This window comes from Rutilus rutilus (assembly GCF_951802725.1).
Source record: "Rutilus rutilus genome assembly, chromosome: 20".
In the NCBI taxonomy this organism is placed as follows: Eukaryota; Metazoa; Chordata; class Actinopteri; order Cypriniformes; family Leuciscidae; genus Rutilus; species Rutilus rutilus.
In genome coordinates, this window is record NC_140225.1 from 3,621,443 (window position 1) to 3,747,486 (window position 126,044).

Here is a 126,044-nt window from a genome sequence, read left to right on the forward strand (position 1 = left end):
CTTCATATTGAAGCGTCGACCTTTTGATTGAGATCTCGGAGACACGCGAGATTACTGTTTTGTTTGTTTTTTTGCATGAGAAAAAAAGGGCAAGTGTGTCGCTCTCTGTTTAACGCTCAGGCGAAACATTTGAGATGTTAAAGAGATCTCATTTGTGATTTTTCTGTCCTGTCAGACCAGCAGGGTGATGTAAATCCTGAGAAATGTCTGACTTTTCATCTTTATACCAGGTAATACTTCAAAACAGGTCCTAAGGAGCTGAATTCAAATATAAGATGGGGATCATCTATTTAGAGCTTTAAAAACAGTCAGCAAAATCTTGAATTGAATACTAGAGAAAGGCAGGAAACCAGTGAAGAGAAGTTAAAATTTGAGTGGGATGATAAAAAAAAAAAATTCTAGCCGCTACGTGCCAATGAAGATTGGGGAAGAACGAGGTGTGAAAGTAAAAGTGAATTAAAAATATGAATAAAACTACACTCTAAAAAAATGCTGGGTTGTTTCAACCCATATTTTGGTCAAATGTGGGTTTAAAAATGTAATTAAAAAATGTAAATCAACGGTTGGGTTTAAAAAAAATTGAAACCAATGGTTGTTTTGTCCATATTTGTTTGGGTTGCAACAACCCAGCATTTTTTAGAGTGTAATAATAAAGCTAAAATCATAAATAAAATAGCATCAGCTTACACTTCTCATCCCATCGAAGTGTCAAAACTTTTGATTGAGATCTCTTCTGAAACTAGAGGAGACACATCATGTGAGATTACTGGGCTTTTTTCCTCTTCAGAAAAGGGGCAGAGTGTCCATTCGCCTATAGGAGAAACACTTGAGACGTTAAAGAGATCTCGTTTGTGATTTCACCAGTCCTGTGAGGCAGCCGGGCGATGTTTTGGCAGACGTTAAACGTGCTCGATGCTTCTACGGTGCCAAAGGCGACACGTTTCATGCGTGCTGGTCTAATCTCAGCGAAGAAGCACCTGATTCCACGGCTCTTGTTTACACAGCCCTGGACAAAGACATGGAGCTGTGAGAGTTACGGTGGAGAGACGTGTCAGGGCGAGTCCCTCGTCTGAAACACCGAGAAGCCTGTGGCCCGCGGCGCACACACAGGGCCCAGACAACAAACTGCGTTTGTGTCAGAACTACATGAGAATAAACAAAAGGCAGACTGCCGTCTCATGATAATGACCACACCTCAGACTAATAAAAGCCCAGAACTGCACGGGGGTAAATGGGGGTGATTATAACCTTATGTGCGACCGCTGATATCAGTTAGTCAGGTACTGTACAGTCCGATGCACAAACGTTTCATCAAGCAGAAACACAAACAAACGGTCCCTCATGCAAGCATGAAACACAAATACAGTTTGCACCAGCAAAGCGTGTGAATACCACTCTGTGACTTAGTGTTTTCATTATGACAATGCATTCAAACCGCTTTCCTTTATGTAAACTGGAACCTTGAAGTAGAGCTGTGGCAGAAATTCACTTTATTCTCTAATCTGATCAATATTGGCTGTTGCGTATACAGTCAGATCAATACTGAAACTGTAGATTTATTGGTTTTTAGAGCTCATTAAAAACACACGTTACAACAAGTTAACACAGATTTCGTGTCTACCGTTCAAAAGTTTGGGTTCAGTACGATTTATTTTTAAAGCGATGAATACTTTTATTTAGCATTAAATTGATCAAAAGTGACACAGTAAAAGACATGTTAGAAATAAATGCTGTTCTTTTGAACGTTCTATTCATTAAATAATCCTGAAAATGTTTTATCACGGTTTCCACAAAAATATGAAGCTGTTTTCAACATTGATAACTTCTTTATGTGAAGCTATATCAGCTTTGCATCACAGAAATAAATCACATTTTAAGACCTATTCAAATAGAAAACAAGTTATTTTAAATTGTAATAATATTTCACAATTTCTCTGTTTTTACAGTATTTTTGATCAGATAAATGCCGCCTTGGTGAGCAGAAGAGTCGTCTTTCAAACACATTAAAAAAATCTTACCGACCCCAAACTTCTGAACGATAGTGTATATGTACCTAGAACTGTAAACATGATCAAATATAACAATGTTAGATCTCATATGTGAACATAAAAACTGATAAACTCACAACAAAGGAACTTTTTTGTCCCCGTATTTGAAATATGTGTGTCAATTTAGTCATTTCTGCATCTAGCCCTGCTTGATTTGGTCCCACGCTGTTGAAATACGTGACCCGGAGGCAGTGAGGTGGTTAAATACGGGGCATTTGATGGTCTGTCAGCTCCAGGCGCCGACGCTAGACTTACAGGATGGTATCCGGACGACCGTGAGTCACCACAGCCTTTGTGAAGTGACTCCCGGTGGCCTGTAAACAGATATTCATCATATCTGTGTCACACATGCTCCGGCTCCAACACGTCTGTCAAGCTCTTTTATGCCTCTCGTCTTCTCATGGTTCGGCTGACCTTGACTTCTCGCCTCTTGCTAGATAAGATAATGCTGTCTTACATTTACGTGACGGTGCTAAAATGTGCCGAAAACATAAGAAAAAAGTTTTGCCAAAAAGATTTACAGTAGTAGCATGTGAAAAAAAAGAAAAAAAACTGGGAACACTTGGTAGGCGACGACGTGTAATGCGACAACTTCCTGTATTTTTTCGCTGACTCATTACAGAGGGTGTTGGTCAGGAAGACTCGAGTGAGCAGAAGTCTCCTGTGAACCAGGAGCGTATGATCCATCTGCTTTCTTTTTCAGTCCATACATTCATTTGATAAGCTGCGTGAAAGTTCTTTGTGAAAAGGCTCAGGTTTTCTTTGTCTAATGAAGCAGATAAGACAAAGTAATTACTAATAAATTACAGTCATGCTAATTCCAGCCATTTAATTCACTCAAATTGTTATGCTGATCATAATTTTTTTTGATAAAGTATTTAATTAGACAGATGCACTTATACACGTACATTATAAAAATATTGAAATGCTTTGTTTACCGACTAAATTTTTTTTTTTTTTTTTTGATACTCAGTGTGCAAAAATATTTATGAGAAAGATATTAAAACATAAAATATAATCTCTGGGTGGGTGATACTGACAATATTTCCAGGGCCGAATAAGACAAGAAAAATATGAAGAAATGCATTAATCTTAATAAGTCATTAATGTTCACTCAAACTGTTATGCTGATAATATAATATTTTGCAAAAAAAAAAAAAAAAAAAAAAAATTTAATTAAAAAATGCACTTATTATTGTGAATTTAGTCTATATAAATATTGAAATGTTTTGTTTTGTGATCTAGGTTTCTTCTTTAGATAGTCAGTGGCACGTATACGCAAAAATATTGATGCAAAAGCTATTAAAGCATATCAAAGATAACCAATTGGTGATACTGACAGTATTTTCAGGGGGTTTTTTGTCAGTATTTTCCCATACATGTCTAATTTTGCCCACTGCGAGACATGTTTCACCCATACCTCTAAAATAGAGCTAGTTCCTGATTTTATTTCAAGTTTCATTGTGTTGCAAATTACTGACCAAGGACTTCGGATAATACACCTGCGATAGAGATATGCTATTTCACATGCTTCTCATTAGTGAAAGAAGGCACTATATGTCTAATATATCCTCTAATTTAAAATAGGCAGACAATGTAAATGTCAAATGAAGCTCCAGAGGTCATTTGCCTTTAACCTCAAAGTTTTTAATCTTCAAATACATCTGACCTTTAGGATCACAGCAGCTGCACTGCACTTTCACCTTCTCCACGCAAAATGTGTTGTGCACCTGGTGCTTCTGGAGATATTAAGAACAATTTCAGCCAATCAAAGAATCAGATCGATCTGCCCACATTTGCTGTAGCACGAGCAGGCCTGTTACAGGATGTTTTTGTCTTGAGGGTAAGCATGCATGATTACAAGCTTTGCCCATTTCCTCATATGATTCGAGTAATTACTCCCTCAATTAAACGAATAAACTTCCACTGCGTGCGCGTGTGTTCCAGTCAAGTCACAATTAGTTGTATATAGTGCTTTATACTATACAGTTTTAGTTCAGGTAATTCAATTCTGTAAAGCAGCCCTCAATGTTGATTTAATTCAGTTCAATAACAGTGTTAATGTTGTAAAGTTCATCGATTATGAAGTGAATTTAATTCAGCTATAAGCTGCACTACAAAAGACAATAGTGTTATTATTATTATTATTATTAATGTGTTAAAAACAAACTTTAACTGAAATAAACTTTCAGTTAAACCTTAAACATATTTCATTTCAGCAAGCCAAGGCAACATTTCTCATTTTCATTTAGTTTGATTTGATGCACTAAAACTGAAATAAACATTAATACAATTTAAAAAATATAGATATATTTAAAAAAAATAAGTATTTAAAAAAAAAAAAGTTTTTTTGGTCAAAATGACTAAAACTACAATTAAAATGAAAACTGAAAATATTAAAATGCAAACCAATTCAAAATATGAATAAAAACTATAATAGTATATCTTAATGATAATAAAATAACTATAATTTTACTGAATCTCAATTGTCCCCAGCCGAGCCAAGGCAAAAGTTCAGGGTTAGTTTTTCAAGGAAAGCAAAGAAGAACAAATTGAGGGACAATTTCTGACAGGCATGCTTAAAAATAAAGGTTCTGTATTAAAGGCACTAATGGTTCCATTCCACAAAAGGTTCTTTATAGTGGGAAAAAGTTCTTAAGAATGTTCGTCACACTAAGAAAAAAAAAGGTTATTTTAAGAACTGAACGTTTTTTTTTTTTTTTTTTGGAGAGCTGATAATGGTTCTTCTGTGAAACTGATTCTAAAACGCTTATTTTAAGAGTGCTTATGAATGTTAACATCAGCAACTGCAGAATAAGAATATAGAATAACTCATATCATAATATCATGACTAAAAGTGCTTTGTTTTGGATCAGTTTCAGGGTTGCTGATGAGCACCCGGAGATCATCTACGTACAGTAAAAGTGTGTGATCAGCCGGGACAGTCTCAATTCTCCTGGCAACGGCCCAGGACCTTCATGACCCAAACTGAACCCCTCAGCCGTCAAACGCTGCTTATCATCAAGCAACATCAGTTTATGATATGTTTTGACATTTATGGGAAATGTCAACATCAGTTATAGGATATGACGCAATCAAAACTCGATTATAAAATGTGTCCTAAATAATACCTAATAAATGTAACATAATACATTTAAAAAGAAGAATTATTTTTAAAAATAGATTCATTTATGAGAAGGAAAAGCTGAGAAAACTGAATAAAACTCAAGACAACATCTAAAACCTTGGAAATTACAAATCACATAAATAGCCTCCTCAAGCTCAACACATTAACTCTTTTCCTTCACCTACACATGTAATATTTTCGAGCGTGTTACCAACCGCTAATTAGGAACCAATGACACCGTTCTTATTTTAAAAAACAATGACTCACTCTGAATCTATCACTGACTTATCAGTCAGAATCTGACTTTTAACATTTATGCAAAACTCATGATTCAACCGCCTGATTTAACCAACACCCATTTAGTGTTATTAGTGGGAGGACAAAATTTGACATCTGCATGCTCCAAACTCATGCGCTACACACACGGTTTTGCAATCAAATGTAAGACGTTTTGCATTTGTACACGCACAAGTAAATTATAAATAAATTTGCACACCTTAAATATCACTGCACAATTAGTTGCACCATCATTTATTAATTAATCCAACATATTCTTCATGCTGGTGGAATAAAATGAAGAAAAACAAATCTATTAATAGAAAGCACTCATACGCGGGAAATGCATCCTCCTAGAATCAATGCAATGGCAGAAACTGTAGAAATGTTTCAAACAGGCAGTTTTTGTATGTCAACAACACTAAGCACGCATCTCATGTGTGTGACATTTGAGAGCTTTACACGTGTCCTCACACACACAGACTCTGGGAATGCATTGCGCGCATCTAAACCACAACTCAACCACTCTGTTCGAGACTGGCAGACAGTCGTAGGAGGACAGCTCAACGTAAACACACCGTTAAAATAAACAGTCACAAGTCTGACCACAGAAAAAGACAAATGTCAAACTGATCTTGTTTTTCAGGGAAACATTTATTGAGTGATAAGTGTTCGTGTTACATTGCTCTGCATCAACAATGCTTCAGCTAGTCTGGCAGTGCTGCTCTGTTGTGTGTCTGTACCAAGTCCACGGGAGTTTAGCATGAAAGCAAATAAACCGGGCTGCCTTCAAGTCACGTCAGAATCATCGTATTCGCCATGATTTTGTCATCGGTAAATGAGAAACTTGGGATTTTTCCTGTTTGGTTTGTGTCGATAAAAAACAAAAAGCCGAAACGACCTCCGCAAGTACAATCCCATTCATTTTCTCCATAGAGTTGTAGCGATAATGCATAAACAATCAAATAGATTTTTAGCCATAATGTATAAACCTTTTCTCTGAAAAGACACGTCTTGTGTACAAGTCACAAATCAATGATTTCGACGCTATTTTTGGGAGAAAGTGACCATCCACTCTCACAAAGTATTGCAAAATTAGGCAATTAATCAAACACTCTCAAACTATACACATATATAGTACTGTGCAAAAGTCTTAGGCATGTTAATACTGGTTTTAAGTCCGTTATTTATATCTTTTGCTGTAGTGTGTCAGTGGGAAATATCAGTTTACATTTGCAAACATTGTTTTTGGCATTAATTGTAATAATCCAGTGAGATTTGTGTATGCACAAGGAGTCTGACGACAGCCGGTATGATCTGATCTCACCATCATCGAGTCCGTCTGTGATCACATGAAGAAACAGAAGAAACTGAGACAGACTAAATCCAGAAGAACTGCAGGAACGTCTCCGAGACGCTTGAAGAAACCTTCCTGCAAAGCTTCCTGAAAAACTATGCGCAAGTGTACCTGGACAAAAGCCGTTTTAAACGCAAAGGGTCGTTACACCATATATTGATTTGAATTAGTTAGTAGACGTTAAATCATAAATTCAATTTGTGATTTTATTTTTGAAAGCATTCTCACTTTACAGCATTTTAACACAAGTGCCAGTACTCTTCACAGCACTGTAGCTTTGCAGGAAGGTTTCTTCAAGCGTCTCGGAGACGTTCCCGCAGTTCTCCTGGATTTAGTCTGTCTCAGTTTCTTCTGTTTCTTCATGTGATCACAGACGGACTCGATGATGGTGAGATCAGATCATACCGGCTGTCGTCAGACTCCTTGTGCATACACAAATCTCACTGGATTATTACAATTAATGGCAGAAAGAATGTTTGGAAATGTAAACTGTTATTTCCTACTGACACACTACAGCAAAATATATAAATAACGGACTTAAAAACATATATGGGGGGTATTAACATGCCTAAGACTTTTGCACAGTACTGTATGTATATATATAGTGGCCAAAAGTGATGTCTAGAGGGGATATTTGTTTTTAATGACCCTACAAGTATGATAAAATCATCAAAATATGAGGAAAATATATGTTTTAATATTCGAAATATTTAATATTCAGTTCGATATTCAATTATCAGTTATTAATATTATGTTGGCTCTCCGATATCCGCACAATTTAGCATGTTTTCATTGCGTTATCACAAATAAAACAGTTGACTCAAAGCACAGCTACAAATTTGGGTCCAATTCTCACTATTAACTACAACTTTTCCCTCAATAAACTCCTAATTACTGCTTATTAATAGTTAGTAAGATAGTTGTTAAGGTTAGATATTGGGTGGGATTATGGGATGTAGAATATGATCATGCAGAACATGCAACTAAGTTAATAGTGAGAACTGGACCCTAAACTAAAGTGTTACCAAAATGATGTTTAAATAAAAGCTGAAGATGTCAATTTTCCTAGGCTGGACATCACTTTTGGCCACTACTGTATATGTATGCATGTATATATAAGAAACTTAAAGCCTTGATGTATGTATTTAAGGCATTTCATAATGTACGTTATAAAGCATTACATCTTTTCATAAATAATCGTAACCAAAGTTAAAATACATTATAATATTTGCAGATTCCTTGTTACATCTGAAATTGGTTGTTTAGAAAGTATAATGCATTAAAAAACATGTGAAAGGTGTGTATTATAACTGTGGTTACTATTATCCATGAGGCATAATTAATGCATTGAAATACTTTTATAATACATTATATATAAAGACCAAGTAAAGTGTTACCAAATGTTGCAATACTTAATATAAAATGATACACAGCTTAAGATATGTAATGAATGACTATTATATTTTGTGAGTAGATCATTTCCTCATAAATTGAAAGTACACCATCTTTGCCTTTTTTTCTCAGACTGTCATACATGTTTGGCTGCAAGGCATGTTGGTCATGTTTGTGATTCATCTCTGAGCTGGTTGTTTTGGTTTATGGTTTAAGACGCAAATGTTTTTACGACTTTTGTTGATAAATATAAAAAAAAAAAGAGAAAATGAATGAGAAAAATACTTTTGGAACCAAGTGTGGTCATTGTTATGCTCTATTGATCATATAGTGTAAATTATAATAGTCAATGTTGATTTAATGTAAAACTAACATTTTCTGATTAAGAAAAAATTCTTTGTAGTTGCACAAGAATGATAAAACACATCAAATACAGCATACATCACATTTTGTTGAAGTGCGACTAAAAATGCTTTGTGAGCTAGTAATAGACAATATATCACTTTGCGCACATCACATCATAATTACGACTTCCGAGCTCTTAAGCGGGACCGTCCCGGCAGCATAAACAGTGTGCGCTCAGTGAACGGCTGACCTCAAGAGCTTCTGCCCACGGCTGACGCCAAATCTGCAGGAGGACGGTCACTGTTCAGCGTCTCCTCGGCGTGACCTGCACAGAAACACACACACACACACACTTCAGGGAACAGAGCTCAACAAGCTTCCAGAATCACAGCTATTAAAGTGAACGTCAGGAGAGAGCACCTGTCTGTGAGTGTTTCTCTGCAGACGTGCAGTAATAGCAGGGCTGAGGTTTCAGGGCCTGAGGCCGTGCCCTCAACAGCCCCCGTTTCTGCTGTGTGTGTGTGTGTGTGTGTGTGTGTGCGTGTGTGTGTGTTTTCTTTTCCACCCCCTCCTCCCTGATTCAGAGCGGGTCATGAGTGAGAGAAGTCTCTTTGTTCCCAGAGCAAGCGGGCGGACTTCATTACACACACAGACACAAGATGATGACCGACACTGATCAGAGTTTTAGAATATATCCTGTTCGCTTTTAAAGGCCTAAAGAACCCACGTTATTTGACCAATGCGATCATTTTGCACATTTAGCCCTGCATGTGCACATGTTCGGTTTTGAGGAACACAATACTTGAACCTCATGTTACAAGTAGTCTAATGTGTCACGTCAGCACGTATAGACATAATGCCACCTGACATGTTTTATGACGAGGATTTACATAAAAAATTATTAGGGCTTTGAGATGATAATCTAGTTAACCTCAGCGCGCGCACACACACACACACACACACACAAAAAGAGAATTGCCTTTTTCTGAAAAAATGTATTGCTTAGGGTTACGTCAGATGTTTCTCCTACGTTTACTTGTTGACATTCAGTAGTGGCCAAAAGTGATAAGCTCCCTTTATTCAAATATTATTAAAATGTGTTAAAGATTGTGTAAGCATGTTATGGATAGTTGTGCTTCGAGTCAATTTGTTTTATTTGTGGTGATATTGCAAGTTTTGTGGACATGATATTTGGCCAAAGACATTATGAACACATGCAAAAACAACAAAATATGAATAACTGATTATGTCGTAGACGTAGTAAATGTATGCTTTTTCCTGTGCGCTTTTTTTTGTGTTTTTTTTGCATAATAAAAACTATGGTCTGAACACATTTGCATCAAACTGTTTTTCGAGAATCGCATCAAAGGTGGCAAAAAGAAAAGGTTTGTGGCAATCGCTAAGGTGCAACCTATGCTAGTAAATGATGTCAAAAACAAATACAAATTAACCCACACGCTGTTTAATTTGCATTGTGCATGGCTACACAGCGGCTGTCTCCTTCTCAACTTAAACCACATGGTCTTCTGTTAGTCCCCCTGAAGAAAAGTCATTGATACCGAGCAACTTTGTAGGTTAATAGCTGAGAAACGTATAAAAGCCCACATCCTTGAAAAGCGCATGGTACGTGACGACACGAAAGGAAAGAGTGAAACACACTATCAAAATAAATATAACTTCAAATTAATTAATTAAAAATATGTAAATAATTAAAACAGATACATTCATTATGTATGATTATATAAATCATAAAAAGTATTTAAATTTAATAACATTTAAATAAATAAAAATGTAAAATTAGTAAAATAAATCAATTTACAGTGATATGCATAAGTTTAGACACCCATGCTAAAAAAATCATCTTTTGGAAATTGAACTTAATGAAAAATCCAACCTTTAAGGACACCAATTTTCTTTAAAATATGTATCGTTAAAATAGCCGCACATCATCACATGGCCTTCACCATACCCAGAGATTGGCATGGAGTACTTTCCATAAGATCATCTCTCAATGCAAATCAAACCAGCTATTTGGCTAACTGAAATAAAACCATGCCAATCTCTAGGTATGGTGAAGGCTATGTGATGATGTGGGGCTATTTTAATTCCAAAGGCCAAGGGAACTTTATCAGGATGCATAGTATCCTGGATCCATGAAGTAACTGGCCTTTAAAAATAAAAATCTGCCTGCCTCTATGGTAATTTGACATAGGGGTGTCCAGAATTATGCACCCTGTATTTTAAGGAAGAACATTTATTTATTTACGATACATTATTCATTCACAAAGAAAATTGGTGTCCTTAAAGGTTGGATTTTTCCTATTTTTTTTAATTAAGGCATTAAGTTCAATTTCCAAAAGATGATTTTTTATTCCTCTTTTTAGTAGGGGTGTAACGATATTCAAACCGAACCGAAAAATCACGATACACCACCCACGATACGTATCGCGATACTCTCATGGCGTACCGAGGACGCCCCGCCCCCTGCTGCCCCGGCTCAATGGACCTCATGTCTTATGTGTACACAACGGATACAGCGTTATAGCCTAACCACCATTAACACCCTATAATAGCAAGCTCCGTATTTAGTTACTTTCGATAATAAGCAAGGTGTAATCTTTCAAATTCTGTCTATTTGATCACGAAATTCAAACAATAAATGCCGTTTTGGCGCTCTTTGATGTGGCGTGACAGATCACTGTACTAGCTCCTCATTTAAAGCGGCAGCGCGATTCTCTTCATCAGTTACAGAATAAACATGAATGGACACCTATGTTAAAAGATACAGTATACTTACTGAAAGACATCATAACTTGTGTAATCAATCGATCAGTGTTTCAGCAGCGGAAAGACGCCAATAAAACGTCTTAGTTTTTCTTAGTTTGTCACATAGCCTTATATTTACCTCAGGCAAGTCATTCAGTGCCCACCGCTTGTTGGTTCCTAAATGAACTCTTGCACTAATTAAATGCACTATATTAGCCTATATAATATATTTTACTTAACATGTTAATGATTGATATCTTGATTATTTAATGTAGCCTATGTTTTAAATATCTGTCATGAAAATGACAGCAACGGTGTAAATATGTATGTTTCAATAACAAATTTGAGTAGAAAACATAAGTTAATGAGAAAACTGCTTTATGTGCAGTTTACATGTTTTCATACAATGTGTTGAGTGTTGATTATTATATCTAAAAATAAATAGTATCTGAAATTAGGCTAAAAGTCTAGGCTCTGTTGTTAACCTTTAAGGTTATAGTAATGTGTGCTCCCTATATAGTGATATAGTGATATATATATATATATATAACTTATGCACAGCACTGTAAATATATAAATAATCAACAAGTAATTAAAATAATTACATTTAAGACAGCATAAACATGGTCAAATGTCTACCAAAAATGAAAAACTAATGCGTTATTTTGTATATATATATATATATATATATATATATATTTACTTACATCACAATACGGAGACCCAAAGGGACATGAAGGTGGAAAATTAATGAGATGAGAGAAAAAAAAAAAAAGAAAAAAAAAATGATCAGTTGACTTAACTTAAAAAAAAAAAGTGAGGAAATCTGTTGTCTTAAAATTATTAAGTAAATAAAATTCATGCGAAATTAAAAAAATAAGTTGTGTGAACAGTCGGATTTAATCACTTTTTTAAGTTAAGTCAACTGATCACTTACTACAGTGATATGAATGCTTGTGCATTCTATCGCAAATGTTTTGCGTTCCCCAGAGAAACTTTGCGTTTGTTCGCAAAACCTTTTGAGCTCTTAGCGAGCGAATGCAAAAGCATTGACCTATAATCTTTCCTCCCTCTCATATTTTTTCCCTTCACTTCACTTTTTCTCTACCACCATGTCCCTTTAGGGCCTCCATAACTGAGACAAAATGGTAGGACACATGTATATTTCTTGAGCTTCTGTTGTTTGTCTTGAAAAAAAAAAAAAAGTAATCTCAGAATAAAGTAGTTTCAGAAGAAATCAACAGTGGCCAGATTTGCAAAGATACTAATTAAATAAATAAAAAACCCTGAGACCAAATGATCTGAGTCGCTATACATATTCAAAAACAAGTGTTACATCAACAAAACACGCACGGCAAACTATATTCAGTCTGCTGAGCTATGAAAGAGCGTTGCCTGAGCTGTAACGTTGACCTCGGGTGTTGTGTTAAGAACAATGAGTGAAGTAAGAGTGTAGAATGAGTCTGGCGTAAGGAAGCGTGTGTGTAGGAGTGAAGGAGAGGTCTCTCTCTGTCAGAGCTGGAGGGGACGGCGCTGCTCGTGACTAAAGAGATAACAGCCAGAAAAGCTCTCTCAGGGCCTGATGTGAAACCCGACACTCCAGTCGAGTGCGCCTAGATAGTTTCACACACACACACACACACACACTGAGAGAGTCATTGGCCCACACATGCAACCAGACCAAAAACACAATATACACAACTCCATGTGGTCAAATTGTGGGTGCGATTTGAAGCATTATCAAAGAATCATAAAACAGATCCTGGATGCAGATGCACGATATAGTTGGGTATGACACCTGCTTACTGTTGCACGTATAAAGCTTTTTATTAAAACGCCTATTTTGACCACTCAGCATTCAGGTTCAGTTGTTTTTTTACAGGAATTTCAACAACAATACGACCAAAATGCACATACATCCCATTAAAAACAACGTGAGGTTACGAGAAACTCCTGCTGCCAGCACTCACACCCTTCAACAACAAACCGTCCCTCGCCATTAAATATTCATGAAACCCTGCCGGTTACTGGCGAGCGAGTCGTTGACTTGTTAATTGTTAGTGAGTGAGATTAATGTCTCTATTTCTCGTTGTGGTTATTCTTTAAAGATCCCAGTGCAAACAAGACTCTCGGCGTCGGCCTGCACTGATTAATGCCGTATTTTAAAATGAGTTTATACAGTTTCTGTTGCTTTTCAATCATTAATCATTAATTCGGTCCACGTGGATGTGCCTTAGATGGCCTAATATAGCAGAGGAGAGGCCGTGTAGAAGTAGATAAGTGAATGCAAAACCATATGCATTTTGATTTATTATTGTTTTAAAACAGGTGAGCCGATAGCTAAATCAGTCAATATAGTAACAGGTGTGACTGATAATCACAGCCATTGTTAGACACACAACGCACTATATTAAGTCGATATACAGTACTGTTCAAAAGTTTGGGGTTGGTAAGATTTTATGTTTTTTAAAAAAAAAAAGTCTGCATTGATTTCATCAAAAATACAGTAAAATTGTGAAATATTATTACAATTTAAAATAACTGTTTTCTATTGGAATATATAGTAAACTGTAATTTATTCCTGTGATCAAAGCTGGATTTTCAGCATCATTACTCCAGTCTTCAGTGTCACATGATCCTTCAGAAATCATTTGAATATGTTGATTATGCTCAAGAAACATTTCTGATTATTATCAAATGTCGTTATTAATTTTGGATGAAAAGAAAGACATTTATCTGAATTTTTTGTAACATTTAAAACGTCTGCACTGTCACTTTTGATCAGTTTAATGCATTCTTGCTGAATAACTTTCTTACTGACCCCAAAACCTTTGAACAGTAGTTGTACATTCTGAATCTCCAATCTTGCACGGATGTGTAAAATAAAGCAATTTTATAAATGTGCATTCACATTTACAATTCAAAAAAATCCTGTTTCAACATAAAACATTGTGCATATGGACAGTAAGAATGCATAACACACATTGCAAAATACTTTGAACAGGAAGTGATCCAGGATTTAGAAAATATCCCAAAAATTTGGCTCCTGTAAATCTTTTGTTCTGAAAGTGCGCTAGTCCGTTAATAAATGGCGTGCTATTTATGTTTTGGCTTGTTTTTAAAAAAGGAAATATCCCGCTTTGTGTCCGGGAATGTGTGGACACTCGAGGGAAACACGGGCGTCTTTCTCACAATGTGATCCGTGTCACCGGCGGGAATAACGTGCTGACACAAGCGCACTTTGGGCTTTATCTCATCCGCGGGACGACATCTATTACTCTGGGGCGGCTAATGAGTTGCGATTTAGAAAATGGTGATTAGTAACCGTCTCCAGCGTGAGCAGAGGAAGGAGTCGAGCTGATGTAGGTGTAGGGTAGGCAAGTGATTTCTTCATGCACAAAGGTTCCTGCCAGATATTCATCAAAATGTGCCTTACTCATCTGGATGAGACCGAGAGGGAGAGGTGACGACACACACTTTTTTCACCAAGGACACAAAGCCTTGTTTACACTAAATCTTAAGAGTCAAATTTGTGCAGTATCTGAATTAACTCACCACAAAGCACTACTGGAGTTAGTCAGCCAGTGTGAGAGACAATACGCGGTTTCCCATCGCCTAATTCACCGAACGAGTCTGCCGTGCTGTATTGTAAGGAACACGGAGCAGATTGCAATCTATTTTCTTCAAATTCATATATCAGCTCATCATAGTTCTGATAAAGTTATAGGAACTATTATTCAGACGGTCTACAGTCAGTTTTAGAGGTCGTGTGGGAGCTGACAGACTTCAGAGGCGGTGTGTTTGTCTCTAAATTGAGGTCAAAGATTATTTTCTCAAAGCCGGATTGAGAATTTACATTTGTTTTATTCAATGCCCCCCCAAAAAATAAATAATAATAATTAAACAAGGAGAGAAACAGAACGTAAGAAAGTGTCTAAACGGCTGCTTGCTGAGAGGATTAAAAATAGCACCTTCATATGGTAAACAAAACAGTTTGAACAGGAAGTGAGAGGCTAATATCTGTGTGCTCGTGAGGAGACTCTTTATGAGAAAACACAATTCACTGATTCAATTTACTCTTAAAGTCTATTGCTGCTCGTATTAATGTGACCTCATGGAGACAAAAAGGTCACAGCACGAGGCCTACTGTAGACTGGATCTAAACTAGCACTTTAAAAAGAAAATTAACTCATGTGATTTATGATTTAGAGTGTGTTTTTACTCTGCTTGTCTAAAATGAATGTGTGTGGAAATTAAGGACAAGAATTAGAACTAAAATTGTATTAATGATCCGAACGGGTCACATATAAAAAGAAGCACACGTGGCCTCTAGTAAATTCTTCTGAACTCGTATCAAAATGCTGTGAAGTCGAATTGGATGTTAAAATGAGATGGAGGAGAAATATAGTATTATGTGATTATTGGTTTAGTTGGATTGTAGCAAATTAATTAATTAATTAATAAAAAGTCCCAAATAAGCATTTTAAAATCCAGCAGATCACAGGCAAATTAATTATACTTGTGAGTCTAAATATAGCTGCACAAAAAAATTCAGTGTAATCTCTAAAATATGCCCTACATACGTCAGCTCAAATTTGACGCCTCGCACTGAATTTTCACTAAAGAAATATTCAATCAGTCCGCGGATCGTCGTAAAATCTGTAGTTTCAAATGAGAGAAAACTGAGTCATAACCGAAATGAATATCACAAAATTTGTCCTCAAGATGTCTGTCTCAAAACACCGGTGGCTTGAAAAACAGACTTCTCTCTCTCTCTCTCTCTATCTATCTATCTATCTCTCTCTCTCTCTCTTTCTCTCTGACTTTTTGAAGGACATTTGTTGTTGCTGAAAAGGTTAAAGATTTTTCCTATCGAAACTGAGTGGGTTGTGAGATGTTCATGCGCAAGAGGCAAATTTCCCCTGTGTGTCTCTCTATAATATCACCTAAACCATCAGTTTCAAAATGACTTCAGGATTTATTTATATAAAAACAACTACAAGACAAATGTATCTTGAAATTTAGCCGTGCACAATAATTCTAAAGTGCTGATTTTAGAGGGGAAAAAATGAATGTAAACACCTTTTTCAAAGAACTGCATTTCTTTTCGATCTTCAGAAGGACTTAAATGTTAAACAAGTATCCCTCACCAAAACACACTCACACGTGTATTTAAAACAATGTACAATTTAGGAACAAATTAACCACGTTCATATATCAAGGTTTTCAGGAAGCAAAACAGCCCGAAGCCTCGATCCAAGAGCTGTCATCCTAAAATAGAAAATCTCAATTTCCACGTTTCGAAATAAAATGTGACAGCGCTCTATAGATGACACAAAAACACACACACGGTTTACGCTGCATTTCTACTTGATCAGAATTAGTCATTTGAGGCAAAGAGGAGAGCTGAAGTGTGTTTGATGAGCCTCCGTGGTGTCGTGGGCAGACTGTCGAATCATCTCCGGTCTTTCCTGTCCTACGACGCAGAAAATAAAGAAAAAGATTACAAAAATATGTGAGAGCCAGAGAGAGACAAACTCTGGTCATTTTACACCATTTTAAGTGAAGTGCTGCTGCACACATGAAGGCAGTGCTTGTGTAGATGATCTTCCTGAAGAAGATCAAAACAAAATGTGCACTTTTCTCTTTTACAGCAGCTCTATTTTGTTGTGGTGCGCATCACACAATTTAATGCGTTATAGTGTCGTAATATAACACTTTTCACATTTGCACTTTCTCATGCCAACTCTTCTGTTCTTTCTGCACACATGCTAGCATAAACACACGGCAAAACCAGGTACGGTTTTTACTGAATACTCACCGAAAAAATTCGCCGTGGCCCGGGTGTTATGAGCAACGCAGACGATGACAACTCTAAAACAAATAGTTTGAGTAAAATCATACGTTGTTTTTGACTGCTGATAACAAGTTACACCTACACACGCTGACAATTAATACTGAAACTTACAGAGTCTACACAGATCTGCCCTCGGCACAGCTCATCCACTCTTACCCACAAGCTTTTTCAAAGTATATAATTAAATTCCTTATTATTCTTATATTAGTCAGCACTGACTTCTCTAAAAGGACAACCAGAAACTGCGTGACAAAAGAGTCGAAGAAACTGGACAGGAATGAGTAGATAATGTGACCGTGCTCGGATGGAAAGATCCATAAAGATTCTTTTCTGTATTTTATAAGTGATTTATTTATCAGCATAAAGGTCATTAGGGTGAAAAGCAAGGCTTTTTTATGTAAACGTGGAAACTTTGATGGCATGGTATATCTGCTCATTTCCTTTGGCAAATGCAGGTTGAAGTCTCAAAAATGAGCAGTGAAAACAAAAGGCAACAATTTTAGCAACATTTAAGAAAGTAGTAAAGTGTCCATCTTGTGCAGCTGGGTGTTTTTTGTTCTTTTTGCTCTGCGCGGGAGCGTTTATGAGACTGCCGTTAAAACGTCTGCAAGCCCTCCTACTGTCTGAGCAAAGCAGCACACACAACCACAGGTGGGAGCACACACACACACACACACACACACACACACACAACAACAATACACAGCCATGCACAAATCACACTGAACATTATGTACTTACACAAAACCACTAAGGTGAATTTAGAAATGTAACATTAAATGACAGATCTTGATGTGAGCAGATTTAAATGTGTCACTGTCTACATGAAGTTTTGTGGCACTGACCTGTTTATTTTGCAGCATCGAATTAGTTTTTTAATGCCTGAAAATCATCTAAATGCTCCTTCTGCCGACATAAAGGTTGGACAAAAACTAAAGGAAATAATCCTAATATTATGTTGAACCAATTGAAAAATGTTACAGAGATACTTAAATTATACAATTTAAGAATACAAAGCAACATCTCTGAATCTGGATCATCACTTAATCCAATATAAACTCCACTTTAGACATTCTAGTAACTTTGCAACCACATGTCAACTAGCAGTCGTTAGTGTATTAGTGGACTGTTAGGTTAGGGTTGGTACAATAAACTGAAGTGTACTTGTCTTGCAATGTCACTTATAGTCAGAGCATCAGAATAAAGTGTTAGAGGATATTAACTACTAATACTCTTGCTAGTTGACATGTAGTTGCAGAGTTACTTATAGTAAGTCGAATGTCTAAAGTGGACCATGGGAAACAACAGCAACATCTAAATATGATTAATTAAAACAACCCCGCAATCCCAATGCATCTGAGTGATCAATTAATCCTATTAATCGTGGGATACGCATTAGTGTAATCTGAGCTGTGCTGCAGCTAAGTGTGTGCGCATTACAACAAAACAAGTAATAGCAGAGGAGAACAGGCCGTAAATCGATAGCTATGAAGAGACGTTTGACGCGTGCTACGAAACCCAACGTGAAGCCCAGAGCGAGAGGCTTTCTGAATAATGCCGGCGATGTTCAGTGGAGGTTCCTGGAATGTTTGTCTTAACACAAAGATGATGAACTTAAAGATAAACCAAATTACGCCCGAAAAACAAAACTGAAAAGTCTTGTGGTTTTCACAAAAAAAAAAAAAAAAAAAAAAGAGAGAGAGAGAGAGAGAGAAAGAAAGAAAGAAAGAAAGAAAGAAAAAAAGTCTCAATTTATTCAGGCCAAGACCGTATTATATTTTGTGGAGGATATGGTATTTTAACCTGACATTTAAACTTTTGGCTGGTGCCATCTGTGCATTCAAAACCAACCCACGCGCACACAAACACATCTCTCTCCCCATTATCTCTCGCTACTTCCTCAGCAAACTCTTTTAATATTAAATATGCATCAGAAAATGCATGCTATGTAGAATAATGATAACTATGATAATATATCCCACAATGCATGCAACCCACACGGCGTACATAAACAAATGCCAATATTGCAGCTCGTATATATCCGAACACAAAGAACTGTCTATTCCATTATGCACAAAAGGCAACAGTTTTTGCTTTTCCAAAGCTGCAGAAATAGTCCCGTGTTTGCGTGCAGTAAGACTAGTGCAGCTGTTCTTCAAAGAGACAAATAAAAGGTTAAAGGTCACAGTGAAATAGGCCGCGCTTCCCGACAGTTTCCAGTGAGGGAATTAAAAAAAAAACATGAATAGCAAACAGACTGACTCGGACTTAAGCAGACAGATGGCTATTGAACTGAAGAATTCACATTCTTAAACACCCCACAGGCCAGTCAGTTCATGTGCACTTAGTATGCTTTTGTGTACTATGTACTCGCAATACGCATTGATGTTAAATGTTGCATGCCTTGGACCAGACAGAATCACATATAGGCATGCATTTATTTATCATTCACATTTATGCATTTAGCAGATGCTTAAGTGAATAAGTGACTTAAATGAATAATAGCAATTATCGATTAATAGCCATTAATAAAAAAATCTAGTTTAAATTACATGCATGGTGATGCATTTGTAAGTGTAAAAATAATAAAAAGCTCATCATGTAATAATTTGCCGACAAAATTCATAGACAGTGCAGTTCTCAGGGCATAATTGCACGAGCATGTAACGTAGCCTATTTCCTTGTCACTGCTTAAATAGGCGGCCTTGCTCAATTTCCTCGCTTAAAGCAGAACAATTGTGCCATCGGACCGCTTTCAAATAACTACAATGTGGAAGTCAACTCGAGTTTCGCGTCATCTCGGCCGTGTGCAATTTACAACACTTATTTCACAGCATCTCGGCTTTCAGGAGCTACAATCTGCTCTTATCTTCTGTTATGTCATCATCTTGTTTTCATATTTTCATTGGAGCCCTCGGCAGTTTTCAGTCCATCACACGGGAGGAGATTGTCATGTCTATGCAGTAAAAAGCCCAAAATACAGCTGCTCTGAAATCATGCATCGGTTTTCACAAAGCTGACAAAGCCAAACGGCCTAACATCACATCAACAGAGCTAAACTTGATACCACAGTTTCCCTTATGATGGGGCGGCATACAGGAGAAGAGTAAATGCACTCGCTCAAGGCACTTGTCTGCACTTCGGTGTTCTCTGTAAATAAAGTAAATGTCCTGAAAATGAAGTATTGGAGTGTATAAACGTGCACAATTATGACAACGCCACTCAAGACGAGAGATCCTGAATTTCATGCTTTCAGCAGCCAGTACAGATTCTTGTGTTTATACTCAACATATGTTGCAATATGTGGCCGTTATATGTGTAGTGATAGCATAATCTAGATTCCCCCAGTCCTTTCTGTGATGAAAATCAACTACTGTGCTGAATATGCTGATATTGTACTTGAGTTCCCTGACAAATCTCCATTACTGTGACACAAAAACTTTGAAAAAAAAGGTGCAATGAGAAGGACAATGGCTGTGATAAACTGGTCATGTGGCCATTTCCTGTTTAAACAAAAAAAAAAAAAAAAGAAAAAAGAAAAAACATCTTGTGAGTTGGTGCTGTAACCGATGGGTCGTGAGTCGAAAATGGGTCACAGGTCTGTTTTGATCACAGAGAGCTGGGAAAAAAAAAAACCCGAATGCAAATAATAAAATGCAACTAAACATTAAATCAAACATAGGTAGGAAAATAGACAGGCTTATCAGGGAGATGAAAACAGATTATGTCGGTGCAAATTCATCTGATGCTCAGTTTAAACCAGATACCAACCTAGACGAGTTGCATGACATCCCCTCAAACTATGCAAAGTGAAAGAAAACACAACTAGCATTAAATATGATATTTGCAGTGACTATAAACACGGTTTGTGGCAACAATTTTGCATTGGCTGCTGAGAGCATGAGATTCAAGATTGGCCATTTCCATAATATTGCATGATTATAGCAATGTTTATAAACTCCAATACTGTATTTCAAGGACATTTACTAACCGATGCATGACAAACGATTTCAAAACAGAGTAAAAAAAAAAAAATCAGAGACATGAAACAGAACCACTGATCTACAGTCTTTATCAGCCATTGCAGTCAAATTGATGTTTCAGAACAAAGAGAACGTCTGTCAAAGTGCTTCCTTTACACTCAAAGCACACCACGAACAGTCGGTCACGCGCGCACACATATATATATATATATATTCAGGCATAATCAACGTCCCCGAAACAAAAACACCACGTGTAAACAATATAGTCACATTCATTGTATCGACGCCTTCTCAAACGACACCAGTCATCTCAAACATCCCTAAGTTCAAGCCTGAGCAAATCAATCTCACATATCTTAAAATAGCAACAACAAAAACTCAAAAAGCAAGCAACTCACCCTCCAAAAGCTATTAAATTGCAGACAACAAAACATTTGATAATCTTCTATCTGAAGCTGATCCTTTTAATGCCGCGAGTAATACTGAAATAGTCATATGTGATATTATCTCTTATCGAACTATAGCTGTTGGTCCACTCGAAATCTCACAGGAAAACCCATATCGAATTATAGTCGGAGCACTACACACTTACATATGAAATTCAACATTTTCTTCATCCTCCCACGGTGTGCGAATGTCATAATTGAAGGCTGCAGCCTACATGCACACGGCAACCAGCGGCATGCTGCTGATATTCCTATAAACCACAGCTATTAGTTTACAGCGGAAGATAAGATACATTAGGAAAAACAAAGCAAAAAACATGATGTTGTAACAGCGACCAGGAAACGGCACACCGTGTCTGCGTGAGAAGAACACAGAAACAACTCTAACGCAGGTCCAAATTAAGTAGCCTATCAAAAATCTTACATATATTCAAGAAAAATTTTTTTCAGAGGCAAATAATAAATTATGCAACTGTACAAGACTAGAGAATTATATAAATACTAAAGTGATTCATTTCTAAATCTTTCAATCTGAGTTGTAAATGTTGATGCTGAAAGTGTGTTTGTGTTGGCTGTAAAGATCGAGACTCTTGAACCCGTTTCTAACGCCCAATGTGTGTGAAACTGTAAATGTCAGTGAGGTAATTGTGCGTGGAAACCTGAGCACGGGTGGCGTTTCTCTCATCGATTGTTTCTTTAAAAGTCGTATTGATTTTGTGGCTTTTTGCATTAAGCACATGCACTTTTTGATAATAAGAAACTTTCTAAAGCCTATTTTGTTGACATGCAATTTATATATATTTTTTTTTCAACAGCAGAGCATATATATATATATATATATGTTTAATAAAATTGGTTAACACTTTAATTTGCAGTTACATGTGTTACATGAGCTTACCATAGTAATAACAGTAAATTATGCATAATTTAACTATTCCTCAACCAAATCCTAATCCTATAGTAAGTACATGCTAATTAATATTACTTAGTATATACATATATAGGTTACACTTTATTTTAAGGTGTCATTGTTACAGTGTAATTATATATTTAAGTACTGAGTAATAATAAGCAACTACATGTACTTACTATAGGGTTAGGGTAGGATTAGGATTTGGTTGAGGGGTTAGTTGCATGTAATTATGCATAGTTTACTGTTATTACTATGGTAAGTACATGTAACATATGTAACAAGGACACTGTGAAATAAAGTGTTACCGTATATAATTACACTGTAACAATGACACCCTAAAATGTAACCTAAAATTTAATCAGTATGTCAGTCATAATCATGTACTTTAATTTTAAATATAGGCTAAATAAATGTATGTTTGTGATGTAGATTTAAAGCCAGTTACTACTTTTTCTTCCCAGCATATTGGTTTATAAATCAATTTTGGTGTTAACACATTTAAAGCTAAAGAAAGAAGAAAAAAAAGCTGACACATGACAGAGAATTTGAGAGGTTTTAGATAAGAGGTGTAGCTCAGGAAATAAACGCCCTCGGAGGATCAGACTCAAAATGCAAATTACCCTTGTAATTCGGTTAATATACAATGACACATAGGCTAAACAAAGATAAAGAGGGAAAAGGCATTTGAAATGAAAACCTATCCTACACATAAAAACGTTTTGTTAGTGCTTTGTGTGATAACACCAAAATTAACTAGTCTAATTCATCATCAAAATTTGTATAAATGACTGAATAAATCAGAAGATTACAGATAACACCTATGAAAGTCAATGAGTCAGAGGTTGAAATATCTCCTTAACTACACTGTTTTATAATGAACAGTTGTGTGTGTGTGTGTGTGTGTGTGTGTATATATATAGTATTTTTACAAATGCTTTATAAAACATATTATACATAATATATTATGTCTTCAGCGTATATTCATGAGATAATGACAACTTATCAAGCACCAAAAACGCATGTAAATGAACAAGCAAACAAAAAGCTGCTGGTGTGTTGCAATTCATGAAAACCAACCTAAGGATTAATGTTAATCTGGATATTTTATCATATTTCAGAATGTGGTTAGCAAACGAGACAAACACCGAGGCACTGAAACCAAAATAACGACACCTGAGACCATTTTGTGAAGACAAAGCAGGCCTATTATCAAAATAAATTAGATATAGTGACATTTTAATAGATGCTGATTTACCATGAATAAAAACTAATGTCAAAATAGGTTTTATTTCATCGGACTGACTAAAAATGATTTCAGATGCTGCTCTTCTAAATTCAGTTTACACAGAATTACTGTGTTAACCGGAGCAAAGCAGGACAGAATCCCACAGAAGCCAGTAGAATATTTATTGTATAACATTGACCGTTTATAAATAATTTATTACTAAAGTAATCAGCTCTCATTAAAAACGAGAAATTTGAATAGTGACCCTTTTCACATTTCCGAAGCGGAAGTCGTCATATTTGAGTAAACATGAGATAATACAAAAATATATTTTTTGGTGTTCCCATTTGCTCGAATAGCAAAAGAAACCCCCAAAATAGTGTTTTCACAACTTTCAAAAAGAGGAAAAAAAAATAAAGAGAGACTGATAACGGCTGTCACTCAGAAAAGAGAAAAATGTCACTCCCTCAGCCACTGTTTTAGAAACAGCAGCTTTAACTAGTTTGTTGTTTTTTTTTTGTCATTTGATGTAAAGGTAATATAATACAAAAGGTATAGAGCTATAAATGTACATACATAATTTTTTTTTATATATATAAATATATAAAACGTTGCAGGATTTACGATGCTGATGCCGTTAACCGCGTCATCACAGTCTGTGAGAACTGTGCTGTGTGAAGTGTGTGTTTTCATTAACAAAAACGTGATTTTTTTTTAGAAGTATTAAAGGTTGTAGGTTTGTAAATGAAACTCCGATATTAAAGAGAGTTCCCTTTGTTTCAAAATGACGCTAATGACTCATCTGTGTCATATGAGGAGAGAGATATAACTTAGCCTACCTGCGCCGAAACTTCATCACAATAGAGGAAAACAGAGCTGCAGTTTCAGCAACAGGTGTTTGGCGACACCAACTGGTCGGACGCGGTATTACACCCACCTTTAATGAACAGACACTGACACTGCTCGAACTTTACACAACTCTGTTCTTTATATGATGGACTTAAGTGCTTGGAACAGTTTCAAAATAAGGTTTTTGAAACTTTTTCACTCAAGTTTATTTGATCAAGAGGGGATTAAGTAGAGAAAATGGCCTTAAATTCTCATACATTTTTTGTTTTGTTTTGTTTTGTTTGCTCTATTTGAGCCCAATGTAGAGCCCCAGATTAAAAATGTTTTTAATTTAACCACAGAAGTTGTGGAAGATCAAAACAAGGAAACATTATATTAACTTACAGCGAGGAGGAAAAAATAAAGATTTGAAAAGGCATGGATAGCCAGACAAATCTTTGTTCTACTAGCTTTAGCTTTAAAAGCTCCTGTGCACCGGATCAGCTGTCAACAAAGAGCACTGCTGTGTTCGCATTGGTGGAGGAGGAGGAGTGGGCGGAGACTACAGCAATCAAACAAGGAGAGTGGTCAGGCCTCTCACTGCACCACATCATCATCATGTGACACTGTAAATCAACAATACATATTTAATAAATAAGATAGTGTGAGTGTCTATGTGCCCAAAATAATTACTGGATGAGTGAGATGTCTTTTTTTTATTTATTTTTATGGCAGTTAAAATATCCATAGTAGATAGATAGCCTTCTTGAGGTTAGTCATACAGACAGGGTCTACTGATTTTAAGACTTGTAAGGGGGAAAAATGACTGATAACACCACAGAAGTCGTACACGTGCGTAGCGGTCACTGTCTGAGTAAAGAAATCACTTATTTCAAATTTGTCAGATTGATCAGCCATTTATACTGTTGCTATTTTTGAGAACTGAGCAGAATTAAGTGGACAGTTTACAATGATTTTCATTCTCAAAATACCTCTCAAATGTTTGGGGTTAGTAAGATAAAAAAAAAAGAAATGAATGCTTTTATGCAGCAAGGATGAATTAAATTAATCAAAAGTAGATTTTAATAATGTTACAAAAAAATATATTTCTAATAAATGCTGTTCTTTTTAGCTTGCTATTCGTCACAAAATCCTGAAATAAAAAAAAATTATCACAGTTTCCAAAAAAAATATGAAGCAGAATTGATAATAATCATAAATGTTTTTTTGAGCAGCAAAACAGCATATTAGAATGATTTCTGAAGGATCATGTGACACTGAAGACTGGAGTAATGATGCTGAAAATTCAGGAATAAATTAGATTTTAAAATATATTACAATAAAAAAAAATTTGTTAAAATGAATGCAGTCTTTTGAGTATGAGACTTATTTAAATAACTTTTTTTTTTTAATTGCTGACCCCAAACTTCGAAACAACAGTATACAGGCTAAAGTAGGAAATAAATGAATTTAACTCTCCCATAGGATACAAAATTAGACATTTAGTAGAATTTCTAAGCCGCACATTTTTATACAGTGATAGTGAATCAAGGACAAAGACAAGTCATAAAACATCCTTAAAAAAACATCTTGATTGACAGCTGTATTCGGTATCCACTTTCAATGTATAGAATAATTCTGTAAAAAAAAAAAAAAAAAGTTTCTAAAAAAAGTAAATGATGACACTTAATTTTTAAGAAAATTACTTTAACTGTGCACATCAAGATATCTGAAGAGAGAAATGATTTGAAAATAATTTCTGGTTGAAAAGACAATATTTTAAGCATGTTATCTGAGCCCAAACTATACTAACAATATTGTGCGTCATTATTATTCCCATCACACAGCTCTCTTATCTGAACCACCCAATCTTACATCTACTGTTCCTCATTACATCAGTCCTTTAAATACAAAAACACACCGGCAAAAAAAAAAAAAAAGCTAAAAATTATATAATTTTATGTAACCCAAAATTAAGTCACAGGTCTATTCTGATAAGAGTCACAAACAGCAGAGAATAAACAATGCTGAAATGTAACTAACTATAAAAATATACGTATCAACTTTTAAATGTGGGGAGAAAACACTTTCCATATGTGTTTGTCAGCAACTTTGTTTATGCACTTACAAAATTGTCGATTTTCCTGTTGAGTCTGTTTTTTGTGTGTGCGCATTGTTGGGCCTTTATAGTTCATGATAATATTCATAAGTGTAAATAGTGGATTTTAAATACATTTATGGTAACACTTTACAATAAGGTTTCAGTTGTAAATATTAGTTCACTACATTAGTCTAACAATGAACAATACGTGTACACCATTTATTAATCTTAATGTTAATTTTAACATTCACTAATGCATTATTAAAATCAAAAGTTGTACTTGTTAGCATAAGTTAATGCACTGTGTGAACTAACATGAACAATTAGATCTTTAAAAATATATATTGCTCATTGTTAGTTCATGTTAACAATGAACAATACGTGTACACCATTTATTAATCTTAATGTTAATTTTAACATTCACTAATGCATTATTAAAATCAAAAGTTGTACTTGTTAGCATAAGTTAATGCACTGTGTGAACTAACATGAACAATTAGATCTTTAAAAATATATATTGCTCATTGCTAGTTCATGTTAACAAAGAACAATACGTGTACACCATTTATTAATCTTAATGTTAATTTTAACATTCACTAATGCATTATTAAAATCAAAAGTTGTACTTGTTAGCATAAGTTAATGCACTGTGTGAACTAACATGAACAATTAGATCTTTAAAAAATATATATATATTGCTCATTGCTAGTTCATGTTAGCTAATGCATTAACTAATGTTAACAAATGAGACCTTATTGTATAGTATCACCACATATTTGTTACTTTTTTTGTGATAAACACTTTCGATTCTGTGTCGGGTCACACTATGTGATTATTTTTAGACTCCCTGGTGAAGTTTATATAACATCGGGGGAAATGTGCCTTTCCCACGATGGACTGGCGAAATGCAAAGAGTTGATGCATTTATAATCTGCAACCTTGAGAATCTACAGCGCTGACTAAAAGCTGGAGTAACCGGAGGGCCGGGACCGTGCCGTGCCCTACTGAGCATCTGACATCATGCATCAGCAAACCTATTCTCTGCACCCTTCCAAAAAAAAAAAAAAAAAAAAAAATGTGCTGAATCTTACTACTAAAAAAAGACACCAAAACGAAATGACTAACCATTTCACAAACATTTCAAGATTTGTAATTCGTTTAGTTCGGTATGACGGGAAACCGAACTGAAACCAAGCACGGATGATCAAATAGGCAATTTTAGAGTCATCTGACACCTGATTAATACGAGTCCTTTTCCTGTGACATTAAAGTGACATTTTGCCAGCTCAACGTCAATCTTTACCAGAAATCATAACAACTCATATAAACTTTATCACGTCATTACCCAAAAATCTCAGCACATTCTGTAGCAGACATAAACACTGTACGATCAAAGACTAGAGAAAATGGTGACACTTTACAATAAGGTCTCATTTGTTAATGTATTAACTACCATTAACTAACAAACAATGAGCAATGCATTGGTTACGGTATTTATTAAACTTCTTTGTTAACGTTAGTTAATAAAAATACAGTCATGCATTGTTTGTTCATGTTAGTGCATGAAGTAATGTTAACAAATTATTTGGTGACACTTTACAATAAGGTTCATTAGTTAACAAGAACTAATACTTCTACAGCATTTATTAATCTTAGTTCATATTAATTTCAACATTTACTAATACTTTATTAAAATAAAAAGTTGTATTTGTTAACATTAGTTAATGCACTGTGAACTAACATGAACAGCTGGATTTGTATCTACTAACGTTAGCAAAGATTAATAAATACTGATTAATAATAATTAATACAATAACTAATGTTAACTAATGAACCTTATTGTAAAGTGTTACCAGTGATTTTAATAACTTATTAGTAAATGTTGAAATTAACATCAACTGAGGTGAATAAATGCTGTAGAAATATTGTTCATTAATGTGAACTAATGTTAGCTTATTGTAAAACGTTACCGAGAATATATAACATTTGCAATTCAAAACAGAAATTTTAATGACTAACAAATCATGTTTGCTTTCTTTCTTGCTGGTGAGGTCAAATTAATTAATCTTTCATGTTGTGCACTTAATATCAATGCCCATAAACTAGGACTTGTAATTTGTGTTGCATAAAATATCAATATTCACTATATAATATCAAAAGGGCAACAGCGGTCAATGTATGACGTGTGTAAATTGTAGCGGTCAATAAATGACGTGGCCCAGTAAGATATCAAGTGAAAGCATCATTTCATTCATTTGACTGATTTAATTAGAAAATATGCATTATATTAACTATGCAAAATGAATATATATTATGCAAAATGCTAAACGCAACGTAAAAGTAAATCTAAATCTAAATCTTTGCTGTCCTGTAAAGTAGGTTCTGCAGTAAGTGCTGCAAAGTCTTTAAAAAATAAGCAATTCATGCAGAAGCAAAATGCATCAATAAATACACAAATAATATGATTAACGCATGCAGCAATGCAATGCAATGCAATCTCCATGTAAAATAGGATGCATATACATTTAGACTATCTTATACACACATATAGAAGACTTAACCTTCTATTAAAGAAAAAGAAATGGCAAAAACAAACCTGCAATTAAATGTTCTCACTTGAGATGCTATAGTTGAAACCTCTCCGAGTGTCATCGGTCTATGAGAATGTTACGCTCTAGATGAAGATTAAGGTTTAAGACTAATTTGTTTTTTTTTTGGTTGGTAAGACTGCTGACTCATCTCTGTCATGCACCCCACGCAGAGCTCAATGCATCATGCTCCCTGGAGCCAGCGGTTTACGCTATCAGTTCTGACGCTCTCCACTTACTGTAAATGGTACACTAGTGTAGGGTACATGCCTCCATGAAGGACTTATTTAGCATCATGGCAATATCAAACCAAGACCTCTCACACTTCTGCAAAAAGTGCTTTGCATCAGTCTGCATGTGCTAGTTTGGACTCTCTAATTTCACAAAAGGCCTACTTGCACGTAATGAGTATAGCCTACTGTAAAATAATATGCCAGTATTGGAACATACATGCGTAAAATATGCATTTGTTGAGGACTGTTTAGGTGCATCCTAATTTGCATAGTTAGACACTTCATGCGCTCGACTGTCGCAGGATTCAATACATTGTGGAAGGGGAGGGGCTTACAGACTCCGGTGTTGAATGACTAAATAACCTTGTAACATTCATACACTAGACGGTACATAGTGCATAGTGTATTGGTGCGTTCAAGTCATGTTGGAACGATTGTATTCATGAGTGGAACGCACATGAGAAGCTCTGGATTTTCGTCAGTGAAAAACATGGCGGAAATAGTCCTTTCAAATCGATTAATCGCGATTAATCGCATCTAGCTTAAATGTTTGTGTTTATATAATATATGCATGTGTATATACACTGTATATATTTATGTATGCATGTACACTACACACACACAGACACACGTACATGTGTTTTATATTATATTGTATATTATATATGTACACACATATTATATGAACACAAACTATTATGTTAGATCAGATGTTTGACAGCTAGCAATGGCTTTCTACAACAAAGTAAGCTAATTTCCTGCACAAAATATGATGCCATTTTCTAAAAGTTAAGTTAAAAACCTTGATGTGTGTGTGTGTATGTGTGTATGTGTATGTGTGTGTATGTGTGTGTGTGTGTGTTATTTAAAAGAAGGTACACCGCCATCTTACTGATGAAAGTGACTTGAACACACCTGACAGCATAAACATGACTTAAACACCTCGTAAATTCCAACTTCCCAGAACGACTTGAACCCACCATATAAGTATTATTATAGTATCATATTATTAGTATTATAGCATTACTAAAATGAAGGTGTATTAACCTATAAATATGTTCATATTTGTTCACTTTGGCTTTGCATTTCTTGTCAATTTGTCAATGAAAAACCATCACAACCTGCTCCACTTCTGTGGCACAAGGGATTGTGGGTAATATTAGCCAAGCTTGAATGCACACTTTTGAAGATGCATGGCCTGTGCATACTATCTTCTAAACACTATGGTTAGGAATGCACTATTTGACATCTTTGTAGTATGGCTAGCATACCAATTGGGACTTAGCCAGTGTTCGTCTCAATGGACTACAGCGAATACATAACTGTGAGACTCCAGCAGCTAAAGATAGACCGGAGGAGGGACTGTTTTCCCACACTGTGCTGGGAAAAATCCAAAGGGTCTCTGGGAAATGAAGAAGGTCACATATACTTCCTTTTCTATCAGAGGGACAGCATAATATAAAGTATAACAGTTAGACTCTAGTTAAGCTAGTAAGATCACACATTTACACCAGATATATAATGATGACAACATAAAATAAATAAAATGCATAGATATACAGTCATACAAACATGACGCATACCAGAAGATAAATTGTTTATAAATTAAAATACACTTGTACATGCGCATAATCTGCGCACCAAGATCATAAAACAAATCTTTGGCTTATTCAAGGAAAACAAACATAAGGTCTGGATGGCTTTCTGCCATTTGAGTGGAACAATATCAAAAGCTTCCACAAGCGACTCCAGCACGTCTGCACCATTCAGACTGTAGGTAATGAATCACCACAATCATACAACAAACAGATTCATAGCCGCTTAAACTAGCAAACTGGCGCACAGGGCCAATATCAAAGCGTTATTGATGTCACGTGTTGTAATTTGTCAGCGCGCCACAGACTTTAAGGCACAATTTACAACAAACGCTCTGCAAATGTTTTTACGGTCTGGGAAAGTGCCAACCCAATACTACTATCACAGTGAAATATCTCGATTTCGATTTCACAACTGTGGGTTATCTTATTTCTTATAAACACAACAAATCAGAGTAAAGACACATCCAGATACATCCCATAAACATTCCTCCGCATCTGTGTGTCGTGAGTTACTGCCCATCCATCTCTACATATTGATTAGATATTGACTTACCATTCACTCCTTCTCTTGACAGTCGCACTTACAGCAGTGAACAATACAACGGCAGAACAAATGGACCAGAAACAGAGGAACGCAAGCTTTCCTCCCCCTCACACACACCCATCTCACAGGACCACAGGGATCTAGATGACTCAAAGAGCTAAAGAGAGCCAAAGGCCAATGGAACGGAACGATTCATGAGCGCTGACTCACTAAACCACTGCTTCCTCTCCACCGCATGCCTCTCATAACTGCTCATATGACTGGTCAAGTTCCCACAGCACTGCATGTGAGGGGTCAGATCAGAGGAGACACACACTGACCCCTGAGGAAGATCAGAGCATGTGTGTGTGTGTGTGTGTGTGGGAGAGAAACCAACCCATGACAGGAATGCACCATGAGTTCAATGATCTCCAACTTCACACAGCACATTCACTGGATGATCAAGTACACTACAAAAAATTATTTCCTAACTCAGTGTTTTTTATTACAAATATCTAGCATAGTTCAATCAAGAAACATTTACTTGGGATGGAAAATGAATGTACTATATACTGTGAGTGTGTGTGTGTGTGTGTGTGTGTGTGTGTGTGTGTGTGTGTGTGTGTGTGTGTGTGTGTGTGTGTGTGTGTGTGTGTGTGTGTGTGTGTATATATGTATATATATATATATATATACACACACACATACATATACACACATATGTGTGTGTATGTATGTATATGTATGTATGTAGATGTGCATGTATGTATGTATATATATATATATATATATATATATATGTATATAAAGCCTATATATTCCAGATGTATGTCACCATATTCATCAGACATTCACACACACTCACACTCACACACACCTAACATAAAGTTTGTAAATATATAATGTGTATTTTATATATATATATATAGTGCGGTCAAATTGATTGATCGCATCTAACCAAGATTGTAAATATATTGTGTATGTGTGTGTGTGTATACACAAACTTTTATGTTAGATATGTCGATTTCACAGCACTAATATTTATATATATATTATTATACATATATTTTTCAGAAAACAAGACTCTCAAGCAATTGTATGTTGATTTAAGAATGTTTAAATCGTTTTTTCTGGAAACCAAGACGAAAATACTGAGGAAGAAAACCTTTTTTTTTTTTTGCAGTGTACAAACAGATCAGACAGACTCTCCAAACATGTTGCAAAATGATTTTTCAAAAAATGCAATTGTGGTTTACATCAAATCATGTGACTGTGAAAAAAAAAAAAAAAAGAGGCTGTGATTTTGACCTTTTTGAGTCAAACGCTTCAAGCCATTTCAAATAAGCACATTACACTAATTGGTTTCTGTCTGAGAAATAGATTAGTGACTATCATATGAAACAACAAGGTTTTTCGTTTTCTGAAGAAAGCATGGGTTGTGTATGACTCGCTGGCAAGATGCTAGGGTGTTGTTGTAGGAGGTAGTTAGGGCGTTGCTATGCGGTTCTGAGAAGTGTTTTGATTGCACTGTTATGTGGTTGCTAGGGTGTTCCCGGTGGTTGTTTACTGGCTAAAGAGTCCACCCTCAAGTATCTGATCTTCTGATCTCTGTCACTGGCTTGGATCCCTACTTCAATGCAAGTCTAATGTGTTTATGTGTCTTATTGTGTTTGTTGTGCACTAGGTGAAAATCTGGTCAAAGTCTTACCACTTAGAAATAGTAAACGCACATCAATCAACAAATATGAGGTTTCTGAAGTGTCGTGTCTGTAGCAAAAACAGTGTGGCATGAGTTATGCAAAGAATATTTGGTTTATATCAGAGGAGTTACATTACAAAATGTGACATTAAAAATCACTCTTTTTCTAAAGCAACCAGCTTCAGAGTTTGATTGACAGGCGATCTGACCAATCATAACGCAGAATCCGCCATTTTGTCCGACAAACAAACCACACAGGACAGTTAGTAGATTAACGTTGGTGGACTTATACTTCGTGGGTATTTACATCTTTCCGTGGTTGAAACAACATTAATTTCTGATGTTCATTCATGTTTATTTCGTGTTGTAGCTCGTGGGAAGTGATGATTGATTCACGTGCTGCTTGAACTGAGGCGCTACGACGATCTGTCTCCACACAATAAAGAGCTACAAAACGGTATTCATCGGTTAAATTTCTTTAAAAATGACTACATTTGAAAGCTGAGACTGTTTCATATCAAAAGTAACCTGTATTTTTCACTGCGTGAGAATGCCACGGCTTGTCTGATGCAGCAACAATTGTGAATGAATGGGGGAAAGTCACGTGAGAGGAGGCCTCGCTCACGCTATGGTTGGATATGATTGGTTTGTGCGATAAATACCACCTCTTGTTTTCATGCACGTTCTCGAATCGGACTGAATCAAGACAATGTTAATGGAAAAATTAATTAAAGGGGTGGTTGATTAAGATTTGACTTTTCTAACTTTAGTTAGTGTGTAATGTTGCTGTTTGAGCATAAACAACATCTGCAAAGTTACGACGCTCAAAGTTCAAAGCAAAGGGAGATATTTTCTTTTAAAGAAATTGCTTTTTAAGGACTACAACAAACGGCTGGTAGAGACTACACGACATTCCTCCCGGGTTAGTGACATCACCAACCCTAAAATTTACATAAACCCCGCCCCCCCGGAACGCGATTTATAGATTATCATGACAGAATATGCTAATCAATGATTAGAAGATAGTTAACTCCACATCAGCTACATAAATTTAAACAAACAAAAAAGTTTTTTCCCGTGCTGGGAGCAGCAGCTCATTTGCATTTAAAGGGACAGACACAAAAACGGTGCATTTTTGCTCACCCTTAAAAAGTGACAATTTTAACATGCTATATACAAATATCTGTGGGGTATTTTGAGCTAAAACTTCACATACACACTCTGGGGACATCAAAGACTTATTTTACAACTTGTGAAAAGAGCATTATAACACCCCTTTAAAAAGTAAACAACTCAGCCATTTCACCACTTTATGTCACGTCAAAATAAAACTTGAAATGGCCTGAAAACATGATGACTGTGGGTTTTTTTTTTTTTGTGAGCATTCAGCTTGGTGAAATTAAAGGTAAGCTACATCTTTGTGTCTGTGTGACCACTAGTTTCATTTTTGCAGACTTGATAGATATCTCAAAAGCTGTTGTGACATCTCACCTTTTTTGACAAAAATATCACGTTAACGTTGAGTACAAAAGATATGAAAGAACTGCCAAAATGCCCTACATGCAAAAAATAAAATCAAATCATCATAACAAAGAGGTTAATTCACTATTGTATGTTTGCACCATATATATATATATATATATATATATATATATATACATACATACATACATACATACATACACTCACCTAAAGGATTATTAGGAACACCTGTTCAATTTCTCATTAATGCAATTATCTAATCAACCAATCACATGGCAGTTGCTTCAATGCATTTAGGGGTGTGGTCCTGGTCAAGACAATCTCCTGAACTCCAAACTGAATGTCAGAATGGGAAAGAAAGGTGATTTAAGCAATTTTGAGCGTGGCATGGTTGTTGGTGCCAGACGGGCCGGTCTGAGTATTTCACAATCTGCTCACTTACTGGGATTTTCACGCACAACCATTTCTAGGGTTTACAAAGAATGGTGTGAAAAGGGAAAAACATCCAGTATACGGCAGTCCTGTGGGCAAAAATGCCTTGTTGATGCTAGAGGTCAGAGGAGAATGGGCCGACTGATTCAAGCTGATAGAAGAGCAACTTTGACTGAAATAACCACTCGTTACAACCGAGGTATGCAGCAAAGCATTTGTGAAGCCACAACACACACAACCTTGAGGCGGATGGGCTACAACAGCAGAAGACCCCACCGGGTACCACTCATCTCCACTACAAATAGGAAAAAGAGGCTACAATTTGCACGAGCTCACCAAAATTGGACAGTTGAAGACTGGAAAAATGTTGCCTGGTCTGATGAGTCTCGATTTCTGTTGAGACATTCAGATGGTAGAGTCAGAATTTGGCGTAAACAGAATGAGCACATGGATCCATCATGCCTTGTTACCACTGTGCAGGCTGGTGGTGGTGGTGTAATGGTGTGGGAGATGTTTTCTTGGCACACTTTAGGCCCCTTAGTGCCAACTAGGCATCGTTTAAATGCCACGGCCTACCTGAGCATTGTTTCTGACCATGTCCATCCCTTTATGACCACCATGTACCCATCCTCTGATGGCTACTTCCAGCAGGATAATGCACCATGTCACAAAGCTCCAATCATTTCAAATTGGTTTCTTGAACATGACAATGAGTTCACTGTACTAAAATGGCCCCCACAGTCACCAGATCTCAGCCCAATAGAGCATCTTTGGGATGTGGTGGAACGGGAGCTTCGTGCCCTGGATGTGCATCCCACAAATCTCCATCAACTGCAAGATGCTATCCTATCAATATGGGCCAACATTTCTAAAGAATGCTTTCAGCACCTTGTTGAATCAATGCCACGTAGAATTAAGGCAGTTCTGAAGGCGAAAGGGGGTCAAACACAGTATTAGTATGGTGTTCCTAATAATCCTTTAGGTGAGTGTATATATATATATATATATATATATATACATACATACACATATATATACATACACATATATATACATATATAAATATATATATATATATATATATATATATATATATATACATAAATATATACATACATATATATATATATTCCTTAAATGAAAAGGTATGAGACTGAAAGGATCATCAGAGAGACTGTTAGCGTCATACTGATAAAGACACATGTGTGTAGTAAAGTGAGTACTGTACTAATGACTCATGATGCGGCTTCTTCACACCCTCAATGATCAGTCCTTCTCTGTTTTACTTTCACAGTGCTATGACACACCAGAGTCACTTAAGGTGAACTTTTACACTACACACACATCACCTTATGCCGAATTGCTGCATCTGGAATCATTCATTTAGAATTAATGATGTTAAAATCGATCAAAGTTATGAATCCAGTCATGCTCAGACCACCCACTGAACATTCACGGACTATCTGATTTACATTCAATGGAAAAAATAAGCACTTTCTTGATCTGGCAAGCTCTAATCTGATTGGCTGGCTTTGTGGCATGAGTAAAGGCACAAACATTTCTTTTTTTTTTCGTTTTCCAAGAAACTTATAAGTCACTTATAGGGCAAGAAATAATCGCAGGATTTGCAAAATGTTCAGAGATCATCACAGACTGGCAATCGGTTAAACATTTCATTTTAATGGTCCACTTTAGACACGCTACTAACTATAAGTAACTTTGCAACTACTGTACATGTCAGCTAACTCTCATTAGAGTATTAGTAGACTATAAGGTTTGGGTTAGCAGAATAAGTTGACGTAGTTGCAAAGTTACTTAGTAAATAGCAGTATGTCTGTTGGGGAGCATCAGAATAAAGTGTTAGCAGATATTAAGTCAAGTCACCTTCATTTATACAGCGCTTTTAACAACATAGACTGTTTAAAAGCAGCTTTACAGTGATGACAGGAAATTAAAGTAACAGAGATTATTTTGGGTTTACAGCATCTCTAGAATAAAGTTGTTGTCCAGCTAAAGTTAGTTTTGATTGATTCACTTCCCGTCGCAACGATCATTAGTTATTAACTTAGGGGCCGCTAACACGACACCGTTCTAACAGAAAACCCTTAAATTAAGCTGACAGTCTACTAATGCACTAATGACTGCTAGTTGACTGGTAGTTGCAGAGGTACTTGTAGTGAGTAGAATGTCTCCATCAGATTAAAGTGCAACCTAACAAAATATCCATTGTATGACGGCACACAGGAAAAGATTTGGCAAGTCAGGAACTGAGTCATAGTCATTTAATGCTTTCCCATGATGTTCTCAGATCCGTCGCTACTGAACTTCCCGTGACGAGTCTAAAAACAAACAAACCGGAGGAGGAGACGGAAGAATAGAAATTATTAAGATCCATCGGTCAAGATCCGGCAGCTGGGAGGAAAAGCAGAATCTGTGAGTCATAAGATAGTAGTTTTATCTCAGATTTCACATGATCTTTACAGCTTCTGTTCACAGCATGAACTCGGAAGTGTCAAGATATCGAAAGTCCTCTTAAATCAAATCATTATAAGAAAACTTAAGGGTGAGAAGAAGAAAGTCTGCACTATTAGTGGCATCAATGGTCACTGACGGCGCAAAGTCAAAGTTTGGTTAAATGCCTGAAAGCTTAAGATATTTTCTCATTTTGTTCTATGCCACAGAAATACATCAGTAATACCCCAATCATGATTTTTTTTTTAAGCTTTCACGTGTCTTGAAAAAAGGTTTAAAAAATAAATAAAAAACGAACAGGTAAACTCATCTACTCACTAGTTTGCTTTGAAATAAAGAGTGAACAAGTTGTCAGACGCTTAGTGGTGGTGATATTGTGGTGTAGTTCGTTTATAGCCTAACTTAAAGGGATACTTCACCTCTGGAAAGATGAATGTGTATTTAAACTGGGGGTCATTTATGTAGAAGAAATGTGAAATTATTTTTGAATCTGGAGCTTTCTAGACTGAGAAAAGCCAGAAAATTTTATTTTTGGCTCATGTGGATGAAAGACAACAACTCCCAGAATGCACTTGCTTCGCTGCCCTACGAGGCCACGCCCAAGCCACGCCTACCAGTAAGAGCACGCAGTTAAACAACAAGACTAGCTACTAGTGAGTCAAGCAAAAGCCGAATCCCGGACATTTTGGACGATCTCGACGGCCGGACATGTCCGGGGAAAAAGAGGATGGTAACCCCTACTACTCAGCTTTCTCCACAGAACAAGAGCCTGCTAGCTTAGCTTCCAAAACAAGATGGCTGACACTATGTGTACATTCTGTGACTGAGATCCCACCCTCCTTTGGGCGGATTGAAAACATGCGGGACAGCTCCTACTACTGGCTGTAGTCTTTAGCCTCTGGCCAAAAAATCCTCCGATGACGCAAAATGACGATTTTTGCGTCACTGAGGATTTTTTCCAGACAAAAAAATACATAAATCTCTCGTCTCAGGGGGACATGAGGGAGGAAAGCATGGTAATTCGAAAATACAACAGGTTTTCTACTAATACAAAGCTTAATGCTAAATCCTGAAGCATCCCTTTAAGCTTTTTACTTCCGGTGGCTGTATTTAGGCTTCGAAATGAATAAAAGTTGGGTTAATTTGTGAAGATTGATCAAGAATCATGTAAGAATCATCAACTTTTTTTGGTCACAGAGCTTATTTTCTGCAATTATTCAAAAGCCAATTGGGTTTTTGTTGAGGGAATCAGGGGTGATGCGAACTGGGTTGAACCTCATGTCGTTCCAAACCGGTAAGACCTTCGTTCATCTTCGGAAAACACAAATGAAGATCGTTTTTGATGAAATGCGAGAGGTTTCTGAACCACCCATAGACAGCAACGTCATTGCAACGGTGAGCCGGCGGACTATTTTAACGATGTCTTTGCAACTTTCAAGGCCTAAAAAGGTAGTAATGATGTTATGGATGGTTTAGAAAGCTCTTGGATTTCATCAAAAACAAAATAATTTGTGTTCTGAAGATGAACGAAGGTCTTAAGGGTCTGAAATGACATGACTGTAAGAAATTAAAGGGATAGTTCACCCAAAAATGAAAATTCTGTCATCATTTACTCACCCTCAAGTTGTTCCAAACCTGTATGAGTTTCTTTGTTCTGCTAAACACAAAGGAAGATATTTGGAAGAATGTTTGTAATCAAACAGATCTCGGTCCCCATTGACTACCATAGTAGGAAAAAATATATACTATGGTAGTCAATGAGGACCGAGATCTGTTTGGTTACAAACATTCTTCCAAATATCTTCCTTTGTGTTCAGCAGAACAAAGAAACTCATCCCTTTAAAGTCCAACTGAAATCAAAATTGACCCTATTTACTTTGTTAGCGCATATTACTAGTCTTGTGGTGAATAATTAATCCGTGCAAGTTAATACACAGAAAAAAATTGTTTGCCGTCGTAATCTTTAATCAAAGTCTGAAAAGTTGCTTCCGGTCTGGAATGGCGTTCCTTCTCTGATGACGTAGGTTTGACGGCTTGGTTTGGGAAACGCTAAACCACTCGCCTCAAACCGTTAGTCTGTAATGAGCGAGAGATGGAGAGGAGGAGCACTAGAGTAAAACCCTGCCCTCTGTTCAATATTCCTTTTCACTGGGAAATACGTCACAACACTGGAGAAAAGTCGTTTGCAACTTCCGGTTCACGCGGACTTTAATGACACAATTTTCATTTTTGGGTGAACTATCCCTTTAAGACACACCCCAACTCCATCAGAAGAGTCACAGTGCTGCCCCACGAAGGCCAAACATAGACACATTTTGCTGTATGCTTATCTAGTGCAAAAAAAGAGGTCAAATTACTTAAAAGACTTTGTAACCTGCTAATGCATTGGTTTACTTAGTTTTCTCTACAGTCCAAGACACTATCCAGACAAATCCATTGGGATTTTCCCCCATGCACTTGGTTTTATTTTGTAGACTAGTGGAAAGAAAACATCCAAAATACACTTATAAGTGTTTATCTTATTACATTTTATCTATTTGCATCTGTAGATTTAAATTACAATACATCCTTTGAGCCAGAAATCACTTTCACACATTAAACTTTCCTATCCATATTCTGAAAGTTTATACATACATACATACATATATACATATATATATATATATATATATATATATATATATATATATATATATATATATATATATATATATATATAAATCTCCTATGAACACATTATATACAAAAAATATGGTGTAACTGTTTTTCTGGATTTTCTGCTAATATGGAGATTAACTCTGTAAATAACTTTAAATGTAATATGTCAACAGGAAATGCACGTCATTTGCATCACAAAACAGGCTGAAGAGGATTTCGCTGTTCGCGAGCGCTGAAAGCTTCTACACACTAATGCCACTGCGTTCTGCATGCAGGAATGTCTATAAACTAGCTGAAAATAAATGCACAGTCAATAAGTGTCAGTGAAGACACGTCCCCTGTCCCGTGTGCAGCTGGGTCTCTCGTCCACTGACCCTGTGAGAACAAACTCTGGATTCATTCTCACTGCAGCCTGCACAAACCCTCTGATCAATACTCTCCTATTACACACTCCTCCTGGGACACGGCCGTCAGACCCTGAGAGCGACCCGTCACACACAATAGCCCTCTCCGCTACAGAGGACCTCTAAAGACGATCAATAATCGTTTGACTGAGCTCGTCTAATCCTGCAGAGGACGACTGAGTGTTGCTGAGGAGGAGGGCATGACAGAACAGGTTTACTAGTGTACAGATGACGGTCGCACTGCATGACTGAACACATTATGGCTGCTTATCTTCATCAGTCTAAATAATCACTAGGCTGGTGTATCATGCTACTGATATATATAGTGTGTATAAATAGTGTGTTTATATATATATATACATACACACACTACCGGTCAAAAGTTTTAGATCGGTAAGATTTTAATGTTTTTAAAAGAAGTCTCTTCTGCTCACCAAGGCTGCATTTATTTGATTAAAAATACAAACAAAAACAGTAATATTGTGAAATATTATTACAATTTAAAACAGCTGTTTTCTATGTGAATATATAGTAAAGTGTAATTTATTCCTGTGATCAAAGCTGAATTTTCAGCATCATTACTCCAGTCTTCAGTGTCACATGATCCTACAGAAATCATTCTAATATGATGATTTGATGCTCAAGAAACATTTATGATTATTATCAATGTTGAAAACAGTTTTTCTCATGTTTATTTCATGATGCTATGATGAATAGAAAGTTCAAAAGAACAGCGTTTATCTGAAATCTAAAGCTTTTGTAACATTAAACACTACCCTTCAAAAGTTTGGGGTCAGTAAGAATTTTTATTTTATTTTTGGGGGAAATAAATAAAATAAATCAATCCTTTTATTCATCAAGGATGAGTTAAACTGATCAAAAGTTACAGTAAAGACATTTATAATGTTAGAAAATATTCTATTTTAAATAAATGCTGTTCTTTTGAACTTTCTATTCATCAAAGAATTTAGAAAAAAATGTGTACACAACTGTTTTGAACACTGATAATAATAATGAATGTTTCTTGAGCATCAAATCATCATATTAGAATGATTTCTGAAGGATCATGTGACACTGAAGACTGCAGTAATGATGCTGAAAATTCAGCTTTGATCACAGGAATATATTACAGCTTAAAATATATTAACATAGAAAACAGTCATTTTAAATTGTCATAATATTTCACAATATTACTGTTTTTGTTTTTGTTTTATCAAATAAATGCAGCCTTGGTGAGCAGAAGAGACTTCTTTTAAAAACATTAAAAATCTTACCGATCTAAAACTTTTGACCAGTAGTGTGTGTATATATATATAAATACACTATATTTATATATATATATATATATATATATATATATATATACATACATACATACATACATATATATAAACTAAAAAATAACAACATGTAATATAATTAATATTCATATTACGTAAAATTTACATATATATTATTATTATTATTATTATTATTATTTTCATTCATTCCTTTATATGCCTTGGCATATTATTGTTATCCATCCATCTATCTACTAACAATAATAATATTATAATTAATATTCATATACCACCATAAAATTCAAAATGTATTCAAAATATATATAATAATTCATTATATCATTCATTTATGTGCCTTAGAACAGTGGTTCCCAATTGCCTGGAACCACTGCCTTAGAGTACCATGTATAATGTAGTGGTATATGATCATATATATATATATATGTGTGTGTGTGTGTGTGTGTGTGTGTGTGTGTGTGTGTGTGTGTGTGTGTGTGTGTGTGTGTGTGTGTGTGTGTGTGTGTGTGTGTGTGTAAAATACCACAGTACTTTTTTTGTTAGGGTTAAGGGCATGACATACTAATATAATGATACACTGATATAAACCTTGATACTGTATGATTATAACATTCACATAATTGTGTTTGCACAGTACTCCAGTGCGCTTATAAAAAATAAAAGTTATATAAAATAAAAAGTTAAATCATATAAAAATTAGTTATGGTATGAGTATGGAATGGTACGAGTTATGGACTTAAGGAATAAGTCTTTTCTGCACGTCCTGCGTATTCATAAATTCTTTGTTAATATGTACGTACTGTAGAATGAAGAAAGTAGAAAGAATTTATGACTATGCAGGGCGTGCAAAAACCACTTAATCTATATTCGTTTATGATTAACACAACATTAACGCTGAACTCCCTGCAGTGATTATTAACTGTATGGAAGGTTTGTTACGTCCTGATTATGCCGAGTTAGACGCTTACCTGGGTAAACATATTTTGTTGATCCAGGAACAACATTCCTGTCTGAAAATGTACCCTGACCCAATCCCTACCCATGACTTATCCCTGAAATCAGAGGGAAATAACAGGTGAATAACACTGATGTAGAAGCACCGAACCCTAAGCCGAAACTTGGCATGAACTGTAAACTTGTCCCTCAAACCTGATTGGTTGATTGGAATGTTGTTCCAGGATCAACATCTTTGTGGTACTTGATGAAATCAGGTTCTGCACTAAAGGTCATGTGTCAGAAATGTTGTAAATACTGCCATCTAGTGGACTAAAGAAACTCAAGGGCTTCATGTTTCACTGCTGATATAAACATTTACTGTACAGTTTTTATGTATAAACCTAAATATATATATATATATTATATTATATATATATATAAAATATTTTTTATTTGGTAACACTTTATTTTACAGTGTCCTTGTTATACATGTAACATGTAGTTTCTATTGTAATTACTAGAAATTATGCATAATTACATTCAACTAACCCTAAACCAAACCTAACCCTAAGTACTTGTACCCACGGTTTCGCAGACAAGGCTTACGTTTAGTCCCAGACTAAAATGCATGCTTGAGCTGTATTAACTGAAAGCAACTTACACTAACATATCTTAAAATATATCAGTGCCATTGTTTTGTGCACTTACCAGTAATGTTTTTTTAATAAATGATGTTTATAAAAGCTACTTAAATTCCCTAATTGAACTCAGGCTGGCTTAATCTAAGCCCTGTCTGTGAAACCAGACCTATAAGTTAGCTGAGAGAAATGTCCACTAGATGGCAGAGAAACCTAGGAAAACACGAGGCCCTCAAAACCCCATCACTCACATCACAGCAACAGCACATGGCTTGTTTTCTAATCTCACCCTTCATCTATCAGATATGCATTTTGCAGATATATATATGCATTCATCAAAGCCAGTTTTACTTGCTTTTTCTATTCTGACTGATCAGACTAAACTCAGGCCCAGTGATTCAGAGATTTCCCTCTCGCATACTCAACCTCAGAGCCAAAGATGAATTGCATCAGACTCTGAAATATGAGGTGATCTATATCCCCTGAACCACCAAACTACTGCTGAACAGTATATGACTGCGTACAGTCATTCTAAACGCATCTGAAACAGAACAATAGACACTTTTTTTTTTTTTTATGAATGTAAGTTTCATTGCCACCACTTCCGCCTCTCTACGGCCACCAGTAAGCGGGTTTTACTGGAAACCAAAGTTGCCTAACTAAAAGTAGACGTGGAGGAGGCATTGTAAAATGACAGGGTACGAATGTGACCTTAAAAACACATGTCGACTTCTTAGAGTGCTTACTTTCAGTTCAATAGCTGGGCCTTCTGTCACTTCAGATATGTAAATTATCATAAAATTGTACTGTAAATTGGTATTGCACAGTCATATCATATATTTAAAACATAAAAGTACTGAGGCGGTAACACGTTACAGTGATTGTATCATATGGTATGACTATCATATTATACCATGGTATTTACATGGTACTCCCCAAAAGTATGGTATTACAGTGGTCTGAAGACTAGGATCATCTACCATAGTGCTTTCTGAGTGATATATTTTAAACTAGCCTAAGAAGGTGTGCTGGTTTTAGCTGGTCAGGCAGACAATTAAGGCTGTGGGACCATTTTAAATATATTTTAAGATAGGGAACTGAATTTGCATGTTCCACTCATGATCTAGATCTTGAGTAAATTCTGTAATATTCATCACGTTTATTAAAAGATGTCGGGCACTGGAAATCACCTCTGTGATCACAGATTGTGTAAATAGTACAGGCGCGCGCGGTGGCTACTAAACCACATGAATGGGCGACGGGAGGAAGTTCCAGAAGACTGTTAAACATCATACGAATTAAGAGGGAAACAGACTCAAAAGAGCGGGATTATATATGACTTTCTCACAGTAAACGGGTCAAAAGTTGATTTCAATTTGTGTAATAAACGTTTCGCGGCGCGTTCCGTCCGCGTCTTGCATGCATGAGTCACATTGTGTCGTGTTTATTCAACGTCATCAGTGACGTGTAAATATAAATACAAACGACTAAATATTTAAAAAAACAAACTAGTTTTTATTTCCATATACGGATATATAACAGTCAAATCAAGAAAAAGAAAAAAAGAAGTTACTGGACATTTTGATGAGGTTATAAAAATGCCTGTAATAACACACAGAAGTCGATGTCAGCTATCGATTGATAAAGCCACACATATTTTCATAAAGGGACTCATTTCTTTAGAAGTCCAATACCAGGCATCGGCCATGAGGACCCTAGTTTTGTTATCTAGATTCTAGGAAGCCAAGAGAGCACACTGACACGGTTTGACACCGCCAATACGCGCGCGCTTTTCTACCCAGATACAAACGCATTGACAAGCCGAGGCCACGCCCCCTCGCTGTGACGTGGCTGGAACTACTTAGTACGTGACTCGACACAGTAACTAACCACAGAACGGGCTTCGCGTAACGGGTCAAACGCTTCGTTAAAATTAACAAGAAATTGTTTTTTCACTGGGAGCTCAGTTACAGGTGTCATTACGAGACGTTTACATTACCCTTGGTACGTTATCCCACGCGAAAACAGCAGCATATGTGCGCTTGCCATAGGGAGACATGCATAGCTATTCCAATTAAGTGTCTTTTTCTAAAGAGGAACAGGAAGTTAGAAACACTATCTCATGCTTGCACCGCAGGCTTCCTCTTATCTTCACCGAGCGCCCAATGAGAATAAAATGACCCGAAAAACTCACTGTGTCTTATGTAAGAAAGCCTGCAACCGTTCTTTGCAAGTGACAGTATAATATAGTGCATACTAAGTAACGTTATGCACATATATGTTAAAAAAAACTATTATATTGTTCTGGTAGTGTCTACAGCCGTGGTGATGGGAGGAACACACCAGTGCACGCTCAAATTCTGACTCATTTTTATACTAGACTAGACTATACGGGTAGAGGAGTGCATCTAACAGTAAAAGTTTAGAGAATCATATAAAACGCAAAATAAATAAGAACAAAAACGCATTAACATGATTATTTCCCCCTTAATTAATCAATAGCCTACTCAAGTCAGTGCGTTAGTGAGTTTAATGTACACTTACCACAAAACTGCTTGAGAATGGAGCAGCACTTCTGCGCAAAAGTTACCAAGTGACTTTGGAGAGACTTTGCGCAGATGCGCACGCAAGTTCCACTGCGAATGCTCAAGATGTCCCCTCTTCCTCTTCTTTTTCCTTTGAAATAGTGGTTTCACGCGTGTTCTTCACTTGAGTCATTCATGTAGAGTCACAGGTCCATACACACACACACACACACACACACTTTCTCTTGAGCGCTCTTGGCGACGCCCACTTCACCCGACACAGTTTGCCGCAACGATTCAAAATCTGTCTGTAGGTTGTGAATGAATAGAGTCTCAGTTAACGCCTTGACAACAGTGACTTCATTTTCCAGGGTAAAACAATCAGTTTATTACTCCATGATGCATTGGGCACAATGAGCTCATTGTGATGCGTGCCAAAAAAAAAAAAAAAAAAAAAAAAGTATATGGGTGAGGTTTGGTGACCTGGCACAACTTTTAGACAAGCATTTTTAGAGGAAATGCACACAGCATTGGTTAACTACAGGTGGGTGGCTGCCATGACATGATAATATATTCCATCTGAAATGATTCTAAACTGATTATTTTACCATTATTATGCATGCAGTTTTTATGGAACATTTGTACTTTTATTAAAATAAAAAAAGTCACACAGCAAGACTTTTTGGATAAACCGCAAAAAGGTGATTAAAAATGAACAAAACCCCAATATTATCTAAAAACATACATTTTTCTTTACACATTCATAAACTCAATTCATGTTAGTTAACTCACCAGACCCAGTTTTTTTTAATGGCAGCATTGTAAAGGGTGGAGGGGATGTGAAAGAATTTGGGTGTGTACGGGAATTTAAACTGCGATACTGCCTGAAAACCTGCTCATGCATGTTTTAAATGCTTGTCAAATTCAAGCCACTTGACTTGACGTAATCAATAATTAATATAAAACACATTTCTCCGGTTTCACAGGCAAGGCTTAAGTCTAGTCCCAGACTAAAATGCACATTTGAGCTGTTTAAACCGAAAGCAACACATCTTTTTGTCTCAAGATGCACACACCAGTAATGTGTTTCTCTAAGGCATGTTTATAAAAGCTATTTAAATGTCCTAATTGAACTAAGGCCTAATCCTGGCTTAATCTGAACCCTGTCTGTGAAACCGGGCCTTCCTCACCTACATTCAAATGCACTCACTACATATAAAACAATACTTCCCCACATTGTAACTTTGAACGTATTGTGATGTCACAGCAGAAGAAAGGGAAGTCCTTCATTCTGACATGACTAATCATGCCAAATATAGACTCGGGGCAGCAGACCAGGGGGGTATCCGATCACGCTTAAGCACAGACAGCATGCTTCATTGTGTCAGCGAGGACTTTCCAAAGAAAAAGCTGAATGCAAAGACAAATATTTAAAATGTGAAACTGTTTTCGAAGCATGAAAAATATCAATAACATCCCGAAAAGGCGGCCTGCCCTTCAACCACAAGATTGCACAACATCATTGTTCGCATTCCAAACATCCCACGTCTGGTATCACAGTTTGCCTGCCTTCCTGAAATGCACATGAACAGAATGACAGTTAAAAACTGGCTCATAACCAAATTAAACAAGTTAAATAAAAGCAATGCATGCTTTCAAATAAACCGAATCTTCCAAACCTCACAAATAAGCTTCAAAAGTGCGTTTTCCCCCCAGATTTCAGCACAGATCTCATGATTAAAGGTTCAGTAATCACAGGCGTCACTGTTCAGGAATTTCCAGACACGTGAGCGGCGGTTATTCCTTCATCCAGACTTTATACGTGGCCTCGCAAAGGTTGCACAGCCTTCTGGGCGGAAGTGATCATTTAACTCATTCCAGAGGGAATCGAGCAGAAATGAAGCGTTTAAACACTCACCGCACGAGTATATCTGATCAAAGAGCATTGGTGGAATCACATAGCATGGGTTTCCTGAACAAGGCATTGCCATACCAATGCCCAGCCACACAGGAAGTGCTACAGAGAAGTAAAGAGTGTGTACGAAACTCTGAATATGCTTTTTGTCCAAGTGGTGCACTCCACACTAACTACTGGAAATTTAATGCAAATTGAAAGCTTATTAATCTCCAGTCGCCAATGGCATGGGATTGGCAGACAGAGAGACAAGTCTTTATTCTCACAATTATGCCTGATAGTGGCACAGAAAAAACTTCCTCTCTGTTGCGGCTTTCAAATCTCATTCACACTTCTGCATACTCCAACTTGACATCACATTCAAGTGTGAGAGTCTCAGTCAACATTTTAACAAGTGACTTCAGTTTTCTGAATAAAACGTACTTCTAAATAACGCATTAGGCACAATGACCACATTGGTTTGGTGACCTGGCATCAAAATTTTAGAAATGCAGCGTTGACATGTTGTTGACATGACATGTATTTATATTTTCCATCCAAACTTATTATGAACGGATTCTTTTAGCATTATTATGCATGCAGACTTGCTTAATGAGAGACTACGTATGTGAAACATTCATCCATGAAAAATTCATGTCATATTTAAATAAATGGTGACAAAAAAAAAGACTAAAAGTGACCAGGTACAGCATCTCGACTCTTCCTTTTGCATAATGCTCGTAAAAACTCAAATCTTCATATACAGCTTGCTGTGTAAAATTCAAGCACGAGATGCATGATAACTTAAGCCGTTTGACGTCAGATAAAGTGTTTTTTTGGGTAAAGAGAAAATGAAATGATATTCTAGTGGCTTCTACACAACTTCACATGAAGTTTATATCACTTCACGTTTTTTAAACAGCAAGAGTTTCAGCAGAACTTTCACTTCAGTGCGGTTTAGTTTAGTAAAATAGTTACACAGTAACTGAAAGCAGTATTCAAAGAGAAGTGGAGCCAGAGCTATTTTAAACGGCAACGTGGCTATTCAAATACTGTGGAATGTGAGAGGGTGTGTGGCGATGTGTTGCTGGCAGTGGGGTGGTTTTCATTTGTACAGGAATGCTTGTGCGATACTTGTTTGGCTGAGCCACAGCAAATAAAGGCAAAGACAGCAGAGCAATGTGGAAGACAAGCAGACGTATACAAAACTAGATTTTTACATTTCCTGATGTAAATGTGAGCGGTGGATGCCCATGCAAAACCTGTCAACCACACATATACATATATATATACACACTGCCGTTCAGAGGATACTCGACAAAACATTTTTTTTAAACTGAAAAAAAAAATTATCGCAAAAATTAACACGGTAATTTTGACAGCCCTAAAATATATATTTTTCAGTTTCCATTTTAGTTACATTTTTATTTTATTTTGTTGTGTGCTTTCGCCAATTTGTATTTATATATATATATATATTTCTAGCTTTAGTAATTTTAGTACTTAAACTTCAGTTAGTTGCCAAGGCAACATTTCATTTTTAGTGTTTCATCTAATAAAATAAAAACTATTTTTAATAGGTTTAGTTAATAACAACACTGAAAATGACAGCACACCTCTCCTCAACAAGACGTGATGTCCTGGTGAAGTTATTGCGGAAACGTTTTAATACTTCGGTTTATTGATTTACACAAACCTCTAACCTTAAGTATAAGCAATAGTGAAGGGGTGTTCACACATATACAATTATTTGCAGCAACAAAGTGACTGGAAGTCATTCTTTTTTATAACAAGAATGATTGATTTCCAGACAGTTGGCAGAGTAAAATTCTATGCAAATGAACAGTGACATGATATGAACTCTATCAATGGGAGTTATGCAGTTGAGTTGTATGGCAGCCTCCAGCGATTTAGTAGATGTTGCATGTGTGAAAACCCCTTAACAGTGATGCTCACCTCGGCAAACACCCCTAAAATCCCCCGCAAAACTGACTGAACAGAGCTTCTTTTGTTTCTGACAAACAAAACTTATTTTATTTCATACAAGGCAGGCATACTTTTATCAAAAGCACGTCCTCAAGTCATATTTACTGGCTGAATTATCATAAGTACAAATATAGTTACAAATTATTTACATCAAAATAAGTGTTTCTTCAGAGCTTCTGTGCATCACTTTGGCTCTTAAAGGACATCATGTCATAAAAACGTCCACGCAATAAACCTTAAAAGTTGACGCAAGGTATTGCAGCAAGTTCCTGTGAGTCGTTGGCTGGCTTGTGAGGACACTGCCACTGTACCTGGTTCGGGAGAACGTTGGTCGACCTCCAGGAATTGGTCTGAAGGAGTGCAGTTAAACTCCAGAATCACGATTCTGAAGAAACAGAGGACTCAAACGCAGCAGGGCACGTACGGGAACACCCAACTGACTGCTCTTGAGCAGGAACTCTGGGAAACAGGAACATCCTGTACAGAGAGACCACAACGATAAAGTTAAGAAACAGTTTAAGAAAGGCTGGCTGCACATAAGTGAAACATTTCAGAACAAATTAATCAGATATCCAGTACTTCAAAGAAAAACTGACTCGCTTTGTCTCATTCATGGTTGCTCTTGTCATCACGACTTTATTTCTTCTGTGGAAGCAGCAGTGACCAGAGGTCGTAGTGCAAACAAAGCACCATGAATGCCCCAATATACGTACGGCAAAGTTCTTTTTCACTCTTTGTTTAGGGGTAAAAAGAAGACGTTTGAAAAATGTGAGAGTGGCAGTATACTGTAAAGACCCCTGAGATGTCATTTCAAACAAAATACAGTAGAAATGAACGTCGTCGAAGAAGTTGGAGCCCCAGAGTCACACGTATCTATTACGTAATCATCATGGAACAGTAGTAGTTTGAAGGTGTTTATTAGCTGGAGTGAACATTTACAGAAAGTTTGCTTTTGCAAGCTGTTTCAAACTTCCGAGAGAAACTCTAAACGAACTTAGTTTCAGCCTGATTTTGTTCAAAACGACGTCACACAAGTTCGTTCTTCAATTTCGGCTGAAGTATATCGACCCTTAAGAGTAGTTCATACAACTCTAGCACTATGTTTCAAGTCTTCTGAAGCCATATGAAAGCTTTGTGTCAGGAACAGACTGAAATGTAAGCGGAATATTGCTTTATGGTGATTGTTTTTGTCCTTTTTGGAGCTTTAATTTGGGTTTCACCAAACTAAGAATGAGTGTTGAGTTCAAGTCCACCTTAGTTGAGTTACGTCCAAACCAAGTGTGACTAATGGGACGTAATCTAATGGGACGTGAGACAAGGGTAACTTTACAAGGGTAGATGGAGTAATGTAGTTTTACAACAGGACGTCTGTAATATTAATGGCCAATTCGCAAGGGATAAGAGATCACAGTAAAACTAGCAGAAGTGGGAGGGGTAACTAGATTTGCACATCGCCGTCACTCCTGTTGTCATGTGCGTATTACATTACTTCCTGATCTCACGTGCGCAAACACATATAACCTATATTTTATTTATATATATAAAACCGTTATGTCCGGTCGAACGATGTATTAATTAACTTCAGATTGGATTGTGTTGGTAATAGGCACTTACCTAACGCTAAAAGATGTTTCGTGCCTCTAACAAGTGCTTTCGACCTTCTTTCTGATCTGAATGGTGTGTGTGAAACACTTGAGTTTTGCCACAGACTCGTCCCAGCATCTAGAACGCAACTTTTCAAGCGTCTCCATACTTGAAAAACTGCGGAAAACTTATTTTAAACACGAAAAGACGAAATATTTACGTACATATTTAAAGCGGGTTTATTCGCACGGGATTAGTTTTACCTGAGGTCATTTTTCCGGACCATTTACTGAAGGTAAAAGTCACCGTAATCTTTACTGACATTGTCCGTAATGATTACTGAGATGGCACATTCGGAAGGGACTAAAATCACAGAGAAGCTCTGGTAATTATTACTTTACCCCTCCTCTCCATGTTAAACTAGTCCAGTCTGAATAGGGCTAATGGAAGAGAGTGAAGGTGCGTCTATGGTCCAAAGTCCGAGTCCAGCTAAACAATACTGTTTTTATTAAGTCAATAGCCCCTTTCACACAGCAATCCCAGTAAATTACCATAAAATTGCCAGAATGACTGGTAAATACACAAATATGTTGTTGTATGCATGTCTGGCGTTCCAGCTTTTTACCGGTAAGAGACCATTCACACATCAGCTCCAAAATACCGGTAAATTCTGAGATGTCAGTCATCAAAAGTGATCTTTCATAATTTTTCATGGATGACAGTAAGGCTGTGAGGAGACAGACCTACAGTTTTTACAATGTCATGCACTGTGTATTGTAAACTGGAGAAACTGGAAGAACTGGTTGAGGAACGACCACTCCTCGAGAAGATAAAGGACCTTTCTGGAAATTAACATTTGAACTCTCTCTTGTGAAACTAGCACCTCTCACCTAAGCAATCCTAATCTACATTTTTTCCCCTCTTCCCACATCCCTCCTCCCTCATGCTGAGATCACCAAAATTCACCCAAGAATCTATATGGTTTAATGTGAATAATTATCATCATGTTTGGTATGACTTGAAATGTCTCAGTGTGACTGGTACAAAGGTCTCATTCCCAAAGTAGTAAAACAAAAGGTAATAAAGTTTTTAAGAGTTTAGAGATGACAGGCACATAAAGGAGGGTGGGTCTCTAGGCAAATGGCCTCCTACTCCCAAAAGGTGTCAACTCTGAATGTAAATTCTCATTGTTAGCAAATGTTTCCATGTGAAAGAAGTTTCTGTCTATATAATGAAATGCAACGAGAGGATCGGGGCGATTCTGTACCTCAGATCAGCCCATGAATGCTGAGAGTCGCCATCATGTATTTCCTAATGCATCTCTTCTCTTTATTCCAGAGCATTTTATGTTTTGTATTGATCATCTTTGAACTGATTATGTGATTGGCATGATACATTTACCTGACATAATAAATTGTAAACATTTGATTTTATTCTAATCACCTCTGACATTATTTTCAGTAAAGAGTTATAATAATAGTCAATATAGTTAAATATAAATATAGTTAATATAATAGTCAAACATTCGCTCACATTTAATGATGCTCAGATATTATTAAAACCTTTTCATTTATGAGTGAATTATGGATGAAATAACGAGAAAATACATATGAGAAAATGTATTTCATTTAATCGAATTACTTTGCCACGAGAAAAGACAGTAACGCGCAGAGACCTTCACCCACTGATCGGATGCCTCCATTGGGCCGATTGAGCGTGGGTTTACAGTATAAAGGTCCTGCATGTAATTTCCATAACTCAGGGCCAACTCAAAACAGTTTCTTTTTTTAATGCATTTACGATTAACAAATTATATTACTGGAAGTTTTCAAGTTGATGAAAATGATCCACACCTGCATATAATTACTGTATATTAGGGTGGTCCTTATTTTTAAAGTCTCCAATTGTCATGCTCTTAACCCTTTAAATTGTTCCTTTATATAAGAAAATACAGCATGCCAACTTTTATGGCAGTAACATAATAATTACTGGCAGCTCAATAGCTTTAAACTTTCTGAGATTTTGATGATTTTCGTAAAAACAGATCATTTCAATTGGTATTGTATCTGGCTAGTAAAATTCCCCAAAAAAACCCCATAAAAGCATCTAATGCACCATATATTCCTAAATATGTATTTTGGATACATATCTCAGTTTACTTATTGTAGAAACTAAATCCAAATTAATCCACCCATGACCCGGTTTAGCAGATTTACCTTTCCTGGTGGAATCAATACATATTTCTATTGATGATCACCTTGGTTATTGTTTGGGTTTAGAGCACATTTTTTGGTTTAAAAAATTACATTACGTTCCTTGAAATTGACCCGGAACTTTGGCCGAATCAAGCAGATTATCACGAGGCACAGGCAATTATACATGCAATGAAAGTAGTCACTGATCACGCCGAGGAGTGGCTCTGATTGAAGAATACAATGGCTATCTCACACACTCTGAAGAACAATTGCAGTTTCTCCTTCATGTGGTGGCTGCTGAGCATCAGAAATGAGGAATTGTTGAAAATGTTGTGCTTTTTTTGAGATTGTTGTCATTGTTGTCATGTCAGTGTAGCAACTTTTAATATTACTTGCATATCACAATAACGCCGCACAGCTTAACATAGGAAATCTTCCACATGATTGAGCTACCTCTAAATATCATTTTTTTGTCAACATTTTTGCATATTTCTACACAGTTTAAGAGGTTAAGACACTAACATTTTGCAAAAAAAAAAAAATTGGACTTGATAAGGACCACCCTACTGTATATTTCCATATTTATTTAACACAGTAAAAGCTATAGTAATAATTCGATTTAAAAAAACAAACAAGGATTTTTATTGCTGTTAATGAATTCTAAACCTATGTAAATTACTGCTTCAAATATGTTAGAAACAATCTTTTTCTTTGAAACTAGAAGCTGCCACCATGTTTAAAAAAAAAAATTTCATTAAAGGGATACTCCACTTTTTTCGGAAATATGCTCATTTTACATCTCCCCCAGAGTTAAACAGTTGAGTTTTACCGTTTTAGAATCCATTCAGCCGAACTCCGGGTCTGACGGTACCACTTTTAGCATAGCTTAGCACAGATCATTGATTCTGATGAGTCCAGTAGCATTTCTTTCGTAATGATATGACGCAGCGCCTGAAAATAGGTCTAATAGGTTAGACAAACTTAGTCCCGGTCACGTTGGAAGAAGTTACCGAGCTGGGGACTATTTTCAGGCGCTGCGTCATATCATTACGCCTGCTGCACTCATGGTACAGCCGCACAGTTCCTTGATTATTACGCTGGAATGAGAGTAGTTCCTAGCCATATAGGCTTAGAAAATCGCAACTTTTCATTTTCCGTCGATCTTAGTACACGGTTTAACTACAGAAGAGTCAAGTTTTAAATAGGAAAAATATTGAAACTCTTTGGTCATTTTGAAAGAAATGCTACTGGACTCATCAGAATCAATGATCTGTGCTAAGCTATGCTAAAAGTGGTACCGTCAGACCCGGAGTTCGGCTGAATGGATTCTAAAACGGTAAACTCAACTGTTTAACTCTGGGGGAGATGTAAAATGAGCTTATTTCCGAAAAAAGTGGAGTATCCCTTTAAAACAGCAAAAACTAATACTAGCCTAACTAAAGTAAGCAAAAACTTCTCAAGCTTACAGAACACAGGTAAACGTTCTAACCGTCTATTACAAGCAAAAGGACACATAATATATTAATCAAAAAATGCTTTAGGCTGCTGTCAATTTAAGATCTAATGCACGGATCCAATATACTGACACATCCAACTGTTTACATTCACTTAAGACATAACTGACTGTGTTTATGTGAATACTCACTGAGATGGGTATTTTAACAACTTTGTGTGTATAAAGCACACTAAGACGTGAAAGAGAACTTAATTTGGCATTCACATGCTGACTAATAGGCCCTTTCTGTGAGCGCAAGTGTTCGCACAGAAACTCGTCTTAGACAAGCTTGCAAGTATCGAAATGATTGTATAAACCGGCAAGACTTAGAAGACAATAAGACTTCTATGTTCAACAAGTAGAACCAGGTTTAGCTTCTGTTCGAGCGTGACCTTACCTTCCAGGTCAGACGCCACCATATTCTTGAGGCTAGGGATGGAATGGTAGACCAGGAAGCAGGCCAGCATGTTGACATCGGTGTCGTTGTTCATTGGCTGTCTTCTTAAGTATGCTTGTAGCACGCGACTGTTCTCTGTTTGTAACGAGAAACAGTGTTGTTGGATTAATAGTTTTAAAATAATCAAGCTTCATGAATTTATTTTATGTGCATTTGAATACATAAAGGTGTGGCTGCACCTTTATACTCCCCAAATTAATGACAAAGAAATTCCCGGGCCATAATTCAGATATCACCCACCCCCACCAATTTTATATATAAATATAAATATATTTTTAAATATTTTAATACAAAATTATTCAAATATAATAATAAATTAAATATTAATTAAATAAAATAAATAAAATAAATTTAATAAATTAATTAATAAATTAAATTAATATTAATGAAAAATAAATATAAAATAAATACATATTTTGTACAAAGAAAATTAAATGTGGTTTTTGATCATTTAACATTGCATTTTAACACTGACAATTAAGCAAATCAACTCTTCAAGTCACTCTTCAATTCTCATTAATATAATGAAGTAATACCATTGCTCAATTAAAATCAGCCAGAACAATAACCACTGATAATGATAAATAAATATATTAAATATTTCTTTTTTTTATCCAGTATAGTAATTAGAATAGGGGAGAACAGTAAATAAAAACTGAATGGTACTAAAATTAGACATTTCTTTACACAAAATGTATTTTTTTTTTTTTTTTTTTTTTTTTTGGACTGATCTACTCTAAAAATCTGATCTGATCTAGAAATGTTCTTGAGAGGTTTCATGACATGCACCCTTATTAGCCTTTAAGTTGTCAACCCTGCAGAGTATACGTGATTATAGCCTTTCACACTTGCTTAAGGTGTTGACCAAAACACGAAACAAAATGCAGTCCTAAACGCTGACATAGAATCTCTAAAATAGAAATCTGAGAAAGCACATCTGAGTCACTATTAATGATGCTGCTGATACTGACCACAGAGCCAGTGATCCAGTGCTCGATCCGCTGAGCTCTTCATGACGGGCAGGAACTCAGAGTTGAGCAGAAGGCCACGGGTCTGACGGTGTGTGTCTCTGAGCCGCTGCTGAAGGACTCTGCTCTCACACAGCTCTAACACCAGCTTCATCTGCCACAGACTGAACGTCTCACACAGATCCCCCTGCTCCAGAGTCCGCACGGCCTACAGAGATGATCACACACACACAAGTTCACACAGAACGTGTTTTAGCTGTTAAAAACAATGGCTTGAACGACTTCAGATATTTTAAAGTCGACATTTCATGTATTTTTAAAGCCATCTTTACTGGAACTGACCTGGTCAATAGAGATGTGTGTTGGCAGCATTTCTGGGTTTTCCTGTGTCACACATTCATACAGAATTGCTGACAATAAGGCCACTGTCTCCTGCTTCTGTGAAAACAAGACAGCATGTGTAAACTACAGCAACCAGCAACACAACCCATGCATGAACTTTCACTTATTTACAAACCTCATGCCTATGAAGTGCATCTGTGGTATGAAGCTGACTACAGAAAATACAGTTCATGTGTTCATTTGTAATCCACATAAGGGAAGCGAAGCACCAAAGTGGGTTATATTTACTCTCATGTTTACTGTATTCATTAATATTTATAGCTACTGTGACACATGCACTGTAGCAGCATCATAAGATATAAAGATATTAAAAAAAATGTAAAGTCGCTCACATGAATCCTTCACAAAAGCAAACTCATATTGAGCTACAATAAGTTAAATGGATAAAATGATCCAAGAAATGTAAATTATAAACTTATTATTCATCTAATATTAAGAAGTATCTAATTAAAAACAGTTATTTTACCAAATATTGTTTTGTTATTATATCATGTCATTAGTTTAGCAACAAGTTAATGTCAAACTCTATTGATAATACGTTAAGTCTCTGGTGTGGAGTGCTATTAATTTGAGCGGGTAACACTATTGTACTTGCAATGTCACTTATAGTCAATAGAATGTCTGTTGAGGAGCATCAGAATAAAGTGTTAGCAGATATTAAGTCTACTAATACTCTAATGACTGCTAGTTGACATGTACGTAGTTAGAAAGGTACTTAAGGTTAGTGGGATGTCTAAAGCGGACTGTTTAAATAAAATGTAACTGCAGAGCGAACCCAAATCAGTCACTTCTGAGGGTTCATGACGGTTAGGATGCTGCCTTAAAAGTTAGATGGCTAAGTAAGACGCAGCGGCTCATTTCTGAGGCTCCAGAAGTCATTTCACATACAATGGGAAAGAAATGACAATAAACGTACGTTGATGTATTACGGTTATACTTTTGAAGCTGAGAGTTTTTATTTGTGGCACCGCCTGCTCACCTGCTGAGCTTCCATTATTTACTATAAACACATTTCCCGTTTGTTTATACACAATGAAGGGGCGAGTTGCATTATTGTATGTTGTATTTGCCAACATGCTAGATGGTGTCCAGATGTTCATGGGTTCAAATGGAGAGCATTTGACGCGTGTGTTTGATATAATTATTTTTTAATCCTGTTCAAAAATGTGTTTTATTAAACATGTAAAGTCTTTTTTTCTTTTTTTTGTGATTTTTGCCTTTATTGTGATAGGATAGTATAGAGTGGACAGGAAGCGAGGTGGGAGAGAGACGGGGGACGGGATCGGGAAAGGTCCACGAGCCGGGATTCGAACTCGGGTCACCCGAAGCACAACGGCGCCATATGTCAGCGCGCTGCCCATGAGGCTATGGGTGCCGACACATGTAAAGTTTTCTAAATCATCCTTTCAAATCAGTTGAAACTCTAGTCACTGTATGCCTTTACCAACACAATCCCTTTCAAGTATCATTGCACATACTGTATCATGTAAAAGTTATCAGTTTACCGACTTCACATGGTCATGACATGACTAGTGATTTTATCACACTGGTCTCATTTTCAGTCATTTTTATAATTTTATATTTTAACGTTTGTCCTGGTGTAATGCTTCGCCACTTTCATTCTAAGTGCATTGCTCGGGAAAGCAAACTCATCAAGGATAAGAAAGGTGGCAGCTTTAAAATGTAAATTTCTAGTTGAAGTTATCATAAGGGAATATAGGGGAAAAAAACCTACCCTAGACTCCATATAGTTGATAAATTCATGGATATTTATGGATGTTGTAATTGATTTGCTTTCGAATATTAAACCATTGAGGGAAATTTTGGGTTGTATTATTTTGGATGTCATTCCAATTTGGGAAGATTTTTGGGGTGCAAGCGACCTAAACTCAGTGCTCACCAGATCATGAGCTGTTCATGTGGAAAAGAATGCAATGCTGCATTTCAAGCACTGAAACTAGAAACTGCAAATCACACAAATGACCTATTTTGGATCCAAAACATCCATCCAAGTTTCCATCCCATATAACTCTTCACATATTTTTGCTTATTTATGAAAACTGAGGGAGGCCTAAATCATTTGTCAACAACATGAAAAGGATGCTGACGATAAAACGTATAACAGAACCCAGAACATTCCTTTAAGATGAAAGTGACCCATAATAATCCTCTAAAAATCCATAAACATAAAAACCAAAGGCTGTTGTACTAAACACTGACGTGGAAACTCATCATCTGTCAAGAAAAGAAAATATTAATTACTACACAATTGCATCCTGCAATGTGTAAATTGAGGCCTTTCACTTTACCTAAACAGTCTTTAAAAGATCAAGTCATCTCAATTTAGTCTCTGACAGCTATTTAGTATCCACATCTCTTTCCTTACGAATGCTAAAGCTCTGTAGGGACATGAACACTTTTTTTCCGACTGCACAAACCAAGCAGTTTCCCTTAAAACAACATGTTTATGGTCTCACATGCTTCATGTTTTCCGAGGCTCTGCAGAAGTACTCGGCGAAGGAGACCAAAGCAGCATCTGAGGTGAAGGTTGAGATGGCCTCGGGCTGCGTAGGAGACGGACAAAAGAGTGGGAGGGAAGGGAAAAATAGCTCATTGACATGAAACAAATTCTTTGCATGAGTTTGAAAGAACACATAATGCTGCATTAATCCAATTAGGAACACAATGTGACCTCGGCAAACATCCGGAAATATCTTTATACCTTCATCCTCAGTATTTGCATGAACGGTTTAATGCTTGAATTATTTTACAGCTTTACAAACAGACATATGACAATGTAAATATTGACAGACATTGGCCAAACCAGTTTGCGGACAGTAGTTTGTTCGGGCACACAGACCGACCTTAAAAGTGCGAACTTCAGCGCTTCTATTGTTGAGGTTTGGGGCCAGTAAACTCTTCCAGCCTTGAGGGTCGTCCTTGTACGGGAGCTGTCCGGCACGCAGCTTCACGTAGAGAATGCCGTCTCGGGATAAGATGGATCTAGAAAACAGAATGTACTCAAACTATCCTGTTTTTTGTTCACAATTACCTTAAGTTCTGTTCCAAAACCTAGTGAGCTGGCTTCTAAAGTAGCATACTAACTGAAATGAAACTTAAAGGGTTAGTTTACCCAAAAATGAAAATTATCCCATAATTTACCCACCTGCAAGGCATCCTAGATGTATATGACTTCTTTCAGCCACACACAATCAGAGTTATATTAAAAAATATCCTGATAAATAGAGCTGATATTGAGTAGTTTGAGATGTCAGCATGTCATTAAGCAATAAAACTGCACTACCATTCAAAAGTTTGGGGACTTTTTAATGTTTTTGAAGGAAGTGTATTTCAAAATGCTCACCAAGGCTGCATTTATCTGATCAAAAACACAGCAAAAACAGTCATATTATTAAATATTATTGTAATGTAAAAGAACTGTTTACTATTTAAATATTTTGTAAAATGTATTCCTGTGATCAAAGCTGAATTTTCAGCATCATTACTCCAGTCTTCAGTGTCACATGATCCTTCAGAAATCATTCTAATATGCTGATTTAATGCTCAAGAAACATTTATGATTATTATCAGTGTGAAAACAGTTGTGCTGCTTAATATTTTTGTGCAAACCATTATACATTTTTTTCAAGATTCTTTGATGAAAAGACAGCATTTATTTGAAATACAAAACTTTTGTAACATTATAAATGTCTTTACTGTCACTTTTGATCAACTGAATGCATCCGTGCTGAATAAAATAATTCAATTCTGATAAAATCGTTTAAAAAAAAACGATAGTGTGTATATAGGATGCACAAATTCTGGGTAAAAGAGTCCATTTTAATTTGGTTCATCTATTTATATTAATACTTCCATACTGAGCAAAATAAATATGAACATTTCAGCATCTTGGATGAACTTTTTTTTTTTTTTTCACTGAGCTTGTCGCAGTGCATTCTGGGATTGCTTTATTTTAAAGAACATGTGATGCTCATTAGATTGCAAAAAAAAAAAAAAAAGTTGCTGCACAGTGCCCACCTTTTGGAAAAGTCTTTGCATCTGGACTTTGGCTACGATGCCTCAAAATACTGTCTAGATAGATTGCTCAGATTTTGGAACAAAGCTTAAAGCTGTTTAGTTTGACTCAATCTCTGTTAATCTACATGTAGACTTACTGCAGATGATGGGTTCCTTTACTGATGTCGATGTTTAGCTCCCAATATCTTGGACCTTTTACCTTAATCTGGATGCAAAGAGAGAAAAAAAAAGTAAGGTCAGATTTAGGGAGTTCATATGAGCTATACTGAGGAAGTTTAATTTGTTACCCGTTTTAGAAGGTGAAGCTCAGGCAGCATGGTGGGAGCCATCAACTCCACGGTTGTCTCTTCGTACCACTGCGTCTCCTATTTAACATATACCACATGCATGCACAAACAGATTAGAAACCCAAAGCCTTGCACCACGATGTATACGTCTGCTATGCATGACTCAATGCCTGCGTGAGCAAAGACGTCTTTGTAATTGCTGTGAACAGCTGGTTCCCTTCCTTTGACTGGCGTCATTTAATTGAAAAGATGAGTCCTCTCAAAGCAGCAGGAGAGACACGGTCAGACGCCACGGTCAACCTTCAACAGTCCTTCGCCATGTTTATCACCCAAGAATCTCTTTGATGTGGCCTAACAGCTTCACATGCAATGGGACGGCTAGATGTTGAGCAACGAGCTAATTACGCAGTCTTGAATGACACATGGCATTCAAGCTTATTTATTGAAGAAAAAAATGATTTGAATAAAGAATTGGGATCATGAAACATGTCAGATCTGAGTCTGTGTTTGCAGTGCACTTTTGAGGAGGCTTTTTGACCTGGAAATGGAGGTTGATGGTCAAATTCTTCCTTAATGATATAATATAAACTATAAAGTGGTGTTTGGCATGTGAAGTACATACCTTGTAGGTGACATCTAGCAGAGCGTAGCAGGGTTTGAGAGTGTCCACGTCTACAGGCACCAGCAGACGAGGCTCTGCTGCGAGAACAGCCAGGTGGCGTAACGCCTGGAGGTGATACCTTCAAAGAAGAACAGGAACATATGTTTAGGAGAAACAAAAAAAAGCTGATTTATACTTCTAACCAGTCACTCCTACTAGCCACTTTGGCTGGTTGAATTTTATATATAGGCACATTTTTCAATTGTAGCCTTTTAAAAAGGCATCTGAAATAATAAACTAAGTGCGATGTAGAGTTTCAAAAATATAGATTTTTCGATACTGAAATATCTGAAAGACTTCCAATACTCATTGTCCGCAGAATAGATACACGATACTGCGGTTTCTCTCTCTCTCATGAATCTCTCCGAGTTACACACAAACCCGCCTCTCCTCACTTCATTTCCTCTGGGATTGTTGGTGTTACAGGGCTTGAATTCCGGCGTGGGATTGCGCATAATCGGACTAATTCCCGCAGATTTTAAGCTGCATCTCAGTACTAAATTGAGTTATTTTTGATGCTTATTGCGCTTAAACAGTCAAATACACACAAAATAATATAAAAATTTGAGTATTCAAAACAGTCAGTTATGTTTCAAGTGAAGGTAAACAGTTAACGCGAAAGAAAACGCATGCATGTGTAACAGTATAATGGATCCGTGCGTCAGGTCTTAAAGTGACAGCAGCCTAATAAACCTGCTGCCAAATTATGAGATCATATTAAAAATATCTATATGTTTTTCTCCATGGTATCTATGTCAAAACTGTGGCGAGTGAAAATGCTGAGTGGCTAGTAACTTGGGAAAACCACTAGCCAGAGTGGCTGGTGAGCAAAAATGTTAAAGGAGAACTCCGGTCAATTTTAACATTGAGCTCATTTTTTTGTACATTTGGAGTGCTGTCAGTACAGAGAACAACGACAAAAATCGGTGTTGCCTACACCGAGTTATCCTCTTTTTAAAATTTGCACCCTGTTGACTTCAATGGGGCAAGTTTTAAACCTGCTTTTAGGCTCTTAACATCCTTGATGTGTCATTACAAGTGCACAGGTCATGTGAGTGATTCCTTCGGAGTGAACGCGGGTGAATCTGACTGCAGTAGATGTGAAAGATATTAATAAAAATGATGTTTATTCAGCCAGCGCACATACCTGTATTTACATCCTGTTTTCGGTCGAAGTCCACAGTAGTCGATTGTCGAGTTCACGCGCGTGATCATAGGTACTAAACCTATGCGCGTGAACTCGACAATCGACTACTGTGGACTTCGACCGAAAACAGGATGTAAATACAGGTATGTGCGCTGGCTGAATAAACATCATTTTTATTAATATCTTTCACATCTACTGCAGTCCTAAAAGCAGGTTTAAAACTTGCCCCATTGAAGTCAACAGGGTGCAAATTTTAAAAAGAGGATAACTCGGTGTAGGCAACACCGATTTTTGTCGTTGTTCTCTGTACTGACAGCACTCCAAATGTACAAAAAAATGAGCTCAATGTTAAAATTGACCGGAGTTCTCCTTTAAGCCCTGGTCCCAACCTAAAACCCAAACCCATCCACGGTATCCTGACACATAGCCTATCTATTGTAGTTAGCAACTCGGGAGTACACGTTTCAAACACTGTCAAGTCAAAGGATTATGGTCATCTCTATTTTTTGTGGTAGTGGCAAAAATGAAATACAGTCTAACCAGAAAATCTGTGTACATTTTTTGCTGCATCCGAATATGCATACTTTCCAACACTATATAGCAGGCGAAAAACAGAAAGTATTCATAAAACAGTAGACAAAAAGTATCTGAATGACCAACTACTTCCAGTGAGACTCTGAAGCGCGTATCCGATGGACACTTTACTATCCCATGATGCCATTTGAAAGGATTTGTGAATGGCATTAGTGAAGTGACGAATCTGATGTTGTAGGTCACATAACAACATGGCAGATACAGTGCATTCATTCATACTACACACATTATAGCACATACTTTCGGTCGTGAAATAGAATGTGATTTCGGACGCACCTTAGACGTATCGTTTTATTTCAAACTCAAAAATATTTTTGTAAAACGTGTGCTAGAAAAGTGTGCTTGTGCTCTTTCATTCAAATAAATGGCACTTGCTTTGACATTTTGTCATCTAATGCAAGACATTCACACATTTTTAAGTGTAATACTTTCTAGGCCTAGTGAATAAAATGACACGTTGACACCATGTAGCTACAGGCAATTAAAACAAACACATTCACGATTCTAGGTAACACGTCTCATTTACAGTAAAAGCGAAAGTGGTTTTCCTCAGAAGTGAAGACAATATAGCCATATTCTCTCACTGTGACGCGTGTGTGTGTGTGTGTGTTAGCAACTGATGTGCATCTACCTGTTGTCTGTGCTGTGAGCAGGAAAATGAGGATAAAGTGCACAAAGGAGCGCAGCAATGGCCGAGTTGGAGGTGCTAAGGGTGTACCTGTGGAAAAAAAAAAGTATGTTAGAAAAATTTCAATCTTGATTAGGTTTTTGACTGACAGCACATTGCCAGCTGAGTGAGGGAATCGTAAATCAGCGAACAATGCATGTGAACTGACATTGGAAAATTAGTGCTAAACAAACAATGGACTCACATGCTGCATATTCAATTGTGCCAGGAGGCAATATTTCAGAGTGCATGTGACACACGCAATTGTGTTGCGAGGGGGAAATTGGTCATCCATTGTTCACCGGTACTATTTGTGCTCTTTTAAAGGCCTCACTTAAAATAATGGCCGAGTTGAAGAGTGCACTTGAACAGGTTCTGACAGGACGAGAGGCTCTTACTGTGCATTTCATTGACCTGGTTAGAGGTCAAATTATTTTGCTTTAAAAATGCTCAAGAGCCTGTGTACCGGTCAATCAGACAACCTGCTGCTCACTGCATCACACACACGTGTTTCCATACATTTGTTATATGCCATTTTTTTCCATATCTACAGCAGCATGAATGTAAGGACGCATCTGACATTTTTGGATTAAGGATTTTTTCTTTTTTAATTAAAACGTGTCATTCTCATGTTGTTTCTTCCACATTTAAACTTGGTGCATGAAGCATTATTGCAAGTTTGACGTCAATGATGATCCTCATGCATCGTGTGACCGAATGTAACTAAATATGTAGAAGTGTGAATGACATGAGGATGAATAAATGATGGCAAAATTCCATTTTTGGAAACTTCCTTTAAAGGGATACTCCACTTTTTTGGGAAAAAGGCTCATTTTACAATTCCCCCAGAGTTAAACAGTTGAGTTTTACCGTTTTCGGATCCATTCAGCCAATCTCCGGGTCTGGCAGTACCACTTTTAGCATAGCTTAGCATAGATCATTGAATCGGACAAGACCATTAGCATCTCTCTCAAAAAAATGACCGAAGAGTTTCGATATTTTTCCTATTTAAAACTTGACTCTTCTGTAGTTACATCGTGTACTAAGACCGACGGAAAATGTAAAGTTGCGATTTTCTAGGCTGATATGGCTAGGAACTATACTCTCATTCCTGCGTAATAATCAAGAAACTTTGCTGCCGTACCATGAGTCAAGCAGGCGTAATGATATGACGCAGCGCCTGAAAATAGGTCTAATAGGTTAGACAAACTTAGTCCCGGTCACATTGGAAATTACTGACCTGGGGACTATTTTTAGGCGCTGCGTCATATCATTACGCCTGCTGGACTCATGGTACTGCAGCAAAGTTTCTTGATTATTACGGTATAATTACTACGGTCGGTCTTAGTACACGATGTAACTACAGAAGAGTCAAGTTTTAAATAGGAAAAATATCAAAACACTTTGGTCATTTTTTTGAGAGAGATGCTAATGGTCTTGTCCGATTTAATGATCTATGCTAAGCTATGCTAAAAGTGGTACTGCCAGACCCGGAGATCGGCTGAATGGATTCGAAACCGGTAAAACTCAACTGTTTAACTCTGGGGGAGTTGTAAAATGAGCCTATTTCCAAAAAAAGTGGAGTATCCCTTTAATGCATTACTTAGCAAAGAATAAAATGTGGGGTCAAAGGACATAAAGAAGCCATTTCGTGACAGAGGAAGTATTATGATAAAAATCTATTATCGTACTTTTACAGGCAGAGGACAAAAAGACAATAGTGTTTTATCTGCGGTTATAAATAGCATGAAATATAGCTGACATGTTCTCATGCTTTGCTTGGCCAAATACCAACAACCTTTGTCCTGAGAAATAACTCATGCCTGTGTGGGAGGAGTAACAAACCAAAAGTTTAATATAGTGCTGGAGGAATGACCCCTTAAACCCAGAAACACATTAAGCATTTTTCAACTTCCGGTTCCATCAAGCGAATGTTTTTTTTTAATGGGTTCTTGAGAAAGGCTAAATTGGACTACAGATGTTGTCGGGGACATTAAACGCCATTATGCTGAACAGATAAACTCATCTATTCAATAGTCCACTTTTACAGCCTCGTTGTGTTTGTACTCTTGCTCTTGAAAAGCTATTCAAATTCAGACTTTGCAACTTTTACCCTCGGTTTCACAGATAAGGCTCAAGCCTAGTCCCAGACTAAAATGCATGTTTGAGCTGAAAGCAACTTGCACTGACAGATCTTCAAATATGTCAGCGCCATTGTTTTGTCTCAAGATGCACACCAGTAATGTTTTTTTTTCTAAGGCACGTTTTAAAAAAGCTACTTAAAGCGAGACACGGCAGGCAAAAACATCTTTATTTATTTTTTGAACTGGTCAATTTTGAGATTTTGGGATATTTGTCTTCAATAACATGTCTTCTTTCAGACTTGTGGTGAAAAAAAGTTCGAAATACACATTTAGGTCTTAATTTGACTACACTTTGTCTGTTTGCGTCTGTAGATTTCTCATAAATTCAACAAAAGTTGGCGTTCTAAATCATCCCGCTGCTCCGCGAACGCTGTCTGCTCCCTGTCATCACACACACCGTTAGAAAGCTCTCTCTCTCCTGTACAATGCTGTCGGATCCAAATATGGTCATTTCCTTTTTATCAGCAACCAATCGTGAAAGTAAAAGGGGAGATTTAACTCTAAATGCGCAATCTCATTGGATGATATATATATTTAAAGCCCATTTTCTCAAAATGACTTTTCTCTCTCATACTCCAAGTCCGAAATCTCCACTTCAGTAGCACCTATATACACCAAACTTTCCAGTCTTGTACCTAGTTATATTATGAAGACATTTACAGAGGGATTTGTAAATATATTATTCCTAGCCTGATTTATATAACATTTTATTCCAAAAAACATGGCGAAAATATATATATTTTAAGGCTATTGACAGGTATATTCTGATTTACAGGATAACAAAAGTAGATATCCACAAATCCCTATGTAATTCTTTCCCCATCTAATATGTGAACACAATGAAAAAATAATTTTGAACCTGGCTTTATCCAATACTCAGATTTAGTTTTTCTAAATATATGCAAATTAGTGCATATTTAATTAGATAATGCCTAATTTGCATATTTAAACACTAAATTACAGAAAACTTGTAATACATTTTTTTCTCATCTTAATATAGGTAATCAACTGGGAAAGTTTCATGGTGATATCTGCTAGTTAAAAATTTTACCCTATTCACCTGTAGTGTCTTGCCTTAAATGTCCTAATTGAACTAAAGCCCAATCCTGGCTTAATCTAAAAACCTGTCTGTGAAACCAGGATGTAGATTTTAAATGAAGATTGAAAGAGTTGTTGGAGGATTATGTTGAAGTCATGTGACTGTGGTGTAGTTCGAAACTTTTTACTTCTGGAAACTATATTTAGGCTTCAAAATTAATTTGTGAACATTATGTTGATGAACAAAACGTGTACGAATAATCAACCTTTGTCAGTCACTGGCTTTTGGATTATTACTCATAAATAAGCTCTAATGAAAAATATCAGGGTTATGATAAATGATGTTGGTAGAGCAATCATATCAAACTCAACCAACCTCCCTCCGCCCAGGAAGAGCAGGCCCAGGGCCATGTGATGAGCCATGTGGAAGCCATAGTTCATCTCGCCAAAGGTGCGTTTGTGGAGGAAGCGGCACAGCTGCAACACTTTCAAGTTCCCTGAACCGGCCATGACCATAGAAACCGCCAAGAGGACCATGCTCAAGCACGTCTGCAGGTTATACTGCCCTGTCTGGAGGACACCGAAAGTTGTGTGAACTTTGAGTTGAGTTTTGATGACGTCAGGATGGACGCCATTGATGCCAATAAATACTTACTACCGTAGCCGTGGAGGTCGTCAGACACTGCATGAAGTTTCGGGCAAATTTGTACTAAAGGAGAAAGAAAACGCTTAGGATATTCAGAGAACTTTCAGAAAAATCACAAATCTGTGAGGAGGAAGAAACAGTCCTCTTACTAAGCAGTCAAAAGCATCTGAGTTTGCAGACCCAGCAAACCGGAATCCCACGGCCAGGCAACCTCCAGCAATTATATAGTCATGAGCTTGACTGTGGAAACATTGACAACTTTATTTCACTCATCAAAGGAAGAAACCCTCAGACTGTCAAATGGAAATTCGAGTCAGACATGAGGAACATTATTGAAAACACCTCCACATGAATGAGAAACAGTCTGTGGGCATAAGGATCTCCTACAAACAACAGATCAGTCAGAATCGGATGCTACTCACACTAAGGTCTCCATGTTAAGATCCTCAGAGACGGACGTCTGCTCCTGGTTTCCGATGTTTTCCTTGATGATCTGAAAACATGCATATTTTTTGCTTTAATCGTATTAAAAGGGCCTGACACAAGCCGCGTTTCCATTACCCTTCAAATTGCGCAAATTGAAATTGCGAATTGGAAATACGCCCAATGGAAACACGTCAATTTCGCAAAAACTCCTGTTTCACGAGTTCACACGTACATGAAATCAGATGTAGTATTGTAAGCGTATTTGGCATGCTCTCCGGGGCTCGGAATTTGGCCCGAACCCGGAGTACTCCCCCTTTTTACTGGGATAGAAACCAGCCGAGAGTGAGGTGATGGGGTGGTGGAGGGATGCTGTGAAACTTGTCATGAGACAGAGGTGAGGAAAGGCTTCATTTATACCGGCTGATTGGTTGATTACCTTAACGTGCTCCTCCCGAACTTTGTTACATAAAACTTCATTTTGTAAAAAAAGTTTTTCCGCTCGCATGAGGTGGTTTTTCAGGCCATTCGAAAAAGGAATGTTTCGCAAAACTGCAATGGAAACCGTTTTTTGCGCATTTACAGGTCACCTGACGTAGATGACGCGGTGTGTTTGGACAGAATACGAGACAGAGTTCTTTATTAAATTCATATAAGACAGAAGAATTACAGGAATAATGGATTCTAAACCTCAAATAAATGCCACAATCAAGACCTCGAAGCAGATATGAGGGAGAAACACCCAGAAACACCTCATATGTGCCGCTCACAAGTATAATAAGGGTCGTTCCTTACCATTAATGATTGGATAACACACATACGTCTCCTTTGATTAATAATAATGGCCAGTGCACTGGCTGGGATATACATAATCCTACCAACGTCCGGTGCCATGGTTTTTGGAATTATTTTACTTATCGCGAGAGGAAAAAAAATTGTTTTAGTCGCATAACATCGGTTAATGAAAACGGCGTCATTTCGCAATCGTTTTTTGGTCAACATTTAGAAGAAAAAAGAAAAAAAAAAATTCGCAAAAGTTTTGCGCAAATCTCTAATGGAAACGCGCCTACAGTCTACACGACAACATCACGTCATCTCTATTCACTAACAATGACAAATAATGTGTAAGCTCAATACTAAAGATCTTTTGTATTTATTTAAAGTTTTATGCATTTGTGGTTTCCGTAACTAAGGAATTTAAGGTTAACGATTTTCCATTGACGTGCATTAATAGTATGTTCAGCATTCAACATTCCAAAAACTAACCGTCAGGGATGATGTCATCAATATTTGAATACTGAATTGCGATTGGCATTTTCTTTTTCACATACGCATGCAAAAATAAGAAAATAAAAGCAACTAGATTAACAGAAACAGTCAGTTTTGTACAAAACACTCTCAGAGTTCAGGCCGCAGGGCTTCTGGGCGATTTCCTAAAGCAGATTGAATACAATTCTAAACAAACTGGATAAACTGCAACACCTGCAGCATTGTGAATGTACCTCATTATTAAAAGACACACTTTGAAACATCTCAATAACCTTCCTCTCCTCTCTCCTCTCTTGCTCAATGACCTGCTCACCACCATTACGGCTGAAGTGACCAAACAGTTCTGCTTTTCACAACACAAGCGTTGCTAAATATTTGGCCAACCTGTGAACTTAGAGGGAATGGGGAAGTAAAACCATGACCTGAGGCAAAAATGTGCTTCCTCTTGAGTAACTAGTTGGAAACAGAACGCAAATGTTGGATTTGTTAGAGCTCTAACATACCTGAGGCACATTACTGGTCACCCAGTCAGCATTGGGAACGATCTCATCCCACATGATAAGACATCTGGCCAGCGTCTGTAGAGAGAACAAAAGACACCGCTACTAAACACAAAGAGCTTGCAATGGATAAACATTTTACACTGAATTGTCAAAATGGAAATATTTGTACGTCCCTTTCTTTAGAAGCATTCATGTTTATTGGTTAAATCCTGTATGACTCTGTTTCAAAACCTAGTGAGCTAGCTTGCCTACTTGCCAGATGTCTTCTAAGGGGCTGATCACACAAACCAGTTTTGCATTTAAAAGTGTGAGAATGGAATAAGAAAAAAGATTATTAAAAGTTGACCTTTTTTAACTTAGATACGAGATGCGACCGCAAAGGTCAAAGACATCCGTCTAGCGCAGACGTGCACAAACCTTTAACTATGGAGGGGCCAAAAGTCAAACTTGATTCAGGGCTTGATTTTTGTTTTAATTTTCAATCAAATTCATTTATATTTTCCACATTTCATTTCAATTTCAGTTGCTAAGTTGCAGTAATTTTAATAAGAGTATCCACCTAATTTTACAACGTGGAGGAAAGCTTTAAAAATGTTTGTGAATGTGCAAGACTTCCGATTCATTAGCAGTTATAGATAAATAACAATAATAACAAAGTGCAGTAAATGGTCAAACCATTTGCGCTAAACCAGTGTGTTTATAATTAACATAATGTGGTAAGAAATAGCAGTTTGTTATATCAAGCAGCATAACGAGCTGTTTTGTACAGCTAAAAATAACTGAAAGCGGATGAGGCCAGACACAAAGTTACAAATAACCACGCAGCTCTTACGTTAAAAATAAGGTGGATAAATCATTTCTCAAATAATTTATAATAAGATCATTTTTATTGATATAATTACAGTATAAACGACCATCTGGGATGCTGTTTTCACAATGCATTATAGGATTAACTTCTCAGCAAAGAATGTAAGCAATAATCCTATTGAATTTGGTCAAAATAAGGTAAGAAGGGCATCATAAATTACTACCTTTTGGAAGTCTATGACGGCAGCATTAAAGTCCTCCTGTTGTCTATAACTTTATCCCTTAAAACTCATCTTCGATCACCACAATTACATATTTAAATATTTTTTCCTGTGAAATAAAACAATAAAATTCTTCATGCCTTAAAATAGCTTGAATGTAACTCTACACCCTTGGCTTCATTTAGTATACGAGGAACCATGAATATGCAAATTAGCCCTGCCTCCACTCACTCACGTCAGCTCAGAGATCCACTCGGTCAACTTTACTGTAACGCTGCGCAATGGCAAGTGGAAATACTGGTTAAAGAAGAAGTGGAAGAGCGAATTATACAGGCTCGACTACAAGTCAATGTATCAGAATGGTAATGCGCTTTATGTATCGCTCTCTACAACGTCGGACACATAATGGTAATTAATATGATTAGCCTTTGGCTTGACTACGTAATCAAACAGCTAATAAAGTGTTGCTATTGCTAATGATACACAAACCATGTTCCCGTTCACCATCTCAGTCTGCCTTCTAAAAATCAGCATTCTTAGAAACACTTTAAACAGCTTTGAACGCCAGTGGAGAAAGGCCTATAGTTCACAACTTCGTAATATACATTATATATAAAATTCACCCGCTATATTGCTAAATGTACCCGATTTTTCATATCAACAGAAAAATATACTGGGATAACCTGGCGTCTCTTGAGACTCCCCTGCTTCGCAGCAGGTAATGCCAGAAAGGAAGTGACATTCCTGTTGGTTAACAAGCACAGCGGGCTAAAATGAGCCCATATGTGGCCTAGAAACCCATCATAAAACATGAGAACCCTTGGCAAAAAGTGTGAATGAACCCAACGTGAGGTGTTAATGTGCAAGTCCCCGTGAGCCCAGAGGGTGTCGGCCCTGTAACACTCTCTCACCCTCAGCAGCAAAAACTCAGGCTTGATGAAGTCCAACAGGAACATGGTGTCTGGGGCTTTCAGCCAATCAGCTATAGACCTAGAGGAGTCCAGAGAGACAGGTGTGAATGTGAGAGAGAAGACAAGCTGAAAGAAGCCAGTTTAATCTTGCACTGCTCTTAAGAACTGAGGAAGATGTCTACCTTTTTTTACACAAAGACACAAAGCATTATATTCTATACTTAATTAAAGGCAAGGTGTGTGATTTTGGGGATTTTAAAATACCCTTTTTATCCTGGTTTATTGCACAGAGACAACTATAATTTGAAAGTTGACTTTCTGAAGAGTGTAACACTGTGACTCTAGCTCTATATGTTTGAGGGGCCCAACAACTTCTAGATCAACCAATGCTGCGGGACTATCTGTTTGCTCAACAATGGAAGACAAAAGAGGGCAGAAGGGTCAGTAAAATCATAATATATTTGCATTATAGGTTTGCTGCTGCTAGAGTGTTTTTTTAGTTAACTAAAACTATTAAAAATTACTTTTGGTAATTGAAATAAAGATGAAATAAAATAAAATTTAAATATTAGATGAAAAACTGAAACTTAAATTTTTTTTTGAATAATTAATAATTGAAATGTTACAAATGAACAAATAAAATAAGTTTAAGTTGAAATAATAAAAGACAAAAAACTATATAGATATGTTTTAAAGTAAAAACTAATAAATATGACATAACAAAATTATGATATAAAATATAAAAATAAAAGCCTATCATAGTAGTATATAAATAATGCTAAAATAAGACAGTGCTTGTGGCACAAAAATGGCACATTTCACCTTAATGCTTAATGTTAGGATGTGGTTCTTTGGTCAAATGGAACAAAAGTAAGTGAATAAAAAAATAAAACTCACCTATTATTTGTCTTCAGGTAAATCATGGCTAGAGCAAGAGTCGCACCAGGACAGGTCACGTCCACATTGATAGTGTCACCCTCCTAATAAAAAAGAGTTACATTTAATCTGTGTTGCCTTTTGAATATTATTATATAATGCAGTGCATGTTCTGCATACTACAACACAATTAATTTACATGTATTAATTAAATATAATGAAACATGCACAATATAAATAAATACAAATAGACGGAATTTCAAACATTATTCCGATTTTTTTCTGGAAATAGTCCATAATTTGTGAGCATGAAAACATACTTATGGGTAATTCACACCAATGATATGAAATACTGTGCTTCGATAATTTATATACATTTATTTTAATCTAATACAATTTTAAGTCTACTTTCCTTTTTTTGTCAATTTTCTCAATTTAAATTAAATTTCGTGCATAATGCACAAATATATATAAAGACGATGCATGCATATAAAGTATGCATTCATATTGTTCACTTTGACGTCACCAGATAAATATAGTATGACAGCACGTACAATAATATAAACTGTCAAGCATGACCACATTAGAGGTGTGGCATCATTCTCAGCACTTAGAAAGCTCCAGATGAATACATGCTCTTTGATGGTAATGTCATGACTCCACCTTTATCTGATAGCTGGGAGACTTGTGTTTCTCTCTGTTGATGCCAGCATGAGTGCGCCGATGGCCTCCTACCATATACTGATAGAGCTGCTCGGGCACGTTCAGGTCGGTCATCCCGATCAGGTTACTGCCGTGCTGCAGAGAGGGAGAGAGCAAACAGCTGGGTGAGCGTGGGAATAACTCCGCTTCCCATCTCTCATAGATGCACACATTGAATGCTTTTTTGCTGAATGAGCTAGCAAGCTTTTTCTAATACTCCATCACTTTAATAGTGCACTACCACACATACTAAAGTCCCGTTCACACCAAGGACAATAACTATAACCAGATATTAGGTTTACACAGATGTATCAGCAATTATTTTGACTATCGGCCATCAGCCGTTGTTTAAAAACAGCCAATGATCAGCGCCGATTATATCATGACAATCTAAAGGGGGCAGAAAAATGTGTCAGACTGAAACTCTGTGTATTACTCTGAAATACTGTGTATGTAGAAAATATCTTGTGTTGAATTTCAGGCTGTCAAAGTTAACATGACAATAACACATTAACAGTTAAAAAATAGCAACATAAAAGCAGGTTTTGTTGGACCCTATGAATCACCCGTAGTTCAAGCCAGAGCCGCCAGCTCCGTGGATTTTCCCAACACCAAACATTATTTGTAGTGCCTCCCATCCAATAATCGCAAAGAGCTTCCTCAGCTTTCAAATTCTGTCCATTTTATCACGAAAGTCAAACAATAAATGGTGTTTCGACGCTCTTAAATGTGACGTGACAGATCGCTGTCGCGCCTCAGTTCAAGCAGCAGTTTTTCTTCCACTTTAATTCAAGTTAGAGCATGAAAAAACATGCATGAATTTTAAAAGGTATGTTGAAAGATATAGTGTACAACTTACCAAAATGAATCATAACTCATGTAATCACTCAATCTGTGTTTCAACCGCAGAAAGACGTCAAAAAACAGCGTGTGAACTATATACGACATTGCATTTACCTCAGGAAAGTTGTCCGTTAGTTAGCAATAAAAAAAAACACCAGAGAGAAGATTATTTACTGTTAGTGTATGTTTAAATACATTTGTCATGAAGACAAGTGTTTATGGAGTTAAGAAATTACCTTGCGTGCGACTGAGTTGTATACAAACATTTCAGTTTTTATGTGAGTGCAATTATTATATCTGAAAATAAATAGCATTTGAATATAATAGTTTGGGCTCTGGTGTTAATTTTAACCTCTAATATTAAAAGTATTGTACCTAATGAGAGGGTTCACTATATATTTTAAAGCATTAGTTGGGAGGGATTTCTTTTCCTTAAGAAAATCAAACGGTATCGGCAGAGAAATCTAGTATCGTGCATCTCCCAGATATAGCTCTAAAACTCGTTCTAAATATAACAGAATAGCAAAGTCCACGCCACAACTATAATGATAACGGCACAGAGAAACAATATCATTGGAATCACTTTCAGAACAGATTATTTTATTTTTTTTACCTGATGAGCGATAAAAACAATGACAGCCAATCAGAATCTATCCTGCTTAAAGTGGACATAAACAGAACGATATTGTCCACTTGTGTGGTCGCTAATATAGTTATCGTTATTGGTGTGAACAAGCCTTAAGACTGCTCTACCAAACAAAGGCGCATCAATAACGTCACTCATACATAACGTCTTTTCTATTACATAAGTTATGTGCACTGTACAGTATATGTTATATTTACTTAATAACTGTAATAACTATATATATATATAATTATTTACTTAGTTCTTACAGGTAAAACATATCCCACTGCTGCTACACTTTATGTATATATTACCTGCTTATTTAAGGCGAGACACTACAGGTAAATAGGGTAAAAAATTTAACTAGCAGATATCACCATGAAACTTTCCCAGTTGATTACCTACATTAAGATGTGAAAAAAATGTATAACAAGTTTTCTGTAATTAATGTTTAAATATGCAAATTAGGCAATTTCTAATTAAATATGCGCTAATTTCCATATATTGAAAAAAAAAAAAACGAAATCTGAGTATTGGATAAAGCCAGGTTAAAAAATATTTTTTTCATTGTGTTCACATATTAGATGGGAAAAAAATTACAGCGGGATTTATAGATATCTACTTTTGTTATCCTGTAAATCAGAATATACTGTCAATAGCCTTAAAAAAATGATTTTCACCATATTTTTTGGAATAAAATGTTATATAAATCAGGCTAGGAATAATATATTTACAAATCCCTCTGTAAATGTCTTCATAATATAACTAGGTACAAGACCGGAAAGGTTGGTGTATATCGGTGCTACTGAAGTGGAGATTTCGGACTTGGAGTATGAGAGAAAAGTCATTTTGAGAAAACGGGCTTTAAAGATTTATCATCAGCCAATGAGATTGCGCATTCAGCCCTTTTACTTTCACGATTGGTTGCTGATAAAAAGGAAATGACCATATTTGGATCTGACGGCATTGTACAGGAGAGAGAGAGCTTCCTAACGGTGTGTGTGATGACAGGGAGCAGACAGTGATCGCGGAGCAGCGTGTTGGATTAAGAACGCAAACTTTTGTTGAATTTATGAGAAATCTACAGACGCAAACAGACAAATTGTAATAAAATAAAGACCTAAATGTGTATTTCAGACTTTTTTTTCACCACAAGTCTGAAAGATGACATGTTATTGAAGACAAATATCCAAAAATCTCAAAATTGACCAGTAAAAAAAAAAAACGATGTTTTTGCCTGCCGTGTCTCGCCTTAACTGTCAATTCTGTTTTTACTCTTTGTACTATTGTCTGTATTTATTGTCAATATTTACTGTTTACTTTTTTTAGTCCCCGTGACTAGTTGCGTCCCAAATGACGCACTATACACTTATACACTATGTACTCAATACTCATCTGTGAAGTGTATGAACTTTATAAGTTTGTTTTTTCATTCAGCATCAGAGTCTGATAACTCCTCCCTCTCCGTTATGTAATTAAAGCTGCAACGGTTGAGTGAATGAAGTGTTTTCTTTTTGGAATTTTTAATGTTAACACACTACTTGCACTATTTATACTACAAAACGGCATAGAATAATGCACAAGTACATGAATTGGGACGCACCAACTGTCTACTACATGCGTCACTGTTGTTTCCTGAAGGAACTGGGTTTCGTTTTTATCCACTGCCATGCAATGCGCTTAAAATTACAACAAATTTGACTTTGACTTTTCAGAAACACTAAAACACACATGATTGAAGACAATAATGATACTTTGCGTTCATTTTATTTGGGGAAAATGGATAATTTAGGGATTTTTTTTGTTTCTGTTGTTGCTGAGCATTCAAGGAACAAGATAACATTCAGAAAATGCTTTGGAAACACACTCACCCCAAGGCAGACCATACCAAGCGCCAGTCCCGCTGCTAAAGAGTACGACTCCCTATCCGTACAGTACTCCATCTCAGGACCAGGTGGACGTCCTTGGGAACGACACACAGCTGTTACAGTCTCAGATGTAAAACAATTCACTTAATATTCAGTCTTGAATGGGCCCAAATGAGAACAACAGCTCATTTTATTTCATGCCAAACCCTGAACACGCATACTAACCGATCTCTGCCAGCAACACCTCTGCATTGTGCCGGTGACCGGTGCCCTGATAAACCAGACCGATCCCGACCACAGCGGCCACTTGCACACTGTGAGGCACGTCGAGCTCGGTGGAGGTGGGCGGCAGCAGCGCGGGGATGTGGATGCTTAGCAGACGAGTGATGGACATGTCCATGGTGCCCAGTTTAGCAGCAGAAACACCCAGCAACAGCCCGATACTTGTCATTTCGTGACCCTGAGTCAGAGGAGACAAGATAGAACCATGTCATAATATGTTCATATGTTATAATATAGCCCAAATTATAATAATATACATTTTATTTATTATTAATATATAATAAATATAATAAAATAAAACGAATGTATGCATGTATGTATGTATATCTGGGAACACTTTGTTCCAAAACCGAAAGAGCACCATTTTAAGCCATCGACTCTCTCCAATAAAGTAAAGAATGAACTTGCAGTGAGCTATGCAACCGTGGGACTGACATTAACACTTTATTCATTCATTAAAATCTCTCTCATTCATTCATTTTTACATGTGCATGAAGTAAAACAGGATGTTTTTCTGCCAGATTCTTGTAAAATAGGCAGGAGTACTATCAGAGTCTAGAAAGCCTGGCCGCAGATCTCAGTGTGAGAGCGGGCAGTGAAAACACCAAACTAGCTATAGGCTCGATATAGCTTATAGATTACAGATATGCTCGGCGACCACAGAAAGTATCAACAAAGCCTGGCCTGACTGGAAATGAGAGAGCAGCACACGTTACTGCCCTGTGAACTGTCAGAATGAAACTCAGCTCTACGTTTGACTTTCATGTGAGAAAAACAACAGGATGAGAGCAAAAACCCCAGAAAACATGCAAACCTGACAGCTCCAATGCTAAGAATGGCGAGATAAGAGAATTAGGGGAGGAGGAGGAAGAGGAAGAGGAAGAAGAGATCTTTGGTTTTCAGGAAGAGCCTTGACGATCTCTAGGTCCATTATCGGGAGAGATGCCATCTTGGCCTTTAAAAAGAAGTTAAGTGTAGCCCACTTCAAGACTACTTCATCACAGAGTGTCCAATTCTCATTAAGCGAAAGGTAACTTTTTTAATAACTTCTTCAATTCAATTGAAAGCCATTATGCTAAATTGGTCTTGTTTTGTTCTTCTGAATAACCACTAGAGTTAACATCGCCCGCAACTCCTGATTCCCACATAGATCTCCATTATAGATAAGCACAGGTGACTCATGTAATCTAAGGTGAATCATACTGTTAGCTACACATGAATGTTTGGATTCGTCACATGCTGTACGGGATACATTATCTGGGTTATCTTTAGGGAACATCTGCGGATGTGTCTTAAAGGTGGTCACAGTAGATTTTGTGTTACATTTGCAATTGTTTATTACAAAAAAACAGGGCCTTAGGACCCATCTGAAATGTGTGTGTGGACAATATGCAAATTATTTAAGATGCAAATTAATTACAAGATAACAGCTAAGTTTACATGGACGCCTTTTGTTTCAATAGGAACGAAATCATTCCGATTGATGAATCCGAACATACTGCTAACATGAACGCTAAATAAAGAGACTGGGTTATATGTAACAAACTTCAAATCGGAATTGATTTTAAATGACGTGCGCACACTGCACGAAAATACAGAGCTTTCCGATGTTATACTAACCTATCTTTCATCTATATTCATCTATTTCCGGTCCTTATTAGGAGACGACGAGCGCAAAACGTTCCAGTTTTGGTTTTCAATCCGATCAAGTGTTTACATGCCCTATCAAGCGGATTAGAAAAGGTTTAAACCACACCTTACCATCCAAATGAATTTTTGCAGATTTGACCAATTCATTGCGATTGACGCATTTACTTGTGACTTTTTTATCCAGGCTGTGCTACTGGTCTGATTATAGTTGGATTATTAGGCTCCATGTAAATGCAGCTAATCTGTTAAAAGGCATTAGCCAAGGTAGTGTGCTTACACGATTTAAAGCTGTTTTGTTTTTTTGCACTGTGGATAATACAAAATATAATGATTATCTCCCAGAAAAGTGGAGGAAAAAGAGCGTGGACCCCAGGTTTATCATTAACTGAAACTAAAGCTTATTAAAAAAGTGCGCCAACATGTAGCGCTGTTGTGCTTCGGGCGACCCGCGTTCGAGTCCCGGCTCGTGGACCTCTCCCGATCCTGTCCCCCCTCTCTCTCCCACCTCACTTCCTGTCTAGCTACTAACCTATCCTAATAAAAGGCAAAAACGGCAAAAATATATCTTACATTTATTAAAACATTTTTTAAAATAAATAAATATTAGATGAAAAAATGCCATATAATAATATATAATATTATATAGCTATATTTATATATATAAGCTATTATTTATAAAAACAATAGTAGTTTAATACTTAAATAACACTGGACCCTAGAGAGTGGCATTTGTCCTGTTGCCCATTCGCCGAGTTTTAACTCATTGCGTTTTCATTCACGATATAATCATCATCCCATCTGAGGCTGTAACTGACCTTGGTGAGGTAGTCATGGATGTTAAGTGTTGCTAGTTTGGTGAGGTGGCCGTTGAGGCCCAGGGCCATGAGGAAGCCAGCGTACTCGTTAGCCAGGTCAGCACTTTTGGGTTTGTTGTAGGCAATCCAGGCAGATTCCACCTGGGAAGCGGGGGCGATCTTAAGACCAGCCGCCACTCCATTATGAAAGCTGGGCCAGCTGGTCATGTTGGGCGGCACATCGATGTTACCGCTGTTCAGGTCCACCATGGTGTTCCTGGGAGGAGCACGGCCTGGTGGAGAAGACAAACGAGAGGAGAGTTTAGTTACTGAGACACTGCATGGCTTCCTGGGTTTAACAAAGATAACACATCAAAAATGGTGCATTTTACAGGGGGAAAGTGAGTAGCAAGTAGCTAGTAAATTGCAGAGGAAGAGGTTTCTTATAAAATGACACCCTAAAGCAGTTTCCATTCATTTGCTTTACATAGTTTTAACGTAAACAAACTAATAATCTTAATGTGATGCATATGTGTCAGTCATACATAAATGAAACGGGTAAGATTTCTATTATAGCACTCATCAATATCATCAATAAATCCAATTTGTTTCAGTCTCATATATTTTGACTAAATTAATATTGCTTGCTCCACAACTGAATAAATGCAATTTGAAAATATGATTATATACAAAAAAATCGAATACATGCAAATAGTTAAAAAATAAACTATGCCGTTTTTTGCAAAAATCGTACCCGTTTGATTTGACCAATATGCATTTCAAGTTTTACAGTTTGTTTATGTTAAAATCCAAATGGATGAAAAATTTATATGCAATTCAAATTATGTCTTAAATTAGGCCTAAATATATTTTTGCGAGTGGTTAACAGAGGTCTGGGTAGTCCAAACTGGAAAAGTCTACCCAAAAATCTACATATGAAGAATACAACTAAGGGTCCTGGGAAAACATTTTCTCTTTAACTGACATGAAACTGTTGAAGATAGAGTGAAAGATATAATGCTGTGGTGGGAAGGGTCGGATGTTTGCATCTTCTGGGCACAGATACTGACAACGAAATTCAACAGGGCTCTTAAAAACTGTTTTGCTAGCGCTGTAAAAGTATTCATTAGAAAACTTCAAAGCATGAGTGGTGGTTTATGAGAGTACCAGTCAGGTTGAGTTTGGGCACAGGGAGTGGTTCGGTTGGCACAGGGTGGTATGAGAAGAGTGTGAAGAGTCCTCGGCCCACCGGAAGAGACATGGTGCGCTGGCACAACTGTAGCAGTCTGCAACAAAAATAAGAGCAATGATGATTTTTTTTTTCATAACGTCACTGTTGGGCCCTGTATCCCTAAATTTTGTCATTTTTTCCATAAATCATTACTATTGGTCACCCTTTATGTCTGTCTGTGGGTTTTGCAAACATTTAACCAATGAAAAGTATTTTTTTAAAAGCTGGAGACTGTAACTCCACCTCCACCTACAACCTCGTAAAACCTGCATGTTTGTAATGCAATGGTAAATTAAGAACTGGTTGTACAGCATTTTCTTTACTCAATAAACACTGTATATAGTTTATATAAAGGCTAATGTTTCATGTATTTGAGGAGTGAAGAAGTGCGCATGGAAGTCACAGCCAGAACGGTTCTAAATGGTGTAAGAGACACATTTTTTTTTACATTTACATTTATTCATTTAGCTGACGCTTTTATCCAAAGCGACTTACAATTGCTATATATGTCAGAGGTCGCACGCCTCTGGAGCAACTAGGGGTTAAGTGTCTTGCTCAGGGACACATTGGTGTCTCACAGTGGATTCGAACCCGGGTCTCTCACACCAAAGGCATGTGTCTTATCCATTGCGCCACACCACCCCCTATTATTTTCCCAATTTTTCTACAAAAATTTTTCTACACCACCCCCTATTATCCCCCACATTATTTTCCAATGGGTATTCAATCAATTACATGAGTACAATCTTACACGAGTTACTTTTAATCCATTTAGTTTTGGACATGTATACATATTTGTGTGTGTAAATCAATTTTTTTCATTGCATGTACTAAAAACAGATACTTCGCCTTTAATGTTACTCAATATATGATGCTTTTGACTGAGGGATTAGAGGAGGAGGACAAAGTAATTCCTTCTAGAGAATGTTAAAGTCCCCTTGTAGTGAAAATCAAGTTTTTTTTTTTTTTTTTTTGTGTCTATGTGGTTTTTTTAATATGCTTTAGACAAACCTGCTAGATGAATGTACAAATTCATAATTCGACACCATTGCTGAGTATTTTCTCCTTAAAACTGCAGTGAACCAAAGACAGTCTCAAAAACGCGGTTTGAAATCGCTGGTGTTTCTGACGTCACAAACTACCTCGTAACCAATCAGATCAACGTGTGATCGTCAACCAGTGGATCTCTGAGCTGGTGCGAGTGAGTGGAGGCGGGGCTCATTTGCATATTCATAGATATACTATACTAAATGAGGCAAGAGTTACATTCAAGCTATTTTAAGGCATAAAGACATTTTTTAAAGGAAATAACGTTTACATTTTGGTGATCAAAGATGAGCTTTAAGGGGTAAAAATGATTGACTACAGGGGGACTTTAACTTAAGAATGTAAGGGGATGAACTGAAGGTTTCAAGCAGGTCGCTGCCCAAAGGAGGTTATGGCATACATGTAAGGGTTCGGTTTTGACTGTTAAGTATGGAGATGTTGTAAGTTATCTGAGGCACTCAAATGCAATAACTACCGAGCACAGGCCCCCTCCTTCCCCGTCCCTCTCTCATGTTTCAAGTTTTAATCTACAGATGCTGTGAAAAACAACTTGTGAAAAATGCTTCTTTCTGTGGTCAAGGTCAGTAGGCCTGGGAAGAGTCTAGGGAGTCAAATAAAATGTTTCCAATTTAAAAAATATTTACGCATGTCAGGTGGACATATTATGGAATGTTGAGGAAAACCAATGTGGATAAAGATGAACCGGAAAGTGAAGATTAAAAAATAAAAGGATGTGGGAGCTCCTTATGATAATCTGTTCATTTGCTTATCCAATTAACTTTGAAAGTTTTTGTTCAATGATAAATGAATATGTATGATTTTACTAAATAAATAATGTATTGTTTAGAGCTCATTTTGTAGCTCTCTGAGATATGTTTTAAATTGCAATACATTTTATTTAATTTTTACCATTTGAGTGGCCTGACTTCAATTTTATTGGTGAATTTCCGACACAAAAGCCTGTGCATAGCACTTCATGTTGTCATTTATAGCACTTGTTTTCAACCAAATAACAGAAAAAAATTAGCCCCCACATAATTACAATAAACTTTACAACCTGTACGTTGATGAAAGCATAATGCGATGCACTTGCTACTTCAGATGCGGCCATTCTAACGACGGACAAAAAAATGTCAGAAATTTGCTGGTCTAAAACCTTGTACCTCCATCTGAACTTGATTTCAGTAAAATGTTAATAATATATTGGCACATTAAAGTGCTATTGATCACAACAAGCCCCATACGCTTACCTACCAGCGGAGCTAACTGGTAGATTAGACTCTTGCCGTATCCGGTCGGCAAAACAGCAAAAACGCCCTTCTTGCAAAGGAAGGATTCGAGCGCCGTCTTCTGTTCCTCTTTTAGATAAAAAGCCATGTCTAACTCGTTCATTGTAGCGGCCAAAGCCGTTTCAAACAACTGGTGTTCATCCATAGCCATCTTGCAATGTTTACTAATGACTTCGATGTCACAGCGCTGTCGTCATCTGTTTAGCTCGCCTCTGGCCCGCCTATATCAGATAACCCGATGTGATTGGTGTAGCTCGGATACAAGGGCATATTTAATGAGCATCATTACTGGACGCCAGAGTAAACTCGCTGAGCAAATTCAACTTGTGCTCTCGTGAGAACTCTGGATTTCCAGGGTAATGATATACACTTCCAGGGCACATTTAAAGGCATTTGTGTTTTCCTTCTCTTTACTTGGTTGTTCTTTACAGATCTTTTCAGAACCCTACATTTTTTTAAATAAAGGTTCCTCAAGAGGGTTTTCACAGCAATGCCACATAAGAACCATTTTTGGTTCCCCAAAAAACCTTTCAGTGAATGGCTTTCTAAGTGTGAAGAACATTTTAAAAACTTTTTTCACTATAAAAAACCTTTAGTGGAATGGAAAGATTCCATGGATGTTAAAGGTTCTTCATGGAACAGTAGATGCCATAAAGAACCTTTATTTGTAAGAGTGTACAGGACTTTATTTTTAAGAGTATCAGACTGAGGTTGCTCACTTGTTCTCTTTCTCCTCAATGTACTCATGGTCACTGACTTCGGGCAGGTGGGGCACATTGACCCGGACGGGTCTGGAGCTCTGGAGCAGACGACGGACCTCCTGCACCCTGAGATCCTGACTCCAGATCAGCCCCGTCACCTCCGGGCGCAGGTCTGTCATACCGTCCTCCTCCTCATCCGCGTCGCTGGTCACTGGCGGCTCGAGCATTACGTTCAGACCGACAGTCTAGGGCAAACACAAACACACTGAATATACAATGAAAGCGCCTTGTTCAATTCATTCACTTCACATCAGAATTACTGTAATTACACATTCCAAACTTAGAAAATACCAGTCTTAAATACCATACTCCAGTCTTCAGCCCAATTCAGACAGTAGTTGTTTTAACTGGGACGGTAGTTACTTTCAGCTCTGCCAGTGCCCAGGAGACAACAATTCAAAATTGTTTTTGGAAAAGCCAATAATAGTTTTAAAAATCTTTTTTGACCCCTGAAAAGTGTCCTAGGGTTTCTGTTTGATACTTTGCATGATAATGAATATGCAAGTATGAATACAGGAATAATATAAGTAATTTTTTATTTCAAGCACAACCAAAAAGAAGGCAACTTCAACAGTTAAAGATAGTTAGGCATTTCCGGTAAGTGAAATAAAGCTAAAATAAAATCAAATAAAATAAAATATCAATATTATATGAAAAATCAGACCTTAAAAACAGTTTTTTTTTAAATCAAATAAAGACTGAAAATATTAAAAATATAAATAATGCTAAAATAAATGCATAAAATACAGATCACCAGTTGAGTTCAGAACTAAATGTGTTGCAATACATGTACAGCTCTGACCAAACATGCCATTCAAACCGCAAAGCAAGATCTTGTTTCTTTACATTTGATTAACTTTCTTACAGATTTACGATTGGCCAGGGTGACTTTGTGAGCTTGCTTGGTCAGGTCCTGTCGTCCAATCAGAGCGCAGACATCCTCAGACCAATCAGAGCAGGGGTGTTCTCTGCACTGGTAGATGGCGTCTCTGATTGGCAGAGCCACACCAAACGGAACCGACTCCAGATCCTTCAATGTAAATCCTGAGGTAAAAAAACAAGCATGTAAAATAAATAGTGCTTAATCACATGCCCCTCGTGACACAAGCTTGGTTTAAAGTTCAAATGTAACTAAGCTTACATAAACTAAGGTAAATAAATGCTGCAGGATCTGAGAAGTCAGTTTTTTTAACCAGACACCTACATTCTGGGCTAAACACAATAGAAATTTAGGAGAATAAAGATGCGTGAATGCAAATTCTAGATCCCAATTCCGACTTTACATGTTACTGCTTTCCGAAATGTGTCAGAATGGAAGTACGCACTGAATTTTTCATCGTGCAGTAAAACATTCACAGTCTGTTTTTCTCTTTCAGGTGAACTGCTGTCATGGCAGAGAACAGATTCATGCTAAGTAAGTTAAAATTTAACCGTTTGCTTGTTTTTAGCTAGCATACATTAATAACTCATCTGAATTAATGACATTTGAAGGAAACTATCACCCCCTTGAATACTGAGGTTTGTTACCACCAGAGAAACAACAATGCATGTTAAGTATGGGACTACATGTTTGCGATGTGTCAGCCAAGGATATGCATTTGCAAGTGTGTACTTGTGTTCAGTATGTTTTTGGATCAACAGGTTGTGCCGTGTTTCTGGAATGGCTCTGACCTGCAGAGGTCAACCACACCACCAGCTTCTCCGCCAGGCATCCAGATGAAGGTGCGGGCTTCACGCTGCTCTGCCTGTGGAACACACCCGACAATCAAACACACTGGAGGAACTAAATCAGCTGACTAGAATTGATGAGCCGAGACTTATCTAGAAAAAACAAACACAAGGCACATGACAGTATTCCTGAACCACAGGTACCTTCTCAGAAAAGGATCACTCATATTCTTCTTTTGCCCTGTGAAAACATGAACCAACAAAAACATTTATATACATAGTCAAAAACAAACTTTTTATTCTTCTTTTTCCCTGTTTTTTTTTTGTATTATCAAATCGAATTGGATGTTTTTATTTACTGTATAATGTTTATGATATAAATAACAGTGAATAAGCTGGAATATGAAAAATAAAATAAAATATTGAAAAAAAATAATACCACTGAAAAGATTAGAGTCAGTAAGATGCCTCTATTCAGCAAGGATGCTTTAAATTGATCAAAAGTGAAAGCAAGGAAATGTATTATGCAACAAAAGATTAATATTTCAAATAAATGCTGTTATTCTGAAAGCAGCACAACTTGTTTCAGCATGTCAGAATGATTTCTGAAGGATGTAGGGAGTAATGATACTGAAAATTCAGCTAGTTATATTTGAAAATATATTCAAATAAAAAATTGCTATTTTAAGCTGTAATAATATTTCACAATATTATTGTTTTGACTGTATTTTTCATCAAATAAATGCAGCCTTGGTGAGCATAAGAGACTTCTTTCAAAAACATTTAGTCTTACCGACCCCAACTTTTTGAACGGAAGTGTGATTTCAAGGGAAAAAAAAGCTAAATATGCTGGTCATTTTATAAGCACTGTTGTGATGCACGTACAGTATATATTTATTTCATAAATATTATTTAAATCAACATTAGTCTGCATAGGTGCCGATACGGAAACAGATAATCAGCGTTTATTTTGTTCCACACCCTAAACTAGATTTGATCTACAAATATAATATTTGAACTGATCACGGTCAATTTGATTTGTTGATCATTTAAATAACTTGGCACCATCACATCAGATTCTTGTGAAAGTCTCTGGGAATTTTTTAGCTACATATGTATGCCACAACAGCACCACTAATCATGAAACAGATAAAACCAACTTCTGTGCACTTAGAAACATAAACTGCAGCATTTAATTTAAGAACTGATTTACACAAATTCTACCTTCATGGAAAGAGCCCATTATGTGGAAAATTATTTCGCTATTCTAAAATAACCCAAGAAAAATACATATTTTATAACAATGGATTTACACTGAAAAAGCAGAACTAAATTTTCTATTTAGTCCAGCCTCAAGATTAGAGCGACTGGTACTGGTTCATTTTTAGTGAACAATCTGTAGGTGACATAGTTTTGATGCTTCGAATTTATAGTATCAGTATTGGTCAAAATTTCTATATTTGTGCATCCAAACCATGTTTGGCATGCTTCTGTCATGAGTGACAATGTGACGCTCTATTAGCCGCTGGAGGTTGTTGGCATGGTCTTTCCTCTGTATAGATCAGCCCTCAATTTAGCATCCAAACCATATGTGTAATATAAGAAATAAATAAATGAATCCTCTTTTTCACTAGTGTACTTGCTTGATGGTAAAGACGCCCTCAATAGCCTGATTAGCCTCTAATCTCACACACACGCAGAGCCCACCTGCTGACAGCCTGGAGAGGTACTTCAACACGTTTGTCGAGGTGGCGTCCTCATCTCCAATCACGTACAGGGCATAACTCTGAGAAACAGACAGAGGAAGAGCGTGAGTATTAGCAGTGGGACAGCACCTGTGTGGTTTTGGTTTGCTACTGTCATGACAGTCACTCAGTCTGGTCATGTGAGGGGAGAATGAACATGTCTCATCAATGCATGAAGTAATGCAGGAGCGCAGTCATTAACCACACGCGTCACAACCGCAGCACGCAGGTAATACAGCGCTCATTCAGAACATCAATTTCAAAATCAATCAATTTCATTTCAAATGAGGAATCAGAAGTAAAACTATTTAGAAATGCAATTGAGGAATTGAAAAGTCTGTTCCTGTGCTGTGATTGTCCACTTAAACTATTACAACGGATTTTCTGTTAATTGAAATAAAGCTGATGTAAAATAAAATAATTACATGGAAAACTTAAACTAAATGAACACTTTGAAATGTTGCCTTTCTTGGCAACTAGCTGAAAGATGTTTGGGGTGATTACTGAAGTAAATTTAAACTGAAATAAAAAATAAAAAAAATAAAAAATTATCATAAATACACAAAAACTAATAAAAATGACGTAACAAAATTACCAAAATGCAGTTGAGGATTTAAACAGGAAGACAGTTTGGATTTAGTCACAGCATCAGATGTTCAAGTATCGCACCCAAAGTCTAATGGAACTTTTGGCCCTCTAGCGGTTAAAAAATGAAACTGCATGTATTTTGAGGAAGAACATTGTTTTGGTTGTGCTTCGGCTCTGCGTGAACAGACTGCATAAAGCATCAAAGGCAGACTAGATAGATAGCTTCAAAAGAGTCTAACCACAAAGTCTCTGTGACATTCTGGTGTCTATATAAGGCTTAAATCTCCTCTTTAGTGTCTAAAGGAGTATTTCTCCTGTTTAAACATCCAAAAAGTCTGATAGCTTAGAAAAGTAATAGCACCCCTCTCTTCAAAACCTGCACAACACGACTGCAACTCTACGCATGAGCCATAGTGATGCTGATGCTTTCCTTAGCAATTACCACAAAATGTAATGGGGAGAAAGAAAGGGGTTGAAAAAGAGAGAGAGAAAGACAGGCAGAGAGAGAGTCATACGGTGGTAGTTTAAGTATAGAGGGCTTAAATGGATGCTCTAATGTTCTGGACTCTAACCTAAGGGACGGGAACGGTGGGGTAAACACAACCCATAATTGAGTAACGATTTGTCAGTACCTCAGTAGGGTTGTGCGTCACTTCACTTTGCCTGATGGAAGGAAGTACAAAACAAACACACACACACACACCATGGCACCCGTGACCCCTCGTATCGCCCTCTCGAGTGATTCAGCCAACCACTTCCATGGACTAATTAAGGTGGGGCATCACTCCCGCTCACAGGACATGGAGGACGCCCAGGGACGACTCGCTGCTCGTAAAATGTCATTATGATTAGCTTGCAGCACTTTGCCATCTAAATGCTTGACATTTCCACAGAACATGTGTGTGAGTTAAGGGCATGACACACAGTTCCTCTCCTCACTGTTAACGCCCCCTGTTGGGCATTCAGTGATTGCTCACATACACGACCAATCAAATGTATGAGGACAGCATGATTTCGTTTTAAAGAATATAAAACTTTTTTTCAGCAAGGATGACAGTCAATGTCAAATTTACAAATAAATTCACATTTCAAATAAATGCTGTTATATTGAGCTTTCTATTCATAATTTTTTTATGTTAGTTACACAAAAACATAAATGTTTATGTTTTTTTTTACTAAAAATAATAATCAGAAATGTTTCTTGAGCAGCAAATCAGCCAATTGGGATGTTATTTGTAACAATATTTCACAATATTACTGTTTTTACTTTTTTTTTTATCAAATAAATACAGCCTTGGTGAGCCGAAGAGACTTTTTTCAAAAACACACACAAAAAAAAACGGACCCCAAAATGTTTTGGGAGTGACAACCACATTTAAATGCAAGAGTCTATCCCCTAAATAACCATAAAATCACCCTCTAACCACATGTTATCAGTCACCAGTCAGTAATGATAGTAATTTTAGTTTCACAAACTGTTGCACAAAACTTAATTTCGAGGTGGACTTCACTGAAAGTAATGACAGCTTGCAGTTTAGAAAGTGAGTCAGATAAACACTCTTGACTGATTCAGGGAGCACATTCACATCGTACACTGATAACTCACAAAAATCATCTTATTGAAATAACATGTTGCCCAGGTTTACATGCAAACCAATAACCCGACAACGCAAGTAAACCGCGTTTACAAGACTTTATTACTAAATCAGGTTATTTCCCGGTAGTGACGTCAAAACGTAATAATGTGAGTATCTGAGTATTTCATTTGTTACGTCGGTTATGATGGTAAAATAAAGAATTAAAAAACGAAGAATAGTATCGCAACATGTCAGCGGGAAACTTACGGCTCATATATTATCCTCCCATGCGGTTACATTATTTATAACTTTTTGGGTAAAGAAAGAGTCTGAGTTTGCGATATATTTTCTAGGGCTGGGTATTGACACAAATTTCACAATTCGATTTCGATTCACAAGCTTGCAATTCGATTCGATTTCGATTAAGATTCGATTCAGTATTGATTATTTTGGATATCAGGTAGGCCTACAATACATTGCAAAAAAAGGAAAACAAATCTCTTAACTATTATTGTAAACTATGGGAGTCAGTTGTAGCCTATAGGCTTCATTAGCCTACTATAATATTGAAGGTAAAAATTAACTGATTTGTATACAAACACTTAAAATACACTTTTATTTATTTTTATAATAATAATAATAATAAAGTTTTATGAAATTATATAAAAATTTAAATGGTGGCTGTCATAAAAAACTTTCTAGATTTATTCAAACATGCATTAAATATTGAAGAACATTAAAATGTATAATGAATATGTAATATGGTGCATATATTTAACAAAATGCTCCTCTAGAGTTAATCTTTCTAGCTGAGTTTATGGTCACTGGATATGTTGGTAAATGTGACGTTACATGACATTGTTCACTAACGTCTTTCCACGGTTGAAACACTGATTGAGCGATTCCATGTGACATGATATGGATTTCTACAAGTTGTACTCTATCTTTTAACACACTTTCAGATGCTCATTCATGTTTATTTCTCGCTGTAACTGGCATTATTAAGCCGGAAGAGAAGGTCATGTGCTTCTCTTGAGCGATCTCACGCCACAGCGCCAAAACGGTAATTATGTTTTTGAATTTCGTAAGAACATGGACGTAATTTGAAATCTGAGACTTTGTTTCATAGCAATAATAACAAAAGCACAAAGATTATTGCGATTTATTGGATGGGATGCGCGCAACAATGTTCCATTCATTCATCAACTGAAAACAGGATGACTAACGTTAATCGATTCTTGGGATTTAAGAAGCGATATCGTTTCGTAAAAATGACAATCGATATTTTTTACCCAGCCCTAATATTTTCCATATAAAACACTCGCTCTGTCTGGACGCACTTAAATTCACAGTAAGGACACGTTCCTGTCACATATCCGCGCGTCAATATGCCGACAGAAATCAGGTTAACGCGTTTACGTGATCACGTGCATTGTCGGGCTTATTCAGCATGATCGGGTTAAGAACATGCATGTAAAGCGCACTAAAGTCAGTGAAAGATTCGTCAGACTGCTTCAAGCTAATAACTCCTGAGTTTGAGAGTCTTTTTTGAATGAATCGATATAAAAACTGTTCAAAGGAGTCATGTGTGAATCGGACTAAACTGGTCGCACTGTAGAACATCTAGAGAAGGACTACCTGAATTTGTCAGAAGTGAATTGGGTTCTAGAATGTGGCTGGACAGGACCTATAAATCCAGACGTAAAGACCATATTCAAGATCTTTTCAGCAGCATTTTGGTCCTTACCAGCACCAGTAGTTTGGTTCTCTCGCAGATGCTGGGCAGATAAGGAAAGGGCGCCACATCTTGCCCTCTCAGACAGCGACTGAACCAGCTGAACACACACGGGGCCTCTCCGTTCAGGAACACCGGCCAAGTCATCAGCTCCATCTGAGCTGCACACAGATGATGACATCACATGTAAAGCTGCGTGACAAGCTATAGAGCGGTTCATAATTCTTTGAAAATGATTATGGGTCAGTACATTTTTTTTATGTTTTTGAAAGAAGTCTCTTATGTTTACCGAGGCTGCACTTATTTAAACAAAACAGTAAAAACTGAAATAATATTACAATTTAAAATAACTGTTTTCTATGTGAATATATTGTAAAATGTAATTATTTCCTGTTATGCAGAGCTGAATTATCAGCATCATTACTTCAGTTTTCAGTGTCACCGGAAATTATTTTAATATGCTGATTTGCTGCTCAAACATTTCTGATTATTATCAATGTTGAAAACAGTTGTTCTGCTTCATATTTTTGTGGAAACCATGATGCAGTTTTTCAAGACTTTTGATGAATAGATGATGAAATTTGCTTCAAAAGAACAGCATTTATTTAAATTAAACAATTACATTTAATTAATTTAATGCAACCTTGCTGAATAAAAGTATTAATTTCTTTCAAAAAATAAAAATAACTTATTGACCCCAAACTCGATGGTAGTGTACATGGAATATGCACGGCAGGACCTTTAAGTAAACAGCAGAAAGGTGATTAAAATGATGAATAACTCAAATTATGACCAGTCAATGCATCTAAAAATAACCACTTTTCCTTATACATTTATAAAAAGCTGACCAAATAAAATTAAACAAATATGTAATAATTAGTATAAATTAAATTATTACATATTTGTTTAATTTTATTTGGTCAGCTTTTTATAAATGTATATATATATATATATATATATATATATATATATATATATATATATATATATATATATATATATATATATATATATATATATATATATAATATATACACATAAAATGTATACTAATTATTATTCTAAAAACAATATTTTTCAGCTTTTTACAAATGTTTAAGTATATATAAACATACTAAAACATTTCTAAAAAGCTGACTTTTTTTTTTTACATATATAATAATTAGTATAAATTATATTATTAATATATATAATATGATATTTGTCTATTCTGAATAAAATAATTATGACAATAATTAAATAATTATGAAATACTCTCCTGTTCAAGGGCATATACACAAAATGCACAAAAAAGACAAGACTTTAAATACTTCCTGCCCTAACTTCCAATTTCAAATGGAAATGCATCAACACAGGTGAGAACATGCATATGTCAAACCTTTTAATGGGACTTTTAACCTTAAGTCTCGACGTTGAGAAATAAATCTTCACGTCTGTTTTATGTGTCGACTACGCACATATACAACCAACAGAATCCTCAATTCAACAAAGCCTGTCACTCAAACCCTAAATGTGGCTAGAAACACATTTAGTCCAACTCCTAACAAGTCAGCTCTGCCTGGTAAATGAATAGAAACGCCTTTAGCTGCTAATGAGGAGTCCCGACCGCATTGATCGGACTCGTACCTTGATCAATCACGCAGGCCTCCTTGAACGTTTTGATGAATGAGGGGTAATCGCGCCAGTACAGATCAATGAAATCCTCCTGCTGTAGGTCCCTAATGAAATGAGAGGAAAAAAATGAATAGTTGGTAACAGAGTCGTCAGGCAGTCAATATATACACTAATACTGGTATAAAAGCCACACCAGAGCATGACTCACACGGCAAAGTTTAACACACCTCTGAACAATGAGATCTGTGGTTTGGTCGCTGTACATCTGAAGACTAGTGTGGTATTCACCAATATTGTGAATATCACAATTATTAGTAAATACTAAAACGTTTGGATTTATCTGAACAGGTTCTAAACAGGATCCATCTTTGGGAGCGGACGCCTGTTTCTTCCAGTTTTACCTCAGTCAATGTGTCAATACACTCAACATAAAAAAAAAAACATGTACTGTCAAGTCAAACATTAATTAATAAGCTGGTCAATCTATTTTTGATTAAGAATAAATTGAGAGTACAGGATGGTTTCATGTTTCATCTACCAAACCAAAATCTGAAGTGAGTGCTACAAAAAAAAAAAGTATGATTTGTTCAAATCCTAAATGTATAGGCTATGGTTTGTGTGTGTGTGTGTGTGTGTGTGTGTGTGTGTGTGTGTGTGTAGGACCTTGAAAGATGTTGGATGACATTGATGTTACTGATATTTAGTGTTTTCGTAAATTTCTGTCAGTGTTAAAAAGGAGGTGTATTTTCTAATAAATTAAAAATTACCTTCTCTCAATACATTTACACTTGTGTTTTTCTAAGGTTTTACATGTTTTTGAATCTATATGAAATATAGAAGATATAGAATATATAAAATACATGATGTGATATTATATTAAGCAGTAGAATATACAAAAGTTATAGCATCAGGAAGGGTGATTTGGGGTGAAAAGAGTGAAATATAATAATACTGAGAGAATAAAGTGTAAAAACATTACATTCTGTCACAGTTTCTAGTGATAATTTCTGGATAATTTCAAAGTTACAATGTAGCTATTTTCAAAAATAATAGCAGGTAAAATTGTGGGACATATCTTGCCCCATGTTTCAAGAATCAATGGGTTGTTTGGTTGAAATTATGGTTCCTGGAAATTATGCATATAAGTAGAGATGTGCATCCAATATTGTCAAAAGACTTATATAATATTATATTATATTATAATAGTATTACTTATAAAATATTGAGATAAATATTGCCCAGCCCTAATGCTGACCTACAAACAACAGACGCAAACAATGTACAGGAGCCAAAGATTCAGTACTCAATAGAGGATTATGGTGACAGCTTTATCTGGTCTTATTGTGTATTATAATTCAATGCTTTTAAATTTCAAGCCCACATGGGTTTATCAAAAGGCAACCAATTAAACTCTCACTGCTGTTTTTTTTTTTTTTATGTCCACATGACGGCATGCACTTGACATTTTAATAAACAATGAAAAACATTACAGCTATAATTAGGATACGCCACAAAGAAAAGCAGCAATGACAATGTGAAATGGGAGGTTTGAGGAGTTGGGTGAGTTTCCTTGGTTAGGAGTCTAGTGCATGTGTGCATGAATCATAAAAAAAAACACAAACTCTGGTCTCTCCCACTTCATTAATAATTATTTCTATCAAACAGGTCAAAAAAATCAAATCAAATAAAAAATTACTTGGCCAGCTGTTGCAGCAGACCAACCAGAGCTCTCGCCCCGCTCCGCTGTAGCTCATCCAGCTTCAGGTCTTCATAGAGCAGGTGCAGAACGTAGAAGAGCACCGGGATATGTGGGAAGAGGAGGGCGGACGACTCCAAACCCACAGCAGACTCTTGGTTATTCACTCCACCAGGGGGCGACACCAACTCCAGGCCTTGAACCGCCACCGCAGGTAGCATGGAAATCTGCCAATGGTAGTCGGAGCAACGGAGGTATGCCCAATCCTGTTGATGCCAGAACAGATGTAGACATATCAACAAACCATGAGTAAATAAATACCTTCAAAACATTCACTACAGGAACTCAGTGGAGGGCTGATACACACTATATACACTGGAGCCAGTAAGATTTTTGTGTGTTTTTGAAAGCCTCTTATGCTCACCAAGGCCGCATTTATTTAAACAAAAATACAGTAAAAACAGAAATATTATTACAATTTAAAATAACTGTTTTCTATTTGAATATGTCTTAAAAAATGTAATTTATTCCTGAGCTACAAAGCTGAATTTTCAGCATCATTACTCCAGTCTTCAGTGTCACATGATCCTTCAGAAATCATTCTAATATGCTGATTTGCTGCTCAAGAAACATTGAAATGTAAATAATTTGTAACAATATACTAATTGCTTTTGATCAATTTAATGCATCCTTGCTTATTAAAAAAAGTATTGCTTCCTTTCTCTTACTGACCCCAGACTTCTGAACGACAACGTACATATTTTTATAAACCTTTCTGTAAAAAAACACATCTAAATCAACATTTCAACCTTCAACCTGCAGTTCAAGCAGATACAGAGAACAGATGACCAGATGACCTTTGCCTCTGGCATGTCTAGGGTCACTCACCTCATCTGAACCCGTGTCAGCAGGACGGGCCTTCTTAGGGGCTATTACTGGAGAGAGAGGCACTTCAAAATGAAGCTGTGGAGATGACAAGTGTGTTAATGAGCATTTAGGACAGACAAGTGTTCATTCACCAATTGGAAACTTCACTATCAGCCATCTTATAATACAATGATGTTATATAATTCAGTATAAATAAATAGTTTTGTATTTTGTTTTGATAAATTAATAAATAGTGTTTTGTTTTAATAAAGTATTTTGTTTTGATAGATAAATAAAATAAACAGTGTTTTGATAAATATTTTGTTTTGATAAATTAATAAAGTGTTTTGTTTTAATAAAGAATTTTGTTTTGATAAATAAAATAAACAGTGTTTTGATAAATATTTTTTTTTGATAAATTAATAAATAGCGTTTTGTTTTAATAAAGAATTTTGTTTTGATAGATAAATAAAATAAACGGTGTTTTGTTTTGATAAATATTTTGTTTTGATAAATAATTTTATTTATGTATTATTTAAACAAAATTATATGAACTGCATGCAAGCAAATAAGATCTACAAAACACTTTACATAACATTTATGCAAAAAAAGAAAAGAAAAAAAATCTAAAAAGATCATATTTAAAGATTGAGATTTTACTGGGCAATATATGGGTATATCAATAATGACCATTTAACTTGTATAAAATAATGTTTAATGTATAGTAAATTGTTTTCTGTGCTTACCTGACAGATCTTAAAACAATGTTGAACTATGATCATTTTAAAACACACAATAAAAAGTACATTTAAAAGGTTTTATGTAAATTGTGCTTTTAAGTAAATTGTAAATCCTGTGTAAAGTTTTCATTTAATTAAATTCTTGATCAATCCTAGTGTGCTAAAACAGGTACCTAATTCCCCAAGGTTATCAAACGCAAAGACGGTCAGACCAAAGAGACACTCACGTTGCGTGTCCACGTCAGTCGTTCTGTGTTGTAACCCATCATTGTCATTAGGCATGTAACAAACAGGTTCCACTCCAGGTGCATGCTGGGACCTCCAGGGGCGTTGTAACTGTTGTACCACTTGACCAGCACTTTCATGGCAGTGTCCTTGGGTAAAATAAACCTGACGGCCTGCAGGCAACGTTTGACTGTGGGAGTGAGAGAAAGATCAGCCGTTAATAACAAAAGTAAGCTTTCTGTAATATTTTAGTCTCTAGATAAGGCTTGAGTGCCTCCTGTTAATCAATTATGAAATGAATTTGATTCAGCTGTAAAGCAGCTCTACACAAGACAATATAAGTGTCATCATCACAGCTCAATACAGTTCAAGTTTGGTTTACATCCGATAATATCGGTGTAGTCAAATCGATAATATTACTGAACATTAAGTGTCTTTTAAACCCCCACAGGCCTCTTGTGAGTCAATATGATTGTTTCACTCATTTCATCATTCATCAGGCAAAAATCACTTGGTAAGTAACACAACACACCTTTTATTTAAGGATTTGACGAATAATTCATGTCTGAAGCATGCTGAAGTTTAAGAAGAAGAAGTGCTAAAACTTTATAAGGTTCATTAGTTAACATTAGTTAATGTATTAACATGAACTAACAATGAGCAATACATTTGTTACAATACTTTGTTCATGTTAGTTCAACTTCACAGTGCATTAACTAATGTTAACAAATACAACCTTTGATATTAATACCAACTAAGATTAATAAATAAACTACTAAGGTGGTTAACTAATGAACCTTATTGTAAAGTTTTACCGAAGAAGAAGTGTAATAACCAATTGTTAAAATGATGCTTGCTTTAGCAAACACCACTAATACATGTTTTTAGTCAGCTGTCACCACAGACCTCTGATGAATTAATACCATATATATTAGATTAACATTACAAATAACATTAAAACATAATTTTTAGGTCATATCGCCCACCCCCATGTGTATACATCAAAAATAGTGTAGGTGACGATAATGGAGATGAATGTTGCTCTATTGAAGGGCGCACACGGAGGGGGCCGGCGCTTCAAAGGACACAGCCGGAGCTGGAACACACATCTGAGCGAGGGGGTGGAGAACACAGGGGAACCGAGCGAAGCAAGGGACACTACACTTGAGGGGGTTTATAGATGACTGTTTGCCAGAGTGCTCGACTGCGTGACACGGGGGCTACAAGACCTGATACAGAGAGATCTGAGGGTGGAGGGATGCATGGGGTTTGGTTTGGTTGGATTGTATTTTTGTAGCAAGATGAAATGAAATGAAAGACATTTTTTGAACCTTGATATAATTTGCTGAGCAAAAGCCTTATGTACCAATACTTAATACTAAATTTTGGGGGGAAACAATCTGAAATTTAAAAATTGTTAAATACACAAAGGCATGGAATGATGGGAAATAGCTTTTTTGATTTGAATATTCAACATATATTTAACTATGAAAGCCCATTTCCATTTTCCACTGAATAAAAAAAGGCAATTGCAAACTTTGTATCTCAGAATTCTGACTTTATTTCATGCAATTTTGAGTTTATACACTCACCGGCCAGTTTATTAGGTACGTTTGTTTAACTGCTCAATGCATTTAGGCGTGTAGACATGGTCAAGACGATCTGCTGAAGTTGAAACTGAGCATCAGAATGAGAAAGAGAGGTGATTTTAATGACTTTGAGCGTGTTATGGTTGTTGGTGCCAGACGGGCTGTTCTGAGTGTTTCAGAAACTGCTGATCTACTGGGATTTTCACACACACAACCATCTCTAGGGTTTACAGAGAATGGTCTGAAAAAGAGAAATATCCAGTGAGTGAAAATGCCTTGTTGATGCCGGAGGTCAGAGGAGAATGACCATACTGGTTCGGCTGATAGAAAGGCAACAGTAACTCAAATAAGCACTTGATACAACCGAGCTCTGCAGAAGAGCTTCTCTGAACGCTCAACATGTCCAACACTGAAGCAGAAGAGCTACAGCAGAAGAAGACACACACCGGTGACACTCCTGTCAGATAACAACAGCAAACTGAGGCTACAATTCACACGGACTCACCAGAACTGGATAATAGAAGATTGAGAAAACGTTGCCTGTTTTTGATGAGTCTCGATTTCTGCTGCGACATTCAGATGGTCGGGTCAGAATTTGGTGTAAAGAGTGAAAAGCATGGATCCATCCTGCCTTATATCACCAGTTCAGGCTGCTGGAGGTGTAATGGTGTGTTATATATTTTCTTGGCACACTTTTAGTACCAGTTGAGCATCATTTAAACACCACAGTCTACCTGAGTATTGTTGCTGACCATGTCCATCTCTTTATGACCACAGTGTATCATCATCTGATGGATACTTCCAGCTGGATAACATGCCGTCACAATGCTCAAATCATCTCAAACTGATTTCTTAAGCAAACTGAGGCTACAATTCACACGGACTCATCAAAACTGGACAATAGAAGATTGAGAAAACGTTGCCTGGTTTGATGAGTCTCAATTTCTGCTGCGACATTCAGATAGTTGGGTCAGAATTTGGCGTAACATGAAAGCATGGATCCATCCTGCCTTATATCAACAGTTCAGATCGTTCAGATCCGACAAATCTGCAGCAACTGCATGATGCGTTCATGTCAATATGGACCAAAATCTTTGAGGAATGTTTCCAGCACCTTGTTTAATCGATGCCTCGATACCTCGAAGGCAGTTCTGAAGACAAAAGGGGGTCCAACCGGTACTAGCCGAGTGTACCTAATAAAGTGGCCAGTGAGTGTACATCGCAATTCTGACTTTATTTCTCGCAATTACGAGTATATATCTCGCAATTCTGACCTTTTTTCTCAGAATTCTGACACGCAATTCCCAGTTTGTAGCTGACTTTCTTTCTCCAGGTTATTAACTCTGTTAAGGTGCACCTAATTATGTGGACGAAATGACTGTCTATATCACGAAATGCATATTTCACTCAAGAAAAGTTTTGGTAATATGTACATTCCATTTTGTGTTCATATTGATGGACAAAATCATTCACTAATTCAATTCATATTCTGTTAATTCTGAGAAAAATAGTCAGAAGCACGAGACAAACTCAAAACTGCAAGAAATAAAGAGAGAATTGTGTGCTATAAACTCACAATTCTGAGAAAAAAAGTCAGAAATGAGAGATGATCATTCAAAATTGTAAAGATGATGAACACAGTTAGGGTTGTGAAATAAAAAGTCGCAATTAACTTTAAATTTTTTATTCCATGGTGGAAATGAGCTTATATAATTTAAGTGAGAGAATTTCATGACTATCACTACTTCTCGTAATTTTGGGTTAGTAATTTAAACAAACCCCTATTTCAAAGTATTAAATTCAGCTTGTAATTTGTACCACAAGCTTGTGCTAGTGAAAACTTCACTGGTTAAAATACAATTCCAGCAAAATGAGTAAAAGTAGTTTTTTTGTTCCCAACTAAACATAAATTAGGGATATCTAAAATGGCATTTTCCACTTCTTTCATTTTATTTGTTATCGTTCAGCGTCACACCACCAAACTCTCAGTGACTTTGCCTAGAGCTTAATTAGCAAACAAACTCCAAAAGGTCAGGATGGACCTGAATAAAATGTCACTTTATTAGTGGTACAAAGCCCACCACTTTCAAACTAAAGCACTTATTAACAGGAGGCTGGCATTAATTGAGAAAATTGTAAAGAAAGCTGGATGGGTAGATGTCGCACGCAATCAGTCTAAGACGAAAGGCCAAGAAAAAAAATGAATCCGCCACGGGAAACCTGCACCCGCAGTTGGGATGCGAGCGCTGTTTGTCCATTTAAAAGTCATCGCCGTCATGCTAGCATGCTTTGGGTGGTTTCTAGGTGGTGAACATTATAATTGTAAAAAGTCAATAGAAAAAGTAATAGCAAACCGCTCTAATGACATGAACAGACCCTAAGCATGTATCATGTACACTTCCTGAAATAATTATAGCAAACACATTAGAAAAGGTCACATGTCTAAATGTAGAAAGTGGCAGGAATGACTCACAGTTTTACTTCGCAGTAAAGCACAAGTGCGTTCATTAGTGACAGATCCTTGAGCACATCATTTATGCCATATAAATCAGGATCTGAGTTCTACAAAATAACTACACAAAATACTGATAGGTCTCATAGGAGTGTGGCTGGAAAAACGGCAATCTCATTAATCAAGTTTTTGTGCACCATGGTGGTAATTTAATTTAATACAAAATTATACTGTTAACAAAAATATGAAAAGATATAAGCAATAATGTACTAACAAAGTTTCTCTAGAATTTTTTTATTTTATTATAATCAAATTTTTTTATTATAATTTATGAAATAATCTAATCATAGTCTAAAATTAATGAACATGAAATTACTAAATATTCTTTACAAAAATAACACTTTACAATAAGGTCTCATTGTTAATGTTAGTTAATGCATTAGCTAACATGAACTAACTTTTTAAAGCATTTATTAATATCTTTGCTAATGTTACTTAAAAGAAATAAAATAGTTTATGGATTGTTCATGTTAGTTTATAGTGTATTAAATAATATTAATTGAATTTATTGACTTGACATTTATACTTATTTAGGTTTATTTATAGAATGTAATTATGTGTATGTTTGTGTTTCATATGAGTGGTCTGGCAAAATTTCCCTTATGGGATTATTAATGTTTTTCTTACCAGATACAAAATTTGGTTTAAAAGAGAGTGAATAATATTAATAAATGCTATAGATTAATAAATGCTGAAGACATATTGTTCATTTTATTAACTAATGTAGCTAACTAATGTGAACAAATTAAACCTTAATGTAAAGTGTTACCAAATACTGACTGAAAATATTTTTGTAAGTAAAAATCATTTTGTAATTTTTGTGTGAACACTTAAATAAAAAAATCCCAAATCGTTCTGCCCTAAATGCATGGTTTGCAAACCAAAAAACAGTACAAATATGTGTTTAATTATTTTTATTTTTTATTATTTTTATTCTGCACTCCCCTACAAAATCACCCACCCATTCTAGAATTATTAATTCCAAATATAGCTATAATATATTTTTTGAAATGAGTGTTTTGATGGTTTGTTGTGCCTTTTCAAGCTCACAAACAGCTTGTGACTCAGCTCTTGTGCTGCATTTGAAGCAATGCATCACACTGTTGGACTGTGGAGTTTTTATACGAGTGTACTCTCTTACCCAGCTCGGAAGTGGCCACCTCAGGAATGGTGATTCTTAACATGGAACCGGAGCTCAATTCCTAAACAAAAGAAAAGTGAGAGGCGGATATTAGCAGCACATACTGAACCGCAGACAACATCAAATAGAGTCCGAACCTAAAGGCGTCACGTTGCTAATTATATCTGGTCGAATTTATTCAAAAGCAAGCAGGCTATTGTTGTTCCCTTTGCTAAAATAAATTGAAAACAAAAGAACAATTGCATGCAGAAAAATTCCAGCAGGCATTCTACAATGACTTGGATGAAAACAAACCTTAGACTGGCTATTTTTAAACCCCTTTCTCTGAAGCATATCATCCCACATAAGTCGGTTGTGGCGAGATTGCTTTGACAGGCCTGCGAGGGGATTTCTTCTAGTAGGACATGCCGTTCAGTGGGAAATGACAACGCAGAGGGGCAGACTGCAGGGGACCAGACTTTATTGAGTCTTGTCAAAACAGTGACGGGCTCCTGGTGCACATGTCTGTCCCTCAATTACAGCCGGGCACTGAACGACAAAAGCAATTACCAGCTCCTGCCTTTAGCAGCAGTGGTCAGCACAAACACAAGCATCTTGACCCTCTCTGACATTTCTGAAAATGCATTTAGAATGCAGCTCCTACATTTATGTCAATGGTACAGACAGCGATATATGGAGTGAGCCAGGTCGATTCACCGCAACATATGTGGGCATTTTGAGATTACTGCCATCGGACAAAAGCTGTGTCCACTTTGCTGAAGAACAGAAGAGTGTTCCTTCCAAAATATACTGGCAACTTGTGAATCTGGGGTCAATAATGTGTAAATAAATAAGTGTTAATTTTATACCTCATTTGTTATCAATGAATAAAATATATTGTCCACTATTATGCATAGGCTAAATTGAAGTTAAAGGGACAGGTCAACCAAAAATTAAATCATTTACTCACGCTCATGTTGTTCCAAACCTGTACCGAGTTTCTTTCTTCTGTTGAACACAGAATATGATTTTGTAAAGAATGTTTGTAACCTGACAGGTGACGGTAGCCATTGAATTCCATAGTATTTTTTTTTTTCCTACTATGGAAGTCAATGGCTACCGTCAATTGTTTCATTACCAACATTCTTTGATATCTTATTTTGTGTTTAACAGAAGAAAGAAACTCATATAGGTTTGGAACAACTTGAGGGTAAATGAATGTAAGTAATGGTGACAGAATTGACAAAAATCCCTTTAATTCGGCAAACAATGTGTCTAAACAAATGTATTGTGCACGGTATATTAGAGATCCAAGATATATTGGTAATTATATCAGTGTCGGCCAATATATATTCATTAATTAATTATCAGGATTGGATGGAATCAGCTGATATTGGAAACACATAATATCACATTGGAACTGATTTTCAAAGTCTTTTTATACTCTTTTTCAGTTGTCAGTCTGTTAAAAGGTCATTAAGTCAGCATGAAATTAAAATTCACCATATATATATATATATATATATATATAGTGTAAATGCATGTTATAGATAATATTAACAATTCATCCATGCATATGTTTAATTTTATATTAAATATATAAAAAATATGATCAATAACATTTTTTTCTTCTCGATAATCTATTACATTTAGAAGTACGTCACAATACGGAAGAAAAATCTGCCGCTGCTTCCGTTTCGTTGGGACTTTTAAAGTCTGGTTTTAATTAAAAGTGTGCATGAAATATTGCAAACTGCAGCTTCATGAACAAGAGATAAATAATTATAGCTTAATAATACCAGCCATCATATCAATTATTACCCATTCTTAAAATATTCAGCCATCAGTATCAGCGCACCCTTATTGTACAGCCCTCTCTAAAAGAGCATGACTCTGTTTGAGTCTGGAATATCAATAAACCAAATGCAGAGAGGGGGTTAGAGGTGCCGGGCTGCACTAACCAGCGTGACTCTGTTGCTGACGGGGTCTCGGAGGGTGTGGATATGAGGTGCAGCCTGCTGGAAAGGAGAGTCTTCCAGCCATGATGATTCGTGGTGCTGCGTCGTGCTGCGGACCTCCAACACAGGGGACGGCATGCCAACCTTAGACCAGGAGATGAGGAATCAGATAATTAAACATTACACCATTAAACACTGATGTTGCACGTTCATGCCCATCCCTTCTATAGCCACCTGTTTCCATTTGAAGTGCCCCTGTTATGCTTTTTCAGATTTTACCTTTAATTCAGTGTGTAATACAGCTGTCTGTGAATGCAAAAAGTCATTCCAGTCTTCCTGCTCGAACCAAACACATTTGCATAATGGCAGTCTATGGTTTTCATTGGCTGCCCGCGTACGACGTCTACTTTGAACCGCCCTCAAACCCTGTAGTTGTAGCTGAAGCTTGGAATAATTTGGTTCGTGTTGTTGACATGTCAAGAAGACACTGTTTTCTGTGCTGTGAATCCACTTGACATGCACAATTGATACAGTAAAACAACGCCTACTGTTCATATCACTGCGTATCAAATGCTGAATAAGAGCTGAAATTCAGATACGGTAATGGATATGGATGTGCCCCTAAAGGGACATGTTTAGGCTTGCTGCGGTAATCGAATGCATTACAATGCATCAAATTTAATTTATCTCGTCAAGCTAGTAAGGAGAGATGACTGACAGGACGATGGTGGAGGATTTGATGCACAACAGATCCTGAGAGTCATTGACAAATATCTAACCTCGTAAAATGTAGAGTCACTACCACCACTCCCAATACACAGAGTACACGTGATTGCTATTGATTTAGATAGACTGAATCCCTATATCAAACTGTTTTAGACACTGAGAGAAAAGCGGTGATGCTGCAATGTGTATCATGAGAAAATTAAAGTGTTTTTTTAACTGCATGTAAAACCTCAAAAACAAAATTAAGGAACCTTAATGGGGGCACTTTAACATTCACTTTCCTATCAAAAAAGGCATGAAACTAGGCCGGAAACTTCTGGTCAAAGAATGGAAAGCCCCCTCTGCACCTGCACTGGATTTGTGGCGCGCCGCTCTGGGTCAGCTGGCTGCCCTTGAACAACTGTCCTATAGGTTGCTTGATAAAGTGGAGGAGTATAACTTGAAATGGGGGAAGTATCATTCATACACTTTGGGTGTTTAATGGCGTTCTGGCTCATAAACATAGCATTTAACTAGAAAACATGACTGATGGATACATTTTGATAGAATACTGTACCTACATATAGGCAAGGTTGTAGACTCAAGAGTTCTGTGCATCACTGTCTTTTTTTTTATGTTATAATTTTATAATATGTATTTATAGTACAGTTTTTGTCTATGGTCGTGTTATGTCTTCCTTTCATTCTATTTTGTTGTATGTGTACTGCTTCATTTTTCTGATGGATTTTTTGTGTTTAAATCTGAAAAACCAATAAACAAAAAAAAAAGGCATGAAACGCTTTGAAAATATTACTAAAAAAGGTATTTGTGGCTGCTTTCTTGGTAGTAAATTACCATCATAAAAAGGAACAAACAGTGAATGAAATTTGTTTGTCAACACAAGTACATCATCTGCCCTGAGTACATCTGTATTTCTCGGGATTTGAAGTGAACAAAATAAAATGCTGTTTGTGCTTTAGGGGACATTTGCAGAAGCTTTTATCAATGGTGTAATACTTCATGTTAAATGGTCTAAAATTAAATACACTTACATTTGGTTTGATTAATAATTTACTAAGCATTCTATCAATCATGTAGGCTACTTGATCTCCGTTTCACGAAATTAGATTATCAAACCAGCCTCATGTTGTGGGCCAAGTTGTTTTTGTTGTTTAAGAGCAAAAAATAATGGAGATATTACTGTGATTTAATACTGATATTGATCCATTTGTAAGAACAAAGTGGAAGGCCATTAAGCATTAGGACATAATATCAAGAGTCCTCTCTAAGAATGTGGTCTTGTCTTACATATATGACTCAATTAGTGTGTCACTAATTGGCTACAATATAACACACACACACACACACACACTCCCTCAATAAGCACATTGCAGTAGTACCTCCTCCAGTCGGCTCATATGCTGAACTGTGGCCCTGGCGGGGGTGCTGATGTTCTCCAGAGGAGTGATTAACTGCGGCTGGTGGTTCTGCACACTGAAGCTAGGAGACAGAAGGCCAGGGACAAACACTTTGCTGACCTGGAAGTGAAACAGTCATGATTATTAGCTTAAAAACTGGACGGTTTTGAATTACAAAAGGCTTAAAACTGAATTACTTTGTAGCTAATGAGAATAATAATTCTGTTTATGTATATAAAGCAGAGGTGTCAAACTCAGCTTGTGTGTACCTTAAAAGGGCTGACTGAAAATTAAAGACAAATTTCATCACTCATTATACTTCAAATTTTTGTTTTTATTTTAGTCTTAATTTATCGATTTTCTTTAAACATATTATGTAACAAACATTAAGTCTGTGCTCAAACCATTTTATTTACTGAAGGGCCTTGCTAAAATTGCCAATGTAAATTTTTTTAGATATTAAACAAAGTCCATATGTTTATGCCTTGGTATTATAACAGACTTTTGTTTTTGTTTTAAAAGCATGTTTGAAAGGTTATTTTTCGATTTTTGTCGCTTCCAAAGACATTATTGTGTATTTTACGAACTATGAATGTTTTTACTAGTACATTTGTCGTTGTATATAACGAACAGTTGTGATTTATGACAAGTGTTGAGCAAGTCTGTCTCTTAAGGCCCGTTCACACCAAGAAAGATAACTATTAAAGATAACTATAACTATTATTAACATCCACACCAGCGCACAATATCTTTGTTTATTATTAGCGCACTGCAGTTTTGTGGTCTGCCTCTTTAAATTCTCGAGTTCTTTAAAGCAGGATGGATTCTGATTGGCTGGAACAAATCATTCTGAAATTGATTCCAATGGCTTTGTGCCATTATCGTTATAGTTGTGGTGTACACTCTACAATCATTATAGTTATTGTCCTTAGTCATGAATTCAGCAGTTCATCACGTGTCGTGCACTGAACGTTCTGAATACATGTGTGATACGTTTGAAGGGTTATTACTCACAAGAAAAGCAGTAACTGATTGACTGGGCAGCACTAACTGAGACATTTCGTTCAAGTGTTTGTTTTTTTTAAATTAACTTGCCGGGCCGCATGAAATGAGCTGGCGGATCGGTTTTGGCCCACGGGCCTTGTGTTTGACACATGTGATGGAAAGTATAATGACATGCTACTGCAAGATAAAAGTGTCTCTCGATACTAAAGACCCTGAAACCTAGTATTTTCCAAGTCTAGCTCTCTAGTGATTGGCTGAAAATTGCATTGATCAAGGTGACGTTCAACAGAATACAAAAGCGGCATCGCAGTGTTATTGGTCTTAATATATAGTATGTGATGGTGATCTGTCCAATATAATAAAAATGTATGTGTGTGTGTGCGTGCATGCATTATAGGACAAATCACCATCACATACTATATAACTATAAGAAGAATAACATTGGGATACAGCCTTTGTATTCAGCCTTTGTTGGATAGGTCACCTTGATCAATCATATTTTTCAACCAATCACTAGAGAACTAGAACTAGAAAATTGCTTAGAGGTGAGTCATCCACATCTGAAACACACATTATCATCAGTGCTGGAGAGAAAGAGGCTTTTTATACATCAATCATGCATACATCTGTAAGTATCATTTAATGACATTAATAAATTGTATGAATCTAACAGTATAAACAGACATGCCTGTGTTTCTACAAAGAATCACTGTATTCTCTCTGGCACTAATGACAATCTCTCATCCAGATATGAGTGACTCACCTGAAACCAATTTTCAAATCTCTGGTGATTGGTGGGGAACATGATGGAATGAGATGATGTATTAGACTCAACACTAGGCTTTTGAGTGCAAATTGTAATGCACAGATGCCTTTGGCTTTTTTAATAAAAAAAAGAGAGAACTATGCATGGTGGGGACGCTGCATATTACAGACTCAGACATCTCAGAACAAAAGAGCTGAAAGTGGAAAAATGATTCAGGCCACTAATAATGTCATTTCAGAGGTGAAAACCGCAGATGCAATCAAGCCTCACCCGTGTGACTCCTGTGTACAACACCAGACTTCCATTGGCCTCGAGCACCAGCATAGCATGAATGTCCTTTCAAGAAATGAAGAACAAGAGGACATTTAGGTCCTGATGACGACAGCAAAATGACAACGACACTTACAACTGACATTCAAGATTTACAGGCATTGAGTGTTTGTTTTTTTAAACTGTAAATTATTCATCATGAGAAGCAGCAAGATCTGATCACAATGAATTAGAAGAAATGTGACTCTACACAGAAACGGCATTTGCAACCCATTTAACATTGATTTTCCAATTTATTGGAAGGCGAAAAGTGGGCGTTTGGCTATTAGTTAACATTAACCAACAGGAAACACGAATAACTTTCAATAACTTAACTTAAAAATGGCACAGATGAATTATGCACAATAATAGCAGAAAAGTGTATTACGAAACTCGTTACGGTGTTCATTTCAAGTTCACTTTATTATTAATCTTATTGTGAACGATACATCCATGCATTTGTTTTGTTACTTTTTTTGTGACCTCGTAATTTAAATTAAAATGTCGTAATTGGAATTTCTGCAACTTTCTTAAAATCAACAAAGACATCGCATTTGGATCTGCCTCCGTTTTTGAATGCAATGCCCACATCTCAAAATCCAATACCCAACCGATGGATAGAAGAGTCTCCACCATAAATTTTTTGTTTTTCGATAATCCATATCACACAGATGCACGTCACAATACAGATGGAAAAATTTGCTACATTGTGACTTGAACAACAGTGAAGATAAAAGAGAAAATAGTTTCAAGGACACACCAAGATGACATATGCTTTACATATTTCCTCTCATATCCACCTTAGAATGTGGAAGTAAGCTATTTTCTTTGAATGTGCGACATTTCTGATTCATTAGCCATTATAGGTAAATAACTAGAAACATTTAAGTGCAGTAAACGGTAACATTATTTCTGCAATTTCTGTAATTCATCAATTACATGGGGCCTATTATGCCCTTTTTCAAAGATTTGATTTTGTTTTTGAGGTACCGGTATACTAGAATAGGTTTTAATGGCTGAATGTAAAAAAATATATAAAAATTATATATATATATATATATAAAAATCACATATTTTACATTAGCAAGTCCCATCTTCTGATTTGGAGCCACTAATTAACAAATATATATTGGATAAATGGCAAACAGAATGGGATTAATGTGAAACTAACAAACTATTTGGAATAAATCCTGTGATTGAATGAAGATGCATTTACTCCTTTAAATCCAGACATGACCAAGTTGTGCATACAAGGCGTCCAATAGGCCACACCAGATTAACCCATGGACATTTACTTGCAAGGGTGAAGAACAACCAAAATGCAAATATTGTAGCACCAACAAGTAGATAAAACACATGCTTTTGGTCTGCCCAATTTTTTATGTCATGAGACAAAGATTATTATCAGGACAAACTTTTAAGGACTTATTTTGTAAGTATCTTATGTATAACATTTTGTTTTATAACAAACAATTCGTTTTTTTCTCTCTCTGATGTATAATCTGTATTTGCAATGATATAGCCTGTGAAGCTGATGAGGCAATAAACTTAAATACTACTACTCCTACATTGTTGCGGCTCCTCTCTTCAAAGTCTGTCAGTAACGCTCTGTTTAGTTCCTGTCTCTATGAAGATCCTCCTTCCCTGTGCTCTGATTGGACTGGTGTGTTGTGATTGGTCAACCACTTCGAGTGTGTTTAGTAAATGTCACGCCCCTTACCATAACCGTGATTTTCAACACACCATTAACACAACTGAACCCAGCCTCGTGCCTTTTTGTTGTGTATGCCTTGAGTGGGAATTATTTAAATGAGGAATATTGATGTGTTTGTTCCCGTAGGAAAACAAGGTTGCACCATTCGTAGATCAACTATTTGACTCCAGTCCTCTAATTCAAATACTCACCTCAAGAGGGGCGGCATCTTTTGCGGTGATAACAGTTACTGATGCAAATATCAGTTGAGAAGTTTCATTGCTCTCAAGAAATTTTACACACCTGCAAATAGCACACAAGACAGATCATTTAGCTTAAGATTAGAAGCACTAGAGCTTTAAAATTAAATAAATAAAGCAAATCAGTCTTTCCCATTATTGTAGAAGCAAAATAAATAAATAAGACACACATTCACCTGAGCTGCTGGTGGGACTCGACCAAGAAGCACAGGTACCTGTTCTCACACAGATCAGAGGTGATGAAGACTTTAGAGGCCTGGCAGCCTTTCTCCCTGTAACATGGACACAACACTGATTTCAGGACAAACATCAACAGTAACTTCATGCTCTCGGCTCATAAACACGGCACGACAAAACTCAGCGGACCTGGAGATAGCGGTGGTTTCTGTCCACAGTTGCTCGATGCAGAGGTCTGGTAGAATGGGCTCCATCTCGGGCAGCAGGGCCGTGTCGTTCAGGGTGCTGTTGGGAGAGGCCAGGATGCTGTGGCCACGCGGGGACGGGGTGTGGCAGGACATGTTGAAACGCTGAGTTCCAGAGAAAGAGGGCACGGCGATGCCAGGGGAGTGAGCCCGACTGATGTAAAATTAAAGAGACACCAAAAGAGCACATTTAGACACAATTGAGCACATTTACCCATTTAACATATTTTTTTTCTTAACTTTTATTATATTAATTTATATTTCAGTCAGGACCACTTTGAGAATGAAATTTATTGACAATCTTTGCTTAGGCTCTAAGGTGCTCGAGCTGCCATAATAGACAGCTTGAGATACATCTTTGAGACACAAATCCCCCAAGCCTTTTAAAGGAGAACTATGCAGTTTTTTTTTAGCTTAATTGACCTTAACTGAACAGCTTCGGAGTCATTGGAATGGTTATATGACTTTTTTCGGGTTGAATGGTGGCCGTCTCGCTTCCCCCTAGCGCCTTTGAGCGGAAAAAACACCTTTGCAACTTTGGGCCGGCGGGCCTCAGCGTCAGGAAGTATCGTGTGATAACGAATTGCTTTACGGCACTGCACACATACATTTATGCTAGCCTTCTGTGTATCATTCATGCCTCAATGGACATGGCTCCGTGCGTTCGCTGGCTTCTTTGAAAACAAATGCATATGACCAGAGGGAGAAGATGGGAGGGGGGAGAGTCGCCAACGAGTTTTTACGACAGTGTTGTCAAATATCTATTCCGAAGCTGTAGGGGGAGCTCTGTAGAGAAACCCGCGAGCAAAAAGCAAGAAAACAGCGAAGAAATTGCCAAAACTGCATAGCGCCACTTTAATAACCAAATGTTTTTTAGCATATGTTTACAGAAGGAGATACAATGATTACGTACATAGAGTTTCTCTATTATGAAGATGCTAGGAGGTGAAGGGGTGGAGGTGGGTGTAAATGTCTGTGTGTCAGACTGCGGAGCATTCGTTGAATGAGCTTAATCTATTAAGTTGATTAAAAATCTTTAATCTTATAGTTGATTAAAGTAGGTGGAGTAACCAATCAGCTAAGCGTCAGCTGATATTGCTCAGCGATCAGTGGTCTGTCTGAACTACGCTTGAATTCCATTCGATCACTCAAGCTCTATTTAATATTTACACTACCATTTAAAAATTTGTGGTCGGTATGACTTTTTGTTTTTTGAAAAAAGTCTCATATCTATTTGATAAAAAATTTAGTAAAAACAGTAATATTGTGAAATGTTACAATAATGTAAAATAATTCAAATATGCTGATTTGGTGCTCAAGAAACATTTCTTATTATTGTCAATGCTGAAAACAGTTTTGCTTCTTAATCTTTTTCTGAAAAATGTGATACATTTTCTCTTTGATAAACATTTCAAAGGAACAAAATTGAATTGAAATCTTTTGTAACATTATAAATGCCTTTACTGTCACTTCTGATCAATTTAATGAATGCTTGCTGAAAAAAAATTAAAAATAATTTATTTTTACTGCCCCAGTAGTGTATATGAATCATTTTTGCACAAAAATCTTCTACTGCCTACATAAAATGTACATATGAAGAGTTCAGATGCAAAAGCCTAAGTGCCATCTGAAATTTTCTTCTAGAATGATCATTTTTATCAAGCTCGTATATTTAAGTTCAGTAATTTCCCTTAAATGGCAATGAAGTTTACCTATTAATTGTCATTTAAGTTAAATTACTGAACTTAAATATACGAGCTAGATAAAAATGATCATTCTAGAAGAAAATTTCAGACGGCACTTAGAGGCTTTTGCATCTGAACTCTTCATATACTGTGTACAATATACATAGCACAGAAAGAGCATGAGTAGTGTGTAGACATACCTGAGAGCAGCCATGTTTGAAATGCTAGGCGAGTGAACCCGGGAGTGCAGGGCCGGAGAGGCAGGAATTCGGCTCTGGTTGTGCAGAGCGTGACAGTGCAGGGGCGAGGCGGGCGAGTCCAGCCGGTTCACGTTTCTCAGGTGGGTGCTGAGGAAGCTGGGGGCTGCATTGGGAGTTTGAACTGAACCGGGCTGGTCTGGACACTTCAATACTGTGGTCTGCTCCTGCAAAAACCACACGGACATGCAGAACAGGTCCAGATGTTTGATCACTTTTTTTTAAGTGTAGCACATTAAGTTCATGCACAAAATTCCTCTTTTAAGGAAAAAATATATATATATCTATTAAAGATTATTTTTATTAGTACCACAGTAGTGCTCAGGTAGTTTTCTCATTAACATTATGGTGTGATTTTCTGCTAATTAGAGATATTTCGCTTCAATGACATAAAAAGATTCCAAATTACTTCACTTTAATTTACTTTATATTAGCCATTAGTAAAAAATCTAAATAGACACCAGTGCTGGTGATCTTATTCAATCCAGTCTTTAGACAAGATTAGGTAAATGGTTTAAGTGGATTAAAGACATTTAACACAGTTAAAGCAACACCAAAGCACTTTTCCTCTTCGGTCCCCCTACAGGTTGGAAGCGGAATTGTCCATTACCACTGTCGTAAATAATTTAGCCCACCGCAGCCTACCGTCGCACGCATGCTATTTGTTTATCCAGCACCGGCTTTGGAAATAACAATGTCCACAGACAAGGTAGAGTATGTTGCATGATTTTATGAAAGTATGATGTATTGTGACATCAGAAACAGCTATTTTCTATAAGGCTCCACCTATCGGCTATAGTAACGCTTGCCGTAAAGCAAGTCAAATTTGTAGTTTATTATGTCTCATTCGAACTACAGATCCGCTCCCCGATCTGGCAAACTTGCATAGTGCGGTTATAGCCGATAGAGGGCCGCAAAGCGAATGCAGAAGTGCCGGTCACCCTGTTACGAGTTGACGATTTTGGAAACATTATTTTAAGGTACAAAAGAATCTTTGGTGTTGCTTTAATGTGCCCCTATTATGCTATTTTAAAGGTTCCTCATTTTGCTTTGGAGGTCTCCTACAATAGGTGTACATGCATCTAAGGTCAAAAAACACATTGCACCTCATTTCTCATTCTACTCTGCTCTGATAGGTCAGATGGCCCAGTCTGTTGTGACTGGTCAACCACTTACAGGGCAAGTTAGAAACGAAACGCCTATAACCATTTCTGAATTTCAGCTCTGAATCTTCCTCAGCACATGATACAGAATGATAAGAACAGTAACAATAGGGTTTGGAAGTGCATGCAAAGTGGATCCTCGGCGAAGAAAAAAGCATCTTCTCGACATGAACAACACGAACCAAACTCTTCCAGTCTCAGCTACAACTACAGTGTTTGAGGGCGGGGCAAAGTAGACGTTGTTTGCAGGCGGCCAATGAAGACCATAGGCTTGCATTATGCAAATTGTTACAAACCTAGGTTACGCTTTATTTTTCAGGTGTCATAGTTACAGTGTAATTATATATTTAAGTACTGAGTAATTTTAAGCAACTACATGTTCTTACTATAGGGTTAGGGTAGGATTAGGATTTGGTTGAGGGTTAGTTGCATGTAATTATGCATAATTTACTGTTATTACTATGGTAAGTACATGTAACATATGTAACAAGGACACTGTAAGATAAAGTGTTACCGAAACCAACATAGGTTTGTAACAGGAAGTGAGACTGAAATTGCTGACGACTCGTTTCGGCAGTTTTAGAATTAATTCTTTCTTTTAGGAGACAATAACTTTATTTGTTGTGCACTTTGATCTTTAAAATTTTGCAGACCATTTACATGCTCAAGCAGCTATATTACACACTCCATGAAAGGTAAGATTAAAAAGAAAAAAACATAATAGGGTCCCTTTTTTAACATTTTTAATCTCAAACGTTAGAACATTGACCAGTTCTAATATAATAATGTCATCCTCTAACCATTAACAAAAAAAAAACACAGAAATAGGATATTTCATTATGAATGCACGAAGCAACCATACCTCAGGTGTGACTTTGCGTAGGGTCCAGACGGTGTGTGTGCACTGCTGCGTGTCGTACGTCATGATAATGGAGGGCTTGAGGCACGTGAACACCACTCTCTGAGCGCTGTCTGAAACATACTGGAGTCGGGCCTCAAACAGACCTGAACCAATGAGTGGGAACAACAAGAGCATCAGCATATGACATATTCTGAAGTCAGAGATCGACAATACATCAGTGTCATTATTATAGAGTTAATTCAATGGTGTGTCCAAAACTAACACTTTCCAAGTGCCAAATGTATGCTATCCGATCGTGAAAAGACCAGGTGTAAATGCTCTCCGAAACGGATTTAAATCCGATCACTCAAACCACTTTAGGAGGTGGTTTAATATGCATTCTGAAGTGAAACTGGACAAGTGTAAATGCATCTGGTTGTTGAAGCCACATCTATAAATTTTACTCCCCCAAAATTGTAAAAAATAATAAAAGAAATAGGCAGATATGACAACGCTACTGCAACACGTATATGATCCCACAGATATGGCCTGCCACAGACGAGTAGCCTCAGCAGACGCGCAGACTGCCACAAATGAAAATGTTCAGCGTCGCATCCTGAATCTCAACGCAATCATCTTCATTAAAAATACTAAATTAGAAATGATTATAAGACTAAATTATCTTACCAGTGCTGATGCCGCTTTCAAATTAGGTAGTAATAAATGACATGCAGCTCATATCTGTTGCTTTTGTTGACGTGAACGGAAACTGAAAATCAGATTTTTATTTATTTCGTGGAAATACATTTATGAGGTCAAGTGTAAATGGAACAGTTTTTTACAAATTGGATAACTATATGATCAATAAAAATGCATGAAGTGACCAGATGTAAAACCGCCCTAATATGTAAGAAAAACTACAACTCAATAATCACAATATATAACTGTAATTAGAACAAAATGTAATTAATATAAATAATACTAAGTATAGCTTCATGGCCACTGTAAAGAAATATTTTATATCACTTGCCATTGACAGGTAGGTAATTTTAGACCATGGGTCTCAACATTAATCCAATAAATGTTAATTTAATAAATGGTCTTCGTAAATATGGCTTAAATGGATAAGTTCCAAAACAGAGGACCACAGAGGACACAAGTGCAAAACCATGAGACTTTGTGTGTCATAGTGGAAAATAATTAATAATTGCATTTAAACACTTAAAAAAAGCCAAATCTTAAACATTCCTTCCTGAGGTACAGTGCTGTTATTGTTATAAAAGAAAAGAAAAATTGTCTTTGGCAACTAACTGAAATAAAATAAGTTGAAGTTTGAAGCTGAAGTACTAAAATTACTAAAAGAATATTAATAAATCATATAATAAGTCACAAATAATACTAAAATAACACGAATAAAGTACAAGTTATCAAGTCTTACCGCTGGACTTACAAACGACAGGAGCGATTTCATCTAAGGGATGCAGCATGCTGAACAGGGTCGGGAGAGGTTCCCTGATAACAAGATTCAAATCATTCAACACCATATTCATACTTACACAGGCATCTTTCACAACGCTCAAATATAAGCACTTACAGTACTAACATTCTGCATGTTGAAAAATAAAATACATACCTGATGGGGCTCATGGGGCCGTCAACTGTAATATTTTTGCGCTCCAAAAGCAGGCCGAACTTTGTTGACCAGAGAGCGGAGACCTACAAACGAAACCCAGTAACAGTCGATCAAGAGCTTATGGAAATAGTATTTATGCAAGGATTATAGACAGCAAAGGGACATTGTTACTATGCACATACTATATTTACAATAGCAGAGTTCTCAATGCTGTATTGCTTGTATTCAATTCTAGACATTTTTACAAACAAACAGACAAACTTTTATTCTATTATGGAAAAAATGCAATGTGCAATGCCAAAGTTTCAGGCTCCCATTTGCCTTACGCCCATTTAAATGCATAAGTCTGAAATGTTTAGGAAAAGCCTCTGGGGCAACATGCCAGAATATGCTCGTGCAAAATAAAGCCAGCATTAGTCAAAACTGTAAATTGCGCTGTCTAAATACTGTTACTAAAACCAAAACCGCCCCCCTTTCCTGCCTGCGTGCCAAATAACCCATTATGCCTCATGAAATGGACAACTACCACACATAATCAGTCACTGAGCTAAAAAAGACAGTCAGGCTGGCTAAATCCCTGATGGCACTAGCAAACGTTCTGCCCGTGACAAAGGCTCTGCTGCAAACACGCAAGGATGATACAGCCATTTAAACCGGCTTTGTGAGCGAGGCCTCTGTCAATTGTTTTTAGACATAGATGTACTGTGGAGAAACCCCAACAGACACAGACATTAAGCATTCTGACCTGGAAGGGGAGTGGAGATATGAACTCTTTGCCACTCATGCTGTGGACGTTCACACAGGTACTCTGGACAATACACACCGTCTGCTCCACAACATCCTTTACTGGAGATTAGGAGGAAAAATAATCACTCAACAACTAAAAATCGAGTCAGCATCATATACTTGCTCCTGAAGCAATTAAGCATTTAAAACGCAATAAAGTAATATATAAATAAAAAAACTTGTGTGGCAACAATAATATAACAACAAAAATGTATAAAATTCTTACCATGTTTTTTAGACTGAGGAACGGTGAAATGACACCATAGAGCCTATAAAACAATGAGTGAAATTATATTATACTGAATTATGAAAAGTATGAAAAGTGATTCTTAATACAGAAGCCCCAAAAAGTATTTGAGCACTTCAAAAATACAAGGGGGCTGAATAATACTTTTATTCAGCAATGATGTATTAAACTGATCAAAAGTGATAGTTATAAGGTTACAAAAGATTTCTATTTCAAATAAATGCTGTTTCTATTTATCAAAGAATCCTGAAAAAAAAAATCTGTCACAGTTCCCTCAAAAATATGAAGCAGCAACAACTGTTTTCAACATTAATAATAATCAGAAATGCTTCTTGAGCAGCAAATCAGCATATTAGAATGATTTCTGAAGGATCGTGTGACACTGAAGACTGGAGTAATGATTTGATCACATGAATAAAACATATTACAATAGAAAACACTTATTTTAAATTGTAAAAATGTTTCACAATATTATTGGGGGGGTTTTTTAGCTGTTTTTGGTTCACATAAATGCAGTCTTGTTGAGCTGAAACATAAACAAACCTTACCAACCCCTAACTTTTAAATGGTAGTGTATAGAATTGATATATTGTATTACCTAAAAAACACCAAATGGTAATTATTATATTTTCTCCAGAATTGGCTTGGAAAAGTGAGGTTTATTCTGAGAAAAGGTTTAGCACAAGTTAGACAGTACCTGCTGAACTGGGCTGTCCACCGTGAAGGCCTTGTACACATATGAGGCTTGATTCTTACTGCCACGACTCCAGATGACCATGTTTCCAGCCACATACAGCTCCTCCTCATATTCAACCTCATCAGGAGCAGTTCCCTTCCTCAGCCGCCAGCGCTCCTGCCAATCACACCATAATCATACTTAAAGGGATAGTTCACCCTCATGTCCAAACCTGTAAGACTTTCGTTAGTCTTCGGAATATCTTTTTTGATTAAAGGGGTCATAAACTGGCTTTTTTATATTTTTTATATTGTTATCTGAGGTCAACTTATGACGTTCACTTGGTTTTTTACATTCAAAAACATCAAAATTAATAAGTAATAAGCTATTTTCTACCCTGGTTTTGAGCCTAGCTCCCGTGCCGCATTGAAGACTTGGAAGTAAACGCACACAGCTATGATTGGATAACAGTTTTGCATATTATAATGAGTTTCATGTAATGCATGAATCGGTGGGCGGGGCTAAACAGGCAGTGTTGAAGTAGGCGTTGATCTTCTTCTGCGGAGGCGGGGTTTGATACCCTTTGACGTCATAGATCCCCACTTTGAAAAACCTGTCGTCCGCTGTGTCTGGTGTCAATAAAAGCTCAATGACCTCTTATATGTCAAAAGCTCAAGGAAAATTTGATTTCTCAGTTCATCACCTGAGCAAGAACAATCTGAGCAATTTCTGTCCCTTCATTGACAGTCTACGCAACTGACACTTTGTCGCTTCAAAAAGTTCATAAAGAGATCGTAAAACTAATCCATATGAATTGCGCGGTTTAGTCCAAACTATATGTAAAGACAAGATCGCTTTATATATGATGAACAGATTTAATTTAGGCTTTTATTCACATAAACAATCATCAGCTCACACATCAGTTATGATAAACGGAAGCTCATGCATGTTCGCTTGACGTGCGAGAACCAATGAGGTTCATTCTCTGTTACGCAGCACGTTTGAGTTTCAGCAAGAGGTTTGTTCTCATGTGTCAAGCAGGTTCGGTTGAGCTTCTGTTTATGTTCTCTGATCAATGTTTATATGTGAATAAAAGCCTAAATTAAATCTGTTCATCATATAAAGTGATCGAGACTCCTCAGAAAATTAACTAAACCGGTCAAATCATATGGATTATTTTTACGATCTCTTTATGAACTTTTTGAAGTGGCAAAGTGTCAGTTGCGTAGCAGTCAATGGAGGGACAAAAATTGCTCAGATTTAATCAAAAAGATCTTAATTTGTGTTCCGAAGATGAACTAAAGTCTAACAGGTTTGCAAAGACGTGAAGGTGGTTTTTGGGTAAACTAACCCTATAAAACATTTAGTATTTTAATTAACAAAAGTTTGCTTTCACTTTAAGGAAAAAGAGCAGTGCAAACATGCTGCTAAACATCTCCTTATACGGGGAAAAACTACCTTCTCTCGCTCCTGTAGAGTGACCTCCTGAAGGGATCCCACGAGCCCAGCCGCCCCGTCAGAGGACCAGAGCTCAGAGGCCGGCTGGAGCTGCCGCAGCTGGAGATTCACGGCATTCGGGTGATTTTTGCAGTGCTCACGACCGAATGGGACAAACGACTGCAATTCGCCTGCGGCTATCATTGTGGCTCTCTCTTCATAGATGTGCGACATGAGTTCCCAATATCAGCATTATTTCTGTGAAACACAAGGACATAGAAAGAAAATGGTGTTATTAATACAGAATGGGTTGACATTTATGTTACTTTCAGTTTAGCAGCAAATTAAGTCTGCATTATTGATGACCTTTTGTATCATATTATACAACATATAATATCTCAAACATCTTTTCAAAAGCACTTTTTGGAGCATATGTTAATTTTGACATTGCTGCTGCTTTTCACAAAATATGACTCAGTGCTCAATGAAGCACATAAAAAAATAGGTGAATGTGCATATTTAATGAAAAACAGCATAAACATCCAAAACACAAATGAACATGGTCGTGCAAGACCTTATATGTTGCAACATTAGATAATATATATATATCTTTGAAATTGCATTATAATTGTACTATACTTAATATAATAATAAGCCATCATTATAGCATAACTCACTGCCCATCTGTTTGTCGGTCTATACATGTCTTTCTCTCAGTTTATATGACAAAACATCTGTGCATATATCCACCTATCTATCTATCAGACATATAGGCCTACATATCTAATCTATCTATCTGTCTATAATTCTATCTATTGTTTTATCTATCCATCATTCTGCCTGTCTATCCATCAATCGTTCTGTCTATCTATCAACACACATATTTTTATTTCCATACAACATCTATCTGTCAATCTATCAGTATATTTAATGAACTGTAGTATCAACTGTCCACCTAAAATCACCACACAAAGCAAAAGTTTATCAGCTGCAGACAAAAATAAAACATTTACTGCAGTTTTTAATCCAGTGTCATGTATCAGTGACAGTTACATTTGTTATGGTTCATTACTTAATGAATTCCGGGGAAATCCTTTAGTAAATTCCTCAATTACACTGCACATGACCTTTTATCTTTTGTTTTTGCTTGTAACGTGTAACAGTGTTTAGGGGAAAAACACGAAACTTTCTATATTTCAGTTAGACTGTCATCCTGTCAGCATTAGCAGCCGAGCTACTGCTAACATCCGCTCGAATCTTCACCTGCTAATAACAAATAGTCGATCTTCCTGTCCTGGAGTGCGGTCCTTCCCTTTGACAGATGCCTCTCCCTCTGCAATCGCCTGCTCGTTGAGCCCAACATACAAACACATCAAAGTATGCAGTGAAAACCGATCGAGCAGAGCACACTACACTGTTTCAAATGAACGCGGACATGTTGTTATCCCGTGACGCACTTCCGAACTTCTGACCAATCAGAGAGCTGCGTTCTGGAAGCGCAGTCGCACGCATCTGTCGGGACCACAATGTGAAGTGATGGTGCTATCATTCACTGTAATGGCTTTAGCGTGGTTTTTCGATACATGCCGTGGATTACCACCATGGTACTTTACACAATACCATAGTATTATCACGTATATGGCCACAAAAATATATATATATTTCCGTGGTGCATGTCCAAAAAACCCCAGTATCTTGGCAGTATTTTTCTTAAAGAAAGGTGTCAACATTGAAAATCATATATTTTATTTTGTATCCTTTGTATGGCATGTGGACTGAAAGCATGGGAAAACCTGGCCAGTACCCCTATCTGTCTATAAAATGTAAAATAGGAATTTTAAATAGATGTGAAATGCTAGTTCGATAGCTATATTCCATTACATATGACCATTGCATGAGATCCTTTTCAAAACTAAATACAAAACCTGTCGTAATTGAAGTTGACAAAAAGATTGAATCCCATATTTGGTGATAATATAGCAATAACAAGAGATTTATACGCTTTTCTTTGTTGTAGGCCGGTGATTTTTGACCAGGAACACCTACAAGTGGGACTTTGTTCCATTTTGTACAAAACAAACTTCCTGGTTAATACATTAAAGCTATGAGATAAACAGCGCAAATTATTTTGTTGAATATTGACAAAACTGTCCACAAATAATGGTTTTTTCACCCAAAAACTGCTGGTGCATGAGCTCAGATCAATGAGGCCTACAATCAATCAGTTCCAAAAAGAAATACAAAACCTGTGCTAATTTAAAAGAAAACAAGTTGACAAAAAGATTGAATCCAATAATTGATGATAATATGGCATAACGAGCGATTTTCAAGCAATTTTTTAAAAGGCCGGTCATTTTTGACTGGAAGCATCACAGGTGTTACAGGGTTTTCAACACAGCACAAGGGTTAAAATAATACAATTACTAATATATTAGAGCAGATTTAGCCATTGTGGTGTTATTCATTGTGGTGAATAATAATTTTATTATTCACCACAATCAAAAATATTTATTTATTTAAATTTTTGAGACATTTTGAGCCCCCATTGGAAGTTTACTATAATAGCCTACACGTCTGTGTGAGTGCCTGTATAAAGACATTCGTGTAAACACGGGACAGCACAGATATTGATTTATTTTTAATGCGCTGATGATTAGACTTCTCATGTGACTGTCTCTTAGGATTAATCGACTATGTTGTTGTATTCTTCATTTCTAAATTGATTCGGATAAAAGCGTATGCTAAATGAATTAAAGTAAATGTTAAACTCCACAAATCTGCTTTACAGCTTCATAAAAATGACAAAAGATTTTGTATGTAATGTTGATAAAATAATAAATAAATATTTGTATTGTATAGCTATGATTTTGAATACCACCCATATTTATTCTCTGAATATTGGAGATTTCTTAATCATGAACAAAATAACTGCATAGCAACAAGCACACTAAAACCTAAAGCCACAGATTATTAATAACACTTTTCTATTAGCTCTCGAAGGCTGCAGGTCTTAATAAGTTGAATTTGAATTATCATGAAGAACAAGGTAGTGACTCTGGAGCCCTGAGACAATGAGATATGAGATATGTATGCTTGGAAAATCAATTTTAGAAAACTTGCTTGGTATTTGATGCAAGCATACTGTATTTTATGCATGCTGTATAAAAGGTATTCATATTTTGATATGTATATTTGTTTTGCAATCAACAGAGAAATCGATTCTGTTTGAGTGAAACCAATAGAGGTTCTGAGGTGGTATTGAATTTCAGGCATTTTATTTCCCATAAACTCTGACACAATAGAGATGGATGTGTTGAGATCAATATGAATTCAATAGAGACGGGATAAAGGTTGCACGCTTCCTCTATAGACTTGCAGAGATTCTTAATGTACACTAGATAGTGTGTTCCTGAATGAATGTGTGTTGTCATTTCACTCGATTATTTTTCAATAAAACTCCTCCCTCTCACACATATGGGAAGCATCACCTCAGATTGTTTCTGTGTATTACTAAACCCAAGTCTTTCCACTGCATGCACAACTAAACTTCAGCTACTTTAGTTAAATTGGCAATATCGAATGCAGAACTTCACAATATGACAGAGTCGTGCGAAGAAAATATTTCGCCAATGACTGAGAGCTGTCACATCCATGTCTGAGTCAAGAGCATATACATGGGCAATGGGAAGAAACTGCATGATGCTCATGTGTGAGATGACGTACGGAAAACAGTCAGTGTGCAAAGATGAAACTATTAGTCATAGGACAACACACAGGCTTGAAATATTCTATGGCAATCAGCATTAATTATAGAGTTGTGCATAAATGTGTTTGTGTACAATATTTTTCAATTCTAGATAGATAGATAGATAGATAGATAGATAGATAGATAGATAGATAGATAGATAGATAGATAGATAGATAGATAGATAGATAGATAGATAGATAGATAGATAGATGTACTTCTTTTTTTAAATGCATTTCTAAAATAAATATAATTTAGATTGAAATGGATGTACTACGCTAAATAAACCCCCTAATGCGATTGGCCGAGTGGAGTGACGTCTCGGGAGGATGATGCTGTTGTCTTTAGCTTTGATTACAGATCTAATGATGCTCTGATAGCATTATTGAAGCTAATGTCCTCCGTGTGGCCAGATATACAGATGTATTTACTGGATTAATCTGGATGCACTTAAGGGTTTATCTAACTGATCCGTCACAGGGTTTTTGGGCCGCAGTATAAAGATATTGACCAGAACTGACTCTTCTATGAATTTCAAGACAAATGAATAAACTAAATATTACAAACCTAACATCAACATATTGATGCATTTCTTAAAACTCTTTCAGTTTGTTGGAGCTCCTTAAAGACATTTTATTCATTTTTTTGACAGTTTATTGAGAGGTAACGACTTGAACCTGCAGCTTGTTGAGTCAAGCATCTTTATTTCTATTGCTCATATCTGGTGTTTCGGATTTGAACAACTCCCTAACACTATATTAAACTCCGCCATCTAATTGATCCGGATAAAGGAAGTCTCACGCTTAGATTCTGTCTAGATGCTACGGAGTGAACACAGAACAGAGACTGAAATTGTTTTTGTCGACTTGATTTATTGGCATCACATCTGCAATCTGCTTCCCTCATTAATCACTTCATCCAGAAGGATCCAGACCCAGAAAACAGCCTTCCAGATCAAATCATTAGAATGCTGTTCAGGTCACAGGTCGAGTGGTCCCTGTTACTGCAGAGAAATGTGTAAACCAGGACTCGTCGTTCCAACTATGAGGACAGTCCTAATGCCAGGCCAACGGCTAACATAATATTACTGAGAATAAATGACGACTTTTCAAAGTAATGAGTGATCAGGACAACCGTCTCTAGGGTCTTAGTGGACACGTATGCATATAAACATTTCCTGTGTTGATGCTTTAAAAGAGTCTGGTTTATGTCACTATAGCGGCTCTCCACAACTGACCATGTTTGTTCATTATTTTGGCAGTGATGTATTTAATGCAGAGAATGATCCTGTTAGCAAAGGGATTGAACCGGGGTTAAGATGAGGGTAGACTACAGCTGTGCAAAGATATCCTTAATCATATCCATTCATCTTATGTTTGTTTAAAATAATCTTTCTGTATATCTATCCATCGTTCTATCTATCTATCTATCTATCTATCTATCTATCTATCTATCTATCTATCTATCTATCTATCTATCTATCTATCTATCTATCTATCTTTCTTTCTCTGTCTGTCTATCTATCTTTCTATCTGTCTGTCTATCATTCTGTCGTTCTATCTATCCATTGTTCTGTCTATCATCTATCTATCCATCTATCTATCTATTCATCTATCATTCTATCCATTGTTCTGTCTATCATCTATCTATCCATCTATCTATCTATCTTTCTTTCTCTCTCTGTCAGTCTATCTATCTTTCTATCTGTCTGTCTATCATTCTGTCGTTCTATCTATCTATCCATTGTTCTGTCTATCATCTATCTATCTATCTATCTATCTATCTATCTATCTATCTATCTGTCTGTCTGTCTGTCTATCAATCTATCTATCTATCTATCTATCTATCTATCTATCGTACTATCGTACTATCTATCCATTGTTCTGTCATCTATATATCTCTCTGTCTATATCAATCTATCTATGCATCTATCTATCTATGCATCTATCTATCTATCTATCTATCTATCTATCTATCTATCTATCTATCTATCTATCTATCTATCATTCTATCTATCCATTGTTCTGTCTATCATCTATCTATCTATAAACATTTTTTTGTAAAAATCCATATAATATTCCCTTTAATGTTTTTTTGATCAGTTCCAAATTTAGGGGAAAAAATGACAAAAGGAATTTTGTGCAGGAATTATTTTTTACCTTGGGAAGTCCTGCTAGGTTTATTGTTTCATGTTTCATGCTCGCATCTCTTCTTTGACCAAAAAATGCATCCATGCAAACAAATATCCAAAGAATGAATCACCAGGAATGACACAAAACATTCTGAGCAATCACAAACTTGATTTCACCAGTGTGTGTGTGTGTGTGTGTGTGTGTGTGTGTGTGTGTGTGTGAAGTGTGCCTGCCGACCAATGACGAACACATCCATCCCAATGGGACTTTCTTCGTGACGTATTAACACAAATCAAATCTGATTGTCTTCCTCTCTGATGGAAAGTATTCAGACATATAAAACGGGGCGAGGGGTGAGACTATTCAAAGAGACACAAGACCGCGAAAAGGAACTTTAAAAACCACCTGGTCACTTTGGGAGATTTGACTGGAGGCATTTCAGGACCCCGATCAGCGCGCGGATCACATCACCATAGCACATGTAAGTTCCTTTGATTTTAATATTTCAACATTTACCATAGTCACTTTTTACTTCTGTGCACGTTACATTCATTTAGACTAGTTTTATTTTACAAACTCAAGAAATTGCATGACATGTACATTAATTAATGCCCACTGAAACAGTTTAAGTAGTATTTTCTTAAGTAGAATTTTCTATACAAACTAATCTTAAATTGTTTTAGGCAACGCAAAAAAAATCTTATAATTAATAAAATAGAAAAATCTTCTATAAAGAAGCCCCTTTTAATTATGATGTTTGCGAAAAGAGTGCACA

General features: G+C 36.6%; 2 protein-coding genes across 3 annotated transcripts in view; one reads left to right on the forward strand and one right to left on the reverse strand.

Annotated features, from left to right (window-relative positions):
• Positions 1 to 49,711: 49,711 nt before the first annotated feature.
• Positions 49,712 to 120,850, reverse strand: anapc1 (anaphase promoting complex subunit 1). 2 transcript variants are annotated; one of them, XM_084390778.1, is made up of 48 exons: positions 120,656 to 120,847; positions 119,414 to 119,650; positions 117,977 to 118,132; positions 117,259 to 117,301; positions 116,992 to 117,092; positions 116,247 to 116,329; positions 116,052 to 116,125; positions 114,635 to 114,777; positions 112,553 to 112,776; positions 110,612 to 110,821; positions 110,422 to 110,517; positions 110,198 to 110,288; positions 108,254 to 108,319; positions 106,195 to 106,332; positions 104,093 to 104,233; positions 102,153 to 102,213; positions 96,913 to 97,100; positions 95,967 to 96,041; positions 95,079 to 95,344; positions 93,395 to 93,486; positions 91,781 to 91,929; positions 87,831 to 87,909; positions 86,328 to 86,364; positions 86,127 to 86,200; positions 85,321 to 85,499; positions 84,414 to 84,640; positions 81,295 to 81,413; positions 80,149 to 80,420; positions 77,627 to 77,861; positions 77,405 to 77,496; positions 74,027 to 74,161; positions 73,385 to 73,467; positions 72,488 to 72,566; positions 70,549 to 70,623; positions 68,776 to 68,846; positions 68,503 to 68,593; positions 68,363 to 68,416; positions 68,084 to 68,277; positions 64,490 to 64,576; positions 62,079 to 62,196; positions 61,457 to 61,534; positions 61,307 to 61,374; positions 59,996 to 60,134; positions 59,609 to 59,695; positions 57,072 to 57,167; positions 56,733 to 56,937; positions 55,702 to 55,836; positions 49,712 to 50,507 (listed from the first exon to the last, which is right to left on the reverse strand). In XM_084390778.1, the coding sequence occupies exons 2-48, from the start codon at positions 119,624 to 119,626 to the stop codon at positions 50,395 to 50,397; spliced, it is 5,832 nt and encodes a 1,943-aa protein (XP_084246904.1). In that variant the 5' UTR covers positions 119,627 to 119,650; positions 120,656 to 120,847; the 3' UTR covers positions 49,712 to 50,394. The 2 variants fall into 2 exon arrangements, with proteins under 2 accessions (XP_084246904.1, XP_084246905.1); XM_084390779.1 differs by having other exon boundaries at positions 50,059 to 50,507; positions 68,366 to 68,416; positions 120,656 to 120,850.
• A 4,749-nt stretch (positions 120,851 to 125,599) lies between these two features.
• Positions 125,600 to 126,044, forward strand: part of vip (vasoactive intestinal peptide) — a 2,937-nt gene continuing 2,492 nt past the window's right edge. The window contains exon 1 of the mRNA XM_084392043.1: positions 125,600 to 125,750. Within this exon, the coding sequence (XP_084248169.1) occupies positions 125,749 to 125,750 (2 nt within the window). The 5' untranslated portion in view covers positions 125,600 to 125,748. The remainder of the gene's footprint in view (positions 125,751 to 126,044) is intronic.

Coding starts and splice junctions, on each gene's coding strand:
- anapc1 (XM_084390778.1), bottom strand. CDS start 119,626: ATGTCGCACATCTATGAAGAGAGAGCCACAATGATAGCCGCAGGCGAA. Junction 102,214..104,092: donor TCAGCAACAGAGTCACGCTG/GTTAGTGCAGCC, acceptor TCTTTTGTTTAG/GAATTGAGCTCCGGTTCCAT. Junction 73,468..74,026: donor CTCCCAGCTATCAGATAAAG/GTGGAGTCATGA, acceptor CTTTTTTATTAG/GAGGGTGACACTATCAATGT.